The 118,299-nt window shown below is 39.3% G+C and overlaps 1 protein-coding gene across 3 annotated transcripts; it reads right to left on the bottom strand.

The window, feature by feature from the left end:
• Nucleotides 1–23,515: 23,515 nt before the first annotated feature.
• Gk (glycerol kinase) lies at nt 23,516–99,706 on the bottom strand. Of its 3 annotated transcripts, XM_027432738.2 has the most exons (21): nt 99,432–99,706; nt 82,592–82,665; nt 81,604–81,710; nt 74,292–74,369; nt 65,609–65,685; nt 62,870–63,007; nt 60,186–60,295; nt 58,023–58,089; nt 56,960–56,977; nt 55,116–55,151; nt 54,432–54,499; nt 49,583–49,625; nt 48,897–48,977; nt 37,690–37,768; nt 36,219–36,315; nt 35,135–35,219; nt 34,476–34,596; nt 34,224–34,367; nt 33,114–33,194; nt 27,622–27,708; nt 23,516–25,850 (listed from the first exon to the last, which is right to left on the bottom strand). In XM_027432738.2, exons 1-21 carry the CDS (start codon nt 99,507–99,509, stop codon nt 25,840–25,842), a joined length of 1,680 nt encoding a protein of 559 aa, XP_027288539.1. In that variant the 5' UTR covers nt 99,510–99,706; the 3' UTR covers nt 23,516–25,839. The 3 variants fall into 3 exon arrangements, with proteins under 3 accessions (XP_027288539.1, XP_035306094.1, XP_027288541.1); XM_035450203.1 differs by lacking the exon at nt 27,622–27,708; XM_027432740.2 differs by lacking the exon at nt 56,960–56,977 and having other exon boundaries at nt 23,517–25,850; nt 99,432–99,705.
• Between the last annotated feature and the right edge of the window lie 18,593 nt (nt 99,707–118,299).

Raw genomic sequence — 118,299 nt, 5'->3', positions numbered from 1 at the left:
CTCTTTGGCTTTTGCCTAAATGATGCTTCATCCACAGAAACTCTTGCTCAACCATGTTCACTGTTTCTCTATTCATAATAGCCAGAAACTGAAATCGATAAAGTAGAAACTAAGAAAACATGACAAACAATCAATGAAAGATTTTACTCTTAGTATTAATTATCACTCCCAGTATTCCTTCCTCTACCATCCCATCCTCCACCCCAACTTAATCCTTCCTGTTCCATTATTCTACTTTAAGACTTCATAGTGTCCACATACACCCAGTTTTGGGTTTTGCAAAGTATCCAACTAGACTAGAACTCACTTTGTAGCTATGTTTTCTTTATATCCTTGAACCCCCTACCACAACCTCACAAGTGTACACCACCACACTTGGCTTTTGTAGTATCTCTTAAACTTGTCCTTTGCCAGAATAGGCAGATAATAAATTATTTCCATAAACTATAATATCAAGTGTATCCCACACTATGCCTTTTTTATCCTGAGTACGTCAAAACAGTGTTTCCTTTTCTGGGGTATATTTTTTAAATCATTAACAGACAAAGAATCACTTTTGTTCTTATCTTTAAAAAAACTCTTTAAAGCTCTAGACATTTGTCAAATATCCAGCACTTTCACAGGCTGCTCAGCCTATTTTGCCAGTTAGGTGTGAAGCAATCTCCATGAATAGTGACTCTGAAATCCCCCTAGAGAATCAGCAATAAAAAATGAATTGCATTTAGAAGAAGTAAATCTTCTTTGGTTGATAAGATAGGAATTTTCTAATTTAGGGTTACATACTTAAGTACAATTATGTAGGCTTCATGGATTAATAATAATGATAGAAGTGACTGAAGTAGAAAGTAAAAGCTTTGAAATAAATATAGCTTCAAGTACTCATAGTGACCACTTCATTGAAGTGAAAATGTAAGTGACCATATTTCTAGAAAGAACATCTGTGATAGACAAGAAAGTGGAACCAAACTTGGATCCTCTACAAGTGAGGTAAGCTCTTTTACCACTAAGCCATCTTGACAGTACCTCAACATCAGTTTATAAACCACCAGGTCAGTATTTTACATTAAAACTCTTAGGCATTTTGTTGTAAGGTAACACATTATGGTGCTTTGAATGGGTATGGCCACCATAGACTCCTGTGTTTGAATGCTTGCCCTATAGGTAGTCTATTAGAAGGCTTTGTTGGAGTAGGTGTGGCCTTATTGAATGAAATGTCCAACTGTGGGGGCAAGCTTTGAAGTATTATATGTTCAAATTATGCCCAGTATGGGACACAGTTCACTTCTTGTTGACTGCAGATCAGGATATAGAACTCTCAGCTCCTTCTCCAACACTATGTCTGTCTACCTGCTGCCAAGCTTCTCACCGTGGTGATAATGGACTAAACCCTTGAAACTGTAAGCCAGCCCCAATTAAATGTTTTCCTCTATAAGACCTGTAATTGTCATGCTGTCTCTTCACATAAATAGAAACCCTAAGTAAGACCCACATCTATAACAATTCATCTTTTGGTGGGAATCTAGGCTAGTTCCCTATCTTGGCCATTGTGAATTAGAACAATATACATTGATGTAAAAGTATCACTATGGAATAATGACTTAAAGTTCTTTAAATATATAACCAGGAGTTGTATAGCTGAATCATATGATTCAGTTCTTGGGAGGGTGGAGCACACTTGAGAAATCTCCATAATGATATACTGATTTCTATAGAGGCTACAGCAGTTTACATTCTCATCAGCAGTGCATAAGAGTTCCTGTTTCCCTGCAAGCATTTATTGTCATTTGTTTTCTTAATAATAACTATTTTCATTATGGATAGATAGAATCTCAAAGAAATTTTAATTTCCCTGATATCTAAGGATATTGAACACTTTTTTCAAATACTTGTTTAACATTTTTATTTCTCCTTTTGAGAAAATCTTGTGCAATGTTACTCAGACATAAAAAAGAAGGAAATTTTTCCATGTCTAGGAAAATGGGTATGGCTGGAGATAATAAAAAATAAACCAGCCCAGACCAAGAAAGAAAAACATTACATTTTTCATGTGTAGAACTGTTATGATAAATCTTTCTGCCAAAGCCGCCTGAGCCCCACCGCCACATGTGAGCTTTACGCCAGCCGCCCACCTGAGTTAGGCCCAAATGAATACACAGAAACTTGTATTAGGTTCAAAGCTGCTTGGCCAATGACTAGGACTTCTCATCTGCTAGCTCAGTCTTAATTATCATAAATCTATATATGTTATAAGACTTATCTTATCGGATGCCTTATTGGCATTTCTATTTGCCAGTGGATTACATCCTGCCGCTGGAGGAGGAAGGGGAAAAATGGGCCCTTCCTGTTTCTCCTTCGCTTAAATATGAGTCTCCATTCTGTTACGATAAAATCTTTCCGCCAAAAGCCGCCTGAGCCCCACCGCCACGTGTGAGCTTTACGTCAGCGGCCCGCCTGAGTTAGGGCCCAAATTGAATACACAGAAACTTGTATTAGGTTCAAAGCTGCTTGGCCAATGACTAGGATTCCTCATCTGTTAGCTCAGTCTTAATTATCATAAATCTATGTATTTTATAAGACTTATCTTATTGGACCCCTTATTGGCGTCCCTCCTTGCTGGTGGATCACATTGTGCCGCTGGAGCAGGAGCAGAGGGGGAAAAGGGACTCTTCCTGTTTCTCCTATGCTTAAATATGAGTCTCCTTGCTATGTCATTTCCTGTCTGGATCATCACTTTTCTACTACATTTCCCAGAATCCTCTTTAACTTCTAGTCCCATCTAACTTGCTGTCCCATTGGCCAAACAGTATATTATTTAACAATCAATAAGATAAACATACACAGTACATTCCCCATCATAGAACCTCCTATATCTCTTGTAGAGGGGGTTACTATTTTGGGGTAAGAAAGGGGTGATCACAAGATAGGATATGATAAGATGGGACAGGAGAGGGAAATAATGAGTTTATAATACAATGTCTTAAGGAAATCCATTATTGTTTACAATAAATTAAAATTCTTAATGAAAAATTAAAAGAAATGTGCCAATTTGGTGGTTCATGACTGTAATTCTAACAATTGACACTTGAAAGGCAGAGGCAGGAGGATTGACACAAGTTCCATGCCAGCCCAGAATACATAGAGAGACACTGTCCCGAGAACAAGAAAACACACAAAGTAGAAGATTGGACTGGAGATATAGCTAAGTTAGTGAAGTACTTTTCTAGTAATCGTGAAGGCTTGCATTTCATTGCCAGTATCATATAAACTGGGCGTGGTGGCTCACACCCAGGGGTGTGGATGCAAACATTATACATTCATATGCCACATCTGGTTTCATAGTGATTTCTAGGCCATCCTAAGATACAGGAGACCCTGCCTCAAAAATACAAAAGTACTAAAAGTAAGTTAGGCTTGGTGACCTGTACCTGTAAATTTCAGTACTTGGAAAAAGCAGCCAAGAGGATCGGGAGTTCAAGGTCACCTTTAGCACCTTTAGCTACATAGCAAGTTTTAATCCAGTCTGAGAGAACTGAAACAATGTCTCAAAAAAGAAGAAATACCCCTCCCCAACACACACAAACACACACACACACACACACACACACACACACACACACACACACACACACACACACACACACACACACACATGCACAGTTCAGAGAACATTTGGGGATAAGTAGTAGAAGGAATGAATGTAAGAGCCAGAGGCTAGGGAGGACTGCTGTGAAATACTGTCTTCTGGGCACGACACAGGCATTATTCTCATGAACTCACTGCAGCTGTGGAGACCTGCACATGATGAAGCCAACCAGATCAGCTGGCATTCCAGAAGGCAGCATGAATTGAATACTGTGTACTACAAAAAAGGAAAGCAGAGAGCATGAAGGAAGGAGGTAGATATGTGGGAGGGTGTCTGTTGGAGAGTGGGAGGCAGTCTTAGATGTGGATATGATCAAGATATATTTGTATGTACAGATGAAATTATCAATGAGTAAATAACAGTCAAAAACGGAAAGAAATAAAGTAAGGCATGGAGACTGAAATTCTATCTCCTCCTTTGCAAGGGGATTCAATATTTTCTAGGCTTTATTAACTTCTTTTACTTCCAGCAAGTGTCTAAAATTAATGAAGTCTGTCTTTACTTCTCACATGGCTACTTTGTGTGTCATTACAGTTTAGATCATTAGCACTAAAGATCTGGTCTCCCGCATGACACTGATGACAGTTGGGGAATGGAAGTCTTCCAGTTAGCAAGTATGCCCTCAAAAGCCCAAGGACTAATTATGGACTGAACCTTCCAGAACTGAGCCACAATAGTTTTTCACTCTTTATAAAGTCACCTATGTATTTGTTATACTGATAGGAAGCTGATATGTATACAGTAGTGTACTAATTACAATCTTGCAACAGAGGCTGCATTTCCTAATACCCCTTCAAATAAGATATATATATATATATATATATATATATATATATATTATATATATATCTGCTGTTGGGTTTTTATCTTTATGGAATTCTGTCTCTCCATTTCTACTTTCCCTGTTTCCTCTCTATATGTCTTGTCTGGCCTTTGTGGGCATAGGTCTTAAAACCAAAACGAGAAGGGGAGAAGGAAAAACAACTTCTCCTTTCAAATGATATTTATTTGTATATGTGAAAGAGAGGAGGGAGAGGGAGGGTGAAACAGAGAGAGAGAGACAGAGAGAGAGAGAGATGGGGGCTGGTGTATAACACGGTGTGTGTATAGAGGGGCAGAGGGCAACTGTGTATATTTGGTTCTCTCTCTTTGCACTTCTTCATGGATTCTTGGGATTGAACTCGGCTTGTCAGGCTTAATTGGTGAGCACCATTACCTGCTGGGCCACCTCAGCAGTCCCCTTTCTCTTTTTGTTTTACACCTTGTTGCTGATACTTGTGACTTACTTAAGTGTGAGAATACGGGTAGAGTGGTGCTCACCTCTAACCCCAGAACTTGGGAGTGGATGCAGAAGGATCAGGAGTTTAAGGTCATCCTTGGTTAAACAGTGAATTGGAGGACAGCTTTGGATTCATGTGATCTGTTTAAAAGAAACAAACAGCAAAAACGATAATAGTAATACATAGTTTTTGAAATATTTTTGTTAAAGTTCTGTTCTTTATTTCGATATTGCTGACAGTTCTTTTCTTTGACACCCTTACACTGAGAAACTTGTATGTATTACTTTGGTCTTCACAAACATAGGAGATAAGTATTGTTAGTTTTTCTCTATATGAAGAGGGAATGACGGAAAAATGTTAACTGGACAAAGACACAACACAATAAGCAATTGTCTGTCAAGCCCAGGCAAGAGGTTCAACATTTCAGTTACTATACCTTTCCACAACCCATTGTTTTCCTATATTTAAAAATGTGTTTTTCTTCAGAATTCTTGAGAGTCATAATTTGCTTTCAAATTTATGTTGTCTCCTACCATGTTGTAATTCTTTTTGTTATCAATAATAATCTTTATTGTAAATAGATTAATCCATTCCCCCAATTAAAAGATACAGAAGCTCAGCTGAATCAGTTTGTCTAAAACTAGAGCCACAGCCCTATATGGGACATCTGTATACATTCCCTGCCTGCCCGAGGCTCAGGGAATGTAGCAAGCATTCTTCTGCCAGCCTGGGCCCAGAGCTGTGTCAGTCCCAAAGAAACGCTCAGATGCTGTATTAGTTAATTATTTTTATTTTCTTTTAAACTTAAACATTGTTCTTTGGTTTGGCTTTTCGAGACAGTTTCTCTGTGTGGCTTTGGAGCATGTCCTGGAACTTTTTCTGTAGACCAGCCTGGCCTTGAACTCACAAAGATCCACCTGCCTTTGCCCCCTGAGTTGCTGAGATTAAAGTCGTGCATCACCACCGCCTGGCTGTTCTTTTCTTTTCTTTTTTTTTCTTTTTTTTTTTTTTTTTCAAGACAGGGTTTCTCTGTGGCTTTGGAGGCTGTCCTGAAACTAGCTCTTGTAGACCAGGCTGGTCTCGAACTCACAGAGATCCACCTGCCTCTGCCTCCTGAGTGCTGGGATTAAAGGCATGTGCCACCAACGCCCGGCTCTTTTGTTTTCTTAATTAAAATAGAATTATATGCCCTTTCCATTTCTTCCTTTAACTCCTCCCCTTGCTACTCCCTCCAATTCCTAATACCCCTCTTTACCCCATCTCTAATTCATAGCCCCCTTTTCCTTGATTATACACATACACACACACACATACACACACACACACACACACACACACACACACACACACACACACACACACACACACAGTACAACCTGCTGAGTATGTTTAATGTTGCTTATTTGTGTATCATTTCAGGGCTTCTTAGAGTTTCTCAGTATGTATTCCAACCTGACCTGGATGTGATCTTTCTGCATCAACTTTTCCTTCCCGGGTTTACTTTCTTAATTTTATGCATTAGGGTGTTTTTCTGCATGTATGTATGTGCACCATGTGCATGTTGGTGCCTGAGGGGGTCAAAAGAGGGTGTCAGATACTCTAGAACTGGAGTTACAGATGGTTGTGAGTCACCATGTGGGTGAGTGGAAGCAATCCAGCTTGGATCCTCTGCAAGAACCACCTCTTCAGATTCTATTCAACTGTCTTTCTGCTGTTATTTCTTAAGGTCCTTTTTCATGATCCCAACCTTGTTACATACTACTGTCATTTTCTTTGGACAATTCTCTTAGCCACCCAAGGCCGTGGATCAAGTGTCATTGTGACTTGATTCAGTCAGGCACTTGGAAGCACTTTCATTGCAGATGGCATCCACCACATTCAGGACTTGCAGGGCCTTGAACACTGAGGCTGTGTCTCTGGGATACAATAGGGGCAGATATATGATGGCAACTTCTCAGATACTCCTTTGCTTCTTTTCCTATAGCCCTTGTCAGAGTCAAATCAGCCTACTCTGCAATCTACTGAGATAGGGAGATAAGGTGTTGATATATACCGAAGTCTTCTTAGATCCTTATGTTAATCTCCTACAACATTCTAATACGTATATAATTTTAATATATATTAATCTCTATATAGAAACCATTCTATATAGCATTCTAATATATATCATTCTAATAATTATATATACATGTATCTGTTTATAATATATACATATATATTATATAATGTGTCTGCATCTGATTCTCAAGTGTATGTTAAGGCCTATTCAGACATGAGGCCTCTCATAACTCTTATTACAGACAACCACCCAATACGGAAAACAGTCTGAGATGTTGCTACTGTCTTCTCATATCCTCATTATTGTTTTGCAGTGCTAGAGATTGAAGGTGGGGCCTTACACATGGTATGGATGTCTCTAACCGTGAGGTACATCCTAAGGACACCGCAGTATGGTTTTGATATTTTTACTGAGAAGTGGGACTGGATAATCTGCCTGGTGTGGAAGATTATTGTGGCCACCCTACTACATGATTCTCTATATCATAGTCTATTTTCCCTTACCTTCAGTAAAAATTTGTATTATCTGCTTCGACTATACAAGGTCATAGTAATCTTGGTTGGCAATTTAGCAATCCAAGATCTCAAGAGGCTTTACAATTTCTACCTTCCTCTGTGGTGATATATTAATTATGATTTATTAAAGCTTGCCTGAGGATTCAGAAACCTCAAGTCAACCTCAAGCTATAGAAATCAGGAAGTGGTGGTACACACCTTTAAACCCAGGACTCAGGATTAAGAGGGAGATGGATCTCTGTTAGCTGAAGGCAACCATGGCCTACACAAGAGTGAAGAGTAACAGAACCCATGCCTTTTATTCCAGCACCTGGGATCACACTTTTTAATTACAGCATTAGGGGGGTGTTTAATACAGGGACAGGGTCTCAGAGCTGGCATTCATTCTCCAGCCACATCGAGGCTAGGAAGACAATGAAGTCTCAGGATTCTCCAGCCATGCTGAGGGGAGGCAGCAGTCTGAAGCTTGGTCATGGAGGCAGGATCAGCCCTTTCAGTCTGAGATAGAGTATGAGCTAGTGACCAACTGCTTTGCTTTTCTGATCTTCAGCTTGAAGTTTGAACCCCAATATCTGTCATTGGGTCTTTTATTTTTTTTTCATGTTACATTCCTCCTTTGGAAACTAGATTACCATGAGAACTTGTCTAAGCTATCATGCTTGGTAGGCAACCCAGCAATCATGGCATGCTGGCTCACAACTCCAGTTCCTCAGCAAATGTATGAGAGCAACTGGGGTCAATTAGCTTGTAGCCAGGTAGCCAACTGACTGTAGGCCCACGAGTAATTCAGATGAACCCACCAGAAATGTTTCTATTGTAACCAGGCCAGATTAATGATATGCAAAATTGTAATCAATGAAATGGTTGCTGTTTCAAGACACTACATTCTTTTAATGATTTTATTAGTGTATATTAATTATACATGATAATAGGTTTGATTATGACATTTCCATAAATGTACATAATCTACACTAATATTCACCCCATTGGTTTTTCTTGTCCTCTTCCTACTCCTACAAATCCCCTTCCTCTTTCCAACTACTACCTTCTACTTCTGCATTTTATTTGTGTGAGGGTAACTGAATGAGTTGCATTAGTGTTCTTTGTAACAGCATGGGTGGAGTTTCTTATAGGTGCACCTTACCAGTGGCTACACCACTGAAGAAAATAATCTGTTATTCCCCCATCAACTATTTGCCTGTGCCTAGATCATCAGGAAGGGTTGGAGCCTCATGGGTCCCTCCCTTTCCCTATGACAGGATGTTCATAGACCAAATCTTGCACCAATCCTGTGTGGTAAATCACAGCAGTTAAGGGTTCACCAGGCAAACCATGCCCAGATTCAGCATTCCTCACTAGTGTTGACATTTGCTCCAGCTGTAAGCAATCTTCTGTCTCAAGGTAATAGATAACTGATATATGAAGCTCATTATTTATCAATCTTCAACTAAGGCATGCATGGCATTTAGTGTACACCTGTCATCATAGCATTCAAGAAGCTGAAGTGGCAGGAGGATCATGCATTGGAGACCAGCCTTGACTACGGTATTGAGAACCTGTCTGAAAAAATCCTTAACTGAAATTTAATTGTGTGTGTGTGTGTGTGTGTGTGTGTGTGTGTGTGTTTTGAGAGAACATTACACTGTAGCCCAAACTGACCAAGAATTCACTGTGTAGCCTAGGCTTTTAAAAGGAGTTCTTTTTTGGAGGGAGTTCAGGACAGGGTTTCTCTGTGGCTTTGGAGGCTGTCCTAGAACTGGCTCATAAAAGGAATTCTTAATTGGTCTAGATAATAAAAGGCCAGAGTCAGATATAGAGGGAAATGCTGACAGACCAGAGAGAAGGAGCAAGCCACAGCACACCTTACCTCCTAAGCATCTCAGCAGACAGTGATTTCTCGTTTCTCCCTGCTTATATCCTGTTTCTACCCAGTTATGTCACTTCCTGTCCATCTGTACAGACCTCCAGACCTCTATGGTTAGCTAATGGCAAGCTCCATTCTCTGATCCCCAGATAGGCTTTATTTGTGCAAGAAAGATATCACCACATAGGCTGACTTCAAAAGTGTGCCAGTCTTCCTGCCTTCAGCCTTCTATGTACTGAGATTACAATCATGAATCATCATGTCAGCCTCTGAGTTGGAAATTTACTACCAAAACATCACTATCTTAACTTCTTTTACTCATTATTCTGAAAATACTTTATGAAACATAATAGCTCTAGGAAATAGTTTACTATAGTAAGAAGTTCCTTGTTGACAGAATTCAATTATTTTTGTCTTCTAATTTCAGGAGAATGTTTGAGCTTACATAGTTAAAATGGCCAAGTTAATTTGGATCCACCACAGTCAGCTGATTACAAAAGCTTGGGAAGAGAAATTGCACCTTCCTCTCTCCAATCCTTACCCTTAGGGGGACTAAAATTATCTCTGCTAAAGCAATATTTAGAAATAAAGCTCATTATTCCTTAACCCAGAAACCGGAGAACAGAAAAAGAAATAGTATAACCCCGAGGCCATTCACTTTATTGCAAGCTAACATCTTTATTCATAAGGTTTGGATAAAAATCTTTTTGATGACTTTCTACAAGAGAGTTCCCAAAACAGATTGGCATCAAAACAGTGTCTTTGACGATACTGTCATGTTGCAGGTGACCCTGCTCGGACACCCCTTGGAGGAGGGGGTGAGAAGACAAAGCACCAATGACTCAGGCACTGGGAGTCAGCATGCTGCAGACTTGTTTATTAAGGGAGTTAGACCTGCCTTTACACCCCCTTCCAATGTCCCACTGGCTCAGGTGTCTGACTCTGTTGCGTTGTCCTTTCCTCACTGGTGTCTCTGGGTCAAGTGTCTCCTCAGCAGTCTGGGGCCTTAGAGGCAGGTTTGGCTTAGGGAGGAAGTGCCTGCCTCGAATGCTCATGCAGGCTGGCCTGCTCACTTGTGGCTTGGATAGGCTGGCCGCAGTTTCTTCTACACCTACACGTCATAGTTGGGTAATTTTAACATCTGTATATACAACATTCTTACTGACTGCACAATGAGCAGGAATGTGTCTTTACTTCTCTTAAGCAATAATAAATTCAGATTACTCAAATACAAAAATAGTTTATTATTTTTTAAAAAATAAGCTAAAAGCAAAAAGATTATAACTTCTTTTTATTATTTTTTTCTTTTAGATGCTGAGGATGGAACCCAGGGTCACACAAAGGAGAGGCAAGTGTTCTATCATGGAGTTAGTTTCTTATTTCAAGTACAAGTAATTCAATTTAAAATAGTTTATGCCCTCCCCAAAAGCTAAGGAATTTAGGTGTTAAAATTACTGTTTCCATAATTGTTTTATGATTGAAAGAATTTAATTGTAGCTTATTGACATTGGGTCTAATCTATTGTGACTTTTAAAACAAGTATACCTTTTGTCTCATATAATTGCATTTTTCATGCAAAATATTTGTAAATTATACTGTTTTCAAAATTAGTTTGATTTTAATAGTTTGTGCTACAGTGCTTGCTATCAAAAGACATAATAAAAATGCTGACAGCTTGTGGTAAAAAGACATTATCTTGCCTTATAATTCTGTACAGAGAGGGAAAGGTACAAACCAAACAATGAATAGTGAAAAACTAATTTATTTTGTATTGGGACTATAATGGGGATACCATTTGGCCTTGAAATTAATTTGTCTTATATTACCCCAAGAGTCAATTGACTAAGAATATGTTTATAATTGCATAAAGTTAGGAAAGTATATATTATATAATTATAAGAGATTGCAATTGCTAAGTGGTAAATTATAAGATATAAAGGAAATATTGTTGGTGTGGAGGTACATGCTTGTAATCTCAGCTCTTGGAACACTGAGGCAGTAGCATCACAAGTTCAAAGCTAAACTTTTTGTGTTCCAGTTCAGCCCTATATGGTAAAACTATGTATCAAATAATAACAACAGAAAAAAAAAACAAACAAGAAATACGGATAATTTTGACTTTTTTAAAGGGTTGAAAAGCCCAAGGAAAATCAATGACTCATGAAAATGTCAGTGGCCATAAGCTATTAGTTAGGCCTTTGTTTTTATGATCTTAGCATTATTGCATGTCTGTCTCCTAGGGGCACTTATGCTTTTCTTTAACTGTGATTACAAAGAGAACTTCTTGGAGTACACACTGCTGCCAGTCTTCAGAGAATCCTAACCGGGGTAGCAGCGCCACCTAGGGGCTAAATTTATTTCTTTCAAGAAGCCAGTTTTTCTAGAGGTAAACAAGAACATTAGATTCTATTTTATTTTATTTTTGGTTTTTCGAAACAGGTTCTCTCTGTGGAGCTTTGGAGCCTATCCTGGCACTCGCTCTGGAGACCAGGCTGGCTTCAAACTCACAGAGATCTGCCTGCCTCTGCCTCCCGAGTGCTGGGATTAAAGGCATGTGCCACCAATGGCACTCCTAGATTCTATTTTAAATGCCCTTTATTTAGCCAACTGAGAAAATAGCCTAAATAAAAAGTGATGCACTTGGAGAAAAGGGAGGAATTCTACTGGTACATTCTTCAATTAATTGCAGTAGTATGTTTTGCTCATCATCTGTCCATTTCATGATAATCTAACTTTGGCTTTATTATGTCTAAATTAAAGCTTGATGTGGCTTGGCATGTAGCTTATTTGGTAGAGTGCTCATCTAGCATGAATGTAGCTCTGGGCTTGATCCAAGACACTGAATATGCCAGACCTGGTGACTGGAAGACAGAGACAGGAGAATTAGAAGATCAACACCATCCTTGTCTACATAGGGAGTTCATGGCCAGCCTAGGCTAAGAACCTGGAAAGAAATTAAATTAAATTAAACTACTCAATAAAAGCCCCACTGAGTGTGCTGAAATCCCAGCATTTAGAGGGTGGGAAAGGAAGATTGCTACAAATTTCAGGCCAGCTTGAACTACGGAGTAAGACCCTTTCTCAAACGAAAAAAGAAAAGAAAGGAAGATAGAAAAAGAAAAATTGAAAAACAAGCAAAAGCCACAACTATTAATTTCAAAGACCTGTCTACTATGATCTAACAAGAGAAATCCAGCTTCACACTGTGCCATCACTAGTTCTTTGAGTGAAGGACAGAAATCCCTGACTTAAGCTACTCAGTGCCTTGCTTGGCTCAAGCCTAGAATCTGGAGTCTAGTATGGAGGGCTCTTTTTTTCCTTAGTTTTGAAGGCAGGAAGGCCCACATAGCAAACAATGAGTGTATTTCAACTAGTCAAATATTGGTGCTAGAATTAATTAGGGCGAGCCACTGGAATGAGCAGGCTCTAGAACATGCAAAGCTGTGTGTGTAATAGGTCTGAGCTTCTGAGAAGGAAGGAAGCCTCTGTGTGCACTTTAGAACACAAATGGCATGTACAAATTGGATACCTGTCACAGATTCCTCCTACTGTGCAGTTTTGTTCTGCAGCAGAATAGCTCAGATTTTTGTTTATTATTGTACAGGCTTCATAGAAAACATTAAGAATCTCTTTTATACTCACATGAGTATACTCAAGAAAACTACATGCTCTGTTTGTGGAGGGTGTCCTTACCAGGTAGACATATAGATTTATACTTAATATAGCACTCAGGCTTGGTGGCACATACCTGTAATCCCATCCGTTGAGAGGTGAAGGCAGGAGGATTTGGTGGGGTGACATCTTGCTTGTACAAATAAAGCCTGTCTGAGGGTCAGAGAGTGGAGCTAGCCACTAACTATTGTGGTGAGATATCCACCCAACCCATGTAACTTCTCCCCGAATAAAATTCACTTGACCTGTACAGAGTCTAGCGAATCTTGATTCCCCCACAATAAGCTAACCATAGAGGTCTGCACCGACAGACTGGAAGTAAAGTAGCTGGGTAGAAACAGGATATAAGCAGTGAGAAACAGGAACTTGCTCCTCTTGTCTAGTGAGACGCAAAGGAGGTAAGGTGTGGCAGCGGCTTGCTCTTTCTGATCTCTCAGCATTTTCCTTTATATCTGACTACAGGTTTTTATTACTTCGACTAATTTACAATTTGGAGTTTGAGGTCACTCTCAGCTACATAGGAAGTTTGAGATATGCCTGGTCTACATAAAGTCTACATGAACCCTGTTTCACCTCCTGCCTCAACCTCCTACTTAAAAGTGAGTAGAGAACTCAATTTGTGGAATGGATGTATAAACAATGAAAGTCATGGAAAGACCCCACCAATAACTTAATTTGCCATTAGATAAAGTAAGTAAAAGCAACATATCAATGAATGTGAGCAAAGAGGACTAAAATATAAAACCATAATGGAAAATAAAACAGCATAGGTGAAATTGGGTAACAGGTCTATTTCAGAGCCCATTTTGTCCTTTAATAGCAGTTGTTAATCATGTTTCTTATCACACTTCCATTTTATTTCACCCACATCTCTGTCATCCTTTAGAGGCATGTTCAAAGACTAGGAATACTGGCACATTCCAGTATCCCAGAACTCAGCAAAAGGACCAGGAGTTCGAAGTCATCCCCAGCTAAAGGCCAGGCTGGCCTATCAAGACACTGTCTTAAAAATAGAAGGGAGAGGGTATTTTTAAAATAACATTAAAATATATTTTAATTAAAATTGAATTACAACACTTCCCCCTTTCTCTACCTTCCTCCAGCCCCTCCCATGCACCCCTTCTCAAGCTGATAGCCTCTTTTTCTTTGATTATTGTTACATATGTATAAATGTGTGTATATGTATGCACATATATAAATATAACGTGCTGAGTCTATATCTCTGTGTATATGAAACCCTAATATTTTAATAAAGTTTATAAACCTTCAAATTGTATGAAATATGCCCTTGATGTTTGGGGGATGATAAAAAAAAGGATAGCCACAGTGATTATTAGACAACCATGGGTGATTTTCAACATTTTTAACCTCTTTTATTTTCCAGTTTTTCTAAGAATAGTATTACTTTCATTCTCAAGCAAATAGATTTCTTTAAAAAAAACTAGACAGAAATGCTCATTTTACAAAGAGCCCCTCTGTCAGTTTCAAAATCAGATATAGGTGAACTGGCAAATATTCACCACCATTTCAATTAGATTTACTTGTTATTTATTTATAATTAATCCAAGCACAGCTTACAAACTTATTGCTGTATCCTGTAAAAATTTTTCAGAGAGAATTTTGTGGAAAATTAAATGCTGAAAATTTCTATTAAAATTGGGAAACATGATGAACCAAAGAAATTAATTTTTTTTAGGGAAAGAAATATTTAAAAGCTTCCACTTGGGGAACACTGAACTGCTAATTATGATAATGTATTACCAGTATTTTCATAAAACCACATTCTCTTTTATCAAGTTGTCCTCTCCTGCCCTGTATATGAGCATAATAGGAGAGTTAGTGTGAGTTTGCTGCATACTTTAATGCCTGTATATCCTAATGAACAGACCCTGGAAATGAACGGAAAGGCAAAGTTTGTTTTATCATATTTTTTGCAGTAATATTAGCAACTAAGGTATTTTTTCCTCTATAGCCCAGGCAGGTCTTAAATTTACAATGTTCCTGTGACAGCCTCTTAGGTATTTGGAATAAGGGGCCTATGCTGTGAGAGGCCTAACAAAAACATTTTTCTTATTTTCAATGTTAAACACTTGAAAGACCTTAGTGAAAAATGCAATAAAATTTTCCACATCATTCAGATCTTGTTTAGGCAGCCATGTTGTTGAGATATCATCAGCATAGCTTCTCTGTCATTTCTAGGAGACACAATTTCACAACAGACTTCCAAGTCCTCTGTCTGGAACAATCTTTCTGTTCCCCCCTCCTCAGTGTTCCCTGGGCCTCAAGTTTGAGGGTTGTGTTATCGATGTATCTACTGGAGCTGGCCATTCCAGTCACAAAACCCAAGCAATGACAAGACCAATAGATACGCTATCATGTAAGTGGGGAATCTCATGGGACTCACCCCTAGACAAAGAACTATAGGCAACTAACAAATGCCAAGAGAGGGAGAATTATTGTTCCCCAGGTATGAGCCCCTTAAGTGGTTATCCAATACCAAGTGGTCATCCCTGAAATCATAGGCATACAAGCAACACTAAATGGACTCAGTAAGTTGTATTTATTTATTTGTGCGTGTGTGTATGTGTGTGTGTGTGTGTGTGTGTGTGTGTGTGTGTGTGTGTGAGAGAGAGAGAGAGAGAGAGAGAGAGAGAGAGAGAGAGAGAGAGAGAATAATGAAGTGAGGGTGTGAACTTGAGAGGGAGTAAGGGGACCATAGGAGAGCTTGGAGAGAGGCAGGAAATAATGTAATTATATGTAATGTGATGTAATTAAAAAAGCTGCAAAGAAAGACAAGAAGACACGCACATACAGAGAGAGAGAGAGAGAGAGAGAGAGAGAGAGAGAGAGAGAGCACATGAGAGAGGGAGTTGAACAAGCCATGGGAAACAAATCAGTGTTCCTCCAGGATTCCTGCCTCAGCTGCAGGTGGAGTTGCTGCCCTGTTTCCTTCAATGATGGACTGTGATCAGGATATGAAAGTCAAATACCTCCCCTCCCCCAAAACAGTTACTTAGCACAGCAAAAACAAAAACAAACAAAAAACACAAAAAAACGACAACAACAAAACAGTGCTAACATTTCTTAACATTCATTTTTTAAGGAGTAATAATTTTCTTTCTGGGATCCAAAACTCACAGGCCATCAGAGACTAGGCATTTATGATTCTTTTATGTACATGCAAATTTAAAATAATTCTGTTTCAAACAAGCCCAGAGGTGAATCTGGGACACTAATTCATGACCTCTGAAATTTACATTACATTTTATTAATTGAATTCACAAGCTATAAAATGCACACTCGTAAGTATGTCACTGGCTTTTAGTATCGTCATAAAGCTGTGCAATCATCACTTTTAATTTCCAGGTACTTTCATCATCTTGGAGTGAAAATGCTGTACCTATTAAGAGTCACTTCCAATTTTTCCCCCTCCAGTTCTGTCCATCAATAAACTACTTTCTAGCACCATCCATTAAAATACAAATTTCATTTTTCTTTTATAGCACATATACACCATTATGTATATGTGCCCCATTTTCATTATCCATTCATCAGTTGAAGGGCAGTGAGGTTGTTTCCCATTTCCTAGCTATTGTAAATAGACAGTGATGCACATGGCTACCCACGAATCTTTGGAGTGGAATGTTGAGTCTTTTGGGCATATGTCAAGAAGTGGTATAGCTGGGTCATATGGTAGATTTTTTCTGAGTATGTTCCACACCGATTCCCAGAATGATTGCCCTAGTTTTTAATCCCACCAACTGTGACTAAGGGTTCCCTTTTTTCAACCCCCTCTGCCTGTATTTGTTGTCAGCTATCTTTTTGATCTCACACATTCTGACTGGTATAAATTTTATAGACTGAGGCAACTAGTCCCAGAAAGGGAAACAGTGCAGGATGTCTCCTATTGTGGGCTATCACTCCGAATCTTCACATTCGAGTAGAGAACCTGAAGTAACTGAAAAAGCAAGGAAAGTAGAAATGGACCATGGGAGAGGGGTGATCAGGGAAGAAGGAGCAATATCTAGATAAGGGGACAGTACGACACAACATAAGTGCTTTGAAGAGGGAAAAGGGGAAATAGTATGGGGACTGAGAAAGTGGAATACAGAAAAAAAGAGGGAAAGGAGAGATAAATAACACTAAGAATACCTGAAAAAGCTGTAAGAAAACACTGTAAGCTTGCTTAAAATACATGTAACTTAGAGTCTATACTATATAAAGTGTATATGTGTGTGTTAAATGGAATTATGCCACACAGGGTGATGCTCCCCGCAAGAGTCATAATCTATCCAGCAATAACCCCAGTGCCAGGCATGGGAAACCTCTCTTCTTGGTCAGGGGTTCCCAAGAGACTCCCAAAGTAATATGGACTATTGTCATTGCCTTTGGTTGCCTCCTATTGCCTCACTTGAAAGTAAGACTCATTTGTTGAAGGCATAACACACTTTGGACACAGGGCTTTGAGGAATCTTGTTGGAACTGACCTGGAAACCTCCTTCCTATGGACTAGTTCTTGGTACTATGGTACCAAGAAGACACTCTGCAAGCCGCAGCTGTAAGGTCTGTGAGCCACAACAATGAGTAGCCCGGCAAGATATCCCAAGTATAATAGCGGCATTATTAATGAGGAGGTAAACAACATCTAATTGAAATTAAGACCTGATCAATAAGAAGGAATTCATGCCTGGTACTATAAACCTTGCCAGCTACCCATAGTTGGAAAGGCATAAACCTTAGAAGAGAAAATACAACTACCATTTCCCTTTTTAAAAAAATTATTTATTTTTTCTTTGTGCACACTGTTATTTTTCCTGCATGTATGTCTGTATGAGGTTGTCAGATCCCCAGAACTGGGTTTACAGACAGTTGTGAGCTCCCATGTGGGTGCTGGGAATTGAACCCGGGTCCTTTGGAAGAGCAATCACTGCTCTTAACAACTGAACCATCTCTCCAGCCCCTATCATTCTCCTAAAGCAATATAATTTCTAATTGCAATCTAAATACTTATCCTTTACCCACGGATAAATGTAGCTGCACCCCTCATCAAAGGAACTTCATTTTGCAGCAGTTAGTAACTGTTACAGAGATCTGGAACATTTTAAACAAAGAATATGAGTTCTTGGGGTGGTCCAGTCTCAGTTGACACATCTACACAGCAACCCTATACCAGCTCAGGGAACATCTCAGAACAGAAGGCAGAACAATTGTAAGAGACAGTTGACCTGGAAGCTTGCTGCTAGATAGTGTCTTTATAAATAGCAGGAGGGTGACCCATGAAATCTCAACAATATGGTTACATCGAAAAACACTGCATAATGACAACACTAATCAATATACCAATGTGGATGGGTGAACTCTCTCTCACCAAGGCTCTACCCCTAGGTAAAGAGCTGTAGGCAATCAATGGCAGCTAAGAGACAGAAAATAAGTTTTTCATTTTTTATCATTAGTTCATTTCATTTTCAGAAATGAACCCCCTGATAAGTTATCCAATCCCAAGCTGTCAACCCTAAAAACTTACACGCATATGATCAACACTAAATGGTTTCTGTAGGGGATAGAAATCATACACAGTACTCAGAAATTTAAATAAAAAACTACATTCTGATGCAGGGCATTGGTGGCACACCTGAGTAATCCCAGCACTCGAGAGGCAGAGGCAGGAGGATCTCTGTGAGTTTGAGGCCAGCCTGTTCTCAAGAGCAAGTGCCAGGACAGACTCCAAAGCTACACAGAGAAACCCTGTCTCGAACCCCCCCCCCAAACAAACAAACAAAAACAAAAAACTACATTCTGTCTCTCCACATTTGCCAATTCTGGACATTCATATAAATAGTCACACTACACATGGCAGTTATGTCTATCTTCTTTCACTTGGCATAGTGTTTCAATGCTCAGATGTTTTAACATTTTTGATGAATATTCCCTTGTACAGGGAATAACTTTTGCATATCTAATCATCAATGATTAGATCATTTGTACTATTTTCTAACTATTATGATTAATGTGGTTATAGAAATTCATGAACAATGACCTTCAATTGAAGTTCAGAATTTTTAATTTTGTAATTAGAACATTAATAAGTATTGATAGTATGCACACTAAGATTTAAAACAGTGTGTGTGTGTGTGTGTGTGTGTGTGTATGTGCTTTCCCACTTGTTTCCCTGGTGTCATATTATCATTTTATTCTGTATCCTAAAATAACAGCACAAATAAGAACTTGTGTTTTAGGAGGACCCTAAGAGATACATACTTGGTGCCCTGGAGAAGGGGAAAGGGACAAGATTTCCTGAGGAAATTGGGAGCAATGGAGGTGGGGGGAGGGAGCTAGGAGAAAGAGAAAGGGAGAAGAGGAGGGGTGAGGAGGACATGAGGGAGCAGGAAGGTTGAGTCGGGGGAAGAATAGAAGAAAACAAGAAAGGAGATACCATAACAGAGGGAGACATTTTAGGTTTACAGAGAAATCAGGCACCAGGGAAAGGACTGGAGATCTACAAAGATGAGACCACCTAACAATTTAAGCAACAGAGGAGAGGCTACCTTAAATGTCCTCCCCTGATAATGAGATTGATGACTGTCTTATATGCCATCCTATAGCCTTCATCCAGCAGCTGGTGGAAGTAGAAGCAGACACCCACAACTAATCACTGAACTGAACTGAATCCAGTTGCAGAGAAGAATGAGGGATGGGCAAAGGGGTCCAGTCCAGTCTGGTGAAACCCACAGAAACAGCTGACCTGAACAACTGATAGCTGGGATACCAGCATGGGACTGATCCAGCCCCCAGGAACGTGGGTTTCAGTAAGGAGACCTCAGAAATCTATGGGACCTCCTGTAGTAGATCAGTACTTATCCCTAGTATAAGTGTGGACTTTGGGAGTTCAATCCACATACAGGGATACTCCCTGAGCCAAGACACAAGGGGGTGATCCTAGGCCCTATCCCAAAGGATATGATAGACTCTGATGATACCCCATGGAAGGCCTCACCCTCCCCTGGGGAGCAGAAAGGATATGATAGGTAGGGTATTCGTTGGGGGGGTGGTAGGGGAGGAGGGGAGGGAGTGGGAACTGGGATTGACATGTAAAACAATCTTGTTTCTAATTCAAATTTAAAAATAAAGAAAAAAATTCAACTTAAAGAAACAAGAACCTGTGTTTTAACCTGGAGTTTCAATCTAGATTAGGTTGGCCCATGGGCATGTGTATGGAGGTTTGTCTTGTTAATTCACGTGAGAGGACCAGACCACTGTGGACATTTCATAGGCTGGGCCCTGCACTGTACAAGGGTAGAGAAAGCAAGCTGAACATTAAACAAGTAAGCAAGGATGTATTTTATTCTTTCAATGCTCTTGACTATGGATGTGATTATCATTAACTGCTTGAGTTTCTGCCTTGATTTCCCGAAAATGATTTAACTTGTAATTGCAAGCTGAAAAGGAAAAAAAAAAAAAAAACCTTTCCTCCTCTGAAAAAGAACAAAAGGAATTTGTATTATTTCTGCAGTTCCAATTTATTTGCACATTTTGTGTTGCTTGGTGAAAACAGGGCTTCATGTATTCTAGCCAAGTGGCCTGTTGCTGGGCTACATCTTCAGCTGTCTTTGTCTCTTTCTAACAGAAAGGTGTGATACCCATGCACCAAAAAGGTCAGTGTGGTTTGAATGAGAATGGTCCCATAGGCTAGCATAAGGAACTGTTTAGGAAGAATTAGGAGGTATATCAATTGGGGGTGGGCTTTATGGTTTCAAAAGCCTTTGGCATTCCTAGTTAGCTTTCACTCTGCCTCCTGCCTGAGGGATTTTTCTGGTCTTAAAACACATCAACCAATCAAAGCTTGTGACAATGTTATCCCAGGAGAGGGACAGGTTCCATTCCAAGCAAGCAGATGAACTTGTCATCATTTTCCACGCAGTTCTGACATTAGACTCATGAAGAATAATATAGGAGTAAAGGGGGATGTGGAATGTTCTAGCTGTTAAGGAAGGAACACTGCTGAGGCCAGATGTGTGGTGGGGAAGTATCTGCATTGAGACCCAGAAAGGCCATTGTGTGAAGCTGAATATGAAGTCTGGATTGCCTTTTGAGGCTTCAAAAGTCCATTCCATTTTAACATCTCTCTCTCCTCTCTCTCTCTCTCTCTCTCTCTCTCTCTCTCTCTCTCTCTCTCTCTCTCTCTCTCTCTACTTTTGTATAAAGATGTAAGCTCTCAGCAATTGCTTCAATGCCTGACTGCTACTAGCACTGATGGTCATGCACACAACCTCCAAAACTGTAATCCCCAATAATCTAAAACGGCTACCGTACTCCCTTAAAATGAGTTACAATAGCAGCTTGATGGTGATTGCATTGTTTTTTGTTAAACAAGAAGGAAACAGTATTCTAAATATCTTTAGCTCTAATACTATGACATAATAAATGTTTTTCTTAAACCAGACTGTGCAGACCTTCCTTTATGAAGTTGACAACATTGATTTCTCACTACCAAATGACAGGCTAAATTAGTTTTAGTTTCTTTTTATATTTGGATTGATGATGGTATTCTGACTTTCACATCCTATAAAACTTAAGATGTACATTCATTGGTATTTACATTGTTTTACAAGTGGCCAATCTTGTAGTGACCTTGGTCACTTATACCAGAAAACTAGATTTACGATGCAGGAGGACTTTAGTGCTTTTCTCCTAAAACAGACATTAAGCTGCTGCTGTCAGACATTGTTTATATCTCTTTAGACTATCAAGAGGCATTTTTATGTATGAATATACAACAGCTAATTCTGTCCAAGGTACTCTCTTTATCACAAAAGAATGGCATTATTTAACTAAAGAGAAAATACAGTTTTGTTAATGTCTTTCATTAACAAATGAAAAACATTTGTAATGTAATCCATTTCTTTTTTATTTACTTTCGGGTGTCAGAGAGAAGTCTTAAAGGAGATGAGACTGTTAAGAGTGGATAACAAAATGTATGTGAAATGAAAGGAGAAGGGGCTGTTATTTGGGGGAAGGAAAGTGACAAGCTGGATGAGAGGGGAATGGGGAAGAATCAGAGAGGCAAATATGAACAAACTACAATGACATATATGTACAAACTGTGACAAATACCATTCTTTGTATTCCAACCCCAAAAAGAAAGAAAGAAAGAAAGAAAAAAAACCACAGGGCAATCACGTAGTGCTGTATGAGCAGCATTTGACAACTGGCTTGGTGTGTTTAAGTTAATCATGTTGAATTAATGTGAGTTTTACACTGTTGCATACAATATATTATGGGTCTTTACAGAACTGATATGCTTAGGATTTGACATGCTTTAGTGATTTGCTTTTGTTTTTGTGTCTATGCCTACAGGTGAACACACAAACATAATTTTTCCAATAATGTGTAAAAAAGATATTATTTTGTTTTTTTGACACAGAGATTCTCTGTTTAAGAGCCCTATCCTGAAACTGACTCTATAGACCAGGTTGGCCTTGAACTCCCAGAGATCCGCCTGCCTGTGCCTCCTAAATGCTGGGATTAAAGGCACGCATGACCACCGCCCAACAAATATTTTATTTTTAATTGTGTTTGTGTGTGATGGTGCATGAAAGTGCAGATGCCTGTGGAGGCCATAAGAGTGCATAAGATCTCTTGCAGCTGGAGTTACAGGCAAGAATGGGCCACTCAACGTGGATGCTTGGAAGTGAACTTGGGCCCTCTGCAAGCACAGTACATGCTTTTGACTACTGAGCCATCTCCCCAGCTCCCAGTTAAGCATAGTTTTGGCAAGATTTTGAGAAGGTATAACCAAGTATTTAGTTAACATTTGTACTTACTAAAACAAATTTATAATAACAGCCTGTTAAAATGAACATAAGCAACCTATATGCATTAATATGTATTTAGGTAAAGTGCTAAGTGTTGGATTTTAAGGAACACAAAGATATTAAAATACTCTCGTCAACGAATTCCTTACCTGTTTATAAGTTACCAGTTACCTGTCACCTTTTCTTATTTACAAGAAAGGTGGCATACTTATCCAGGAGTTGGTAACTGGCTCTTCTACTCATTCTAAATGTTTCAACTGGTTTCTGGACAGTATCCTCATTTAGTTTCTTCACCCAACCTCCTTTTTATGTGTTTTGGTGACTGAAATATTTTGCATTAACAAAATGTGCTTGTGAATGAATAACGTAACAGTTAAAAAACGAGGAAGATTTATCATGTTTAATAATGTGAATTAAAAACAGATGTGGTGGTGCACTCAGGAGGCTGAAGCAGGAAGATCACGGCGTGTTTGGGTGAGGATGGTGTATGTTATAAGACATCTCAAACACAGATTCAAACACAAACACAAACGCACACACAGAAAGAGAGGCGAGAGACACAGACACACACAGAGAGACAGAGACAGAAAAAAATTTAAGGCTACTTAATTTTTTAATACTCCACAAGAAAAAAAAAAATAAAAAGACTTGAAGTTCTGAGCATGGTGGCATATGCCTTTTATCCCAGCAGTGGGAAAAGAGAGAGAGGCAGGCAGATCTCTATAATTCAGGTTGGCATACATAGCAGCTTACAGAGCAGTCCAGGCTACAAAGCAAGACCTGTCTCAAAATAAAAGTTTTAAAAATACCAATGTAGAAGCACTAATGCAATGCTTATTTTACAGATCAATTGTAGAACAAAATATTGAGATGTTGGCATTAGCATGAAAGAACAATGGTGTGCTGGACCTCACTGACTAACCCAGGCAAACAGAAGCTGAGGCAAAGAATGAAGACTATAGATATGTAGACTCTACCGATAATGACCATTGGCACTGAAAAGGCATTTTCTGGATATGCTGAGGTAGAAACTGTTTAGTCTGTTCTAATAGAATGATTAAGGTGCTCATCATTCCAGAACGTACTTCTGCTATTACTCAGCTCCTCAGTGTGTGTGAACAAGTGCTAAAAGGTGTCTCCTGAAACATCTGTTAACTGAACTTTCATCTGTAAATGAGAAATGCAAATAAGAAATAAGAGGCCGATTTATTTTAAGTAAATTTACCATTAATTATCAATGGGTACAATTTCAAACATTTATAAATCTTGCATTTTGTAAAAAATTAATGTTACCTGAAAATTATTGAACAGAGACTTGCACAATTATTTACAATTAGCTCAACCTGCCTTTGTAGAAATATAGCTAAGTTTAAACGTACCACTGCCATAATAATTTCACAGTACCTTTCTATATTTATTCCACTTAAATGGCAGCTATGTCATTAAAACCAAGAAGATTCAATAATTAGGAACAGCACAATCAGAATAGTAAATATAATCTACCATCAATTTCAAATAAAACTTTTTCCATTAATATATCAATATTTCCATTCTGAATTGATAAAACAAAATAATTAGGAAGCATTATTATCTTACTATATTACTTCTTTACTACAAAACAAATATATTTTTAAAAATTGGTATTAGGAGCCTAAATTAGTAATTTATAACAAATAATTGAAAATATTTGCAAAGTTACTGGTTTCATTGTGAGGCATTTGCAATGATAAATTTTTTGCCAGTTATGGTATTAAATAGAGATGATTTTCTATCATACCAGAAAACAAGAACATCTTATTACAAATAATAACATTTGAAATAGATTATTGGCTTTATTCACACAATTTTTCTACTTTGCTCTTTAACTTATCACAATTCCTCAATAGGATCTCAAATATGGAAAACATCAATTCAAAGGAAAAATTTTATTTGGACTAGTACTCATGTTTGAGAACAGTATTTACTGTTACATGCCACAGTTATTTTTCCTTCCAGCTGAGATAATTAAATGGTATAAGAAACATAGTGGAAATCACAATATAGTACATTTTATTTTATTGACATTGAATATATACTTAAATTTCAAATGTTGGATTTTATAAGAAAAATTTTCTCCTGGTAAATAATATGCATAACCGTTGCCCCAAAATGTATACAACTTCCCCCCCATATTTATATACATAGTAGTCCACTTAAGACCAGCCCTGTTATAACTTACTGAATATAATGTGCTCTTAATTTATAAATGGGCTACCCTCAGTATATAAAATATATAGGCATGTATGTTATACATACAGAATAAAAAATATAAAAAGGAGAGATGAAAAAAACAGAAAAAGAAAGTGTTCTATCTTGTAAGACCCAGACAGAAAGCCATGATAGTGAGACAGTGAAATTGACACATGAAATTTTTCAATTTTGGCAACACTATTCAGAAAATGTCCACGTTCTCAGAACAGCAAATCATTATCTAATAATTCCTTAGATGCTTCCATTGAAATATTCAGTGATGTTGTGGTCTTCTAATATGAAGAAGACATTTGATTTGTTAAGAGCAAATACGCAAAAAGCCACTCATTTGAAGAAGTTAATTGCAACCCCTTCCTCAGACATGTGTAGTGAAGAGAATCAAACCAAGTTCATTAACATCTGGATATACTGGATGACACATTCCAATGGACAGCATATGGAGGTCTCATCCTAGACATTAGAGGGAATAGCATAGGATTACAATGGAGGGGTCAGCCCCAAAGGTAACTGGCCCAATCTTAACTATCTGTCAATGTTAAACAACAACACTAAATGTTTCTGGAGCATTCTTTCTGCTGCATTTTCTTTATTTCAAGCCATAGTCTACTTGGAGGATCATGCAGCAAGTGGTTTATGGAAAAAATCAGAGTCTATGGATAGCATTAGTACAGTATGAGACAGAATTGTCAGATTTCCTTATTACATAAAAAGCTTTCATCCTGGGAATCCATGAGGTGGCATTATTTATGGGATACCTAAAGGGGGACAAAAACCATAACAGTTAATAAGGCAGATATGCATTCCAAGAGCTAAAACAATAAAGGCTATTCAATTATTTGAGCTACTAATTTCATGCTTTCTATATAATAAATTCCAGTATTTCTGTATGATCCTTAATAGTTATGGAGCAACAAATGTAACTGGGCCAACGCCAAAAATATCAACTAATACCACTATTGATAACTGTTTGCCAAGACAAACAATTGCTACTATAAATGAATCTCAGTAGATGTCACCAAAAGGAAGGCCTAAAGATGGTGACCATATACATTTCAGAAGTCTACTACTTTTGATATTTAATGTATAATTTAGCTTAAAGAAATACTACAAGTCTCAGTTTCCATGGAGTTTGGGATCAAGATAGAAACAAACAAAACCAACAAAATCAATGAAAGCTATGACTTCTACCTTATTTTTTTCTAGGTCATCATCATATAGCAAAAATACTCAGGATAACAAAAAATGTAATGGAACATTTTCTAAAACCGCATTTATCTTCGTAAAGTTAAATTAAAGTTCTCATGGCAATGTTTCTAGTCTTCTGGCAAACATATCTCAGAAGGAGAAAGAGAACAAATATCTGCTAATTCTGCTACATGGTTTTGTAGATGGAGCCTTTAGTATATTAGCATCAATACCAGAAATAAGGTATTGTTAGTACAGAAATAGTTGATTTGAAAGAATGTATCCTGAGTATGCTTGAATATGAGGAATAAAGAAAAGCCTATGCAGTCTAATTTTAAACTCTCATGCAAATAACTCATTTCACATTACTTAAAATATAATCTAGTATTCTGGTGATAAAAATTTTGTTTCATGCTTATTATGCATGACATTAAACTAATGGCCAACTTAAAGATATGCTTGTCAGCTTTTCCATAAGCAGATGATTCCTTCACATGAATGAAGTTTAAACTTTATATTTTAAACCAAGGTCAGACATCACCATATTGAATACAAGAATTAATCTAGCTTTTCCTCTAAATATAAAGATTGAAAAATAAAAGCATGTTTCAAAATAAGGAATTTCCATTTAAGATAACAATCTGAAGAAAAATGAAAGAGTTGCCAGAAGTAGCTTCCAAATCGGCAATTTTGTTTAAATGAATGCTGGTGGCACTATGCATTTCATACCATCCTGAACCATTACTTTTATATGACTTTTCAGTAGAAGCTGATGTGCAAAGAGTATTTCATTTGATTTCAGCCTTAATTTATTTATTAAATAATTTAAAAGACTTCAAAAATGTATTCTTTTAACTAAAGTAAAAGTAGCTGTGTTATCTTTCACAGTTTTAGTGTTTTACAGAACTCAGCTAAGAAGCTGACCAAAATTCTCTCAAGAATTGATCTACTAAGACATACTGAGAAAAAATTTCAGACGTCTCAAAAAAATTAAGCACATTTTTGAAACCAAGAAGGTTAATGGCAACATTACAATTTAACTTTCACCAATTCCTTTCAGGTAAAAATTAACATCTGTACTCTTAGCTTTTGCTTATTTCACAGCTGACAGCAGCATGTGGACCTTCAGAGAAATCATCTGATAAAACTTTTGAAAATGTTTAAGCAAAGTCATAGTCCTTAGTTCTCACTGTCCCCAAAGATGAACTGATATAACTAAATAGGCTTTTAATGGTTTTTAAACATAGGAAGAAAGAAAAACACTAAATGCTTTCTGCTGAGTTACAAACAAACACATTAATGCTAACTACTAAACGTTCTCTAATTGAAAGAGTAACTAACCTGAGATGTACCTTGCTCCGATTAACATTACCATGCTACTCACTATAAAAAAGCCCAAAGGTAGACTACAGAAGATACTAGGGTCACCTGTGGTCATCCAAGTAGAAGGGAATTCCAGTCAAGCAAACCAAAAGAGAGACACATAATTATAATGTTTATGTTAAGAATCACATGATAGCAAAACAAGTTATAAAAATAGCATATTCATAAAAGCTGGCAAAGAGTTATTTCTTCAAATCAAAAATATAATCAATTTCAAAGCTTATGAAAGTTAATGAACAATACAGATAGCGTGCCACAAGTAGCCAAGAATATAACACACAGAGCCAACATCAGCTTTCCACTGGCAAAGCCAAAGAGAGCTTTTTGGGAGGCTGTTGGTTTGGGCCTTCTAGATTCTTCTCCCAATGATTGAAAATGAGCAATGCAATCCACCCATGAGTATATTAGAAATGTTTCTCGTCTCCTTTAGATGAGCTGAAAACACCTTTTACATGTAACTTTTGATGAATTCGTTCTTTGACAATTCCATACATATAAGAAGTACATTTTGATCACTGTAACTCCTCACCCTCTCTAATCTCACTCCTTCCCTATTACCACTCCTTCCCTCACTCAAGTCGTCTTTGTTTTAAACACTGATTTGTTTGGTCTTGTGTCGAAATAGATTTGGGTGTATAATGAAATACATCTGGAAGTACTGTTGAAACTAAGTGGTATAATAAAACTAAATTTTATTAATGGAGAACATGACATTGAGACCCAAGTTCTCTTGAAATTCTTTCTTTTTTAATTTATTTTATTTTTTATTTTTTTAAGATTTTATTTATTTATTTATTATGTATGCAACATTCTGCTTTCATGTATATCTGCACACCAGAAGAGGGCACCAGATCTCATTATAGATGATTGTGAGCCACCATGTGGTTGCTGGGATTTGAACTCAGGACCTCTGGAAGAGTAGCTGGTGCTCTTAACCTCTGAGCCATCTCTCCAGCCCGAAATTCTTTCTTTTTTTGAAGCATATGCATTGCACACAGCATTTACTTAAAAAGTATGTGCCCATGAGATGGCAAAAAATGGCTCAGTGGGGAGGAGGACTTTCTGTGCAAGCCTGGCAACCACATTGGATTCCCAATACCCCTGTAAAGGTAGAAGGAGAAAAATAAACCCCAAAGTTGTGCTCTGATCTATCTATACACATACATGTGCATGCATACATATACTCCTCTACACACAATGTAGCTATACTATTTAGCACATTTTGTGTTGTTAAAGTTTAGAACTATGGCTTTTAAGCTACACTTCCAGGCCCTAGAATATAAGGTAATGCCCCAGAGTTATGAAAATACTGCTACAATACAGGGCATCATTTAAACATGCCAGGCAAGGATACTACCAAGCATATTTTATGCTGTGTAGTCATAAGACTGTTGTTTCTTTTTGGAAGAGGATTTTCTGCCTCTCATCATGTACTTCTTTTCCCTTAGAAACTGGATTTTCAATAGAGTTCAATAAGCCATTTTCCTTATTCTTTCATTGTTTGTAACTTTTTCAAGTGCAAAACAAATCTTTTTATCTCTGTATTTGTAGAGTCCATTTTAATTTGCTTTTTGGAAAGAAAATCCAAAGCCATCAGTTGTAACTTCCAATAACTTATATTTCTGATGTCCCTACAATGAGTCCCAGTGTGAAAAGATCTACGGATTGTGGCTAGGGATGTTGGATGCTTGCCTAGCATCCCATTCACAAAGCTCCAACACCACATAACTGAGGTGTGAGAGATGAAATACTGGTTTCTAGAAGTTTGTGCTCATCCTTTACTACACAGTGAATCTGACGCTACCTGAACTACTTAAAACCCTGTTTCAAAAAGAAGAACAAACGAGGGGCTGGGGAGATGGCTCAGAGATTAAGAGCACTGGCTGTTCTTCCAGAGGTCCTGAGTTCAATTCCCAGCAACCACATGGTGGCTCACAACCATCCATTATGAGATCTGGTACCTTCTTCTGGTGTGCAGATATACATAGAAGCAGAATGTTGTATACATAATAAATAAATAAAATCTAAAAAAAAGAGAACAAAAGAAAAACTATCAACAAAAGATCTGTGGAGCTTCTATCAGTTTAGGTGGTACCTACTGATGAAGGGTTTTTTGTTTTGTTTTGTTTTGTTTTGTTTTTGTTTTGTTTTGTTTTTTGAGATAGGGCTTCTTTCTCTGTATAGCTTTGGAGCCTATCCTGCAACTTGCTTTGTAAACCAGGCTGGCCTTGAACTCACAGATACCCAACTCCCTCTGCCTCCTGAGTACTGGGATTAAAGGCATGCGCCATCACCACCTGGGTGAGGTTTGCTTTTCCAGTAATATAGTCACACATATATGTAACATAGGTGTTAATGGATTAAATTCATATTTTATGTACTTATAGTTGTGCAATGTATTTAAAGCAATTTGAACTATTTTCAAAGTGTTTACTGTGTTTTAAGTCCAAAGCCATGTCATTATAATAGGCTTGCTCTAAAACACACCAAACTCCTGAGCTGGATATGGTGGCTCACACCTCTAATCCCAGCAGTCTGGAAGCTGAGGAAGAAGAATCATGAGTCTAATCCACCCTGTGCAATATAGTAAGATACTGCTGGGTGTGGTAATGCATGTCTTTAATCCCAGCACTAGGAGACAGAGCCAGGCAAATCATTGTGAGTTTGAGGTCATCCTGGTCTATCATCATTATTACTAAATGATACTTAAAATATCATATTAAATAATATTTAAAAATTTAAAAATAATGCTGGGTGGGAATAACACACATCTTTAATCCCAGCACTCAGGAGGCAGAGGCAAGCACATCTCTGTGAGTTCAAGGCTAGCCTGGTCTACAGAGCGAGTTCCAGGGCAAGCTCCAAGCTACACAGAGAAACCCTGTCTCAAAAAACTAAAAAAAATTTTAAATAAATAAAAGCTTTATCTCCTAATGCCATCTATAACAGTATATTAATTCATTACATATATTATACATTATCATTAGCTATATAATTAATCATATTTAATGTATTTCTTAATTGTTTATAATGCATTCAGACACATTTATAAACAAAATATGGTTGCTTCAACAATGATATACACTTTTGGAAATTAAATGATATAATATCCTTTCTATAAATTAAATTAAAGAGAAAATTTCAAGGTAACAATTCTAATATCTTTTTGGTTTTATAAGGTTAAGGCTCTATCTGTACTGCTATTATCATACAGCTTATATTGAATACAAGCTGCCCTTATATAATTTATGTTATTTAAAGGAATACATTTAGCAAAACCTTAAATATTATTCTGAGTTAATTGTACATCTTAGAGACCACCCCCTAGATACTGCACATTTCAATGTTTTCATAAAATTATTAAAATATTTTAATCATTGGTGTAACTTAACAAAATAAAATTAAGAGCTGGATCTGGTGGTACAAACTAATGCTGGCTACTTGGGAGTCTGGGTCAGGACTATCAATAAGTTTAAGGACTGGCTGGACTATAGCAGGAGTTCAACGGCATGCTGAGAAATTCAATGAAATCCTATCTCAAGATATAAAGTACAAAGATGGCTACACAGAATGAAACCCATTACTCTGTAAGCTAATTTTTTTAAAAAAATGAATAAAAATATATAAAAAGAAAAAGGAGAGCTGAGCTATGGAACTTGCCTAATGTGTGTGCCCTGGGATCAATCTTTGATATTAAAATTATCTTTACTTGATTCAATTGATGCTGGCAGCAGAAAATAAAGAGATGTAAAAATTGAAGGCTGGGCATAATGGCATATAGCTGTAATCCCAGGAGACGTGGAAGCAGCAAGGTCACAAGTTGAAGCTTCTACACATTAAGTTCAGAGCCAACTTGGGTTATATAAGACTACATACAAACAAGGAAAGAAAAATGAAACTAAAAATTGTAAAAAAGACAATCATTTTTTCTGTTTTTTTTACCATTTTTTCCAAGTATTAAAAATTCATTGACATTAAGGAACATACATAGAAAGTGATCAACTGCTTTTGTGGAAGTTTTGAAGTTAACATTGTATCTTTAACAGATACTAAAGAGAAATATGTGTATAAGGTGTGGGGGCGGAGGGAGGAAGCCAGGATAATTGTATCATTAACCAAAATTCAACTAGTCCTAGAAATCACAGACCCAACACTGCATGGGGAATTAGGGGAATAAGCAAAGAAAACAGATTCCACATTGGTTACATCTCACAGAGTGTGCTAAAGAATAGTATGTATGACTTATAAATATAATTGTTAAGGGTCTCAAAATTGCACTCTTGGCAAAAAGAAGTTAATCTGCCATCTCAGCAAGACAAGTTGGAGTCTAGGATATGAATGAGATTGAACAAAAATGCTTTTTAAAAATAGGAAGGAAATAATCTCAATCTCAAAATCAAAATCCTATTAAATTTACTTAGGAGGAAAAGCAGCCAATTTTAATAAGCAGCATCCAGGGCTAAAAATAGATCACAGCAAATTAGAAGTGTCCCCTAAAAGCCACATGCATTAAAAATGGTTCTTAACTCACTGTAAGCATGGAAATCAGATAATATTTCATTTCTAAACTCTTGCCCAACAGTGTGTCATTCATTGTACTCCACATCTTGAATAGATAAGTTCTATAATACTGTGTGATCAAAGGCAGCCTACAAGGTATTTAAACCTGAATAGTTGACTAAGCCTGAATACCTTCCTGCCTAAGTGATTCGCAAAACAAAACAGTTCTTTGTTTTCTGCTAATAGCATTTCTCAATTATAATACTTCCAACTTACTACATTTAGTTTACTTCCTCCTCTCTGATTTCATGGGAATTCCCACTTCAAAATGGTTTACTCAGCCTGAATACTTTTTATTAAGTGTCTAGAAGTTAATACGCTTCCTTTTTTTTTTTTGAGACATGCTTTCTCTGTGTAATAATCTTGGCTGTCCTGGAACTCATTCTGTAGACTAGGCTGGCCTTGAACTCACTGAGATCTGCCTGCCTCTTCCTCCTGAGTACTGGGATTAAAGGTGTGCGCCACCAACGCCCAGCATTAGAAGTTAACGAACTTCTTGATTGCTTCAGGTGATAAGGAAAGCCTCCCAAAAAGGTACATATGATCAGGGAGAGGAAAATAAAAGTCTAGTTGATTTTCTTCATTAAGAAAGGAGTCAGAAATAACAATTTCTTTGGAAAATTCAGTTATTCGTTGACATGCCAGGAATAAATCAACAAGGAATGATATAGCAGGCTACAGTGAAGGTATGCTTATTAACCTGTAATTTCCATTTTATGTTTAAGACTCTAAAGTGTTTTCAAAATGTGAGAAACATTGGGTATAGGATAGTCCTTTTCTTCAGAGAAGCCTGGCTTAGTATAAACAGCCATATACTTAAACTAATCAACACAGTAAGAAAAATGTCAACAACAAAAAGTGTCAATAATAGTCAATAAAAAACATTTTACCACTTTCTGGAGACTGAGTTGTAACCCAACCAATTGACTTCATCACAGCTTTCTTCCATGTGGAATAACGGATTTCACTTTCTAGAATTAAAATAAGGAAAACCATGTATGAGCTGTAATTTCTTGAGTTGGTCAAAGTAGAATACTTAACATTGCTTACTCAGCATTCCTAATAACTCACATTAAACCATAGTGAGTCTTTACTGGACTGCAGATTTGGTAATGCACACCTGTTGGTGACTGGCAGTGTGTGGATGAGATACTTAGAAGCTGAGTGATTTACACTGACAGATTTTCTAATGTTGGACCATCTCTGCATCTCTGGGATAAAGCCCACATGATCATGATAGATAACCTTTTTGATATGTTCTTGGATTTGGTTTGTGAGTATTTTACTAAGTACTTTTGCATCAATATACTTGAAGGAAATTGGTCTGTAATTCTCTATGTTGAACTTTTGGGTGGTTTGGGTATCAGGGTGACTGTGGCCTCATAAAATGAATTTGCCAATGTTCCTTCTGTTTCCATGTTGTGGAATAATTTGAGGAGTATTGATACTAGCTCTCCTTGGGAAATCCTGCAGAAGAGGGTGTGGAAGGATTGTAGGAGCCAGAGTGGCCAAGACACCAAAGGAATACAGCCCACAGAATCAACTAACTAGGTAGGGCTCATAGGAGCTCATAGAAACTCGACCGACAATCAGGGAGCCTGTATGGGCCTGAAGTACATTCTATGCATACTTGTTATGGTTGTGTAGCTTGGTGTTCCTGTGGGACTTCTAATGGTGGGAGAGGGGACTGTTTCTAATTCTTTTGCCTGCTCTTGAGACCATTTTCCTCCTACTGGGTTGCCTCATACAGCCTTAATATGAGGGGATGTGCCTACTTTTAATTATGACTTGACATGCTATGTTTGATATGACTCAATATCCTTGGGAGGCCAGCCCTTTTCTGAAGAGCCTTTTCTGAAGAGAAAGGAGGGGGAGTAGATCTGGGAGAGAGGGAAGGTGGGGGGGATAGGAGGAGAAGAAGGTGGGGAAAACAGCAGTAGGAATATAATACATGAGAGAAGAATACATTTTTAAAATAAAGTTTTATTCTTTAACTATACCTTCAGCATTGATCTGAGGTTCAAACCGCTCCATTGTGACAGCCGACAAATCCTCAGGTTCAAGACTCCAAACACCAACACCCTCTGCAGCTCCAGCTGCCATGGCAGCTCCTAGAGCAGTTGTTTCAGGCATGGATGGTTTCACTGAGAGGAGAAAACTATGTCAAGACTTTTGTAGCTATATACGCCTGAAGGGTCAGTTCTTTCCAACATTATAACTTCTGGGGTTTAAATGAGTGAAGGATTACTAACCTACTGGAATATACAGAATGTCTGCTTGTAGCTGCATAAGAATTTTATTGCTGGTCATTCCTCCATCTACCTGCAAATGACTGAGTGGAATTCCACAGTCGCGGTTCATGGCATCCAAAATCTTAAATAAACCAATGCAATTAACATGATGAGACTACTTCACAGTACCATGAATAAAAATGGCAACCCTTCACACACAAACCAGCAAGTATTTCTCAAAGCCTACAAGAATGAAATTCTTGAGACACTGTATTCTGCTCTTCCAAGCCATCCTTGGTCTGGTTGCAAGCAACCTTTTCTGGTATCATACTTCTTTACTCACCCTGCTATTCAGCAAGCTAAACATTCTATTTGCATCTTCATTTCCTGTATTGATGCCTACATTTGTGTTCTTTCCTTTGCCTGATATGTACTACTCCACTACCTAGCCTTCTCTCCAACATAAAATGCCCAGTGGGTGGTGATATGTACAAGACAATGATAGTTGGCAGAGGAGAAAGGCCACACTTGTATTTAGAGTGGTGTTTATGTAGGCTTCATTTTTCAACTGGGTCCATTTTAAGTACTTAATAAATTTCAGGCATAAATACATAATTAATATTTAATTTAAGGGTGATAAAATGGATCAAGCACAAGAAAAATAGGCCTATATTCATTACCTCTCGGGTTTGGAAACAAACAGCTTCTAATGCAGCAAAAGCGATGTGGCATTTATTGGTGAACTGAGTGAGTCCACAGATGATCCTAAAAATACACACAAAGATTTTTCAGACTAGAATGATACAAATAAACCAATGATCTTTTTTTTCCTCCCTAACCTCTGGGTGTTATAGTCTTGTTGTCTCTCTTTCGATGGTCCCTAAGTGTTTAGGGTTTGGGTGTAGATATCCCATTTATAACTGAGCACTTTACTGACATTTATTTTCTGTACTTTGGCCAACTGTGAGTCTCTGTATTAACTACCTCTTCTCTGACAAGGGCTGAGAGCTGCACTAATCTATGGGTATAGAGACACCTACTCAAATGAGCGCTCTGCCACTGACCCACATTCCAGCCCTGTGATTAAGCCACTGATCTTATGTCCCAAATATGTAAAGAGTGAACTCAATAGACAGAAATGTAGGAAGGAAAGAAATTTGGATATATTCACTGAGTAGTTCCGAATGTCCTTATAGTCCATAACCCTATATCTACAGGTTGAAATATCTGTGATCTAACCAAGCAGATGATATAAACATAAAATCAAATCAAATTCATTTAGATGATAGTACTTTGGTCTACAATATACAGGTAAAAATAGACAGAAAAAATAATTTACTAATTAATAAATAAGAGCCCCCCAACAACACACAATTTTGTCAACCCCTATTCCTCTTTTATTATTATTCTTAATTAGCATATATTAGTTAAACCTAATGAGATTTACTATGACATTTTCATATGTCTACATAACACTTTTTGAACATGTTCAACCCATTATTCCCCTCCTAATAATCCCCTTTTCATTTTGAACTACTCTGCTTTCTGCTTTCTTTCATTATCATTTACTTTTCAATGAATACATAATAACTGTATATATTAATGAAGTGTTTTTGATGTTTGTAGATATGAATATAGTATGCAATGAGGCATAGCAATCACCCCATGCATTTATCTTATCTTTGTAATAGAAACATTCAATATCCTCCTTTCTAGCTATTTTAAAATATGCAATAAATTACTTATGTCTATAGAAATACTTACCCTCTTGCACTGGGCTCCCAATAAGGTGCATATAACCCTGAAAATGCTGGAACAAAGTAGCAGCCATAAGAAGTACCTACTTCTTTAGCAAGTTTTTCTAGTATTAAAAAAGAGAAAGAAAAACAAAAAGAAAATCAAATCACTATCTTTGTTAAATAAACAAAAATACTTTCAAATTTAGGTCAGGATTTTTCATTTCTAGGTCATTAGTAGCAAAGTGTTACTAATTCCAATAGAATTCTAAGAGCAATAAGAACATTTCTCCTACATTTAATGCCCCACAAAAAAATGAGTTCAAGAAACCAAGGAACGCTGGGCACTGGCAGTGCATGCCTTTAATCCCAGCACTCAGGAGGCAGAGGCAGGTGGATCTCTGTGAGTTGAGACCAGCCTGGTCTACAAGAGCTACTTCTAGGACAGCCTCCAAAGCCACAGAGAAACCCTGTCTCAAAAAAACATTAAAAAAAAAAAAAACAAGGAACATGCCTGTAAATGCCAGAGGTCAAACTTTAGTGATTGTAACTTGGGAAACGCCCACCTTTTTCATTGAGACAATGTTTCTCACTGGCCTAGAACATGCCACAAGGGCTAGACTATTGAGATAGCCAGCCCCAAGAATCCACCTCTCTGCAACTCCCTGGCTTGGGATTAGATGTGGAAGTCAAAATGCTTGTTTTTTTTTTTTTTTTTTTTTTTTTTTAATGTAGATTCTGGGGACCAAACTTAGATCCTTGTTCTTGCACTGCAAACACGACCTACTGAACAATCTCCCCAGCCCCATTTCCATGATGTTGACGTTTCTTGACTAGGAGATGAGGTGGCTTCTACTCTGGGCCTAACCAGAAATGCATTTCTGATTGTCTTACCTTCAGGCAAAGTTAAACAAGGAGATGAAAATGTGACTATCTGACTTCAAACTAAATTACCTATAGACTGAATGCAGCCATACTAATACTTAATTTATGGGTAACAGTGTTTTAATGCTCACTGTAATACAGAAGTTAAAGCTCTTTCTCATCAGATAAACACAATTATACTGTTCTACCTGCAGGTCCAGGCATTCTTTGGTGTTTAATTTCATGCCTGGGTAATTTTTAGGTCCTGTCTCACTACTTTATTAATATCTACCACAAATTACCTCAATTTATTGTGCAATAAATCTTCATAAAATAGTCTTTTCTGAATAAATCAAATTTACATGAAGGGTCTTACATAATTCATAGGTCAAGTTAGTGACAAAGTAAGTATAGATTGCAGGGACAAAATATTAACAATCTTCATTCTTGAGAATTTTTTCATTGAAACTTAGTCTTGCTATGTAGCTGTGGCTGCCCTGTAACTTGCTATGTAGACCAGGGTGGCCTGGATAATAGAGATCCTTCTTCTGTCTTCTGATTATTGGGATTAAAGGCATGTATCACAATGCCTGGCTTTCTGTAGACATTTTAACTCTTTAGTAAAGCATACTCACCAATTTCCTCTGAGGATTTAATAATTCCAAGGTTGTCTCTTAGCCAGCGGATTACAGCACCAGCTATAGCTACAGAACCCTAAGGGAAAAAAGAAATCCAAGATAGACACTTCTAAGTGGAGAACATTCATACAATTCGATTTCGGGGGTCCCCATAAATATGAAGAAATATGACTTCTAATACAAATGGTTTTACCTAGACCATGGGATAGGGAAAGAAGGAGACTCTTCCAGTCACCTTTGAACCTAGGTGGCCACCCATCTTTTGAGCAGTTTGATCTTTGTATAATTTGATAAGCTACTTAGGCATAGTGTTACCTATCAAAAACATCTTACATCATCCACAAAACTACTGCAATGAGACACACTAAAAGTTTAGGTATTTTTTTTTATCTAGTGGTAAAGAAAAAATCAAAAAAAAACTATCAAATACATAAGTGATTATTTTTGGAAATCAATCACATGTCACCTGGATAAAGCACTGGGTTAGATCTCTAGTAACCCTCCCACACCCAGTCAATCTCCAGGGGATTGGGAGGGAGAAATAAGGGTGAAAATATAATTATAGTGAGATGTGACGAGTTTTAGTACTTAACTGCTATGTGATCTCAGATAAATTATATAGGCTTTCTGAGCTCAATTTTTTTTTACCTACAGAATGATGGTAACTATTACAATACTGATCTAAACAAATTACCATGTCTCTTACTATGAGAATACATGTCAAGATCCTTACTAAACATACATACTAGCTTCATCAATCTTTAATTGTCAGTAGCATACACTATGGTCGCATGTATGAAATGACCAAGATTAAAATTCATAGAAAAAGGAAGTAGATTAATAGCTGCTTAGGTCTAAATGGGGCATGGTGGGATGGTATGGGGTACAGCTGTAATGGACTTTTTCTTTAGGGTTATGAAACATTTGGGAGTTGTTGTGCTGTTGCTTACAAAAATGTGTGACTATACTAGAAACCACATATTTGTACACACGATAAAGGTAAATTTGGGGCTACAATAGTAGCTTGTTGGTAGAGTAATTTGCCTAGTGTACACCAGCCTAAGTTTCCATTCCCAGAATCACCAAAAAAACAATAATATAAAAAGGGTGTTTTGGTATCTGCTCTATATCTCAATAAAGCAATTGCAAAATATATTGGATCAGGACTTTAGCTCTTGGTAGAGAGCTTGTCTAGCATGTTTAAGGTCCTGGCTTCAAATCCTACAAAATCCTACAAAAACATAGACAAATAAGAAGATCCTAAAGGCAGAAAATATATCAAAAACAATATTTAAGGATTCTAATTTATTGCTCTGAAATTTCAGCTATAAAATTATTTCTGTTGTAGTCAACCCACACCAAATATTAGATGATATTAAGTGTATGAAGCTGTCACCAGGTCATTTGGGGAATGGAGAGAGGATGATCAGGAGTTCAAGACCATCCTGGGTCAGTTAGTGAGTTCAAGGCCAGCTTGAGCTACATGAGATCATTCCTTAAATTAAAAAAAGCTGAAAACATGGTTCAGAGGTTGAGTACTGGCTGTCATTCCAGAGAAGCCATGTTCCATTCCCAGCAATCAGATGACAGCTCACAACCATGTGAACCCAGTCTGAGGTGACCCAACACCCTCTTCCAGCCTCCTTGGACACTGTAAACAAGTAGGCAGGCAAAATACCTATATACATAAAATAAAGGTTAAGTAAATAAATAAACAACCTACCAAACATCTCTTCTTGATGTCAGTTACCAAAATGCAAATGAAGCAGAGGATAAACTGATACACTCCACCAGTTTCTAAGAGAAGTCACTATATTTCCCCACAAAGAATAACACAGTTTTTCCTTATACAGTAATTTTATATGCAAAATTAAATGGTGAAATAATTAAAAATAAAACCAAAATTAAAGTATATTTAACTCAATACATTAATGTAAATTTTAAATGTGTAACCATATTTAAAATTTTAAACTCAGTACAATCTTTTTTGCACTAAGCTTAAAATCTAAGTACATTTTAAAATTATTATTATTACTACTACTATTCTTATTAGCAGTGTGTGTGTGTGTGTGTGTGTGTGTGTGTGTGTGTGTGTGTGTGTGTGTGTGTGTTCACACAGCCCTGCTACAGTGTAGGTGTAGAGGAAACAGTTTCTAGAGTCACAAGATGGTTTAGCAGGGAAAATACCTTGCCACTAAGTCTGTTAGCCAGAGCTCCATCCCTGTGGCTCACATGGCGGGAGGAGAGAACTGACCTCCACATGCCATGAATCTCCTAAATAAACAAATGTAATACAAAGGAAATGGCGGCACCAGCAGCTAACTTGCAGTATATAAGATCTTTCTTATTGAAAAACAAAAGCGACAACAAACACCAAAACAACTAAAGAAGAAGTAATACGGTTTTAGCAGAAGGAAAGTCAAGGTTTTGACTGCAAGGTAACCACTACAGAGCATTATTTCAATTAAAGCTAATGCTTTAAAAATTACAAAGCCACAGGGCCCACAAGATGACTCAGTAGGTAGAGGCACTAACTATAAGCCTGAGTCAGCCCGCAGAGTCTACATCCAGGAGAGAACTGACTCCTCAACTTGTCCTGTCATATGGCCACTCGATAAATAAATAAATAAACAAATAAATAAATAAATAAATAAATAAATAAATAAATAAATAAAGACTTGCTTTTTGGGAGATAAGGAATGCTCTCTTGTTATTGAAGAAATACAGTGAGTGGATGATAATAAGAGTAGCTAAAATGTGTATCTGAAACAAGATATAATTTTGGTTTCTTGAGATAATATACAGTATGGTTGAGACTTTAAAGAAATTAATAACAATGAAATAGACGTCTTAAAATTGAAAAGCAAAGCTCCTAAGGGGCTGCAGAGACGGCTAGTGGATAAGACATTTGCTGCTCTTCCAGACCCATGTTCCATTTCCAGTACCCACATCAGGTGGCTCACAACCACCTGCAACTCCAGCTCCAAGGAATCTGACCCCTCTTCTGGCCTCTTAGAGCACCTGCAGACACTTAGCCAAACACATGAGCATACATAAAAATAAAGTAATTCATTAAATGAATCTAAAAAAGACACATGATCTTCTGAATTCAGAGGCAGGAGACAAAACAGAACATAGCATAATGTTTTGAAGCTGGACAGGAAAAGAATACAGAGGAAACCAAAGTGTCCACTCAAGTTACCACAAATTGTACCCTAAATCCAAAGATTCAACTTTTCAGTGTCTCACCTACAAACAGAATCAGCCCTACTTCCAGGTCTTAATTCATTGGTACAGGTGCATAGGCATCAACGACTCTATGGAAGACTCAAGAGAAAAGTGAGAAGACATTTAAAAACATCAGATGACAACAGGACAAGGTAAATGTATCATTTCTACTAGGCTGATTGCTGGCTAGTGAGCCCAGCAAAACCACTTGTCTCTGCCAAGTACAAATCACAACGGCCACTTGTTTTTCCCATGGGTTCCAAGGATCACTCATGTCCTCATGCCTAGAGAGAAAGCACCTTTACAATGGAGCTAGCCTCCTCCCTCTAGGAATGTACATGATAAAAGTCCATAAAACATTTATTAATGGTATATATTCATATTCTTACTTGCTGGGCACTGCCCTTCCCCTTTATCCTTTGAGGGAGCTAAGGGCCAATTTGAAAAGCCCCACATGGAAAGGAAGGACAAATGGCTTCTAGAAGTTGAGAGCAGTTTCAGCTAACCTCTAGGAAGAAACTGAAGGAGCTAGATTCTGCAAAAAGCCTTTATGAGGCTGAAATCAGATGGAATGTCAGATAAGCCCATAGCCTCAGTCCATGTTCAACTATAGCCTTTTGAGATACTAGAGTGCCCAGAACTGAGAGGCAATAAATGAGTGTTATTTTAAGTCATTCTACCATGTGGGAATGTTGTAATGTATCAAGTAGTGGCTACTACAGAGACTTCTACCTATAACGTACATTCTTGCACAAGAAAGATGAAATCACTAAAACAATAAGTATTAACATGGTAATCATAAATCACACCAATGTAGACATAGGCAAAGACCATTTAAGAAGTTAGTAGAAGAACATAAAGAAGTCTCTAATGCTTATATTTAAATGGAGAAAAATATGGCTTAGCATGGGATTTAGTATTATCTACATTCTTTGACAGGCTGTTAGGATAGAGGGATGGGCAAGACAGTCTGGCCTCTGAAAGCCTATGATGGGGTCAGTAAGTAGTCCCACAAGCTGTCCTCTGACCTCACACACGTCCCATGGCATGATGGCATGTTCATCTATGTACACACACACACACACACACACACACACACACACACACACACACACACTTTTAAAAGCCCATGTCCTAATAAGAAAATATAGAACATGGGAAGTCTCAAGTTGTCAATAAGGTCAAGTTCATGGCCATATTACAGGCCCCCAGAAGGAGGAGGAGGAAGAGGAGGAGGAGGAGGAGGAGGAGGAGGAGTAGGAGGAGGAAAGAAAGCATGGCTTCAGGAAGATATTGTGTCCTACTGAAAAATGACAGAGGGAAGGCAGAACCACACTGCTGCCCTACTTCCTTCTACTTTTCTTCCACCATGGAGAAACATTCTGCAAACAGAAAGGGCAGGGCAAATTCAAGTAGCTTGACAGAAGACTACAGTTTCAGAATAACATAGAGATTGTGTGCTCTGGTTCCTTTTCACACAAGATGAAGTGAGAACTGAGATATTTAAAAATATGAAGCCTAGAATCACCTGCTAGCAGCCTGGGAGAAACAGAAAAAAATTTCTCTTGGCAATGAAGATGATGTAGATGCTTACATAAATGTAGTCAGCCATATTTTCAAAATGCTGTTTGTTTTAACCACAGAGGATAACAGGCACAACAACAACAACAACAACAACAACAACAACAACAAAAGACATGTAAACCAGCATGCACTCACTGACTTAAATGCAAAGCACCGTTTATGCGGACAAGACTGCAAGGGTGCCGCACAGTAAGACTGCAGCTTTAAGCATGATGGCTTCTCACTTACTTCTCTGTGTGTGTCAAGAAACGGGAGTGGTAGCCAGACACTGCTTCCTCTAGAGGAAACTCACCCAAAATGTTTTGTGCAAGACCGGGAATACAACCAGTGTATTGATTCGAGAGGCTTAGGTAGAGCTCTGCTTGTATAAGGGTGTGAAACACTACGCATGTGTCAGCCTATTGGCTATGGCTAGGACATAATGGAAGATGAGACTGCTAAAACAATTTAAATGTATAAAGAAACCCATAATAAGAGTTCACCCACAAAACTTCACATCTGAAATAGAATTCTTTTCAGTCTGACAAAGGCCTTACAATGAGTGCTAGAAGCATTTGAAGAAATGAATTGGTGCATGCCTTCCAGCGAAAACAGCAGCAACAAATCCAGATGTGGTGGCACACATTTATAATCCAAGGATTTGGGAGGCTTAAGTAGGAAGCTGGAAAGGTTGAGTCCAGCGAGGACTATAGAGTGAGGCACTTTCTAAAAATAAACAAGAAGCTGAGAATCATGAGAGAAAAGAAACACAATCAGCTAGATCCGAAAAACAAACCAAAAAAACCTTTAAAATACTAAAGACAGATAAGCTCCAGACCACACAAATGACTATATGAGTGATCCTCTGCACTGCTGTTGGGGCAGAACTCACTAGATTACAGTGGCAAACTGTTTGCCATATGCACTCAAAGAGATAATATATACAATCTATGGCCTAGAAATTCGACTCTTATAAAAAGGAGTGAACATATATATGCAAAACGGCAGCAATAAGAGTAGAAAACCAGCTGTCTGTAATGGCATGGGTAAATTTCCTAAGCACAATGCTGAGTGAGAGAAGCCAGATCGAAGAATGCAGCCGGGCTCAAATGCACATGTTCACGTTTCTTTACCTTACCCCACACGCTCTAACATGTAAGTTGTCATCACTGTGTAACAGTAAACTCTAGTGTTTGAGGCTACAGATTGAAGTCTCAGAAGTACAGATAGATACAGGAATGGTCATGCTAAAAGTTCAGACACTGTTTTATCTCAGGGGAGAGGGAGACCATTGTGACTGTGCATGGCATGAAGGGACCGCTGGAGGTTAGTTGTGTTCTGCTACTGGACCTGAGAGGAGATTACAGATTGTCTTTGTAATAATTTCACAAGATGTACAGTGACGTTTAATTCATATTTTATTATATTTTAAAGTAATTTTTAAAATTTAAATATATTTTATCATATTCTTCTCCTCTCCCAAGCCATTTTTCAATTGGATTTTACATGTGTGGCTATTTGTCCTTCATGCAGTGCTCTTGGAGGCCAGAAGAGGGTGCCAGATTCCCTGGGACTGGAGATACTGAAGGTGTGAGCAAATACGTGGATGTTGGAAATAGAAACTGGTCCTCTGAAAAAAAGCATTCAGTTCTCTTAACTGATGTGCTATCTCTCCAGCCCTAACATTTCTTCAGGTGTCTCAACATTCCAAAATGCAAAACCAAATGGTTTTATGTATTCAGGTTTATTTTAAAGACAGGATTTAGAAATGGAGGGTAGATATGGAGTAACTCACCAGGGATGCAGCACAGAGAGACAAAGAGATTAATTAGACATAAACAAGAGTAGTTAAGAGACATGGAGGATGGGCTGAAAGGTTCCAATATTCATCCAATAGCAAGTCCAGAAGAAGATGGAAGTAATGGAGTAATAATTGAAGAGATAACTGCTGAGAATTTTTCCAGCTCTGATGATAAACTGGGATCCAAGTACCTACCAGGACAAATAAAAATAAATCCAAACCCAGGAACATCACAGCAAAGCTATAGAGCACTGATGATAAAGATGAGGTTAAAAGTTCTCGGGCAATAAAAGAGATAATCTGCAAGGGAACTCCAGCTAAACTGCCTGACAGCAGAGGTCTCATTAGTACCAAGGCCAGCTGTAGTGGTTCAGACTGTAACTCTAGCTCTCAGGAGGCAGGAGGAGGAGGATTTAGAATTTGTGGCCCGTCTAGGTTACATGGAAGAGCGTGTTTCAAGCAATCCAGTGCATCAAAGGGGAGGTGAGAAACCAGACATGTATACTTACCCTGAATGAGGACAAAATGAGTAAACGTCTAAAAAAAGAATGGGCAAGATATCCTACACTCTTACTAAAAAAAGTTTGAAAAGATGTCCCTCATCAAGAGCAAAAAAAAATTTTTTTGAATGGGGACATAAACGGTATAGGACCAAAGAAATGACACTGGGGCTGGGTGTGGTGGCAAATATACATAATGTCAGCATTTGGCAGGCTGAGACAAGCAGACTAGAGGCCGGTTTGGGTTACACAAAAGGAGTAAGTCTCAAAACAATGATACTGGATATAGAAATGAATATAATGAGTCAATAAATATGATTTGCTTTCAACTGCAAAGAAAACAACTAATTACTGTATGTTGAAAAATATGAAAACTTTCAACAACAGAATTCAACACTGTTGGCAGAGTTAATAGGAATACAGTATAGAAAACTGATAAATTTTTTTAATGTAAAAGAAAAGAATCACTAAACTGAAAATAATCTAATCTGTACTAAGATCAGCAGGAGAGTGAAGGAAGATTCAAACAGCTGGATGGTGCAGCTCACAGCTGGAAGCCTTTCATTTGGCATGCAGAGAGGCAGGAGGACTCGCCAGGCTATACAATGGCATCCTATCTCAAGAATCAAAAGGAAGCCGGATAGCGGTGGCATACACCTTTAATTGTAGCACTTGGGAGACAGAGGCAGGCAGATCTCTGTGAGTTCAAGGCCAGCCTCGTCTACAGAGTGAGTTCCAGGACAGCTAGGAATATTATACAGAGAAACCCTATCTTGAAAAAAAAAATCAAAACCAAAAAAGGGGCAGGGGAGACAAAGGGGTAAGATAAACAGCTATTGTTCCAATTTCTAAAGAATGCAGCAAGTAAAGATTTAATAGCTTTCATTTCTAAGCCTACCAACGATCTGTAGAATTAAAGGCATGTTTATTATGTGTTGAAAGACTGACAAAAAGAATTAGTATAAATTTACTAAGTTTTAACAGTCTAGCATTTTCCCTCTTTAGTTCATTTTGATTTCTTAAAATGTTTTAAAATATTTAATAGACAAAAATGTTTAAGTAAAGATTAAAGGGGGATTCTACCCACTAATATTTTTTACATTTGTGTTGTTAATGGGTATGTGTGCATTATTATGGCAAATGAAAAATAACTGAGAGAATAGCCCTGTATTACTATCTTGAAAATAAGAGGGAAATAAAGCCCTAGACAAGACTACCTGAGAGGTTTTATACAAATACACAGCAGGCTTGGTTTGATAAAGAGGATATTTTAGCATATGTTCTGAGAACCAGTGGTACAAATTAAATAAACTCTCAGGCCAGAAGATCAGACCAATGCTTATGGGGAGACAGGCACAAACAACACATTGTTGAGTGCATGCTATATTACAAGGAGAATATCCCTTTTCTCTCTAGGAACATTGGTGATTTGGAATGCATCTAATACAGGGAGCTCAAAACAACCAATCATAGAGCAAAGGATTACCAGTCTACAATCCTCTTCACCAAAGCAACTAGGAAACAAGAAGGACTCTAAGGGAAAAATGCATGGACCCCAGAGAATGGGAAGGGGCAGGATCTCCTGAGATAATTGGGAGCATGAGGGTAGGGGAAAGGGAGCTGGCAGAATGAGAGGAGAAGAGCAGGGGAGAGGAGGAAATGGAGGACCAGAAATGTTGAGTTGAGGAAGAATAGAGGAGAGCAGGATGAGAGATACCATAACAGAGGGAGTTATAGGTCCGAGGAGAGATCTGGCACTAGGGAGATTTCCAGAGATCTACAAGGATGAAACAAACTGGCAATCCAGGCAATGGTGAAGAGGATCATCTAAATTTTCTTCCCCTATAATGAGACTGATGACTACTTTTTATGCCATCCTAGAGCCCTCATCCAGTGGCTGATGGAAGCAGAGGCAGACACCCACAGCTAAACACTGAACTGAACTCTGGAACCTAGTTGCAGAGAGGGAGGAATAAAGATCAAAGGGGTCAGTACCAGGCTGGTGAAACCCACAGAAACAGCTGGCCTGAACAAGGGGGAGCACACAGACCCCAGACTGCTGTCTGGGAGGCCAGCACAGTACTGATCCAGACCCCTGAACATGGAGGTCAATGAGGAGGCTTCCGCATTCTAGGGGGCTCCTGGTAGTGGATTAGTATTTTTCCCTGGTGTAAGAAGGGACTTTGAGAGCCCATCCCATGTGAAGGGATGCACTCTCGGCCTTGACACATCAGGGAGGGCCTAGGCCCGACCCAGGATGATGTGGTGGACTTTGGGGAGCCCCGTTGTGGGCCCTACCCTGCCTGGGGAGTATAGGTTGGATGGGGTGGGGGGCAGGTGGGGCACTGGAGGGAGGGTTGGGGGGAAGCAGGGAGAGGGAGAAGGGATTGACATGTGAAACAAGCTTGTTTCTAATTTAAACTAATAAAAAAATTCCAAAAAAAAAATAAGCACGTGAGTGATGCCAGAGCATGAGGCAGTTTGAACTGGATGAAGAAGACCCAGATAAACTGAGAGATCCCTCCTAGCATTTGAGACCTCCAGATGACCTAGGCCCATTGCTAAGATGTCAGGAAGAAAATGTTTGAAACTGGGTGTGGAGGCACATGCCTATAACCCCATCATTCAGGAGGTAAAGGCAGGAGAATCAGAAGGTCTAGTTCATTCATCATTAGCTGCATAGCAAATTTGAGGCTGCTGGAGATACACAATGCCCTGTCTCAAAAAATAAAAAAAGCCAACAGCTTGGAATTCTATCTTTTCAATAATAAATAACTCTGGAATTCTATCTGTTCAATAGAAAACAGAGACAAGAGGGAGATTTCACACTGGGTGAAAAGACTAGGTGACCCCTGTCCTTCAGGACTTTTCCAGTTCTAAAATACCTAAAATTCTGTCTCTCATACAAGGGCAAAGAAAGCATATTAATACTACTACAGCTGCTGCAACGATTATGGTAACCCCAAAAGCTTCCATTTTTTAATGTGAACAGTACTGCCCTGAGCATTCTCCAGGTGCCTTTGTGTAAAGAAGAGGGGTGAGAGATTGTTGTGGATACAGTTCAGTCATAGGGTATTCACTTAGCAGGTTCAAGTCCCTCAACTCAACCACCAGTGCTATGAAGAAGTGGGCTGTAGGCCTACCTGCTGAGGAAATATTTTAACTATGACTAGACATCTAATCTCTTGACCAAATTAGCCTCGGGTAGCCGGCTATCAGTACTCCACTGTTAATTATATAGGGTTAGGAGTGGAGCTCGGTGACAGACACCTCTTAGTACACATGAGGCTCTAGAATCTATCACAAGACATGTGTCTGATTTTACAAACAACATATTGCTTCTGTGACTTTAAACAAATGTTTTGATCTTTGTTTCTGTTTGTGATATGGAGCCTGGATCTATGTTCAGCTGGAGCCTTGAGAATGTTAGGCAAAGGACTTTGTTACTGAGCTCTACACCAACTCCTTTAACATCTTTTGTACAAACCTATCATGTCCTACAAATTTAGATGGACATAGTCCTTTGATAATTTGCAAATGTGTCTGAAACAGATGTTTCCCGGGAGATACAAGTGAGGAGAGTTGCTCTGCCTTTCTGTGCCCAATGATTCACTATATAACACTGGTCCATTTTAGTTACTAAACAGAAATGGTTAAGCTGAAAGAAGAGCTAGAGTCAGCATTACACTTGAAAATGTTAGGTTTTACAACAGGAAAATAATATTCCCAAGGTGACAAAAACCAATTGGTACCAACAACTGAGAAGACGGTATAATCTTCTCTCGTGGAAGTCTTAACTCCTACTTTACCTCAAGGTTCTTCCTACCCAATCGAAGGCCAAAAGTGGAAATTTTGAGTCCTATATATTAAAATGTATGGGAAAAATTTTAGAAAACATGGCAATTTTTCCAAGTGTGGTGGCTCATATAATTGCAAAAGGAGAAAGACTGCCATAAGTTCAAGGCCAATTTAAAGGACACTAGAGATTCTTGACCAGCCAGGGATACAAGATAAGATGCTGCCTCAAAAGAATACCTCCCCCAGAATGCATGACAATTTTCATTAAATGTGAATATATGTCATATCATCTGTACTGATTGAAAAGAACTTACTTCCAATGCATAATACACAGGTTTGTCTCTGCCAAGTTTATAAGCCACAGTGGTCAGAAGGCCATGTTCAGAAAATACACACTATAGAAGAGAAAAACAAAGATTTTAATGTGGAAAAAATTTAAAGGATAGTAGTATAAAGCCATTTTTCTTTTGAGACAAGGTTTTACTGTGTAGTCCTGGCTAGCCTAGAACTAACGAGGCTCGCCTTGAACTCAGAGATATGCCTGCCTCTGCCTCCCAAGTACTGGAATTAAATGCATGTACCACCCTATCCAGCTTCAGTGTGAAAACATTTTTAAAGTTATAATAGAATATTGATTCATAATAATTCTATTAATAAAATAATAATTATTAAAACTGTCTTAATCATAGGTAATAACAAGACTGCTAAAACATTATTACTTATTTCTAATTAGATTTCACTAAGAATCTGACATGATACTAAAACTAGAATTTCCATTAATACAAAAGAATACTAAGAAATTTAAAAAGCATAGAAGGCTTCTTATTAGAATCACTCCATTTCATGATTTTCATCATTTCTATTGAACCAAGTTAAATCATGATACAGATTAAGTAAAAGCTAAATACCCCAAAAGCACACTATTAATGAATTAGATCCCAGCATTATGTATATGAATGAAAGAAGACTTTTATCAATGTGAATTTAGAAGAAAACCAACCTTATGGCCTGTGTTACACAATAAGAAGCAACCTGTTCCATACCTATGGGTGGAGGAAGAAAAAACAGCATGACAATTCTATCAACAGCAAAATCTTAGTACTACCAATGATCAAAACTCATATTTCACTTAGTACAATAAAAGTCATTTCATGAAGGCTTTTTAAAAGTGTTGAAAGCTATCAAACATCATACACTAAATACTCTTAAAAGGAGTGTTTTTTATTATAAAATCAATCTAGAAGGAAATACATTGAGATTAATTAATGGGGAAAATGCATTTAGTCAGTCATAGGCCAAGGGTGTGTTTGTAAAATATGATTGAATTCGAATAAATTCTACATTCAGTTAAGTCACTACCAATCCACATGGGGTAAAATATCATGACTAGCGGCCATTTAGCAATAGTTGGCCAGCTTAGCTCTATCACTCTTAACAGCTATGGAATGAGAAACACCACTATGTTCTGGGTAGGGGGGATGAAAGTATGAACATGGAATAGCAGAAATTGAAAAGTAGGACAGAAGTGACAAACAAGGAAGGAAAAGCTATTTAAGGCTTACTGCTCTCATTTTCTCTGCAGGATAATGTATTCCAAAGGTGCTGGGATACCCAAAAACAGAACTCAACACTGTTGATATGGAAGAACTGAACTTAGTTTGTGGCAGTTTATCAGTATAAGCTCTGGACTCTGCCTCAAGACTGTCACCTGAACATAACTAGATATTTTTGACTTGTGTGTACAAGACTAGTTGCTAACCCCAACTGATTCTTATAATGGTCACAGAGAAACAGGTTTCTTATGTGTTGTTTTTGTTCCTAGTTTTGGGGTTTTGTGTTTTGTTTGTTTGTTTGTTTTGTTTTGTTTTTGAGACAGGGTTTCTCTGTGTAGCTCCACCTGTCTTGGAACTCACTTTATAGAACAGGCTGGCCTCAAACTGAAGATACAACTGCCTGTGCTTCCCAAGTGCTGGAATTGAAGGCATGTGACAACTCACCTAATAAATTTATGTTTTTAAAAGGCAAATGGACTGGAGAGATGGCCGAGCAGTTAAGAGTATTTGTTGCTCTTGCAGAGGACCCAGGTTCCATTCCCAGCACCCACACAGTAGTGCACAACCATCTAAAACTCCAGTCCCAAGTTAGCTGATGCTCGTTTTGACTTCCACGTGTACCAAGCACACATGTGGTACACAGGCATACATGTAGGTAAAACACTGACATAAAACAACTTATACTTAACTCACTCCACATTTCCCTGTGTGTACAATACATAACTTAGCAGTACCACAAACATGTCCTAAACACGAATTGTTTTACTGGATTTGTTCCTTACTTTGGCTAATCCTAACCTTCTGTCCCGGGGTCTTTTCCCTTGACTACAGTGCCTGTGTATCCATGTAGTTTTCCTTTCTGTCCCCATCCCCTGAGTCTGTAGTATCAGGATATAGTGGTTTATACCACAGGTTCTTGGCCTCTAGCTTCAGCTTGCTTTGACCCAAGACTGTCATCATATTAACTGGCAACTCCAGTCACACCTAAACACCAGCTCATAAAATGTTCAGAAGTTATTCATACCCTATCAAAGAGGGGGGAAAAAGCAAAAAAAAAAAAAAACAAAAATTCAAGCAAAACAAAAGGAAAAATCTTGGCTTATGGTTTATGGTGTGAATGAAATACCTCTCACTGGCTTATGATTTAGACATTTGGTCCTCAGGTAGCAATGCTATTTTGGGAAGTTGTGGATGCTTTGGGAGGTAGGGCCTAGCTAGAGGATATATGTCATTGAATATACACCTTGGGAGGTTATACTAAGTCCTCAATCTACTGTCCTGTTTCTTCCTGCTGTCTGCCATGATGGGAATTTCTCCAATACATGGTCTTGCCACTCACTACATTGTTCTTCTAAATATCACCCGCCTCCACAGCCCTGGTTTGCTTTTTATGCTGAGTAGCTCAGGCTGATGTGGAACTCACTATTTAGCCCATACTACCTCCCAATTACCTGGAATACATCTCAGAGCCACTAGGCTCATAGTCTCATACTTTTAGCATTTTCCCAGCCTAAGGTTCTCTACATTCTCTATAGTAAATCTTCCTATTTGTATCCTTGGTAAGTGTCTCCTGCAGTCTCCAGTATTGCTCATTCTCTAAAGCATCTCACTACCAGCATAGTGTTTTTATTTTATAGTACTGGGATCAAGTCCAGGGTATTGTGAATGCCAGGCAAGTTCTCCACCACTGAGCCCATGCACATAATCATTTATGACTTTTCCGGTCTCACTTTGAAAGCCAATAGCATTACTTCAAAGTTTATATCATGCAACCTCTAGTTCATACACCATTAACTGGATACCTGTATTGTCTCCTCTCAGGATAAGAAGTGTGAGATCAAGATCTTAGGATTTGCTATTTTCCTTTTCAAACCTGGCAGTGACTACATAGGTACTCAAACAATAACTAATTTTAATTAATGATTTATGGACTTGGCTGACAATGGGAAAGAGAGAAATGAACAGAAGAGGGAGAAATGAAGGATATTTCACTGTGTTCCCAATATGTACTGTATATTGTGCTAGGTAATGGGCATAGAGAGATGGCATCTGATTTACTAGCACTAGTGTTCCTGGCAGAGGAGGAAAGGGAAACAGCCTAGTTTTCTATGACTCCTGATTCAGTTGCTGGAACCCTGATTCAAAGAAAATGTTTCCACACTTCTGTTAACTCAAGTGTTCCTTCATGACCTGAGGTCATCACAGCCTACAAAGAATTTCCATATATCCTCTTCCCATCAATCTTTCATTCAAATAAGGCTACCCACTCCCATGAGTGTGGCTGGCCCTGCTGAACAGCATCTACTTTAGGACTGCTAGATACTTCATCATTTGCAGAGAAATAAATGACTTAATCACCTAAGTCAAAAATAAAGAAGTCATCATGGTAGCTCATGTCTGCAATCCCATCATTATTATCCCAGAACTAGCAAGATGGGGACAGGAGTATCATAGCAAGTCCAAGGATAGATTGAGCTACCTGAGACTTTGTCTGAAAAACAACCCAACTTACCAATAAACAAAATATTGATGAGAAGGTATAGTGATATACGCTTATAATCTGAACACATGGGAAACTGAGGCAGAAGGATGAATAAGTTTCATGGCAGGATGAGATGCACAGCAAGCTTCAGACAAACCAGACTACACAGCAAGACCCTGTCTCCAAAAATCCAACAAAAATAAAACAAAACAACAACAAAATAAAAAAAAAAACAAATCCAAACCAATTAATGAAAACCCTTGATGACAGAATTAGTAAAACCCCATTAGAAGAACCATTAAAGATAGTCTTTAGTTTATGGAAATATTTTCTTTTCTTTTTTATTTTTTGGTTTTTCGAGACAGGATTTCTCTGTGTAGCTTTGGAGCCTATCCTGGCACTCGCTCTGGAGACCACACTGGCCTCGAACTCACAGAGATCTGCCTGCCTCTGCCTCTCGAGTGCTGAGATTAAAGGTGTGTGCCACCAACGCCCGGCTGGAAATATTTACTATACAGAACAGTCAGTAAAGCTTAGAGCCCACAGCTAAGGAATACAATGAATTAAGGTACAAATATTATACCTTCAATTTACTAGATTTGTAACATTACACAAATTATTCTCTCTAAATCTTAGTTACATGACATGAAAGAGGAATAATAGCATTCCCATATAATAAGATTTATGTGGATTGAGTAATATCTCAAGTTTATGGACCATTCCATATAACACAATAGCCATTGTCTGAGAATGTGTTATAATTGTCACTATTATTTCAGCTCTTGGGATATATTCTTTCTGCCATTCAATATATGTAATGGAGAGGCACTATCTTTAATAAAAGAAATTAAGAGAAAAATAATAGGTGGAAAATATTATTGAGGCTTCATTTCTTTCATTCTTTCTGTTCATCAGTGGAGATACTTCACATGAGGGAGAAAGCATCATGTCAAGAAAATGGCATTAAATATCCCATAAAATTATACTTTGAGATTGGTTACAGGTAGAAAACCTGAGCAGGATAATATGCTGAAAATTATAACTTTTTTACAGCTTTTCCTCATTTCTTTACAACCCCACCAATCTAGCTTTTTAAAAAGGAGCGAATGTAGCTCTGGGGTGAACAACAAAACAAAGACCTGGAATGTGGGGAACCAAGACAGAAAGATCCCCATGAATTTCTGTCCAGTCATAAGGTACCTAGTGTGAGTTTCAGGCCCATCTCAAAAACACCAAAACCAAATTAAAAATAAAAGACAAAAACAGAACTGGAGGTATAGCTAACTTGGCAGAATGCTAGCCTAACATGCATGAGGTCCTAGCTTTAATCCCCAGAACTGCATAAAACTGGGTGTTATGGTAGATGCCTGTAAATCCAGTACTTGAAAACTTAAGACAGAGGATCAGGAGTTTCAGCGTGGCCTGGGCTATATAAGACCCAAGGCAGAGAGAAAGTGGGAGAAAGGAGGAGAGAGGGAAAAACAGATTGTAAAAATAATGTGTATGTCCAGACTGAAGTGACTGAAGTACTGCATTTTGGCTGAATTTCAAACACATTTCCTCCCTTAAAGCACCAGGGGAGACAAGTAAACAAAACACTGCTCTTTTTTTTTTGTTTTTTGTTTTTTTGGTTTTTCGAGACAGGGTTTCTCTGTGTAGCTTTGGAGCCTATCCTGGCATTTACTCTGGAGACCAGGCTGGCCTCGAACTCACAGAGATCCGCCTGCCTCTGCCTCCCGAGTGCTGCGATTAAAGGCGTGCACCACCAACGCCCGGCTAAAACATTGCTTTTAAAGCTGGTTTCTTAAACTCACGTGTTTTTGGCCTGTCCATCCTGGAAGCACATTTGTCCCACTAAAGCAGCAGACTGGTCCCCCAAACACTGAAATGATAAACGACAATATAAAAATACTGAGCCATAGGTTTATATTTGTGTATTCTAATTATCAAGGAGTGAAAAATCTATGCCTTATATGTCCTCCTATTGGCATGTCCCTCATTTGTTAATCAATATAAAAGTCATAAGAAGGGAGAGTTAAAATTCACTTTCCTCCCTTCCTCCCTTCCTCCCTTCCTCCCTTCCTCCCTTCCTCCCTCCCTCCCTCCCTCCCTCCCTCCCTCCCTCCCTCCCTCCCTCCTTCTCTCCCTCCTTCTCTCTCTCTCTCTCTCTTCCTTCTTTTCTTGAAACATAATCTCATATAACCCAGGCTAGCCTCCAACTCATTATGTGGCTGAGGCTAGACTTAGAGTTAGGACCCCAAAGTTTTGGGCTTGCATTGAATCGCCACACCAGGCTTAGATTTCCCTCAAAAGATTTTCAGTGACCCACAGTATGTCACAAAAGAACAAGTGGCCAGTACTGCCACTCTTTCTTGTCCTTCCCAGTTCAAGAACAGGCAGAAGGATTAAGACAGAGGAGGGAAGCTATAACAGTGTAGGATAGAGGTGGAGGTAGGGATCGGGTTTATAACAGGAACACATTTGGTCCTGATACTTACCCCAGATATTGGCACACCTTCCAAGGCCCCAGCTTTCTGATAAAATTTTTAATAAGGATTAGGAACAGTCATAACATTTTGACTCTACTAACATAACTGTTATAGGAATGAACAAGAAGAGCAACATGCCAAAGGGTTTGAGCAGACAAGACAAAGCAAGTGTTTCAACTACATGAGCAGGACGGAGACAGAGACTAGAAAGATTCGTTGAAATGACAAGAAGAGACATGGCATTGGAAAAGGAACATAAAACAACGGACTAGCAGTCAGGAGACACGGGCTCTACTCCTGGTTAGTTAGGGTTAGGCCACAAGCAGGCTGCTGAACCGCTCTACACAACTTATTTATTTACAAAGTGACAACTGGACTGTGTGATTTCAGATCAAAGTTAGTGCTTTGATATCACTGCTGCTATTATGAAGCAAGCAACATATTTTTAAATAACTATCAAACTAGCATGGAACATAGTTTCCGGAAGGCTGTGTTTTGTATTGCATCAACTCTTCTTTCCATGGAAACTGCTTTTAAGAACCAAGAGTGCTTGGATTTCAGATATTTGTTCAGAGAAAGTTAAATTTAGACAAGTAACAGTTAATTTATGAGTGATTTTTTTATTCCAATCAGTATGGCCAGCAAGAAGCAAAGTGAGATTTTAGTGGCTGGTTGCCAAAACTTTATAGTTTTTGAAAAAAAACATATTACAGGGCTGAGGATACATCACAGTGCTACAGCTAGCTATTGTCTAGAACATGCTGGGCTGCAGGTCTGGTTCCATGGGCCACCGCAGGGAAAACAACATGACAGAGCAATTTGTACTGATATTAAGGATTTAGAGAAATTAAGGAATGTGATCCCTCAAGTAAGGATGATATACTGGAAAGAACACTTTGCCTACCATTTGTTAGCAAATGGCCCCGGGACCTGTAGTAACACTAGTATCCTCCTCATGTATCTTTGCCAGTAGGAAACAACATATACATATATGGAGACATATGGAAGCCCTTATCAAAATAGAAAATGCCCTCTAGATTCTTACTATTACGTTCCTTCTTTCATGCTGTCTGGTCAATTAGAGACTGGCTATTCTTTAAGGTTCGACTTTCGGTGCCAGGAACCAAACCCAGCGCCTACTGAAAAGTAAGCAAGTCCTCTACAACTGAGCTACACTCCCTGAATAAGACTTGATATTTGTTGTATATATTCTTTGAAAATGAGCCTGGATAGTAAGAAAGGTTAGACTAGATAAAAGACTTAAATGTGATCATCAGGAAACCTAGAGGCTTTCTATCTTGGTACTTTATTATAAGAAGTCTGCTTATACTTCCAAAATTATCAAAGTTTTAAAACAGTCTAAGGAATGTTCAGGCATGTAAAGCGCTCTGTTTTCTTTATGGGAAGAGGCTTCTGGAGGATTCCAGGAGGGTCCTCTGAGGAAACATGCAGAAAAAGTGACAGTGCATTTCCAACTAACTGGTCTGAAACATTGGACAAGATATTATAAGAGATAGACACATAGGATATTTAAAAGCCATTTCTATTTCCCTACTATGCTAAAGGCCACAGTACATCACAACTGTACTTTGCAATAAGTAGTATCCAAATCTCTGGAAAACTTCCCCAGAATTTTAGAAACCTTTATTTTAATCTTAGGAAAAATAAATAAACAAGGTTCTGCTTCCTTTAAAAGATGAAATATGACTATAGCTTATAATATTTTGTAAGGTTATACAAATTCTAGGTACATTTGTTTAGTGAATGGACTTGTGCTTGTCTGAAAATAAATGGAAATGCACTGTATCTTTTTTAAACGAATGGGTAGCATAATTGGTGGGTAGCCTACTCACCAGACTATGAGAGATTTTCTATAGTCAGCAAGGGGGAGAGAGGGGGACAGAAGCATAATATTTTAAGTGCAAGAGAAAACTAGGTCAATGAAATGTTTTCTTTCTATCATTCTCTGAAGCTATTTCAAAAATAGCCTTTTGCTCTGACCCAAGTGAGTTTGTGATCATTATGAAACTACGAAAGCACTATAGATAAGCAGTTACAATGCCTGCCTTCAGCAATTCCACATTGCCTTAAAAATTCTTGCTCAAGCATTAGCTAGAGCATCTGGCATTCAATTCTATTTTTATTAACTGTGTGATTTGAGTTCCTAATATTTTTCATGAAATGGCTAGTTTTGAAGCTTCCTTAAACTTAATTCCTAAGTTTTACCATGAATTTCAAATTTGTGTGCTTAAATACCAGTTCAAACCCTCTTGAAGGTTTCTATTCCTGATACTTAGTCACAGATTTTCAGTGATGCTAAGCACACTTACTTTTCTTCCTCTAGGTTTCAGTAAAATGTGCATTATGGAAATTGCCTTAATAAGCAACCTAATTTAGAAACAGACTCTTTGCTTTCAGTTTCTTTGTCAAATTGTTCCAAACTGACAAAGAATGAAATATATAACGATGGTTCAGCCATTAAAAGGGATTAACTAGAAAAAAGAACACTAAAAAAAAGATGTGACTAGAACCTGCTCTAAATTAAAAGCAGACATCACAGCTACTACATTTATATGGAAGGATAAACTGGCCTAAATATTCCCATACTACTGTTGAGAGTTAGGTTAATGATAATACTTAAAATATTAATATTTAAAACACAAAAACAATATTACTGAAAGAAAAGCCAACTCAAGTTTATAAATAGAAAATCAATTGGTAGTAAGCACTCTGAAGTTTTTTAGTTATAAAGCCACTTAAAAACATTAAATCCATATTTTATATACTATGGACATTCACAGAGAAAGTCCCAAATCCCAAGCTATAAAACATAATAAAGTTGACTGTTAAATCCTAAATGGCAAAGGTCTTTCTTTTTTTTTTAATAAAATCCCCTCCTCCGAGTATTTATTTTACCATTAGGCCATAGATCTCAGAAGAACTCCGGACATTGGGAAGAATTTCCATTGGAATTTCAAAAAACCTGAAAAATAATAGCTTTTGGTATATAACACCATTTTTAATAAACATGTAAAAATATTTTAAACACAAATAATTAGAAAATAGGTATATCTGAGCATAGAATCCAATGGTGGTAAACATATTAGCCAAGAGAACATAGTTGTATGTTTGGGTACTTAACAGTCCAACCTTAAACAACCAAATCATTACACATTGTGAAGAATACTCAGGAAGCAAATCACTTTTCTAAAAGAAGCTAGTCCAAAAAGAATAATTAATATGACCTTTTGATTCTATGTGCTACAGCTATGGTTGATGAGATGGCTCAGTAGGTAAAGGCACTTAGCACCAAACCTAATGGCCAGAGTTTGATTCATGGAACCCAAGGGGAGGCGAAAACTGACTCCTACCGGTACCTTCTGGCCTACATACACACACCATAGCACGTGTGTCCTTGAATGTGAGTGTATACACTCACACCTAATATATAAAGTTAAACCACACAGACGGTGAAGACAAGGGAAAAAAGGCCCTCCCCCCTTGACACTGCCAACTGCAGGTGTTGAGGAGTCGACCCTCCCGCTTGCTAGCTTCAGCACTTGGGAAAGTTGGCCCTGCACCTCAAATGGACAGCATAGTAAAGCTGACCCTGTTGACAGGGGTGCAGGTAAACAGGTCTGCTTGGGAGCCAGGGAGATCTGGCCCTGCTCCTCATTTGTCATATGGTGGTATGGGCCAGAGAGAGATCCCCTGATGTCCTCCTGTATGCTGTGTGTGTTTCTCTTATTGGTTGATGAATAAAGCCAATGGACAGGCAGGATGTAGCCAGGCAGGAAGTATAGGTGTGGCTACCAGACTAGGAGAATTCTGGGAAGAAGAGAGAGACACCATGTAGCTACCAGGAAGTTAGGACACCCGGGATATTCTCCATTAAGCCAAGACTATGTGAAGACACATAAATTAATAGAAATTGGTTAATAATTAAGAGAGAGCTAGCCAATAAGGAGCCTGAGCCATCGGCCAAACAATTTATAGTTAATATTAGCCTCTGTGTGTTTATTTGAGACTAAATGGATACAGGACTAGACGGGACAGAAACTTCCATTTATAATCCCCAACTACCACCCTCTTGCTGCCTGTGGCAGTTGGGAGAGCTGGCCCTGAGGTTCTAAGACTTAGAGAGCTATTTCTTCCCCTCACCAGCTGCACACTCAGGACAGTGACTCCTGCACCTTGACTGGGCAACACAGTAGAGCTGACCCTGAGGACATAAAATCAGGAGAAACACCCCCACCTCTTTCTCATTGCTGCATAGGATGAACTACCTGGCGAGTGTCTGGGAGTGGCAATACTAGAGAGCTCACCCTGGTGGGAAGGACAGTGTGTGTGTGTGTGTGTGTGTGTCAGGCTGACCAACTCAGCAACCCAGGATCAGAAGCAGGGTTTTGGGTTGGCCCACCCCAATATCCACCCCATCTATGATCTAATGGAGCACATGAAGGAACATGTCCTGCAGACCCAGAGCTGCCAGATCTCCATGACACTGGCCAACAACTGGATATCCAAGAAGGGTCCCAGTATCAGTGATGTAGCAGAAACCAGACAACTCGAGCCAGACCAATGACTCTTTGCAATGAACACTTGCAAGTGAAAACATATGGAGAAAAGGATATAGTTTGACTCTCTGTGTCACACTACAGCTAGCATGATGAGATTTTGTTTTATTTCATGGGGGGGTACAAAGGCAGAGGGTGTATATGAAGGGATGAAGAGATGAATGAGATAGAGACGCATGATGTGAAAGCCATAAAGAATAAATGGAAAATTAAAAAACAAGACCCACACACAATAGAAGCTGTGTGTAATCCCAGAAGTAGTGAAGCTGACACAGACGAAATCAGCACAAATTCAAAATTAGCCAGGGACAAAAAAAATGCCTCCTCAAACAAAACAAAAACCCACATACAATTACAGACTTGCATACTGTTGTTGGAATATAACAATAAATGTTAGTACACAACTACCATCTGCAAACAGTTAAGATTTAGATTCTAAATAAATAATGTATATATAAAGAATGAAGAGGGAAAACTGCATTGAGGCCAAGACATAACTTACTCGCAGAGCTCTTTATCCCATTCCAAAGAATGAATGTTAAAAAGCATCGTTCGACTCGCATTTGTTACATCTGTACAGTGGACACCCCCATGGATTCCTCCTGTCAAACTCTAGACAGAATGAAAGGGACAGGTTAAATCTGTACAAATCTGCAGTTGTATTTATATATCAACAAGGGCGACTATTAGCAGCAGAGCACATAAAACGAATAGAAGAACCAAACATTTCTTTCTTTTTTTTTTTCTAGACAGGGTTTCTCTGTGTAGTTTTGGAGCCTATTCTGGTACTCGCTCTGGAGACCAGGTTGGCCTCGAACTCAGAGAGATCCACCTGCCTCTGCCTCCCGAGTGCTGGGATTAAAGGCATGTGCCACCAATACCCAGCCAGAACCAAACATTTCTATTATTGAGGTTTCAGCAGCATAAAATAGAAATACAATCTGAGCTACACATGTAATTTTAAAATGTCTAGTAGCTGAATATGGAAGATGGCTCATCAAGTAGACACCTGCTGCCAAGCTTGATGGACTTGAGCTAATTCCTGGAACCCACATGGTAGGAGAGACCTGACTCCCACACATTGTCCTCTGGCCTCCATCCACATTTCATGGCAGGCTCTTTCCCCACCCAAATAAATGTAATAAAACAGTAGCTACATTAAAAACCCAAAGAGAAATAGAATTATAACATCTACCTATATTTCCTATGTTTCATCTTATTTAGCAATATATCTAAAATAACATTTGAATGTATAATCAATAGAATATTATTAATACATTTTACTTTCTTATGTGTCTTAAATCTGTAGAATCCGTTATGTATTGTATATTCCCAATATACCATAGTTTAGATTGATGACACTTAAGTATTCACAGCCTCATGTGGCTATTCCATTCAGACAATTCTGTTTAATTTCTGATTAAACAAACATTTGGATTTTAATCTTCTATCCTTGGAAAATTCAGTCTTATCAAATTTACTAGGTGGAACATGACCTCCAAAGGTTTACAGAAACCCTTGTATATTCACTTTTTCTTTTTGAATAGTACACGTTTTAGTACACATCCTGAAAGCAGAGTTTTAAGTTCTCCATAACAGCTTGGGAAGCGATGCTGACTTCCTTGAAATGGAAACAATAAGAGGTAAGAGAACAAAGGTAGATAAACAGCATGCCATGGGGTGTAACCCCAAAATGCCATTCAGCTTTGACACAATTGCTAGAGCCACTCATCCAACTGTAACTGACATACAAGAAAACTGTTGGCCTCTACAAAACAAAAAGTACACATTCCATGGCCAAGTCCAGGGCAGGGTGGAGAAGGCAACTCTTCTAGGAAGTATCCTGAAAGACCTACTGTATGGATTTCATAAATGAAACTAAGGAGAATACTGGCTTGAAGTCCCCTAAATGGCGAAAAGAGATCCTCATATGTTCTTCTTTTGGAAGTATTTGTGGAATTGTGTACTTGGAATTATGTGAGTATGGTTGAAGAAATATTGGCACAAAAGTTTATGATCTTACAGTTGGCTTACTGTTAGAGAGGTTAACTACAGTATTGTTTTGGGGACAAGGCCTATAATAAATGTAACAGGGATAAAAAGGGAGAGAGAAAATGAAGCACAAAAGGACATACACTATAAAGATATACATTATTGGGCTAGAAAGATGGCTCAACAAAGAGAATTGGCTGCTCGGCCAGAGGACCCAGGTTCAATCACCAGCACCCACCCTGGAGCTCACAACTGTATCATCTCCAGTGCCAAGGAATCCGATGCTCTCTTCTGGTTTCAGAGGACACTGCATACATACGGTGCACATATATACATGCAGGCCCATACACACAAAATAATGAAATGATTTTAAAAAATCAAAGATCTACATTGTAAACCAGTTATGGTGGCACACATATTTAATTTCAGCACTTAGGAGGCAGAGTCAGCAAGTTCTAGGTTACCCAAGACTACATAGTGAAATCCTGTCAGAAAGAAAGAGAAACAGAGAGACAGAGATAGACTGGATATGGCTGAATATAGTAAAACATATCTGTATCTCAGGCCTCAGGAGATAGATGTCAGAGGACTGGCATGAGTTCAAGTCTAATAGGCCTACATAGTGAACTGCAGACAAATCAGGTCTATATACTGAGACCCTATCTCAACAAGCCTAAACAGAAAAATAATGTGTCACATAAATATCTAAACTGTTAATAACTACTGACCTGTGTTCAGCTCTGGGCAAACATTTTAATATAAACTTCTTCTATGGTTTAGTTTCATATCCTGGCACGGTTTCACAAGAGAAAGCTACAAAATGTTGACGTGAAGGAGAGATGCTGAGGCATTTTACTATGTGAAACAGTTATTTCTTTTAAGAAAGGGCTAGTGGAAGAAGAGAAGGAAATGATAAGCATGAGAGAAAAGCTACCTAAATTACTTGCCCAAATGATAAGAGTTATAAAGTACGGTAATTAGCTTCTGCTGTCACTCAAATAATAACAAGGAAAGTAAAATGGGAAGTAGACAAAAATGACTCTTAAATGGAGACAGACATTCTGCTGCTTTGAGTAGTTTTACTCAATAATGATGCTAAATAAAAGTCTAAAATGTTGGTCAAAAATAGTAAGTAGGACAATTAAAAAAATACCCCCAAAATGTTCTCTATGCATACATTACATCTAAACATACCCAAATGAGCCATGAATCGATGGTCCCAAAAAGAGCTCTATTTTCTTCCACCGCCTTTTGAACTTTTTTCACATTGTCAAGGAGCCAACGAAGTTTCACTGCACTGAAGTAAGTGCTAAGTGGAAGGCCTGTCTTGGACTAAAACAGTTACGAAGTTCAGTCAGTAAATTACACTTACCATAGTTTAAAACAAAACCTTTAAAGAAGAAAACTCAACAAAATATATACTGGTTAGTAGCTCTAAAGGCAATCCCATAGGCTTTCAAATGAACGTAATTTTCCTATCCCATGGTACAGGAAAACATGCTTATGACCATAGAGCAGAGCGATTATGTTTGCAGTTCAAAAAGTATCTATGTAAACCAGGTAAAGAGAAAACTGACACACCATCTTCTAATTAGATAGTGACAGTGACAGTCTTTTTGCAATAAATTGCTCATCTGTAGCTCCTAAACCAAAATTCTACACCTTATTTTTCTTTTCATGGTAGACTGTGAACTTAACAGTCATAATAGCAATAGCAAGAAAATTATTTTAAACACATAATTTCATAACATACCATGTTTGTGTATGCACACATACACACATACTCAAATATCAGAGCAATACAAGCTTAGTGGAAAATAGAGCTCAATGACATGCCAGATTAAAGCAATAAAGAATTGTTGGACATAAGAAAGGAGCTAGCTAAAGTCAGCAAATACAAGGAATGGAAGAAAAGTGAACTGGGTAAAGGCTAAACATAAAAGTGAAACTCATGTGTGCTCACTGATCTTTGTTGAGAATGGGTGATGATCAATTCTCACTAGCATATTAAATATCAGATTTCTTTATAAAGTTCAAGTAAATGGATTAAGGTGTAATTAAAATAATATAAAATGATACAGTTGTTTCTTCTCCTTCTTATCCTATTCCCTATTCTTATCTTATATAAACATACTTCATGCGAAAACTCAAGTTACAGCTGACGTTATACCAATACATGCCTATAATCTCATCAGTTGAGAGGCAGAGGCAAAAAGATTACTGAGGAGCTGGAGAGATGGCTTGTTAGTTAAAGGTACTGGTTGCTTTTCCAGAGGCCTCAGGTTTGGTTCCCAGTACCCATGTAGTAGCTAACAGCTGTTTGAAACTCAGTCCCTGAGAATTTGATACCCTCTTCTTGCCTCTGTGGGCACCAAGCATTCATGCAGTGCACAGCTAATACATGCAGACAAAATAGCCAGACACATAAAATAAAAGTATAACAGAGGATTGCTGCAAGTTGGAGGCCTGTTTAGTATACACAGTGAGCTCCAAGTCAGCCCAGCTTACACAGTAAGACCCAGTCTCAAAAATTGTTCACACAACATATTATGATCATGGTTCCCTTCTCACAACTCCTCCTAGGTCCTCCCACCCACTCAACTCCATGTGCTTTCTCTCGCTCTCCCCCTCTCTCTAGTAAACAAACATGCAAGCAAACAAAAAAACCCATAAACCGTATTTTTTAAAAAGCAAAGAACAAAAGAAACACAGAGACACCCATACACAGTCCATAAAAACATAAAACTAGAAACCATAATATTCTCAAATATTTTAACTTCATCTGCAAGTTAGAGGGGTAGGGGGGAGGTGGGCTGGGAGAAGGGAAGGGAGGGGGAACTGGGGTTGGTTTGTAAAATGAAAAATCATTTTTTAAAATGAAATTTTAAAAAAATCTTAAGGTTTCCAGCTTTCTTTTGGGTTGTTGGGATCAGAGAGTAGCAACAGTCAGAAATAATGGAAGAAAATAACTTATGGAAATATTATTTGACTTGCAAGGTCATCCCACAGAATATGAGATGTCCTCAAGAAGATCTTGCAAACCTAATAGGCATGCCTTAAAATGATGCAGACAGGGAGCGTGAACGTTGTCTGCAGTAGCAATGCAGAGAAAACTACACAAACCTTGCAGCACAGTGCAGATGGTGGGAGGCAAGGTCATGTAGGGTGACAAAAGAAACAAAAACAGGAATAAATGGGCAAGACAAGCCTCAAACTACTTAGGCAGGGAAGAGAGCAGACCATGGGTTGTCTGCTAGCCTGTTATAATTAATGACATCTTAACAATTAGTTTCTGATCCAAGAACCAATGTGTCCCACTGACAAATAAAAAAGGGGACACAGTTCATTATAAAAAAAAGAAGAACTTTTTGAGTTCTAGAAGAACTTGAACTTGTATTCCTTTTCGTGGGAATAATATTTGTTTTGTTTTTCGCTTTGTTTTGATTTAAAAAAAAAAAACAAAAACAAAAATGGCCTTTGGTGAACGTCTAGAAGGCTATCTGCTTTTTCTTTCTCACTGAATCTTGGTTACCAGAACTCAAAGGAATCAGTACTTTCTTCGGTGGGCTGGATTCTGAAAGTCTGGGTAAATTAAAGAAAGCACCCCTTGGGGAATATGATTTAAGGTATGGGACATAATTTCTACCAGTCTGTCCTCTTGGGGTATTATTATTATTTCATTTCCCCACAGAACAAGAAAGAAAGGTGAAGACTTGATTCGACCACAGTTATCTGAAGAAAATATTCTATAAGCTGAGTAAAATAACCATTGTACCACAAGTTGTAAGACTGAGATCGTCTGGCTCATGAAATCTGTGAACTTTCTTTGGTTGGGAGCCTAGCCGTTAACGACTGAGTGATCTTTCCAGCCCAAAATCTGTAAACTTTTTAAACTACATATTCTTACAGTGTACTTCTGAAGAGATTTCTTACCTTGACAAAGTTATTATTTCCTGGAATTCTTTTACTAAGGTTCTCAACGGTAGACTGGGTTCTTAGGTCAAGCCACACTACAGATCAAAACATAATAATACATATGAACAACTTAATAAAAATGAGAACTTAATGAAATCACTGTCACAGATAGGAGACTGATTAGTTTCCATAAGCAATTAAAATGCTATAGCTTTTAAAGGACAGAAATTAGAAAATGAGGAATGAATAGACATACTGTTAGAAGAAAATGTATTTACAAAGGAGCATTGAAAGCTTTTACACAAAATTACAGACCAAATTCTAGTAATAATACAAACCTTGGGACTTTCATTTTGCATTATTATGTTTACATGAAAAAACAATGAAAGAGGATTTGGAATGGGGATTTCCTAGAGACACATTGAGTGGAGGGAAGACTTAAAAGTGGGGTAGGCTAGTTGGCAGTGCAAAACACACAGCTCAGGACAAAATGTGTATCTTAGAAACCGTGGGAGAAGACTGTGAGAAAGGCTAAGTAGAGACCCTGATGGGATGCTTATTTGTAATAAAATCTTTCAAAGGATGCAAGATCTGCAATTATTTACTTTAGTCACACCCCATTTCTTTGCTGGATTATATAGAGGAAACTGGAATGGAACATCATTTTATTTACTAAATTTCTGTTACCTATCTGCTTTCTGATCTCCAAGTAGAAAAAAAAATCTCATTTTGCTTTGTGGCAGAAGCTTGGGGAGGAGAATGCACTAAAAACTAGACAATAGATTGAATAGGTGATCAAAAAACCAGTTTTGCTCTCTTTTGTTTAAGAGGTGAGGTCTATTGTATTTAACTCTTATAGCTTTTAATCTACTAGTGGTTTGCTAGAGCAGTGATTGACAGGCTACCTTAAATGCCCTTCCCGGATAATGAGATTGACGACTAACTTATATGCCATCCTAGAGCCTTCATCCAGTAGCTGATGGAAGCAGAAGCAGACACCCACAGCTAAACACTGAGCTGAACTCCAGAATCCAGTTGCAGAGAGGGAGGAGTGATGAGCAAAGGGGTCAGAACCAGACTGGAGAAACCCACAGGGACAGATGACCTGAACAAGGGGGAACTCATGGACCCCAGACTGAAACCTGGGAAACCAGCATAGGACTGTTCCAGACCCCCTGAGTGAGGATATCAGTTTGGAGGTCTGGGCAATCTATGGGGCCTCTGGTAGTGGATCAGTATTTATCCCTAGTATAGGAATGGACTTTGGGAACCCGCTCCACATGGAGGGATACTCTCTCAGTCTAGATACACAAGGGAGGGTCTAGGCCCTGTTCCAAATGATATGACAGACTTTGAAGATCTCCCATAGAAGGCCTCACCCTCGCTGGGGAGCAGAAAGGGGTTGGGATGGGGGTGGGGGGAAAGGGGAGGAGGAGAGGGAGAGGGAGAGAGAACTGGGATTGATATGTAAAAGAAGCTTGTTTCTAATAAAAACAAAGAATGATAAAAAAAATCTACTAGTGCTAAGTCAGTATTTTTAGGACATCAACTATGCTGCAGATGCCTCCTGAAAAAAAAAAAAAACACTGAGGCCCATGGTCTATTGAAAGGACTCTGAGGGAAACAATGTAAGTTTGCACACTGCAGTTTTGAATGCTGAGAGATACATAGTTTGATTCACGTAACTGTATTATTCTGTTGTCTTCATTTCAAAGCAGTTCTTTCCTGTAGTAATTTTCTACAAATTATTTTTAATTAAATAGCTCTAGTTTCATTTTGGTAGTACTATTTCCCATGAGAATTAAACTGGAGACTTCAGGATACAATACTGGTTTTCATAAGTAGAAAAAGCAGTAAGCAAATGCCCTACATGACAACCAAGAAAATAGGAGGATAGCAACACCCATGAAAATAGATGGCCTGTAGGTGAGATCTGCATTTGGTGCCCAGCACCTACTCCTCTTGGCCTCAGAAGCATCATCTCAAATTCCCTTTGGGGATTTAGATTCCCACAGTCCTCAGCCATGTGGTTTATCTAAGAATTTTCCTTACCCCAAGTTCCAGGGTTAGGTGTGAACCCTAAGTGCTTACATGAGATATCCCCTGGCCAAATCACCAAACTGAAATTTATGTCCAGCCTTCAGTTGTCATTCCTCTCAGCTGCATTTGCCACTGTGTTCTTTGGGTCTGCTATTTTCATGATGGGAGACCTGAGTCTGTCATGTTAGGAACCATTGCAGAAAAGATAGACTTGAGGGGAATACCAGTGACTCTATTCAGAATCAATCAACACCTAAACTAAGCTCACACTGGGTGGTTAGATTCATTAGCAAAATAAATTGCTTTTAGTTTTTCACTTGACTTAGTTGGAGCTGAGTTTCCTATTACAATATCAGGACACAAACCATTAGCAATATCATCAGAGGTGGTGACATCTCCCATATCAAAGGAACAAGAGTCAGCTACATTTTACATAGTAACAGTACTATGTGATGGTGATAAAAATAGACTTTCCTCACAGACAAGCAACCTTAGCAGATGCTATTGGATTGACAGGAGTAACCGGGGAAAGTGGAAGGACCCAGAAGAGAGGGTTTAAATCTGTGATATGTGCATCTCAATGAAGGACATCTTCATTCTCAGTGTTTTGAACTACAGTAAGCTATGAGTTTAAAAATCAATTTAGTGACTTTTGAATACTACTTCAAAAAATTAAATAGTAGATTATGATAGCATATATTCAGTACATTGTACATGGTAGGATAAAGATCTATTTGTGAAACATTTGTTTTAGTTATATGGGTTTGTTGAAACCACTACTAGAACTCCACAGCCATGGTTCTTTCTGATGAAGCATAATAGAACCACCTGGAAAACTTTGAACTTACCTAACCATGACCTACCTTGCAGGATTCTGGTTCAAGTCTAGGCCAAGCCTGAGCCTATATACTTTCCTATGAGTATTCCGAGTTATCCAACACAATACTAATAGGTGAGTACATCTTTTATAGGGCATGTTCCTTAGAGTACTACTGGTGTGCTTTAAATAATTCAAAACCAAACCAATCACTGACAATGAAGTAGCACTAGGAATGAGTCTCAGTGGTCCAATGTTGCTCTTTAACAAAGACAAGTTAACTAGGCTAGGCTTGTAGTTAAGTTTGACAACAGTGGTATCCACAGAGTTAAATTCTCACTACAAAGAATCAAAACACTAAATGTAAAATCATGAAACCAAAATTCTAAGTTTGCCTTTGCTACCAACAAGCTTTGTGACTTATGCAAATTTTTAAACCATTCTTGATCTGGATCCCCTAAATATAAAATATGCTAGAGTGGATGGCATCTAAAGTTCTTCTCCTTCCACTGTTCCAGGATTGCAGAAGGCTGACACGATATTTACTTTGTTTTTTATAATCAAAGAGTACATGACAATTAGAGTATACAGAATGAATTAGTACAAATGGCAAAGAAAAAGATGTCAGTGGTTGTTGATATACTACCAAAGCAATCCACAAATGTTCAAAATTAATTGAATTAAGAACAAAATGATTAGAAAACCCATTACAGAAGCTAAGATGGCAGAATTAGATTTGCAAAACAAGAGATCAAAAGCCAAAGAGAAGACCCCAAAGCTGGAGGCCTAAGCCCCTTGTGTAGGTAATTTCTGAGATTAAGAGAAGTGGCAGGTCCAGATCTGGTGGCAGCAGTCAATTTCCCCCAACACGTCTGAGTTGGAAGGCTGGGAAGTAAGCAATAGCCAGAGCACCAATACCTGAGGAAGTACCAGCAGCTGGAACTGAAGAGCCAGAGGGGGCAACGGCAACTGGAACTGAAGAGCCAGGAGAAACTGGAGCAGCTGGAGCATTAGGAGAAATAATGGCAATTCATGCTAGAGATAGCCAGGTCCAAGGTCCACGTATGCTTGTTTGGAAATGGTAGATCACTTGGGCAAGTTCATTAGAATGAATGTTTTTTTTCTACCCATGTGAATGCAGAAAGAATTTGAAGAGACATGGAGTAGAAGGGAACAAAGAAAGTCCAGTCTGAATGTCTGGTTCACTAGTAATTCCATTTGGATGAAGACCATGTACATGTTTCTTGTTTAGAAAGATTCTTCCCTACTTAACAACATATATGCATCTTAGTTCAAAAAAAAAAAACACTGACCTAAAATCATGTGTAATATTACAAGAGCACATCTTTAGGGAATGTTAAAAAGAACATGCTACAGTCCCTGCTGTGGTCATATGCTGCAGGACACAAAAGAGCTATTTTGGGAAAACACAATCCCAAGAAAGTACTTTCCTCATTGGGTAGTTGGAAGTAAAATCATTTCCACAGACAGGAACAGCACTGTCTACTGGAAATAGGGAACTACAAATTCTTGAAGTTATAAAGTAATATAGAGGAGGAAAATAAACTCTAAGGAGTGCAGAATACTAAATAAAGCACTTCTAGAAGGTATTAATGGCCTTTACTTGGACTAAGTAAATAGGAAGTTCAATAGTCCAGACCATCCAATGAATAGTTTACAAAAATAATTTGGATGGTATGAATAAAGTCACATCCAATATATTTCATTTGTTCTGATAAAAGTTTTATGCGTAAAGAGAAATGTAGTTGCCTCAATCTCCATGGACCATTGTTAGTTTAGTGATATACAGAGGACAGGAGAAATGATCATCTTTAGAGGATACTGAATAACAAATCACAAATCTGCACAGTTTGGGCTAATCATCACAACAGGAAGCAACAAACATATCTAAGAAAATGAAAACAGAAAAATCACTAGGAATCGTCTATATCTGGTTGGCTAAGCACAAAGCAAATAGTGAATCTTCTCTGAGGTGGTTTGTCCTGAGCAGTTTGTAGTATGCTAAGATGAAGGCAGGCCCCATGTTATCCAACACACCCTAAGCAAGGACCGCCAGAGTTTTACAAAATGTTGCTGGCTTCTTTCCCTTCAGCAATACAAGAATTGTAAATGCCAATAGTTAAGCGGTTAATTAAGCTGGTTAAAAGATCATATATAAGGGAGAAGAGACCATGCCCCTCAGTTGATGATATTTTCAATAACAGATGGGGCCAAAAGATAAATGGGGAGTAGGAAAGACAGAAAAATTAAAACCCATTCACCTCCTTCCGTGTGTGTGTGTGTGTGTGTGTGTGTGTGTGTGTGTGTGTGTGTGTGTAAATGCCTATACATGCAGAATCTGAAATCAACTTAGCTATTAGTACATAAAAGGCAAAATGCCATTGACAGACCTGAGTGTCTAGTATATACTAGAATTTATACATAAATGGACATCTAACAGTAGGTCATATGTACCTATGGGACCCACTGAACTTTCAACTTTGTTTACAATTGGAAACGATACCAGTATCACAAAGATTTATTGCAAGTGACATTGTCTTTGTCAGGATTCTATTTGTTGAAAAAACCTATGCCATGACCACCACTGCCTCCTAAGACTCTTATATCTTATTTCTCCCATTACTATACTAGGAGGAAATATATTTACTTCTTACCATGCATATAGTAAAAAAGGGCCACATGAAACGGATATTCTTTTTATTTTTTATTACTTTTTTATTCAGTGTGTGTGTGTGTGCGCGCGCGCGCGCACACACACACATACACACACACACACACACACACACACACCTGGCATGCATGTGGAAGTCATGTGACACTTGTAAAGTCAGCTCTCTCCTTCCACATATCCATCAAGCACCCAATGAGCCATCTTAGGGAATTTTATAAGAGAAAAATACAAACTGTTCTTCTCATTTGCTTGTTCATGATAAATATTATTCACCAGTTATATAATTCAGTTGAGTAAAAACAGGAAAATGAAAAGAATAGGCTAGAGTAACAGAGTTTACAAGAGGAAGAAGGAAAGGAAGAAAAAGAGTACTATGAAGTGATTTCATTGTTTTGTGTTTAGTCTTCTGTATCCCAGGTCACTATACAGTGAATATATACATTTTCATATATATATATATATATATATATATATATATATATATATATATATATATATATGAACTGATCTCCCTGGCTCCATGCCCCAAGTGCTTGGATCAAAGGTATGTACCACTATGATTGTTTTGGAATTCATATGCATATATCATAGAAAAAAATCACGGTGAACTCCTAACCCCAAATTTGAAGGAATTAGGATGGAAGCCTTTAGGAAATGATTAGGTTAGAACCACGGAGTCTCAGAAATGGGATTAGTACACTCATGAAAAGGCAGGAATGAGTTTGCTTTCTTCCACTCTACACTCCACCTATGAAAACCCAAGACAGGCAGTGGACCCTCACAAGACCAATCCACTGGCACCTTGATCTCAGTCTCAAACTTTTAACCTCCACAACTAGCATAAACACAAATGTGCTGAACAAGCAAGAGAGTCTATGGTATTTTCATTCTACCGGCCTGAATTAAGATAGAGAAAATTAAAGGTACAAACATCACATCATGATATAAATAAGCCAAAGAAGCTTGACCACAAATCCATGGGGCAAGCTAATTCTGTTTCCATTAATCCCATCTGATCTTCCTTTGGACATGGCTGCTAAACATTTAATACCATGATGAAACTCACAACTGAAACCTACAAGGATGAGTGATAATTCAATGTTTCTCCGCATGAAATGAATTTGGAGGAAGAATCTATCCTTGTAATAATTAAGTAGCTTCTTTCCCTAATTCTTTTCTATCCTCTACTTCTCTTCCCACTTCTTCTAGATGCCAAATTCCTACTCTTAACTTCTGTGATACAAAGGGAAATGACAAGTCTCCTTGGTTTGTTGAGATACATTTGGGGTTCACCACAGAACATGGAACATACAAAGGTATCTAGTGGAGCTTTTGGATTGAATTGTATATTCATTCCAATAATGAAGTAATCTATAATAAGCTGAGATGACCACATCTGTGCTGGAAATTTTCAAATCTGCTTTGAAAGCAATTTAAAGCCAAGTGTGGTGGTCCACACCAGTAAACCAAGCACTTGGGAGGTGGAGGGAAGAAGATCAGGAGTTCAAAGTTATCCTTAGTTATATAGTGGGTTCAAGACCAGCATGGAACACATAAAACATTGGCTCAGAAACAAACAAACAAACAAGGTCCATCAAGACAGCGCAGCAGTTAAAGATGCTTGGTGCCAAGCCTGAAAACTGGTGTTTGACCCTGGAGATCTCTACAAGGAGACAGTAGAAAACTGACTCCAGTCAGTTATTCTCTCTTTTCCACATGTCTGCCATAGAATGCATGCCTACCTCTATGAAAATAACTAAATAAATGTAATAAATAGATGTAATAAAAGCTTCTAAGTAAATGGTTTAAAAACAAGAAATAACTAAAATCTTTTTAAAAACAATTCAATTTCCAATTGCCTAGAAAATAGCCTCAATCAGAAATTTAGTATCTCATATAAAATAAAAAGCTCTTTTCCGCCCTTAATATTACTTAATTCACTTCCATTCTCACAAGCTCAATTTATTTCTTTAATTTTTCCATCATCTCTTTTGTGAAACAGAGCTGGGGTTTTGTAAAAGATGAAATATAGGTTGGAAGCACAATGCTAAGAAGAAAAGTCATTCAAAGCAAAAAACAAAAAAAGACACAACCTATAGCACAGCTATGGGCTTCTCAAATAGTCAACTCCTTCATGCTTATGAATTGTCCAGTGTACAAATGTAGAGTTGCAACTATCCAGTTTTCCTTCCCTTCATTATCACTGCACTATCTCCGTAACTATCAGTTTCAACTAACACACCACACAGAAGTACCCTGTCCTTTTAACACATCCACTTGGAGATGTCTATGTTTTCATTTGCTTGTCGTTTCCACTTTCATATTCCTTTCCTTCTTTGGTTTCCCTTCTTTATAATGTATTATGATAATCATAGTTACTTTATCTTTTCTTTTCTCGTTTTTTGTGCTTTTGTTTGTTGAAACAGAGTTTTCCTTTACAGCCCAAGATGACCTAGAATGTGCCATGTATGCCAGGTTGTCTCTGAACTTGAGACAACCTTCCTGTCTCAGTGCTGGAATTTTAGGCACATGCCATCAAAACCAGCATGATGTGCTATTTGGGACAGAAACCGTTTTACTGGTTATAGATCTAGAGCACAATGTTCCTTTAAGGAGGTAGCAGTGTCATTTAGTACTGTGCAACTGTCATGTGCCAAGGATGATGCTAGTATCTACTCAGGGACATTTACACCTGAGATGTGACACCTAAAGGCAATATTCTCAGGATTTTGGAAGTTTGTGTACCCTGATGAAACAGTTCCATCCATAACAGAAGCAGTTCAAATTTTTAGATAGAAAGTACAATTACACAAATAGTTTATAGATAATCTTGAACACTTGCAATTTTCAGGATAGGAGGGAGAAAGATCTCTTTAGGATGTTAGAAACACAGTGGGGGTCTGGAATTATCCACCATTTATTTGATACAAATAATCAGCAAAAGGAGTGCAAGGGGGAAGAGTTAATTTACCATGTGAATAACTATGCTCTGAAAGATTTAAGTATACAGCAGTTCATCTCCTAGAGAACTCTGATGCCTTCTCATCAGATTTTAGGAACATGAAAAAATGGTTTTCCAGTCAGATGATTTAGTGTGACCACCTATGCAAATGGAACAAGGCCCCGTGCTGGACCCCTGCATGATGGCTTACCCACGGCATTGTAGAGAGGCTCTCCAGTTAGCTTGTCCCAGACTACTGTGGTTTCCCTCTGGTTGCTGACACCAATGGCTTTAAGAAGAAAGTGAAACAGAAGGAAGGAGACAATTAAACATGTAGCATATTACTTCAGGATAATAGGAACAACTAACATTTTTTAAAAAAATCTTGGCAATTTTTTGAGAAAGGGCCTCACTATGTAGCCTGGAACTCTCTATGTAGACAGACTGACCTTGAATTAACAGAGACTGACACACACACACACACACACACACACACACACACACACACACACACACACACACACACACACTGCTGTTTTTGCCTCCAGAATGCTGTGATTAAATCATATGCCATCAGAACCAGCCTTCCATTTGGAATATTTGTAGTGGTATCTGGTTTATATGCCCCTGAGTAAAGTGAACATGCAGTGTAAAGTTTTTAATTCTACAGAATCCTTCTACTTCTCTGGAAGCACACAATGACATTGACATATATCTTTACTGAAAAAAGGCTCCAGATTGTCTCAAGGGGTTTAATAACTTCACAACCTTATAATGACTAATTTATTATTATGTGCAACAATAAGTTCATTCACTTGTTTCCTAATTGTTATGTGAAATTTCCATTCCTATATGTGTACATATGTGCATACATGAATTTTAAGAAAATAGCCACAGCCAGGCATGGTAGTAGGAATGCATGCCTGTAATTCCATTGTTTTGGAGGCTGAGTAAGGCCTAGGCTACACAGGGAATTCAAGGGCTATATGACACACACTGTCTCCAAAGACAGGCCAATGTGATGGCTCAGCAAGTCAAGGTACTTGCCACACAAGTTTGATGGCTTGAGTTTGATCCTTGGAATCATGATAAATAAAAAGAGCACTACAAAGTCTCCACAAAGTTTTTCTCTGACCTGCATACACACGCCATGGTATATAAACAACCCCGCCCCCAATACATACAATACATTGTCTTTAAAAAGAATTAAGAAATATTAAGGAAATATTCAGTAGCACTTAGGCTCACCAAAGCCAAATAGCTGCTGTTTAAATTCCAATCTGAGTCCCCTTACTTTGCCTCCTTGGAGTCATATTTCTTGAAAAGTGAGTTTTATTTCTTGTAAGTTCAAAGTCCTCACCTAACAATAAGTCACTACATATTAAAACAAATGCCTGGTATCACCATTGAGTACAGAGTTCAGTGACTGTTGCAGACAATGAGACTGAACTGAGCAGGACAAAATAATTCCTTGGCATCTCAGAGGGTACAACAGCAAGAGCCTAGCAATGGGTGGCTACAGTGGAATATCGTCAAAGTGATACTTGTTTTAAAATAAAAATTTCACAATGGGAAACCACAGTGAATTCACAACTAAAAGAGCCCATTTCCTCATGGTTAATTTTCCTGTAAATCAGCTGGCTGTTCTTTTTAGTCACAATCCTCAAGTCACATGTCTGTCATGTAACATTTCTTTATTGGTTCCTTCTGACTCATATTGAGAATCTATTCTAGAGCTATTTCCATCTGGTTCTTTGGTCCAGGATTTCTCTCCAACCACTCCCTCTTTCTCCTCTATCTTAATTCCATTCCTTCATGGCAAGCAAAACTGCTTTCTTTGCTATCAAAGTCCACTGAAATCGATTCTCAGAATTCTCCTTGGGCCACAGATATCTTTATTACTGTACACAGGTCTCATACAAGCCACTAAGCTTTCTCAGTGTTCCAACCACTTGCCATTTTACCCTAAAATCCTTTCTAAATTACTATATATATATATATATATATATATATATATATATATATATAACATTTATTTACTGAGGGAGGGGCTTGAAGGTTGAAGGTGAAGGTCAGAGAACAACTTCCAGTTATCAGTCCTCACCTTCCAGCAGGGAGGGCATGGGGTTTGAACTCAGGTTATAAGGCTTGACAGCAGGAGCCCTTAACCACTGAGCATCTTACCTGCCCAAATCATTCATTTTTAATTCTTTCTTTTGCAGAATACCACACTCAGGCTTATACTGTGCACCATTCAGACACATATGAATATTACAATCATAATATACCCATTTCTTGGCCTCATGGGAATGGTGTAATCCAGGCATGCCTGGCCCCACCCTTTGGTGACCTGACAAAGTGTGCCACCTCTGTGCATGACAAGCAGTACGCTGGCTCTGTACACAGGTGTGAAGGTCCCTTTAAGAGGCAAACTCTACCCACTTCTGCTCTCTGTTTCTGCCTCTCTCTCTCTGAGAAGGCAGGTCACTGTCTCTCCATATCTCTCTCTCTCTCTCTCTCTCTCTCTCTCTCTCTCTCTCTCTCTCTCTCTCTCTCTCTCCTCTCTCTCTCTCCCTTTCCTCCCTTCCCCTCCCCTTCCCTTCTCATCCCTGAATAAAGCCTTCCAAGTAACCTCTGTCTGCCTAGAGTGTGTGTCCCGCCCCCTGCCAAGGTCTCTCTTGTACTGTATTAGTTTAAGGATGTCTGAGAAAGGTGTCTCCATTCAATAGACACTTGGACCTTGAATTCACAAGCAATCCTCTTGCCTAAGCTTCCCAAGTGCTGATAATATAAACGTACATGACCACACCCAACTTTGAAGTCAGTACTTTTTAATAGATGAGGTCAACTAAAACCAAGGAAGCAGGAATTTGTGAAAGGTACATAAGCAGATACGATGAACTCTGTTAATGATTATCAGATAAGACTGAATGATATTGCTCTCCACTGGCACAGCTCATTTACTTGCTGCATAGGAAATATAAATTAAATGTTTTATGAGATTATTATTAACGTGGCTTAGGGGAAAAACTGATCCAAGAGTTATAAGAGCAGTACTTTAATGCCTTCTGCTGATAAACAGCTACATGTCCTACAGTGCTCTTCTCCCACTGCAGCTAAGGGAAGTTGCTCTGGGTGACTGCTGATCCTTTACAGCCTTTATAGTTTTGCTACCTGTAGTTCCACAAAGGAAAGCAAAAACTTGCCCTTCTGATGACAATTAAGTAGATTATCAAGTGAAAGCAGAAGCATGACTGGCCTGGTATGGAAGGCATTATGGGATGTTCTCATTCTTGGTTACAGGCTGTTGGTTGCCAGGAAGGAATCACTTAAGCTTGTTATGACTTTTATATTGAACAAATAGGTGTATCAACAAGACAGTTGCTTTAATCCCAGCTCTTGGAAGACAGAGGCAGGTGAATGTCTATGAGTCTGAGGCCAGTCTGATCTACAAAGAGAGGTCCAAGACAGCCAGGGCTACAAATGGAGTAGGAGAAAAAGGAGCAAGAGGATGATGAGGAGGAAACAGATGCATGTTTAAGTCTTATAGGCCAGTTACTGTAAGTGCAAGACAAATTACTTGGTGAGGAACTGTGTGTCATCTGCACATACCTCACAACACCCAGAAATATTGGTGTAACAGAGGGCTCAGAAGGCCACCATATTGCATCCCACCTGATCTGTCAGGAAGGTAGAACAATGTCAATGCCAGGGTGAGTTATCTAGGACTCTATATTAAACATCTCTTTAAGCTGTGAAGTTTTATACCTCTGAGGTAATGACTCTTTTGACAACTGAGCACTACTGAGCACCTGTTAGGATATCCCCAAGAAATAATAGTAATCAATTTAATGTACCACTCACATAAATTTGGTGACTGCACTTCTATTTTGATGTAAGAATAGCTGTGCAGGGTGGTGAATGTCTTTAATCCTAGTACCTGTGAGGCAGAGACTGGCAGAGGTAGAATTTTCCTCCTATAGCATAATGTCTGCCAGTGTGCTGTCATGCTTCCTGCCACAATAATGGACTAATAAACCTTTGAACCTATATAGGCCAGCCCCAATTAAATGTTTTCCTTTCTAGGGGCTATTGTGTCCATGGTGTCTCTTCTCAGCAGTAGAAACCCTCACTAAGACAGAAGCTGGTACCAGGGGTGGTATATTGCTGTGATATGCCTGATTGTGCTTTTTTTTGTTTGGGGGAATGTAGAGTTTGGGATTTTGGATTAAGAAAGCAGTAGAGTGCTCTAAGTGGAGCTTAATGGACCATACTAGTAGGAACACGGGAGACAGTGGTGCTGAGGATGATTTGAACTGTGGGGGCCCAACACAAGAGGTTTCAGAGAAGAACATTAGGATGTGGCTTAGAAAATGTTTTTGTGATATTTCTGTAAAGATGTGGCTGCTTTCTGCCCCTGTCCAAAATAATCTGCCTGAAGTTAAACTGAAGAGTTATGGATTAACAGCTTTGGCAGAGGACATTGCCAAACAACCTACCATTGACTATGCTGTGTGGCTATTAATGGCCTGGCCTTGATTATGCAGGTCTATAAGGAAAAGGAGAAAGCTGAACAAGGAAACCGTATACAAAATACACAGTTTAAGGAGAAAGGGAGCACCAGGAAGTGTAATGGAGTTATGTCCAGTGCCCAAGGAGGTAAGTTTAAAGAAAAGTCTCATCATAAATGGGATAAAGGGTGTGGTGACCTCATGGCAAGACCCCACCCAGCTAAGTTTCTAACTTGTGAAAGGGAATTAAAGAAGAGCTTAGGGCCAGGTGTGGTGGTACACGCCTTTAATCCCTGTACTCTGAAGGCAGAGGCAGATCTCTGAGTTCAAGGCCAGCCTGGTCTACAGACCAAGTTTCAGAACAGCCAAGCTTAGACAGTGAAGGAAACTACCGAAACAGAAAGCTGGTGAAAATGTATCTGAAGGAGCTGGCCATGTCCTACCCCCAGAAAGCAGCAGAATTTGGCAGCTTTGGCCACATGTTTTGGCTTTAGAGTCAAGGATACACGAAAGGGGTTATGATCTCCTTCTGGAACTAAGAAAGCTGATGAGGCCAGGCATGTGGCAGGGCCTTTGTATGAAACTGTGAATGTGAAGCCTGGATTGCCTGGGAGACCCCCAAATGTTGGAGATGCCAGGGACATGGGATACCTGCCAAGAAGAGCTGCTAACAGGGAGTGAAACCAGTCTAAGAGAAAGAAGTGTGCAACAGTCAAAAAAGCAGAAATGAGTCTGAATTCTGAAGAGCGCTTTCACATCAGATATGGATCTGCAGAATTTGGAATTTTCTCAGCTGGTTTTCAGTGTTGCTTTGACCCAGTATTTCCTTACTATGCTCTCTTTCTTCCTTTTTGGAAAGGTAATGTATATCCTGTGTTATTGTATGTTGGGAGTATGTGATCTGCTTTTTCATTTTGATTTTACAGGGCGTTAAAGTTAAGAGATTGCCATGATTCCCAGAGGAGACTTTGAACTTTTGACTTTCAGTGTTGAGACTGTGATGGACTATGGAAGGGGACTTTTGAAGTTGGACTGAATGCAATTTTTCATTATGATATGGCCACAAGCCTGTGGGGGCCAGGGAGTAGAATGTGGTGGTTTGAAGGAAAATGTCCTCCATGGGTTTATAGGGAGTGGCACAAGTAGGTGTGACCTTATTGGAGGAAATGTCACTGGAGGTGGGCTTTGAGGTTTCAAATGTTCAAGCCAGGCCCTGTGTCTCACTTCCTGCTGCCTGCTGATCCAGATGTGGAACTCTTGGCTCCTTTTCCAGCATCATGCCTGCCTGCATGTAGCCACGCTTCCCACCATGGTGATGATAGACCAAACCTCCGAACCTGCAGCCAGTCCTAATTAAATGCTTTCATTTATAAGACTTGCCAAGGTCATGGTTGTCTCTTCACAGCAATAAACTAAGTAAGACAGACCTTGTCTAAAAATCAAGACCAACATAAAATCAATAATAACAACAAAAACAATTAAATAAGAAATCCAATTAGGACAAAAATCTTAGGAGTATGGTAAGTCTTGAAGCCAAGAGGATATGAATCAAAATACTAAAAGAGTAGACTGTGGTTCCTTCTATTATTGATAGTCAAACTACCTAAGTGTGTGTGTGTGTGTGTGTGTGTGTGTGTGTGTGTGTGTGTGTGTGTGTGGTGTATGCCTATAATCCCAGTACTTAGAAAGCAGGAACAGAATTACAGAAAATTCCAACCCAGAAAGGTCTATTTATTTAGCTCTTGCCTCAAAAAAGTCAAACAAACAAACAAAAAAACCAACAACACAAGCAATAAGAGACAAGGAGCAGCAATGACCACATTGAGTTTTCACCCTATACCATGTTCCAACAGCCTTGGATAGCTATGTAACTTTTTTCTCCTTGTATAAATAATAAAGCCAAGTATAGATATTCTACCAGAAACTAGGAATTTATAGAGATCTCCAATGAACTCATAATTTCAGGCAGTGATTACACAGAAATTCTATAAGTAAAGTGTTTGGATTTCAAAAACTATTCCCCCAAACTATTCCTCCCCTTTGTGTTTCTCTTCTCAATAAAAGACATCCCCACCTAACGGGGAACAATGCACAAGCAGATACAACAAAACAAAACAAAAACTACAAGAAACTGAAGCATCATCACCTTTGACCCATTTCTTCCCCTTGCCCAACTACTCACTACTCTCTCTACTACCTTGGTAGCAGACCAGTCAACAAGTATTGGTTCTTCCTCCTTGCTTCCATGTCACTGCTGGCAGTCAAGCCACCGTACTCTTTCAACACTTCTACAGATGCCTCACACTGGTCTCCCCATGTCTACCTGTCTAACCTTAGGTCATCATAGTCTACTCTCTACACACAAAACATTAAACTGTTTCTAACTGGAAAGTTAAGACCTGCCCCCTCTGACACTAAAACTAACATTCAAACTCCAAAATATGGCTGAGAAGACCCACTGAGTTCTCCAATTTTGGCCCTGTTCAACCCCTTACCTACCCACTCTGTCCACTCAACTTGTTTTTATTGTTCTTACAACATATTGGTCTTTATGACCCTAGACTACTTCAATTTAATCTCACCTTTGGATCTTAGAAATGCAATGTTTATTTTTTTCTTCAAATATTTTTCTCCAACCAGTCACATGGCTGACCCCTCATGACCCTTGAAATGTTAGCAGTATAATCACCTCCTCAGAGAAGAGAAGCCTTCCAAGGCCACCTAATCTAAGATAAGCCCTTGTAGACACATCCTATCATATCTCTCATTTAAAAAATTTTTCCCACAAGGAATTTATTAGTGTCCAAATTAACTTGTATTATCTTTTATTTTTTCCTTGTCTTCGTAAGAACAAAATGTCTGTATGAACAGGGACTGAATCTTGATTATTGTCGTGCCCACAAAAAAAAAAGGCTTGCAGTGCATGAAGATTCAATTATGAGCTGAAAGAATAAATTAATGAATGGGATTGGCAGAGCTGTACTAGAAGATGAAAATATTCAATTAAAATACCTTTGATGTTGGAAATATCAATATTGAGCTGTCCAAGTTTTTCACACGTTTTCTCTATACACTCATAAACAGACTGCAGGATTTCCTTCGGGTCTTGTTCTACCCATCTTTGGAATAAAAGGATAAATGCGTTAATCTCCAAGAATTCATTACAAACCTAACATACTTCCACAAATAAGTTAACCTATTAGGTGTGCTAGCACGTAAGTGAAAAAACAATAGGAAAGCAAAGCATATCCATGTTCTACATTCTAAAGGAATGAAAAAATAAACTATTTCCCTTGCATTTTCTTACATTTTTCTTATTCTTCACATAATTATAATCCATCCTTCTAAGGATGGTCCCTAGCCAGGTGTGGTGGCTCACACTTCAAATCCCTGCATTTGAGGGACTAAGGCAGGATCATTGTTTTAGGTTTTTTTTGGGGGGGGAAGGTTGAGACAGGGTTTCTCTATATAGTCTTGGCTGTCCTGGAACTCACTCTGTACACCAGGCTGATCTCAAACTCACAGAGATTTGCCTGCCTCTGCCTTCCACTGCCTCCCGAGTGCTGGGAATAAAGGCATGTGCCACCATTGCCTGACTAGGATGACTGCTTTGGGGCAAGGCTGGTCTATAGAGTGAGCCTACCCTGGTTCCAAAAGTCAAAAAATGAAACAAACAAAAAAACTCCTAAAAAGTAATCATTTTAGTACTGTTAGAAACAATCGGGACACAGAAATAAATGGCTTCAGAATTAACACAGAATTTTTGGTAGTTAATAGTCTTTGTTGTATTACTTATATTACTTAGACTTTGCTTTCTATCTCTGAATTCCTAAGCCACCCATTGTTCAGACATTTTTGCTGACCAACCACAATCTTGACCAACCACAATCTCTCAAGGCCTTTCAAGATGGTGTCTGGTTAAGTTAACTATACATAGTACATGGGCTGAGAAAAACCAATAAATGTGACATGTCTTTACATATTAAATCAAGAAACATACCCTTCTCTTGGGAATTCCTGTTTTATTTCTACTTGATGATGACTAAGAAGTTCAGCTGTTTTTGAATTGAAAACCTGAAAAACACATCAGTATAATAATGCAGATTGATATAAAATCTGTTTAAAGTTAAATGAAGTTCTTATTAACATATAGAAAACATTAAAGCAGATGAAATGGCCACCAATGATGTTCCGCATGTTCTCCAGACAGAATCATAAAATAATGTGTGTGGCTGTAAAGATGATTTAGTGGTTACAAGTACTTGCTATTCTCCCAGAGGACACCAGTTCAATTCCCAGCAGTCACTTCAGATAGCTCATAACTTCCTGTAATTCCAAACTTGTGGGTTTGAGTAGGTGTATTAGTGGGCTACTTTTAAGGTATGTGTTCATTAAATAAATACATGGGGGGGGGGACAATGCATACATACACACAGATACACACACACACACACACACACATATATATATATATATATACACAAAAAAATAAAAATGTATCACAAAAATTTGCAGTGTCACATAAGAAATAACTTCTCATAACTAGGAATGGTAGGGACTCATATCTGAGAACCTTGTACTCAAGAGGCTATGGCAGAAGAATCCAGAGTTTGGGGTTAGGCCAAGCTACGGCGAGACATCTTGTCTATAAAATCTATAAACAATTTCTCAAAAAAGGAAATGAGGGCTAGAGAGATGGCTCAGTGGTTAAGAGCACTGGCTGCTCTTCCAGAGGACCCTGGGTTCCATTCTCAGCACCCACATGGCAGCTCACAACTGTCTGTAACTCCAGTTCCAGGAGATTTGATATCTTCTGGCCTCCATGGACTTCAGGTATGCAAGTGGTGCACAGTTATACATACATATAGGCAAAACACCCATACACATAAAATAAAAATAAATAAATCCTTGTTTAAGACAGTGAAAGAATTTCTCCTGAGATGCTACTGTAAACATGTCAAGGACCTATGACTGGGAATGATATAGGCTTAGCAAGGAACCTACTACTATTGTTTTGCTAAATGGACATGTTATTAAACTGCTTTCTATATACATGTTTTTACCCATAGATTAATGCTGTTCTCAGTCTTCTTCAGAGAAGCTTCTTGTAGCTGTGAGTGGCAGCTAATTCAGAGATTCATTAGTGGTCAAAGTGTCAAGAATAAAAGTAATGATGTATCTGGGCATGCCTTTGATCCTAGCACTTGGGAGGCAGAGGCAGGTGGATCTCTCTCAAATTCGAGACCAGCTTGGTCTCCAGAGCGAGTGCCAGGACAGGCTCCAAAGCTACACAGAGAAACCCTGACTCAAAAAACAAATCAAACAAAAAAGTAATGATGGATGACAGGACATCTATATCATCCCTCCAAGACTCATGGAACATCAGAGAAAAGGAGATGAAACAACACAAGAGCTGGAGGATGAGTAGGTGGGGAACAAAAAGATATCTCTTAGACATGACATATTTGTTGCCCTCATAAACTCACTGCAGTTGTGCTTACCTACATAAAACCTGCACAACATTTAATCTATCAGCATTTCACCACAGATGGAGAGGGGTTCATGAGGCACCACCCTCTCTAACCTTTGGCAATGACACCCATGCTTATATGAGCAACTATAATGAAAGTCAGTAGGTCACAGATAAAATAAAAGGAGTAAGTAAAAGCAGATCTTCTTGGAAGAAGGGTTTCAGCATAAAATGAAGAAAAAAATGAGAGGGTAATGGGCATGAACACAACTAAAATTCACTATACACATGATTGGATTGTCAAACAATAAATTTGAAAACATATTTAAAAGAATTTTCCCTGAGAAAATGAAACATAACATTTTTTAATGAGGAAATTCCTGTCAGTTCTGGTGATATACAACTATAACGCCAGCATTCTGGTGATTTGAGTTTGAGACCTGCCTGAGTCCAAAAAAATTAATGATAATAATAGTATAGGTGCATGGCTTAAACCCCCAGCACTTGAGAGGCAGCAGCAGGCAGATCTCTTGAGTTCAGCCTGATATACAGAGCAAGTTTCTGGACAGCCAGAGCTACACCGAGAAACCTTATCTCAAAAAAAAAAAAAAAAAAAAAAAAAACCAAATAAACAAAAAAGCAGCTCCTTATCCCTAAATAAACCAAAATGGCATTCCACAAAATAGAAATTAGTACAGCACAGACTTCCTTGGTGAACAGAAAAACCAAGAATAATAAAGTTGATACAGTGTTGATGGCAACAGCAGTTTTCATTCCTCATTCATCTTACATGAGAAGAAAGATGCTTGTACAGGATTGGTGCTTATGAATTCCTTTGCAGGGAGATTCAGTGGTGCCTTTATCAAGCTCTTTTAACAGGAAAACGGGGCCGTAACAGCAGGAAGAGAAATGGACATCTCATCCACCTAGGCAATCTCTCAGGCATCTGTGTCATCAATCAGACCCTTGATATAAAACCAGGGGATGAAAGCTAATGAAGAAGATATATAATTCACCATGATTTCAATGAAGTGAAGCAGCACTTTTTAAAAAAAATGTTGGTGGCACACGCCTTTAATCCCAGGACTCGGGAGGCAGAGGCAGGCGGATCTCTGTGAGTTCGAGGCCAGACTGGTCTCCAGAGCGAGTGTCAGGATAGGCTCCAAAGCTACACAGAGAAACCCTGTCTCGAAAAAAAATGCAGCAACATTTTGTTTCTTAGACATTATTTCTACCAGTTAGTACCTGTACTTACTTGAGTACCAATTTTCTTATGGTACTTAACTAAAATTAACTCTCCAAATCACTATAACTATAGCATAAAGTTCATTTCTAATTAATTCAGAGAGTAGTTCCATGCCATTAGTTTTCTGTGGAGAAAACACCTGTTTGATGCAGACTAAGAAAAGCAAAAATAAAGAGAAAATGCTCTCTGGCCAGTTGCTTCTTTCCATTGTCGTGATGCGCACCAGTTTTTCTGGAGAAGTGATAAACAAAAAAGCAAGAAGGCAAATTCTAAATATCTTTGAGGAGATAAAACATCTTAGAAACCAAAGGTTAACTTGACATCATAAAAAAATAAGCTGACAGAACCCCATTTCATATCTTATGATTAACAACTCAGTACTAAAGTATGTGCCTAGGATGTAGGCTCAACTGGCTGCTGTATTTATTGACATATCCCCAGGACACAGAACAGTACCTTGCACACTTGTTGAAGGACTGATAAAATATGCTCTATTATAAATACTTACTGGGAAAATTATCAGGTAAGAAATAGCAGAGGTAGGTATGGCGGCCCGCATATATAATCTAATAAACTAGGAATCAAAGGCAGGAAATTGCTACTACAAGTTTGAGGCTAGCTTGGTCTTACATATCTACATATTGAGGTACAGGCCAGCCAGGGGAACAGAGCAAATAAAACCATCTCAAACAAACAAAAAGGGGGAAACAAAGGAAATGATGGATAAAATGAGATGATAGAATGCTAGGGAGGTGTAGATCACGTGGCAGAATGCCTGCTAAGCATGTTCTATATAGGCCTTGGGTTTTATACTGTGGTATACCCCCATAAACCTACAATTCCGGCACTTAGAAGGTAGGAACAGGAAAACCCTGTCTGAAAAAATAGCCAGGCATGGTGATACATATCTTTGATCCCAGTAGTTGGGAAGCACAGGCAGGAAGACCTCTTTGAGGTTGGGATCAGCCTGATCTATATAGTGAGTACTATGCCAGTTAGAGATACCCAGTGAGATCCTACTTCAAAGTAAATAACAAACAAACAAGCAGCAGTGGAAGGATAGGAGCTATGTATGTATGGTATTGTATACCTATAATCCCAGGACTAGGAAGGTTAAGGTAGGAGGACTACCCACAAGTTTGAAGCCAGCCTCAGCTACATGGTAAGTTCCAGGTCAGACTAGGCTGTAGCCTTTCTATAGTTTGGAGGAGACTGGGAAGACAGCTCAATAAAGTAATCTTTCGAAAAGATAGTAGGGAAAATGACTGAGGAAATGGCTAGGTGTGTAACAAAACCTGAATTGGAATAACCAGCACTCATATTAAAGGCCGAGTATGACTTCATGTGCCTGTATTCTCAGTATTGCATGGTGAGGACAGGTATATCCCTGGAGCTCACTGGCTGGCCAGCCCAGCCAAAATGACAACTTTCCATATCAGTGACTTTGTCTTAAAGGAATAGCAATACAGCAAGACCTATGTTGTACTCTTCCTGCCTCAGCATGGACACATGCACCCATACACTCACATGTATGCAATGTACACACCACACACATGCAAAAGGAAATGAAGAAGATACCCTTTTTCAAAGCCCAGCATGGTCATAATCCCAGCATTCACAGCAGGGAGATTCACATAAAATTGAGGACAACTTCAACCACATAGTGAGTTCCAGACCAACATGGACTACAGAGTGAGGCCCTGTCTCAAGTCCAAGGATGGGAGGGAGAAGGAAGAAATAAAAATGATCAAATAGTCACATAAAGGCTAAGATATAGGTTCACAGTACATTATTTTTCACATGGGTTCACATGAACAGTCATAAGAAAGTCTATGGTGGAAGTAATTAACTGCACATAAACAACACATCAGCAGTAGCTCTACTTGGTTGTTACTGGCTTTTCATGACTTGTTCAGCCTGCTTTCTTATAGAATATAGGACCACCAGAGGAGGGATGGCCCCACCCACAATGGGCTGGACTTCAGTTGCCTTCAGAAGCCATTGTCAAGTCTGCCATCTGTAATACTGTACTTGAAAAGATGAGGCAAGATCATAAATTTGATGTCAGCCTGGGCTCAAGGAGACCGCATCTCAGAAAAACAAAACAAACCAAAGCACAATGCAGTTATGTGATTAAGAAGACATGCTAGAGATCCTGAGGCCTGGCATTTTCAAACAGTGCTATGGCTTTTCTAGGACTTTTCAGATTATGGGAGGGAAAGACAAAAACTTTCAGGTGAGTCTGCAGATGAGAGCCTACCCACAGATCACATTTGGACTTCAGCTTCCAGCTTCAAATTCTTCAAAAAATGAAGTCAACAACAGGGTTAAGATGAAAATCAAAAGACATTACCAACTGGAACCTGTGGTTCCAATACACCATACTCATATTTACCAGGTGAGAGACAGACTGGACAACACTGACAAAAGGCTAAGGATCAGGCATCTCAATACCAATTTCAGTGTATACTAGCTAGTTTTATGTCAACTTGACACAAGTCAGAGTAATCAGGGTACCTCAATTGAGAAAAGGCCTCCATAAGATCAGACTATAGGCAAGCCTGTAGGGCATTTTCTTAGTGATTGCTGGGGAAGAGTCCAGCCCATTGTGGGTGGGGCCATCCCTCCTCTGGTGGTCCTATATTCTATAAGAAAGCAGGCTGAACAAGTCATGAGGAGCAAGCCATTAAGTAGCCCCCCCCTCCATGGTCTCTGCTTCAGCTCCTACAGGAGGTTTCTGTCCTGCTTGAGTTCCTGTCCTGACTTCCTTTGATTATGAAATGTGATATGGACACATAAGCTGAATAAGCCCTTTCCTCCACAAGTTGCTTTGGTTAGGTATTTAATCACAGCAATAATAACCCTAAGACACAATCCTTTCCTACTTTGACACCATATTCACATTTATTATTTTTTACCATCTACTCCATAGAAGTGATACAGAGAAATCTTCTCACATAGAACTGCTAGGGCTCAGCCAGGCGTTGGTGGCGCATGCCTTTAATGCCAGCACTCGGGAGGCAGAGGCAGGCAGATCTCTGTGAGTTCAAGGCCAGCCTGGATTCCAGGGCTAGTGCCAGGATAGGCTCCAAAGCTACAAAGAGAAACCCTGTCTCGAAAAACCAAAAAAAAAGGCTCTGAAGAGAAAAAGACACATTTCATCAAGACACATAGGAGTCAGGTAAGAGCTCCCAGAAGAGTTAACTTCTAAGTTGGTCGAATAGGAATGTGACCACATGGAGCAGAAAAGTGCATGTGAGTGGGGTGTACAGGTGGGCAAGGCTTGGCCCAGTAACAGTCCGTGTGACATATGGAGGAAACTTTCCATCAGGAAAGTAACAGCAGTTGTAACTGAGACTGGAAGTCTAAGTACTGAGGCTGCAACAGGGAAAGGGGAAGCATTCAGAGAGGACATATGTGACAGGCCAGCATGTGGAGACAGCGTTTACAAGACAAAGAGGGTAAGTACAATAGTTGCAGGACAGGAAAATGTAACCAGATTGCAGGTTTCAGTTTAGACAATGCTCATTTGAGATGTTGTTCTGGCTCAGAGTAAGGATGCCCAGCAGTCAGCTGTTCCTATTCCAGGTCATCCGTTTAAAGAATCATCTATTCTCAGAATTTCCTGTGTGCCAGAGAAGTGGACAAGAACTTCATGTTTGGCATAATTCAGAGGCAAAAAAGCAGAGGGCCTAGAGGCACATGAAGCTTGGGGAGATTAAGCCCCAGCCCTGCCCACATCAGCTGTTTGATTTTCATTTTTTTCTGAGCCTCACACATTTTCCACCTTTGAATAGCTAGCCATGGTGGTGCATAATTATAATCCCAGCACACTGAGAATGAGAATTTTAGGCCAACCTAATGTTTGCAATACAGTAAGATACTTTGTTAAAAAAATAGACTGAATAAAAATAATCTAAAGCTAAGCATGAAAGATCATATCTGTAACCCCAGCTCTTGGGAAGCTTAACCATGATTCTGGTGAATTTGAGTCCAGCCTGGACTATATACTGAGTTCCAGGCCAGCCTGGAACAGTGAGACTCGGTGTCAATAAATAAATGAAATATATAAATACCAAAAAAGGAAATGAAATGGTCAGATATGGTTGCTTGTATCTATAATCGCAGAACTTGGGAAGCAGAGGCAGGAGGATCAGGAGCTCAAGGTCATTTTTTGACTACATATTGTATTTAAGGCAATTATGGGCTAAATGAGACTGTGTCCCAAAGTAATAACAGACAAATAAATCATTTACCTCTAGGTATCATGTCTCAATTCTGGATTTTGTTCTCGGGATGCTATAGGTTTAACTCAGTGGTAAATCATTTGCCTGGTCCTGACTTATATTTCCAGTATTGAAATAATAAGGATGTGGGCTGGGGAGATGGCGCAGTAGTTAGGAGCACAGGCTGCTCTTCCAGAAGAAGACCAGAGTTTGGTTTCCAACACCCACATGGTAGCTCACAATCCTCTCCAACTCCAGGGGATGTGATGCCATCTTCTGTCCTCCCTGGGTACCAAGCATGTGTTCATACATGCAGGCCATCAACCATACACATAAAAAATTTAAAGTAAAAGACAAAGAGAGCAAGAAAAATAAAGTTAATGTATGGGCTGGGGATATAACTTGGGTGGTAGAATGTTTGCATAAAGCCCCATATTAAATGTCCCACATGGAATAAACCAGGAATGGTACTACAATAAAGCCAGGAGAATCAGAACTTTGAGGTTATCTGCAGCTACAGAGTAAGTCAAGGGTAGCCTGAACTTGTGTACATAAAAATAAAAGTTAACATAGAAAAGAATTTGGCATAGTGCAGTATATATCCAATTGCGGTTTCCAGCACTGTATTTGTTATTCCTCCTCCTACCTTTTTACTCCGCTTGCTGCATTACCTAGAAATGCTAGAAGCAGACTTAGATGTTACAGGATCTGAGCTGAGCAATGTGGCACACTCTTGGGAAGTAGTGGCAAGAGGATCTTAAATTCAAAGCCAGTCTTGATGACGTAGCAAATTCAACAGTTTGGGCCATGTGCGACTATCTCACAAACTTTATAAAAAAAAAAAAAGAAGAAGAAGAAGAAAAAGAGCCACCAGATCTCTATTCCACCTCTACAACTAAGTTACTAGTCAATTTCCGAGACAATGTTAATTGCAGAATCGAGGTTGTCATTTTAAAAGTTTTACAATAATCAGCTCTAATGTATTCGTGTGTACATTCCCTGACTTGTAAAGACTCATAGAACGATTACATACATGCTCACTTTCCCAAGTGTCCTGAAGGTTTGCTTCTGTCATTCTATGACTAATTTAGCCATACCATCATAAACATGCATATTCATTTTCCTGCCCACGCAACCCTTCCTGCCTACTCTTTTATGGTACACTAAAATTTACTATGTGATAAGACATTCTTCAGAAATGTCGGTTGGGTGTGGTGGCACATAACTACAATTCCACTATTTGGGTTTGGAGGCAGGTAGATTAGCAGCTCAAGGTTATCCTCAACTACATGACCAGTTCCAGGCCAGCCTGCACCACAGTAAACTCTGTGTCAAAATAAAAACAAAATGGAATGAAAAAAAACATTTTATACAAAGTTGGATGATCCAAAATAAAAATACTAGCCACAAATGTATTACATTGCAAAACTGACAAGAAAGGACTTAATGGCTTAATTCCACAGAAGATGACATATAAATTAGAAAATTTTTCTTTTCTTTTCAGGCAAGGTCTAGCTGCATAGCCCAAGCTGGCCTCCAACTTGCAATCCTTTTGCCTTCATATCACAAGAAGATTACAGACACGTGCCATCACATCATTTCCTAAAAATGAAATTGTAAGAGGGTCAGTAAAAGTCATCAGGTACCAAGCCAGAAAACATGGGTTCAATTCCTGGAACTTACATAGTGGAAGGAAAGAACCAGCTCTGGCAAGTTGTCCTCTGATCTTCACACACAGACAGACACCCCTACCACCAAATAAAATGTATTTTTTTTTTTTTTTGGTTTTTGAGACAGGGTTTCTCTGTGTAGCTTTGGAGCCTATCCTGGCACTCGCTCTGGAGACCAGGCTGGCCTCGAACTCACAGAGATCCGCCTTCCTCTGCCTCCCGAATCCTGGGATTAAAGGCATGTGCCACTGACACCTGGCAATAAAATGTAATTTTATAGCATTTTTAATGAAATTGGGGCCTGGAGAGATGCCTCAGTAGCTAAGAGCACTTGGTGCCTAATCCTGAGAACCAGAGTTGGGATCCCAGTATTCAAAAGGGGTAACTCCAGCTCCAAGTGATCTGACATCCTTCTGGCCTCTACAGGCACCAGCACACACATGTTCATATAACCACACAGATACATGCATACAAAAGTAAAATAAAGTCTTAAAAAGAAAAACGGGCTGGAGAAATGGCTCAGTGGTTAAGAGCACTTGATCTTCTAGAGGAACAGAGTTCTAGTCCCAGCACCCACAATGCAAGATTTTGGGAATCTGATGCCCTCTTCTGGCCTCTGTGGACATCAGGCATACATGTGTTACACAGACATACAATACAGGCAAAACGCTCATATATACATCTAAAACAAAATAAAAATAAAGATTTAAGTGAAATTGTGCTTGCACAATGGCTCAAGTATAAAAGTCCTGGCTGCTAGGCCTGACTATCTGAGTTCAATCTTCGAGACCCACATGGTGAAATGAGAGAATGAACTCCTGAAGGTACACATGCCAAGTGTGTGTGTGTGTGTGTGTGTGTGTGTGTGTGTGTGTGTGTGTGTGTGTGTGTGTGTGTAATAAAAATGTAATGAAATTATAGGCTAGGTGTGGTGGTACACACCTGCAATGCCAGCACTTGGGAAATAGAGACAGGTGGATCAGAAGTCATTCTTGGCTACATACCAAGTCTGTGGCCAGTTTGGGATGTATAAGCTCATCTGAAACAGCAACAACAACAAATTTGTAAAGCAAAGCATGCAGCTCAGTGCTATAGCTCTTACATAACATTTACAAGGCCCTGTGTTTGGTCCCCAGCATCACAAAAAAATTATTTCAGCACATATGCAGACATCTAATACAGCTAGTGGCCAAATTTTAAATTTTCCACATTTCTTGGTCAACACATCTCAGTCCCTGGATGCTCATGTTGATTCATGCACTGGCTCGTGTGTAGTAAATAGCTATTGAATGCCTTTAGGGAAGAAAGTAAGATATGGCTTGGTCCTTCAAGTTCAAATTTAAAGCTTCTAAAAGCTGGGCATGGTGGTCCGTTTCTGTAATCTCAGCACTTAAGAAGGTGAAGAAGGGTCAGGTAGTGGTGGCGCATGCCTTTAATCCCAGCATTCAGGAGGCACACACAGGTGGATCTGAGTTTGAGGCCAACCTGGTTTACAAAGCGAGTTCCAGGACAGCCAGGAAGAGAAACCCTGTCTCGGGGGAAAGAAAAGCAGGAGGAGGAGGAGGAGGAAGAGGAGGAGGAGAAGCAAGAAGAGCACCATATGTTACATAGTGAGTTCCAGGCCAGCTTGGGCTCCAGTGGTAAGATTTTCTGAAAAACAAAAACAAAAACAAAAACAAAAACAGATGTGTTGAATAAGAAGGAAAAAGAAAGAAGAAAGGAAGTAAAATAAAGAGAAAAGAGAGAGAGAAGGGGAAATGTATCCATAAGCTTTCTGACACCTCTAAGTATGAGACACTGGGGCCAAGGCAATGTTTCCTGCCATTCTTGTCATCCTCCGTATACACTGGCTATTAGAACAAAATGATTACACAACCATTATCCACGGTGACACACCTGAGCCCTGCCCAGGACCCACTGAACCTGAGTCACCAAATGATCATAACCCGCAGGACTTATTCAAAGCAGTATTTACTCATATCTTGTGAAACCAATTTGTAAGAATATATTTCTTCTGGTGGACAGTCATTCATGTATGTTATAATCCTATAATCAGAAGTGACACTCACCTGGCTGGGTCCTTCCTGAATCTCTCCCCTCTTCACAGTTCTCCAGGCAGTACTTAATATAATCTGCCTCAGACTTGGACTTGAATTCTTGTTCTACCAGTTATTGTTTGACCTTGGGCCCAATCCTCAAATCCTCAGCCACAGTCTCTCATCACCCATGTAAAGGTTCGTCCCTGAATACTATCTAGATCTCATCAAATGACATGAGCCTAGGAAAGTCTTCAACCCTGTTCTTGACACACTGCAAGTCACAACACTCTCTAAACCTTTTTGCAAACATTCAACTTAATGGAAAAAAAAATTAAGTTACCAAAGTAGAGAAGGAAGTTGACTGCTTAAGCTAAAACTTTTTTTCTGGTGAAGAAACTGCCCCTCCTTAAAACCTGTTACACTAATTCTCTTTCCAAGAAGTTCCTACTCTGCAACCTGTGTGCCAACACAGGTTCACTTTCCTATCAGACACTTTGGGAATTGTTCTCTAATACAAAACATTTGCACGGGATCCCAAAGCTTAATTCATTGACAATTCGATGAAGAAATAAACAGGCTAGGTGGAATGGCTCGGTGGGTAGAGGTGTGTGCTATCAAACTTGATGTCCTCAGTTCAATCCCCCAGACCTACGAGGTGGAAACAAAGAAGTAATTCTCAAGCCATGTGGTGGGGGAGCACAAATTTAATCCCAAAACTATGAAGGCAGAAGCAGGAGAATCTCTGAATCCGGGGCCAGTCTGGTCTAAAGAGAGAGTTGCAGGACAGCTGGCGTTATATAGAAAAATCTGTCTCAAAGCAAACAAAAAAGTGACTCTCACATGTTATCCCCTGACTTCTGCTCATGCAGATGCCACACTGAGTGTTTGTGCTTGTGCTCACTTACAAACATACAGTAAATAAAAAGGAAAAAGGTAAGCCAGGCAGTAGTTGTATACACCTTCAATCCCAGCACCAGGAGGCAGAGGCAGGAGGTTCTCTGTGTGAGTTTGGGGCCAGGCTAGGCTACAGAGCAAGTGCCAGGGCAGGCTCCAAAGCTACACAGAGAAACCCTGTCTTGAAAAACTAAGAAAAAATATGTAAGAAAAAAATTTACATGTGAAACAAATGGTCTACGGGTTAGTGAAATGGCTTAGTGGTTCAGAGCACTTGTTGCTTTTCTAGAGGCCCCAGGTTCTGAGTCCTAGCCCCATATACTAAGTTACAACAATCTGTAACTCTAGCTCCAGGGGATCCAATAACCTCTTGTGACTTCCTTGGACATTGTATGCACACATGCAGTACACATATACATGCATGCAAGCAAAACACTCATACATGTAAAAAAACAATAGAAATAAAAATAGAAGCTCCACTATTAAAATCAAAGAAATTAATCCAATCTGAATAAGGTGAGGTTTTTTGTTTTGTTTTGTTTGCAAGGTATGGTGGTCAATCCAGCCATCCAGAGGCAAAGGCAGGAGGACTACTACAAGTTGGGGTTCAGTCTGAGTTACAAAGTGAGACATTATCTTTGTCTCAAAACAGAGAGAGACCACAAAAGTTTATACATTTTTGGCAAGGTAAGAAATCAAAATCAAAATCAAGTCAGTTGACTTATTAAAGAAAAACAAAAATCTATGAAATAGCCAGGCATGCTATTGTTTACCTGTGATAGCAGTATTAGGGAAGTGGAGAGAGAAGGAACAGGAACTCAAGGTCATTCCTATTACACAGTAAGTTCAGGTCAATCTGGCCTATGTGAAACTATTTTTTAAAAAAAAATCAAGGGTGTTGGTGGCACATGCCTTATATCCCAGCACTCGAAAGGCAGAGGCAGAGGCAGGCGGATCTCAGTGACTTTAAGGCCAGCCTGGTCTACAGAATTCCAGGTTAGCTAGGACTGTTACCCTGTCTCGAAAAAAAGATTTTTTAAAAAAAGAGCTATTGATAATAGTATAGAAAAAGGTATACAGGGTTGGGGTAGGGTACTGAGTGGTTTACTGCTTGCTTGGTATGTGTGAGGTCTTGCATTTGAGTCTCAGCACCACAAACAGATGGGGAGGAGAAAGAGGCATTCACATTGGATGAAAGAGCAGAAATCAAGCTTTTACTAATAGAAAAGGGAAGAAGACAGCTTAACAAGGCTATTGGCCTCTGGTTCTTAAATATGCAAGCTAAATGAAGACTAATTAGACTGTGCAAATATCTTTGCCTTTGTGAGCTTCCGATAACAGTTTATACACACTGTACCCTTTCCTGAGAAGGTAAGCCATTACCTTTGAGTCATCATTACAACATGGAAGACAACTCCTGGGAACCACCTTGTGACTGAAGCACTTATTTAGCAATTCAACTCCCTGCATTTCCCCAGGAAGTACTTACAACCAAAGGAAACACTATCTTGCTGAACCATTCCCAAGTTTTCCAAATTACCCACTTGGCCTTTGAAGCATTATTTCATCATTGTTTCTTAAGGATCAGACAATGCTATCATTCACCATTTCTTTTCAGTCATTTATCATTTATTTATTGTTTCCGAAGACATGGCCTCACTATGCAGTTCAAGTTGGCCGAGAACTGAGGAGCCCAGAGAACTCTTAGCAATCCTCCTACCTTAACCTTCTAAGCAGTGGGATTACAACTGTGCACCAGCAGAACTGGAGAAATGGCTTCGGGGCTCTTCCAGAAGACCCAACTTCTAGCTTTGAGCTCCTGGGTCATGTAGCTTACAAATGCCTAGGACTCCAGCTCCAGGGGTCTCATTGTCCTCCAATGGGAGGGACACACACACACACACACACACACACACACACACACACACACAAATAAATCTAAAACAAAACAAAATAAAAAGTATAAGCTACCAAGTCTGACACTGAATTAACTTTTAGATCTTTTTCTAAGCAGTAAAGAATCTTCTGAAATTGAACAATATTATTGTGTTCACAGAGCACCCAATAAATGCAACCAAATACTGTTTTCAGTAGCAGGTATCTACCAAGGGCCTTAAATATTCTAGGTAGGTACTCTACCAACAAACAACATTCTCAATTTGAAACATTTTTGTTTGCTTGTTTTTACGTTTGTTTTCTCTAGACCAGTTTCTCTGTGTAGCCCTCGATATTGTCTTAGATAAGTCTCATATAATCCAGGCTGACCTAGTGGAAGGTGATTTGAACTTCTCATCCTTCTGCATCTGTGTACCAGGTGTGTTGATTACAGGCATATAGCACCATGCTAAGCTTCTGAAACTTAATATTGTTCATGTTACAAACTGACAAATGATTATAGCATTATGGGCTTGATAAATTCCTCCTTTATCAATGTAAAAAGATACCTTTAGGCAACAAAACATGAAGGACCAGAAACAACCTGTAGTGCATAAAAAAAAAAAGACTGCTTAGATTACACAGGTAACAATAAGAAGACCTCAAATGAAGACAAGCTCATTCAGGCTGGCTCCTAAGATGGAAACCTCTAAAGTTATACAATACTTACTCACATTCATATGGGCAAAGGCTATACAAACTTGGAAACAATTATCATACCTGATTATCATATTATCATACCTCGAGTTAGTAGTTATTAACACTTAAAAACTGGAAAGATAAGAAAAAAGCAGGAATGTTTTGCCAAAGATTCTAAAGCATCTGCTTTTATTAAAATAAATGGAAGATCTGGCATCTTCCTGGTTAGCGGATATAGCTGTCTCCTTGGCACAGTAAACTATTGCCGGTGTGCTTACTCCCTTCAACCTGCCTGGCATCTGCAGCCACTAGTATGACAAACCTTTTAAAATTATTTTTATTGTCCATGTATTTGTGTGCCATTTGTGCATACGTCAGCACACATGTGGAGGTTAGAGGACACCTTGTAAGAGTTGTTTCTCATTCTCCACGAAGGCCCCAGGGATTGAGATCAGATCATTAAAATTGGCAGCAAGCACCTTTATCCACTGAGCCATCTCCTCAGCTGTTAGTATGGCAACTCTCAAATATGGCTTTAAAATCAATTATTCAACCCACATGGCTGATTGTGATGGCCTGTGCTCATAATCATACTATTTATTATGTGGCGGAGGCAGAATGACTCTAAGTTTCAGACCACCGTGTGCTACATTGTGCATGAATAGCCTGAGCTACATAGCAAGATACTGTCTCAAAATAATCAGTTCATGGCTTAGCAGCTGAGAGTAGTAGCTGCTCTTCCAAAGGACCTTCATCTGATTGCCAACACTCACATGGTGGCTCACAACTGTCTATAACTCAACTTCCAGGAGATCTGACACTCTCTTCTGGCCTCCTCCGACACTAGGTACACGCATGGCTCGCAGACATACATGTGGACAGAATACTCACACACATAAAATACATTTTAAAAATCAACCTGGTTTTTCAGCTCACATTTTTTTTGTTTGTTTTTTTTTGTTTTTCGAGACAGGTTTTCTCTGTGTAGCTTTGGAGCCTATCCTGGCACTCGCTCTGGAGACCAGGCTGGCCTCAAACTCGATCCGCCTGCTTCTGCCTTCTGAGTGCTGGGATTAAAGGCATGTGCCACCAACACCCGGCCAGTTCACATGTTTTAATGGTCTTAATAAGCTTCAAAAATGATGATTTTGTAGTTCATGTATTAATCAAATCCTGTTATGCAGACTTTATGTGTGATTCAGGATTATATGAACGTTTGTATGAATATAAGACAAAATGAAATCTACCTTATGAGATCAAAAGATTAAAAATGCAGATGTGAAACAGTGTTTGGGTAGCTCAAATCAGGGTTAGGTCACTAAGATTTAAATTGAAAGTGGACAGAAAGTTTCTCAATTTAGAAAAAGACTTCTCATGATCACAACACAATGCAGTTTTTAGCTAAGTGTCAAGTGAACAAAATACACACACCTTACACATATAGATTACACACATAAAGTGTGTGTGTGTGTGTGTGTGTGTGTGTGTGTGTGTGTGTGTGTGTGTGTGTGTGTGCAACAGGAAGAGCTGAGGATGTAGCTTAGTGGTAGAGTGCCTGCCTACCATTCTACAGGCAAGGACATCAACCCCTAAGGGCACAAAGTAAATAAATAATTGAGAAAAATTATGTTTGATAAAGAACTAAGGAGGTAATAAATCACTAAATATTTACATCAACGTTTCAGGTTAGCCAAATGTCCACTGAAGCGTGGGCTTTTCCCAGCACTCTATTTACTTAAATTACTTTTAAATGATCTCACTGAATCGAGTGCTAGATCACTTCAAGAGCAAGTTGTCCAGCTGTGAGGGAGCAGTGGCTCATGCTTGTAACCCCAGCACTAGCCAGGCTGAAGCACGAGGATCATGAGTTCCAGGCTTTTCTGGGGTACATAAACAGATCCCATCTCAAAAACAAAACAGAGAAGAAAAGAAAACAAAGAAAGCCAGACTTCCTAACTGCAAAACTAATCAACAGAGAGATATTTAAGCAGCGCCTCTTTATGGTAAAATTCTAGTCAAGCATACTAAATGAACAGGGTTACCCTGTCACACTAAACAGTCAAGCAGAGTGAACAATATTTGTTGGTAACGGGAAAAGTATCAGAATTGAACATTTAAGATCTAGAAATGAAAAGAGATTACAGCAAAATAACTGTAATGTGTCTGTTTCCTAATTTGTTCCGCCACCCCCTCAGTACTAGTCTATCCTCTGTGGGAGAGGATGACAATGCATCATCACGCTAATACTTTATTCGTTCTACTGCTCGAAAGGACACTATGTTGGGTTACCACAGCCGTGACACAGCTTTCCCTCCATCCAAGGACGTCCTGCGCCTAGCAGGCCAAACACTCCTAGGGAAGACGGCTGCAGTGTCAGTGTGACCACCTGTCCCCTACTGCACCCCGGTTGCTCTGTGTGGATGCTCTAAGAGTACTCACTCTCTTTGGGGAAAGAATCTCCCCACTGGTATGTGAACTGGCTCCACCACTAAGCCCGAGACACTTCAGCTCTGCTGCAGGGGTCCTGGGAGGCCAAGATCCCCCCAGGCCAGGACTGGGCAATCCCAGCATGATAGGTCCCCTCTTCGGCCTGTCTTAATCGCCCCAGAAGCCAAGGGCCCAGGAGAGCAAGATGCGCGGCCTGAGAACGCAACACCCTGCTTTTCCTCCTCCAGCTAGTGTCCGGGTTCAGAGGCTAAGGAGATGTCACCCCGGGCTCACCAAGAAACGTGTTGAGCTGGTACCCTGGTCCACTGCTCCCACCAATGGCCCCAAAACTGCTTTCTTCGCGGCTGCCATGGAAATCGGTCAGCTTCAGGTCGAAGAGCTTAACACGACCGGTCTCCGAGGTGACTGTGGAGGGCTGCGGAGGGCGGAGTACGGACAGCCGAGGGTGAAGCAGCACGCTCCGGCTGAAGGCTATCGTGCGGCTCCTAGGCAGCCCCTTTACCCGCGCCGGGCCGCGTCGCCCCGCCTCTCCGGCTCAGGCCCCGCCCCGGCCCGCATTCCCCAAGGCTTCGGGGGGCGCGGCAAAGGGGGCGCTGTCTTCCCGTTCTGCCAATGAGCGGCTACAGAAAGAGGACCCTGAGGCGGGCCAGTCTGAGGACAGTTGAGACGTCAAAGGGGCGGGATCTGCTCTAAAGCGGGGGCGGGGGGGGGTCTGCGCGGTGGGTCACATGGTTGGGAGCGGGAGAAGTGGCTGCTTTTAGCCTGGCTAAGGCTGCGCGGAGGGCGGAGGCGGCGTTGCCTATTGGCTGGAAGCACCCCAGAGCACTCCCCGCAAACCCGGCCCTAAGGCAGAAGCCACCCAAAGTGCAGAACCTTCTCTTCCCTGCCTGGTAGGCTATGCAGAGCGTGACCTGAGTCTCCTCTTGGATGACCCGGTCCTTTCTTTCCCGCTCTTCCCACGCCCCGCGCGCTCAGTCCCGGTTAAAAATAATAAACTCTTCTATCGGGATCGGTCCAGGGTGCGACCAGCCTCAGGAGCCACGCGAATCCCTCACCTTTGTAGGCTAGGGACAAGGAGTTATTTCGGTTTATTATTTCAGATCCTTGTCTCCAAGTACCTCAATTTGACCAATCACGTAAAAACACCCGGCGCTTCTTGGCCCTGAAGCTCCCTTGCTTTTTTTTCTTTGGCTTCACTGGAGTATGCCCTCCCCTACACGCCATTTCCGCTCTCTTTATTAACCTCTATGGACTAGGTTGGTAGCGAAAAGGGATTCTCATTTGACCTTGAGTTTACCTTGCCTCGGTCCTTTGAAGGTATGTGTTCTAGAGGCCTTTCAAACTTTGGTCTGGACCCACAGTGAGAAGTAGTTTTCAAAACAACCAGGAGCTGGTGTTTGTGCTGCTCATTGCACTTGCATTTTTATGTATGCTAATTATATGCTGTGTAGTCATGAATATTTTAAAATACTTTATAAAAGCATTTCTATGCTGTGTATTCTATGTATTTCATTTTATGCCGTACTATTTTTTAACATTCTGATAGAAGAAAAATCACTAAATTGAACTAGGCAATTTAGAGCAAGCCTTTAAAACCCACTTGGAAGGTACAGGGAGGAGCATCAGAAAGGAGTTTGAGGCCATCCTTGACTAGCCAAACCAAGGCCAGGCTAGGTTACATGATACCTTACTAAAGAAAGGGGGGGTGGATCGCGGAAATTATTTTGTAATCCATCATGCTAGCTATCCATCATGCTAGCTATCATTTTCTTTCTCGGTTTTTTTTTTTTTTTTTTGGACAGGGTTTCTCTGTGTAATGGCTCTGGCTGTCCTAAACTGACTTTGTAGAGCAGGCTGGCCTAGAACTCACAGAGTTCCTCCTGCCTCTGCCTCCCAAGTGCTGGGATTAAAGGCATGGGTCATCATAGCCTGGTGCTATCACTTTCAAAACTGATACTATTCCCAATCTCTTACATCCCTTTCCCAAATGGCACACTATTTTCGACATCTCTTCCATTTTCACTAATTTAGACCTAACTTGTCCATATTTGTTTATATACTTTTTTTTTTGGTTTTTCTAGACATGGTTTCTCTGTGTAACATCTCTGGCTATTCTGGAACTAGCACAGTAGACCAGGCTGGCCTTGAACTCATAGAGATCCTCCTGTCTCTGCCTCCCAAGTGCTGTGATTAAAGGCATACATCACTACCACCCAGCTCGTTTATATGATTTTTATATGTCTGTTTATATAGTTTTGCTCTATTTCCTATTAAAGCCCAATTTCCTGTATTCTATGCAGACATCAGAGCCTGGTGTTCCTGATGAGGACTGCTTATAGAGATGCTACACTTGCTGAGCATTGGTAAGTCAGTATTGCAGATAAGTCAGTATTGTTTAATTTTATGGAATAAAATGAGAGACAAATAAGCAGACTAGATAAACGTTAAGGAACTAGGCCAACCTCTGTCAAAACCATGATAGGCATTAACTGAATAAATTATATGGGTAAGGATTTCCTTAGTTCTAGAAGTCAGTAAAAACAAAGCCACCGACCTTAACATGTTGAACCATTAAAAAAAAAAATCCTGACCACGTCTGAACTTTAGCACAGTTGTGACTCAGATTCCAACAGGACAGCAAATTATTTGTTTAGCAGCACAGTAGGGATCAGAATTCAGTCGTTTCAGAGTAAATGGAACTAGAGGTGCATGAAAGAGCCTTAAATTTACTTTTACTGTGGTTCTTACAGCAGTATATATCTCACAGGTTCATTGTTTTCACCAAAACAAAAGTGAAAAGTCAGAATATGCTTTGTATTTTCAAAAATTGCTCAGATCTCAAATGTCCTCTAAGAGACCAGAAAGGGGTCCTAAATGGGAGAATCTAGCTCAGCCTATCTTAATTCCATGCCCTAAATATTTACTATATACTTTCACAGATTTATTTTCTCCCTTTTATCTGGACAGGCTGACATGCCTGGAATTCCAGCACACGGTAGGTAGAGACAGATCATCTGGAATTCAAGGTTACCCTCAGCTCCATAGGGAATTGACACCAGACTGGGCTATACAAGACCTTGTCTAAAAAGGAAGGAAGGATCCCTTCAAGCCTCAGTTGCAGTCCAAAAAATCTGTATAACTATAAATCTGAATAATAGGTACTGTGATTCCATTTTATATTGTCAAATGAGAAGTAACACCAGGGCAGCCGAGACCCAGAAACCACAAATAATATACTTATGTGAGAATAGGCAGCCTCCAGTGGCATGTCTAAGACTAAATTGCATTCTCCTGACATCAAACCCAGTGTCTTTCACAAGGGCCTGAATGAATAGAAGCTGAAGAGAATTAGAAAGGAAAATGGATGGAAAAAAGATCATATATGCTGGTCCTCCGTGATCATTCTCTCCATCACTACCACAGATCGAAGGCAAAGAAAGCAGTGGCTCTGCCTTCCAACATTTAATCTTTGTGACCTCAAGTCACTCATGGCTTCCTTTTGCTCTCTTGTAAAATAGGGAAAATGTCACTGATAGTGACGTGAATGAGTTCAAGAGACTTAACTGATGTAATAATGCCTCCGAAAGCACGGTCCAAGCAGTACAGCTAGGCAGGAAAGGCAAAATTCACATTGTTTTATTGTCAAGTCTGCTTTTACCAAAGAAATCCAGATGTAACACTAGGACTGAAGTTCTTCCTGCAAATAGTTGTGTTCTAAAGCTCACACTGGGATAATTTTCCTTATCCTTTCCTTTCTCCCTTTCTCCTTTTCTTTCACCAGAGTCTCAGGTAACCCAGCCCAGCCTCTACATGTGTATATTGCTGAGAATGAGGTAGATAGATCCTTCTCCCTCCACTTCTCCAGTGTTGGGATTCCAGGTGTATGCCACCACATGAGGCCCTTCCTGTCATGATTCTGACTAGCGGAGCAGGAATCCATTTTTAATGTCTGATGGAGAATCTTCTGTTGTTTCACTCACTCCTTCTCTGGTTTTTCCAGTTCCTTGTTAACTTATGCAGATCTTGAATAGACAGTAAACCTATTTTTCTCTAGAGAATATTCTAGTAACACTCCTTGATCTTCTCATGTTTGCCTGAGAACTAGCACTTATTAGTTAGATGTGCTGGATTAAACCTTGATGCCCAGCTTTCAGGAAGCTGAGACAGGAAGATTTCTAAGAATTAGAAGCCAGCCTGGTTATACTGTGAATGTTTTACAAGTATTTTTTTAAAAAAAAAAAAAGCTGTATTTGATTTTCAACCTAATGTATTTGGAAAGCTAACATTTTCTTAAATCCTGGCTCTGTTTTAATGATGGATATGTATTGATATGGATAATAAAAGCATAACATGGGAGATCTTCTTTTCTAGGGTGATCCATGTATGACTCTCTTATGGTCCTCCTTGTTTCCTAGCTTCTCTGGAGGAGTGGATTGTAGTCTGGTTATCTGTTGCTTTATGTTTAATATCCACTTACGAGTGAGTACATATTGTGTTTGTCTTTCTGGGTCTGGGTTACATCACTTAGGATGGTTTCTTCTAGTTCCATCCATTTGCCTGAGAATTTCAAGATTCCATTGTTTGTTTCTGCTGAGTAGTACTCCATTGTGTCAATGTACCACATTTTCTTTATCCATTCTTTGGTTGATGGGCATCTGGTTTGCTTCCATGCTCTGGCTATTACAAATAAAATCTCCTGAGTAAATTCGGAGTGTGGGAGAGGGTGGAGTGTGATAAGAGAGTGGGGAGGGGAGAAGGGGGGAAGAGAACATGAGGGAATAGGAAGGTCCAGTTGAGGGAAGGACAGAGAGGGAGAGGAAAAAGGAGATACCATGATAGAAGGAGCCATTATGGGGTTAACAAGAAACCTAGCATTAGGAAAATTCCCAGGAATACACAAGGATGACCCCAAGGAAGAATCCAAGCAATAGTGGAGAGGCTACTTTAACTGCCCTTCCCCTATAATCAGATTAGTGACTACCTTAATTGCTGTCATAGAGCCTTCATCCAGTAGCTGATGGAAGCAGATACAGAGATCCACAGCTAAGCACTGGGCTGAACCCCTACAGTCCAGTTGTAGAGAAGGATGCATGATAATATAAGCAAAACCATGTTGGGGAAACCCACAGAAACAGCTGACCCCAGCAAGTGGGAGCTCACAGACCCCAGACTGACAGCTTGGGAACCTCCATAAGATGGAACTGAGCTCCCTGAATGTGGGTGACAGTTGCAGGGGCTTGAGCAGTTTATGGTGTTGCTGGCAGTGGAACCAGTATTTATCCCTAGTGCATGAACAAGCTTTGTTGGAGCCCATTCCCCATGGAGGGACTCAGTCTAGATACAGGGGGAGGGCCCTGGTCCAGCCCCAAATGATGTGACGAACTTTGGTGATCCCCCATGACCCTCCCTAAGGAGTGGATGGGGGGTGGGATGGGGAGATGATGAGGGAAGTGGGAGGATGGGAGGGAGAGGGAACTGGGATTGGTATAAAAATAAGATTGTTTTTTTAAAAATAAAAACAAAAAACATAACATGGAAAGTTAGCATTAGAAATGTTTATAATGAAAAGCACGGGCATATCATTTTATGGAACTTGAGCAACTCTGTGAAGTGTTTTCGTAAGGTGGCACCAGACAGAGAAACAGGTAAGGAATTTAAACACACTGATTTTTAACCTCTTCTTGCAATTTGGACTCAATTCATATGCATGTTAGTAATCTAAAAGTGAGCTTAGCCATGTGGTAAAGGCCTGCAGTGCCAGATACTTGGGAGGCTAAAGAAAGAACAACAATAAGCTTATTAACTGCTTAGGCTAATGAATGAGTTCAAGACCAGCCTGTTTCAAAATTTAAAAAAAGTAAAAAGAGTGGCAGGTATGTAGCTCAGTAGTAAAGCACATCCCTATCACGGGGGTGGGGAGAGTTGGTTTAATAATCCAGTACAAAAGAATCTGGTTATGAAAAATTGTGTATCACTTTACAGCATTATAATAATCCTAACAGGGTGAGACTATAACAGTATCCTGGTTATGTTTTGTGAACTTGACAAAAATCTCAATCTGTTCACAAATAGGGAATTGTGTTTGAGAAAATGTCTCCATAAGATTGGTTTGTAGCCAAGTGGTGGTGGTGTACGCCTTTATCTTTAATCCCAGCACTCGGGAGGCAGAAGCAGGCAGATCTTTGTAAATTCAAGACCAATGTGGTCTTCAAGAGCTAGTTCCAGGACAGCCTCCAAAGCCACAGAGAAATCCTGTCTCGAAAAATACAAAAAAAAAAAAAAAGATTGGCTTGTAGACAAGTCTGAGAGCTCAGCCCCTTGTGGGTGGTCTATCCCTGGGCTGGTGGTCTTGGTTTCTATAAAAAAGTGCAGACTAAGCAAGTCAATACGCCACACTCCTCAATGGCCTCTGCATAAGCTCCTGCCTCCAGGTTCCTACCCTGACTTCCTTTAATGATGAACTGTGATGTGAAAGTGTAAGCCACATAAACCCTTTCCTCCCCAAGTTGCTTTTGGTTCCTTGTATTTTATCACCAAAATAAAAAGCCTAACTTGAGATAAAGTTAATGATTCCAGGACTCTTAGAGATTAGTAAAGGAAAATCTCTTTAATCCTAATATGTAACTGGTTCTGGCTAATGCAGAAAAGGGAACCAGCCTCAAACAAAATTTTTACTAGCTTAGATAGACCTTAGTCTTACATATTGCACATATGCTGTCATCCTAAAATCTTCAGGCCCCAGGCAATTCCATCAGTCCACAACTCTTCAGTTTAGCCTTTGGCAAATTTTTAGAACAAGGGAAGAAAGCAGCCACATTCTTTGCAAACATTATCTCAAGAAGGGTTTATTTTTTTAAGATTTTATTTATTTATTATGCATACAACATTCTGCTTCCATGTATATTTGCACACCAGAAGAGGGCACCAGATCTCATTACAGATGGTTGTGAGCCACCATGTGGTTGCTGGGAATTGAACTCAGGGCCTCTGGAAGAGCAGTCGGTGCTCTTAACCTCTGAGCCATCTCTCTAGCCCTCAAGAAGGGTTTAGTATCCTTGCCACTTACTCATGTTCTTCCCCTTTGAAACTTACTGATCCACAGTTCAAATCGCCCTCAGCATTGTCCTCCATTAAAGCATCCAAACACTTTTCTAGTCCAAAGTCCCAAAGTTTTCCATATTCTACTAATAAGCAACGTGGTCAGGCCTGTCATATCAATGCCCTATTCCCAGTACCGACTTCTGTCTTAGTCACCGTTCTATTGCTGTGCACAGACACCACGACCAAGCTTTAAATGGAAGCCTGCTTAGGCTTTCAGAGGGTTAGTCCATTAGTCCATTATCATCATGGTGGGGAACATGGTGACAAGAAGTCATGTTCATGCTGGCAAAGTAGCTGAGAGCTATATAACCTGACACACACCGAGAGAGAGAGAGAGAGAGAGAGAGAGAGAGAGAGAGAGAGAGAGAGAGAGGAGAAGAGAAGGGGGAGGGGAGAGGAGAGGGAGAGGGAGAGGGAGAGGGGGAGAGAGAGAGAGAGAGAGAGAGAGAGAGAGAGAGAGAGAGAGAGAGAAACGGGGTCTAGCATGGGCTTTTGAAACCTAGTCCAGCCCCTAGTGACATGCTTCCTCCAGCAAGACCACACCTACTCCAAAAAGGCCACACCTTCTAATCCTCCTAATCCTTTCAAACAGTTCTACTCCCTGCTGACAAAGCATTCAAATATATGAGCCTATGAAGGCCATTGTTTTTTTATGATCTTTCAAGACAGGGTTTCTCTGTGTAATAGTTCTGGCTGTCCGAATGCTGGGATTAAAGGTGTGCACTACCACCGCTCAGCGCCGTTCTTATTCTAACCACCACACATAAATTTTCTGGAATGACGAAAGCTAGACTCCAGAAAAGAGGCTTTCGGGTCAAATCTGAGTCCTATATTCTAAGTATGTGGTGTCTTCAGCAATAGAGGCCCATCCTCAACTCCTGAGACGCAGTTAACTGCTATATCCCCTTTTATCCTACCCCCAAAATGTAGCCACTTAGTTTACTTGTTGCCAGGGATTTTGCCCTGATCATTGTTATATTCCTTGGGCCTGAGTTTGTATCAGTGATTAATGAATGGATAAATGAATGAATGAATGAATGAATGAATGTAGTTTTCTCTCTCATGCACACATACTCGAGCATGCACACACCTGCATGTGCACTGACTGGATAAGCTGCTAGACAGGTGGCTCCTAATGACTCATGCTTTCTAACACTAATGTCCCTTTGTTGATCCCTCCCATACTGATCTTGTGCTTGGACAATGTGACTGGTACAAGTGATGGAATATTAGTATGACACACATTGAGATTTGAAATCTCTTGTGTAGAAATCAGCCCATCCCTCTAGGAACTCATCTGCCATGTTCTGAGAAAGATAATCTATACTGCCAGCAAATGAGAGGCCATGTAAAGACCCAAGGTACCCCAGGTTACCAGACATAATGTTTAGAGATGTCAATAAAATAAACGTGGATATTACAGCCACAGCAAGTTCACGGCTGTTGAAGCTGCTGGATGAGTGATCTAGTTAAATGAATGACCTTAGTCAATTCTGCATAGAACTTAAAATTCATTCAGCTGTGCCTAGTCATAAAGATTGTGAGAAGTAATAAATGGCTGTTGTTTTGAGCCACTTAGTATTTTTAAAGATTTACTTTATGTATGTGTACACATATCTGTGGGTGTACATGCACTAATGTGTGCAAGATGTGTTTATATTTGTATGTGAAGGTCAAAATAGGATGTTGGAGCCCTTGGGGCTGTAGTTACAGAGATTTGTGAGACATCCAACTTATCATGTTGGTGCTGGGATCTGAAATCTAGTTCTCATGATTGCACAGCAATTGGTCTCAAATGCTGAGCAATTTTAGCAGCACACCCCTATGTAGTTTTGGACTCACTTCTTATACTACAACAGATAAATAGTCCATTTAGAATATTTTAGAGTCATTTAGGCAAGTTAATCATTAATTTTTATAATTAAATCACAACATTTGAAAAAGTACTAATATGAGCATGCAAAAATTTTCCCCTTTTCTATCCTGGCATGGTGTCACACACTTTATTCCTAGCACTGAAAAGGGAGAGGCAAATGGACCTCCATGTTTGCTAGGCATTTCTAGCTAGCTTAGTCTACATAGTGAGGCCTAGGCCAGCCTAATGACGTCTTGTTTCAGAGAGAGGCGTGGGAGATTTCTTCATCTTCCAAACATATTTGAAATATTAGGAACTGATACTTGTAGAGGTATGTAAAGTTTGGAAAGTTGTTTTTAGGGGAAGGATTCATGGGCCCGACTGTTCCCTGAAGACATCCATGTACATAATAGCTGAGGAAGGATGAAGAGACATTGTCCTCAATGCTTTGGCCACTAGTAAGAAACACATGCTCCTCTAAATAAACTCTTGCCCATACTCCTGTGAACAACCCAATGAAACTCCTCATTGGGACACACACACTCATACCCAAAAAACATGGAAGTAGGGGGGCTAGTTGGGAAGAGGAAGGGGTCAGTAGTAGTGAGAAGGGGACAAGAAAGGGGGTTAAATAGATGCAAAGTACATTTTGTATATAAATGAAAATGTCATAATTAAACCTACTCTTGTATGTAATGTTGTCTGGGACTATCCTCTGAGAAAAAAAAATCTAACCAGGTGGTGGTGGCCTTTAATCCCAGCACTTGGGAGACAGAGGCAGGAAGATCTCTATGAGTTCAAGACCAGGCTGATGTAGGGAGCTGGTTCCAGAACAGCTAGAGCTGTTACACAGAGAAAACCTGTCTCAAAAAAAAGGAAAGAAAAAGAAAAAACCTACCATCTTCATATCAGTTGTACATGCTTTCAAGAATCTATCAGGAACAGGCCTGTAGCCTGTTGATATTCTGCCAGAGAAGGAGGGGACTGTGGTGGGTCATTGGGACTTCATTTGATATTCCTGCTATTTCCCCCAGCTATTTGGATGCAATTTTGTCTTAGTTGTACATGGCCTCAGAGTATAGGGGAGGTACTAGAATTTATTGTCCGGGGAAATGTTAACAGAAGGTATTCTATGAAACCATAGGGAAGCCATTGTACATTGCTGGGAGCAGGCCTTCCATTGCAGCTGCTTTAGGGTCACCTAAGTTCCTGTCCATAACTTCTCACCTATGCTCTGTTAGTAAGCCTAATAAATTAAGTAATTCCCCAAGGTGAACAATGTGGAATAACCCTTTGGTAGCTATTTAAGTCTCCCTGGAGAAGAAAGTCTCACAACACTTGGCATAGTCAGCAGAATATGGCAAAACCTGAGATGAGTTTGGGAGAGCAATGGCATATGCCTATGCCATATGGGTAATGAGACAGACAGTTGAAGCTAAGGGTGAAGCATCCCCAGAGGGAATTTTGACATGGCTGTCCATCCCTGTGTGGCATGCAGGGGTATGCCTTTTGTGAGTAGCAACTGTGGCATAGGCAATCTAGAGTAAAGTGACATACGTAATTAAGGCAGGGACACCTGAAGATGGGGTATCTGTAGTGGCAGTCTCAGAGTGGTAGCTTCTAAGTAGTATGGAGTGGCACGCTCGTTCCATGAGTGGAGTATGCCATGTAAGTCTGAAAACTATTTGAGAACTGTTGAATGTTTACAGTAGCTATTACAGTCTTTGAAAGTAGCACTTCAGAACAAGAGTACTGACAAGAGGCTGCAGAGGTTGCCTGGCTATATTATGGGTAATAAATACTTCTGAGGCTGAGATGGATGCTCAGAAGGAGCTTGTGGATGAAAGGAAGGAAAGGCAATTAGAAAGTAGTTTACTCGTCCAGCATCCTTTGCTTTGGTGTCCAATGTAGTGGGTGAATTAGATAACAAAGAGAAGAAGCTGGAACTATTGGCCTGCCATTTCTCATGGCTGGGGGTAAGGTAATCACCAATCATGTCCATATTAAAGAGCTTTTCTTGGGACCCCCCTGGAAGTCCTGGAACCCATGGAAGGCCTGAGGAGGTAAAGAGGAAGAGAGCAAATAGAAGTAACAGGAAAAATAATAACCTTTGATACTGGAAAAAGAATAACCCATGATCCTGAATGCTGATGGGGATCTTAATCATGATCTGTGTAAGAGGCTATGGTAAAGCAGCTGGTGGAAGTAGAAGCAGGCACCCACAACTAATCACTGAACTGAACTGGAATCCAATTGCAGAGAAGAACAAGTGATGGGCAAAGGGGTCCAGACCAGGCTGGTGAAACCCACAGAAACATCTGACCTGAACAACGGGGAGCTCTTGTTCCCCAGACTGGTAGCTGGGAAACCAGCATGGGACTGATCCAGACTCCAGGAATGTGGGTTTCAGTGAGGAGACCTCGGAAATCTATGGGACCTCCTGTAGTAGTTCAGGACTTATCCCTTGCGCAGGTGTGGACTTTGGGAGCCCAATCCACATACAGGGATACTCCCAGAGCCAAGACACACAGGGGTGGGCCTAGGCCCTATCCCAAAGGTTATAAGAGACTCTGATGACACCCTATGGAAGACCTCACCCTCCCTGGGGAGCAGAAAGGATATGTGATAGGTAGAGTATTAGTTGGGGGAGGGTGGTAGGGGAGGAGGGGAGGGAGTGGGAACTGGGATTGACATGTAAAACAATCTTGTTTCTAATTCAAATAAAAAAAGAGGCTATGGTAATCAGGGAATATTCATCAGTGAAATTGCTGGAATTGGGAACAAACCTCAAACAATCAATGAAGGAGCCTCTCTGTAGTTAGAATTTTCTTTGGGCCACCCACCAGCTCCCAAATAATGACACAGAGACTTATTATTCATTATGAATTCTCAGCCTTAGCTTAGGTTTGTCTCACTAGTTCTTTTAACTTAATTTGACCTGTTTCTATCTATTCATCTACACTTTGCCTCAGGGATTTTTTTTTTTTTTTTTTTACCTTTCTTTCATTCTGTATGTCTAACTTTCCTGCTTCCTCCATGTCTGGCTGGCTGACCCCTGGCATCTCCCTGGCATATCTTTTTCTTTCTTCTTCCTCTAGACTAAATTCCTCCTACTACTTACTTTGCCTCTTTATTGGCCATTCTTCTTTTTATTAGCCGAATCGGATGTTTTAGTCAGGCAAGGTAAAGCAGCAATACATCTTTACATATTTAAACAAAAGCAACACATCTTTGCATAGTTAAGCAAATAGTCCACAACATCTTTTCCCACCTAGCTTATGGGGCTATGGGATATGGTAATAGGATCAATCTGAGTTCTTCAGAAATAGACAAACTGAGCAGTATAACCACCCACCCTTCCTAGAAACAAAGGCTGAACAATCTGAGATAGTAAAAGGGAAATCAGTCCCTAATGGACTAGCTCACAGAAGCTATTAGAGGTACTTTGTCATCACCAATAGAGGTCCTGTGGATATCAGAGGCTGGAAGAGAGAAGAAGATGGTCAGGGCACCCCTGTAGGAACTGGGTATGAGGAAAGCAGTGTATTATGTAGAATGCCCAGTTCACAGGCTATATTAATTACTTTTCAGTTTCTCGATACAACCCCATGACCAAGGTAACTATAAAAGAAATGGTTTGCTTGGGTTTATGAATCCAGAGGGATGAGTCAGTCATAATGGAGCAGGGGGAAGGCATAACAGCTGGAGCAGCAGCTGAGAGTTCACATCTTGAACTGCAAGCATGAAACAGAAAGAGGGTACTCCAAAATAAGTTAGGTCTTTAAAATCTCAAAGCCTGCCACCAGTGACATACCTGCTCCAATAAGGCCATATTCCTTATGCCTCCCCAAACATTGTCATGAACTCAAATGCTCAAGAATATGGTGGCGGGGTGGGGAGGCATATCTCATTCAAACCATCACACAGAGTCCAATAAAACTGTGTTCACAAAAGAGTTGAAGAACATAATTTGTCAGAAATCTTAAGACTGGCATGGAACTTTAGTGGTATTGCTAAGTCCTTTGGTGGGGTAGGACTTTTACTAAGTAAGGCAGGCTTTGGTGTATCTAAAGATGTCACCTTGAACAACATGTAAATCAGTATATGAGGTAGAAGAGCCACCTAGAGAAAATAAGAGAAAGGCAGAGAAAGGGGTCTGCATGGGTTACTTGAAGGGAAATGTGGGTGGATTTGTGTCAAGCTAAAATGTCTGAGGAAAAACTTGGAAGTCATATTCATGTGCCATATGTAAAGAATATTAAACCTATCCTGAGGATAGATAGTTATCCCTTAAGATTAAGTACTGTACACTTACCTTTCGCAAAAGAGCATTCTGGCCAGTTTTATGTCAACTTGACACAAATTAGAGTCATTTTAGAAGAAGAAACCTCAACTGAGAAGATGATCCCACAAGATTGGCCTTGAGCAAGCCTTTGGTGCATTTTTTGATCAATGATTGATGTAGGAGGCCCCAGCTCACCGTGGGCTGAACACATTCTAAACGAAATTACCAAATATGGGGTATACAGAGCTCAAATTGGGCATCTCTTGTTACCAAGTGAAGCTTCCAGTACCAAGACTGGGTTGTATATCATTGAGTTGTTGGCCAAAGGAGCCCCATGAAAATCCCAAAATAACCCAGACTGTTGACTATAGGTTGTTCTCCACAAAGTTACAGCAAGGCCCCATTGCTGAAAACAATACCTATAAAACTCATTGAATATGAAGATGTCAAGCTAGTACGTACATAGATCCTTTACCCCTATATTCTAGAGTCTTTGGTACAGGAAGGTACTCTGCATGCTATAAAAAGAAAAATGTAAATACCAAGCCAGCCACAAATTCTTTGGTCTAAAATGGTATACTGTCTGCAAGATTGGCTAGAGCAATGGTGGCACACAGCTTGTGGGAATAACCAACCAATTACTGACTTGACTTAAGGTCCATTCCATGAAGTAGAACCCATATCTGATGCTGCTTGGGTTACCAAGAACCAGAGACTAGATATCCCAGTGACCAAGGATAGAATCAGATAATACTGGTCAAAAAGAAAAAAATAGTGATAAAATGACTCCTAATGACATTCTGCTATACTCATAGATCAGTGACTCATTCAGCCATCATGAGAAAAGCTTCCTCTTCTAGCAGATGGAAACAACTATAGAGAGCCACAACCAGACATTATCAAGAGAGAGACCTTGAACACTCAGCCCTTAATGGGATATCTCCATCAAATCCCTCCCTTAATAGAGCAGGAACCCTACTGAAGAAAAGTAAGGAGTATAAGAGCCAGTAGAAATGGAGGATACCAAGAAAACAAGGCCCTCTATATTAGAAAGAGCTCTCTATAGTTACAGAATGAATCTGAATCTAGAGAGAGAGAGACTATAGGTTGTTCTCCACAAACTTACAGCAATATAGTATATGCTTTGGAGTGTGCCTTAAGTCAAATTTATATATGGGAATTTATTAGAATGACTTATAGGCTATAGTCTAACTATGGCAAGCTGTGAATACAAAGTCCAAGAATCCAGTAGTTGCTCAGCTGGTCTTCTGTATATGCTGATATTTCTAAGAAGTAGGTTCTAATGCTAGTGAAGAAATTGATGTACTGACAAGGCTAGGGTAAGCAGGCAAAAGACAAACACACTCCCTTCTTTCTTCCATTGTCCTTCCAGAAGATGGTGTGACCCAGATTAAAGGTGTGTCTTCCAGCCTCAAGGTCTGGATTAAAGGCATGTTGTCTTCTTACCTCAAGGTCAGGATCACAAGTGTGCCCTCCATTTCTTGATTATGGTTCATTCCGGATATAAAGTTGACAACCAAGAATTGCCATCAAACCCTCTAAATCAACATAAACAAAGCTCATATGAACTCACAGATACTGATTCAGCATGTGCAGGCCCTGCACAGGTCTGCAGCAAGTCCTCTGCATATATATTATAGCTTCCAGTTTAGAGTTTTTATGGGCTTTCTGAGTGTATAAATGAGTGGGTCTCTGATTCTTGTGCCTTCTCTTGGGCTGTTTTCATTATGTTGGTTTGTCTTGTCAAATTCCAATGTGATTGATTTTGTTTTTATTGTAATTTATTCTGGTATATATTTTTAAAGTGACTGAATGAATGAATGCAAACCTAGCCTCGAGGGTAAACTTTAACAACTGAACTGTCATGTGTATCTGCTACAATGCCAACTCAGAGCCTCTCAGAACTTAGAATCAGCCTGAGAAACAGGTATAGCAGAGAAAAAAGAGGTCTCATTCTTTGGCCATGGGAAAAGACACAGTCACCACCTGCATTAGAATAAAACCCAGTGTTCTTCCTAGTCCAGTTTGATTTCTGGCATATTCTTGTTTTTTTTGAGACAAGGTTTTACTCCACTGGCCAGGCTGTCCTTGAACTAATGGCAGTCCACATCTCAGCCTTCTGAATACAGAAATTACAGGCACAAGCTACTATGTTCAGATAGTTTGACTGTTTATTATAATACCATATGCTATTTTTCATTATTAACTAGTTTTAAAAGGATCAGCACAAAAGTAATGAAGTAAAGGGGGTGGGTTCAGCACCCCAGACCAGCAAGTTCCAGGACTGGGGATGGTGGCACTTTTCATAAACAAAAGTTTAACCAGGCAGGGGAAACTAAAGGATTGTCACAAAAATTTTACAATGTTGGGGGGGGTTGGATGAGTATTGGCAAAGTACCTTTTTATGGGCAAAATACCTTTTATAGAGAGAAGTTCACAATAAACTTAGGTTATTACTGCTCTCAGTGTTCTTCAGCTATTTTTTTTATTTCTCATTTTCTTCCCTTTCTTCTTTTGTTTCATAGTAAAAGGAGTATGTTCAAGACCCATCACATTCTTCAGACAGAGGAATTGGTGAGAGGGCATGAGGGTTTAGTACCTTTCTAGATTGGAGAATAGTCAGACAACTCTGTCACCTCTGCTCAGGTCCAGGAACCATTGTGGAAGAGGGAGGTAGAAAAAATGTAAGAACCAGAGAAAGAAGTGGAATGCTGTCCTTCACTCTTTTCCAAGCAAAACTGCCACTCTTCTCATCACCTGCTTGCAAGAGGATCAACAGTAGACCTGAGGACTGTTGACATTTCCTCAGAGCAGGAAGGAATGGGGTCATTGGACCAGTACTTGATATTCCAGCTGCTTCATTCAGTCATTTTTATGCAATTTTCTCTAGTTGCACATGGATTCCATATTTAAAGGAGGTGAGGTGCTAGTTGTAGGCTGGAGGAGGCTAACGGGAAGAGGCTCCATCTACACTGCAATGGGGAAGCCATTGCCCAAATTGTGTGAGTGTTGACCTTTCAGTACAGACAGATGCTGTAGAATCTCCTACACTCTAGCCCAGCAGTGGTGGCAGTCACCTGTAATCCGAGCACTCTGGAGGCAGATCTCCATGAGTTCAAGGCCAGCCTGGTCTACAGAGTGAGTTTCAGGACAGCCCGAGCTACACAGAGAAACCCTGTCTCAAAAAAAAAAAAAAAATGTTCATGATCTCATAAAAATGAAAGAAAAGAAAAATATATAATATATTCTGGGGCAAGAATGATTCCTGGAACATCCTCAAGATCATGGTTGGATTTATTAAGGACAAAGTGGTATTTAAGTTAGAACTACTAGCTATTTTTGACTCTCTATTTCTCTTTCTCACCTTCTCCCCCCCACCTCTATTTTGGAAAAGGGTCTCACTAGGTAACATTTGGCTGACCTAGAATTCACAAAGATCCACCCACCTCTGCCTCCCAGTGTTAGGACTAAAGGTGTGTGCCACCATGACTGGCTGTGTTTGTTTCTTTGTTGCTGTTTTGTTTTTGTTTCAGACAGGGTCTTGCTACATAACTCAGATTAGCATCCTATTCATCATTCTCCTGCTCCAGACTTCTGTACTGTGTATACAGCACCCTACCTGGCTGGTTGTTTGGTTTTTCCACAGCTTCAGACAGCAATCTTGCTTCAAAACTAATTTTCCTTTTTCTTTTTTCTTTTTTAAAGACAGACTCACCAGTCTCACATTACCCCCATGCTTTCTTTTTTATGTACATGCTTGTTTTGTCTTTATTTTACTGTATTACAAACCAAGTCTCCTCTGGCTAATAGAAGAGAGACAAACATGTATGTTCTTTCTGATTATCTGACTATTGTACTTTACACAGAAAAGTCAAAATTACAGATACTAATAAAAATGCTGACTTAACCACAAGTGTGTTCGCATTCTACACTTATATTGCACTTAAACTTCTGGAGACGTTTGAGGTACTCTTATCTTACAGAATAGTCAGCCTTCTGTACAAGTCAAGTAGTAAGTAGGCTCAAGTTATAAATTGAACAAATGAAGAGTATTCACTAATCTCAGTGAGATTGTAAGCCTTCATTTGCTGGCTTTCAACTAATTTGAAAGGAAAGAACCTCATATTTTTTGTTAGGATTCATAATTAAAATTTATTAGGTTGAAAATTCAGTTATCACTGAATTAGGGTATTTAATGAGAGAGGAGCAATGATTTTAATTGAAGTGTACTTGTCTTTTGAGACAGGTCTTGCTTTGTCATTTTGGTTGACTTTAAAATTTTAGCAATCTCCTTGTCTCAGTCTTCCAAGTGCTTAGATTAAAGGTGTGTGCTTCTATGACTGGATTTCATTGTCTTTTTAGTAAGAACACCTCTTTTGGGAAGCAATGCACATTTTTCTTTGGGGGAAAATCTGTTTGTGAAGGAGTGTGTGTGTGTGTACACTTATATGCATACATGTATGTACACACAAAAGTGTTTAAGGTATCCTGGTTTGTTGATCTCAAACTCATAGGCTCAAGTGATTTTCTAATAGCTGGAACCAATAGCTCATGCCATTGTGTCATGCATGGATGTATATATATATATATATATATATATATATATATATATGTGTGTGTGTGTGTGTGTGTGTGTGTGTGTGTGTGTGTGTGTATAAAATCTTTATTTATTTATTATATGTACAGTGTTCTGCCTGCTTGGATGCTTGGATGCTAAAAAGAGGCACCAGACCTCATTATAGACGGCTGTGAGACACCATGTGATACCTGGGAATTGAACTCAGGACCTCTGGAAGAGCAGCCAGTGTTCTTAACCTGTAAGCCATCTCTCCAGCCCCTTGGATATTATTATTAAGGGAGTGGAAAAATTGTGTTAATTCAACCATACTTACTATAGATGAAATAAATAAGGGATAAGAATCAAGGTATGCTGTGTAATGTTACTCAAATGTGGCATCACTCACTAAGTTATGGGATGCACATGAATGCCTTTTGTATTTATTATTATTATTATTATTATTATTATTATTATTATTAAAAATAAAAACTCAATTCATAAGTTATATAATGCATAAAATCAATAGGAATTCTTCCCCAAGATAAAAACAGAAACATTTCATATGTAAATAATTGAGTGATCACTGAAAATATTGTGACATTATTTCAGAGACACTTTCTATTTGTTTTCATTCTTCTGTCTTGTACCCCTCCCTCTTTCACTATCTCTCCCTTCCTATCTCTTTTTGCTTTCTTTTATGGGGTTCTTAAGTAGCCAACACTGACCTGGAATTCCTTATCCCCCCAACTACTAGGATTACCAGCCTGTCCCACCATGCCTGGATGAAGTGGGGGGCTATTGTTTTGAGATAAGGTCTCTAGTCCTATCTATGGGCTAACCTGAAACTTGATATGTAGTTCAGGCTGACCTGGTGCTCCTGCATCTACCTCCCTAGTGATAGGATTATTTGAGTTTACTATCATATTTAGTTTATGAGTTGCCAGGATAGAACCCAGAGCTTCCTGTAAAGCAGGCAAGCACTTTACCAACTAAGCGGCATCTCGATCTCTGTTTTTTGTTTGTTTGTTTGTTTTTTGAGACAAGGTTTTACTCCACTGGCCAGGCTGTCCTTGAACTAATGGCAGTCCACTTCTAAGCCTTCTGAATACAGAAATTACAGGCACAAGCTACTGTGTTCAGGTAGTTTGACAGTGTATTATAATACCATATGATCCAACAGTCACACTCCATGGTATTTACCTAAGTGAATTGAAAATGTATTAGCATTTAAAAGCTCACACATGATGTTTACTGTAACTTCATTCATCATTTTCAAAGCTTAGACTAAACCAAGATGTCTTTCAGTGGGTGAATAAACTCT

The sequence above is a fragment of the Cricetulus griseus genome, chromosome X, assembly GCF_003668045.3.
Source record: "Cricetulus griseus strain 17A/GY chromosome X, alternate assembly CriGri-PICRH-1.0, whole genome shotgun sequence".
Taxonomy (NCBI): Eukaryota; Metazoa; Chordata; class Mammalia; order Rodentia; family Cricetidae; genus Cricetulus; species Cricetulus griseus.
This window is presented reverse-complemented; position numbering and strand designations above follow the sequence as displayed.

Bases quoted from the DNA above. Each gene is read 5' to 3' on its own strand.
- Gk (XM_027432738.2), bottom strand. From the start codon at position 99,509: ATGGCAGCCGCGAAGAAAGCAGTTTTGGGGCCATTGGTGGGAGCAGTG. The intron at 65,686-74,291 runs GTAAGCCATCAT...TTTGATCTGTAG, and splicing joins GCCTCTCTACAATGCCGTGG to TGTGGCTTGACCTAAGAACC. The intron at 60,296-62,869 runs GTATGTTTAGAT...CATTCTGTCTAG, and splicing joins TCGATTCATGGCTCATTTGG to AGTTTGACAGGAGGAATCCA.